This window comes from Ursus maritimus, unplaced genomic scaffold (assembly GCF_017311325.1).
Source record: "Ursus maritimus isolate PB19 unplaced genomic scaffold, ASM1731132v1 scaffold_33, whole genome shotgun sequence".
In the NCBI taxonomy this organism is placed as follows: domain Eukaryota; kingdom Metazoa; phylum Chordata; class Mammalia; order Carnivora; family Ursidae; genus Ursus; species Ursus maritimus.
In genome coordinates this window covers 15,817,838-15,962,016 of record NW_024425897.1, presented here as the reverse complement: position 1 = coordinate 15,962,016, position 144,179 = coordinate 15,817,838, and the positions used below count along the sequence as shown (strand labels likewise).

Genomic DNA, 144,179 nt, shown 5'->3' with positions numbered 1-144,179 from the left:
CCCTTTTAAATGGTTTAAAATTTGATCTAGAACAGGGGTCAGCCAACTTTTTCTGTAAAGTATCTGTAATATTTTAGGTTCTGTGGGCCATACAGTCTCTGATGTAATTACTCAATTCTGTCTTGTAGTGTGAAAGCAGCCATGGATAATAAATGAGCACATGTTCCAATAAAACTTTATTGGACACTGAGCTTTGAATTTCATGTCAAGAAATTATTTTCATTTTTCCCCCAACTATTAAAAAATTTAAAAACCATTCTTCATTCTCAGTTTGTTTGTTTGTTTATTTATTTTATTTTAAGATTTTATTTATTTGACAGAGAGAGAGAGAGAGAGAGACAGCCAGCGAGAGAGGGAACACAAGCAGGGGGAGTGGGAGAGGGAGAAGCAGGTTCCCAGTGGAGCAGGGAGCCCAATGCGGGGCTTGATCCCAGGACCCAGGATCACGCCCTGAGCCAAAGGCAGATGCTTATTGACTGAGCCACCCACGTGCCCCTCATTCTCAGTTTACACAAAAACAAGCAGCAGGGCAGATTCAGTCTGTGGGCTATCATTTGCAAACTCCTAATCTAGAAAAATAAACAACTAATAAATAGCCAGGGAATTCAGGAAGAAAAAAGAGTAATGAAGAAGGAGGACTTATTCTATCAGCTATTAAAACAAATTACAAAACTACAACAAATCAAATATTGAGATCTAGCACTGGAATAGGACAGCAAGGTCAATGAAACTGATCAAGGGTCTCAAAAACAGAACCAAATACATATGGGTATTTAATAATATATGATACAGTTGGCATTTCAAATCAGTGTGGGAAGATGGATTACTTTTTCAATAAAATGAAAAAAGAACAAGTGACTAGTCATTCAAAGTAAAAAAACAAAAAAAAAAGTAAACCTCTACCTCATTCATTACACCAAGATAATTTAGATACGTACATGGAAAAAATAAAACCATTAAACCACTAAAATTATGGATGAATATTTGTATGATCTCAGATTTTAAGTGTGACACAAATTATAGAAACTCAGAGAAACACTTATTATTTTTGCTACATAAAAATGTAAATCTCCAGGACGATGTTGAAGGGAACTCTCAGGATAACTGTATACTAAGGAATAACCAGTCCATACTGGAGTAGAAGGATAGAGGGATCCTGTATGGAAGTCTTCAAGAAAAAGATGAAATTGATAGTTACCCAATATATATATATTGAATGGATCTATTGAGACATTATTTAAAATTTTGGCATAAAATATGTGAATTAATTAATAAACATTAACAAAAGAAAAATAAAATAATTATTTACTCTAGGGAAAACAAAATGTTATATAGAGAAAGTAAATTTACACAGAGTACATGAAAAATCACAGCAGCAGGGGTGCCTGGCTGGTTCAATCAGTAGAGCATGCAACTTCTGATCTCAGGGTCTTGAGTTCAAGCCCCACATTGGGTGGAAAGATTACTTTTAAAAAAATTGTAGCTGTGACTAATATACACAGTAATGGAAGCATTATATATTGAGCTAACCAAAAATTATGACATAACTGTATCTAGAAGATGAGGGTAAAATGTGTGTATGCATAAGAAAGCTAAATTCTCATATTTCACTTAAAACTAAAAGTCTGAGATGGCAGTATAAATATATTCTTTTGGGGCACATGAGTGGCTCAGTGGGTTAAGCATCTGCCTTCGGCTCAGGTCATGATCTCAGGGTCCTAGGATTGAGCCCCACGTTAGGCTCCCTGCTCAGTGGGGAGCCTGCTTCTCCCTCTCTCACTGCCCCTCACTGCCTCACTCTCTCCATTTCTCTCTCAAATGAATAAATAAATCTCTAAAAAATATATATATTCTTCAGGGGTGCCTAGGTGGCTCAGTCATTAAGCGTCTGCCTTCAGCTCAGGGCGTGATCCCAGGGTCCTGGGATTGAGCCCCACGTCGGGCTCCCTGCTCTACTGGGAGCCTGCTTCTTCCTCTCCCACTCCCCCTGCTTGTGTTCCCTCTCTCACTGGCTGTCTCTCTGTCTGTCAAATAAAATCTTAAAAAAATATATATATAGATAGATATGCTGATATCTATCTATATATATATTCTTCAGAAATATGGAGAAGAAAAATCAGAGAAAACCCCTATGAAACTTTAAAGTGGTTGCTTCTGGGAAGCAGGATTTGGAAGAGGGAGTGGAGATGTGAGGCAGGAGACAACAATTTTTCATTACAGCTTTGAAGAAAATTTTTATTTTAAACTATATAAATGTTAATTCTTGATAAAAATAATATTACATAAAGATTATTGCTTCTTTGCCATAAAATACTAGTAAGAGACAGAAAGACAATAAATGGGGAAAATACTTGTTTCATATACTACAAAGATAACCGTTTTCTATAATGTATAAAGAACAGCTACAAATCAAAAAGAAAAAGTGAGAAACGACAAAAGGAGGTGACTAGCCAATTTACAGAATTATAGATGGCTGATGAACAGGTGAAAAGCTTTTTCAACCACAGTGATAATCAAAGAAATGTAAATTAAATTATATTAATTGATTCATACAAGGGCAGCACGTTAGAAGCGGTAGTGTACATTAGTGTGTTAGAAGGGGAAAACAGGCAACATATCAGACCCTGTGGGTGGGTGGTTGTACAAGTAGGTATAACAAGAGAACTTCACTGGTGGCCAAGCTGGCGATGTCTATCAAATTTTAGAATGGGGTATCTTGTCATCCCAGCAATTCTGCTTCTAGGCATTTGCTCTATTGAAATACACAAGTGGAACAGGAATATTCAATATAGTAAGGTAATGCAAACAACTTTTACTTTCATCAGAAACATTTATTATATAAACTAAGGCAGAACAGAAGTACATATGACTAATATTATATAAATATAAGAAGTATATATGATGTATGTACTGATCTTATATAAATATATTAAGTGAGAAAAGCATGTTACACAACAGTGCATATAAAATCCCACTTTTATTAAAGAAATACATGCATATAATTATGGGTGGGCTTATGGATGCCTGTAGGAAAAATTCCAGAAAAATATACGCCAGATCACTATCAATAAATGTCAGTGGTAGTGTCACTAGGGAGGAATTTCACTTTCAACTTTTGTTGTGCTCACTTGTAACAGAAAAGAAAATACTCTGAATTAAAACAATCAAACATACATCTTTAGGGTATCCAGCACTGTGTCAGTCAGTTTGGATTAATTAACCATAATTTTAACAGGAACCTCTCCAAATCACTTCATTTTTATAATCATGGACATAACTCTACTGAAATTATTAGTTATGATAAAAAATTACACTTAGATTTCACTAGAGTTCATATTAGGCAGTTTATTATTTCTATTTACAGTCTTCAGCCCACCAACTGCTGTCAAAACATTCAAGAGCCTTTATTATAAGAGTAATATATCTCCAACATTCCAGCAGTATAAAGGGGTGAAGAGGGGATAGCCTCTCTATTCTCACTCCTCAAAGGTAATTACTCCTAAGAAACTATTGTGTATTCTTTTTTTTTTTAAAGATTTATGTATTGATTTATTTGAGAGAGAGAGAGAGAGAGCACAAGCAGGAGGGGCACGGAGAGGAAGAGAGAATCTCAAGCAGACTCCACACTGAGCACAGAGCCTGACACAGGGCTCGATCTCACGACCCTGAGATCATGACCTGAGCAGAAACCAGGAGTTGGACGCTTCACTGACTGGGCCACCCAGGCACCCCCTATTGTGTTCTTTAAAAATTCATCTGTTAAGTATGCATAGAGATCATACCCTTTTTATTACACAGATGGAGTCATACTATAATACCAATCTGCAACTTGCTGACATACATCTTCACATACCAGCCTACATTATTACGTGGTGACTGTAAAATATTCCTTACTGGTATTTCATATTTAAAAGACAAGGTGATCAAAAACATCAAGCAAGCATAACAGCTAATTCCATCCCTGCATTGGCTTTAACAACGCTCCCTATTGATTCCACCCTACCACCATCTACCCACAACACGCATATTTAGTGCGAGAGGTTTTATGTGCACACTGTGTTAATTAATTCCCAAAGAATCCTAAGAGGTAGGCACTATTATCCCAATTTCACAGATGAGGAAGCTGAGGTTCTGGAAAAGTTAAGAACCAGGACTAGAGAAAGTTCATTTGACAATTTTCTAATCATAGCATGAAAGCTCAAGTCTAAACAAGTTTGAGCCACTTGTTCATATACCGTAAGCATATACCACTTTGAAAGAAAAGCACTCATTTATGTTGAAAAGTAATAGCAAAGGAAAATGTTCAAAAACATTCATATAAATGCTATGCTAAGCTATTCTGACCTTGTGCCAAAAATAATAAAATCAATCTGTGTCAGACAAAGAGTTAAGTTCATTCAATATTATCAAGTCCTTGGAGACTGGTTCTCAAACTCAAGTTTCCTTTCTGGCAGAAGACGAACTTTTATAAAAATCCTAAAACATAATGTTCATAAATAAACCTCAGGAATATTGGCATTTAGAGTTTCCATTTTATGTCTTCCCGAATAAAGATCTACTTAAAGGCCACAAACACCACCCTTTTCAACTTCTATTGCTAGATTAAAATTTGAAAAGTCCATTTGCTCTTTATGGATTAATTTTAGACCCACTTTTCCTGAAATAGTGACAATGTTATATAAAACCGACTGCAAAGTTGTGATTTTCCTAATCCGAACAGATTTTGCTCATTTTCAGAAAGCATATTGTATTTAGACAGTAAGTTCTACTTTGTAAATTGGCCATTTATATTCTACCACAGAATTCACACAAAGAACTAAGATCTCCACTATAATGTTCCTTCATTCACGAATTTATTCAATAAATTGTGAGTTCCTAAAATGACCAGTTTGTGCTAGGTACTAGACAGAAATATGATGGACAAAAACCCTACTTTCAGGGAGGTTGCAGCCTATAGAAGAAACAATTTAATGCTCTACCCACTTGTATGGGAATGGAGGGCCCAACTCCACTCCCACTCAACTTCAAAGCTCTGCACTAGAGTATAGCAAACGCTGTAGCTTACTATTAAAAAACAAACAAACAAACAAACAAATCTAGCTATTTCAGAAAAATCGCATTAAGGGGTAACATGTGACACTAATTATTTCTTCCGGGCAGATGAGCTACAATTTTTTCTCCAAGGGAAACTGGAGATCTCTTACTAAGGAACCCATTTTGCAAGTCCCTAATTTAAAATGTAACCAAATAGGGGGGCCTGGGTGGCTCAGTCAGTTAAGGGTCCAACTCTGGATTTTGGCTCAGGTCATGATCTCAAGGTGGTGAGACAGAGCCCCACATTGGGCGCCGCGCTCAGCGTGGAGTGTGCTTGTCCATCTTCCCCTGCTCCTCCCCCCCACTCTCTCTCTCAAATGAATAAATAAAATGTTTCAAAAATAAATAAATAAAATGTAACCAAATAATTGAAACTTTCCACTTATATAACGAAGTGTAGTACTAATCAAGATAACAAACATCTTGGCATAAGGGATTTATAATGGTTTTTAAATATGAAAGAAGTATGAAATTAAATAACCATTTTTCCTGTAATTTTACTCATTTATTCAGCAAATACTTATTTAATATCTATTATGTGCCAGGCTTCATGCCAGGTAGTAAAGATATAATCATGAACATGTTAAAAATCTCTGTCCTCAAGGAGATGATATTTGGTGAGAAAGTACAGGCAATAGGGGCGCCTGGGTGGCTCAGTCCTTAAGCGTCTGCCTTCGGCTCAGGCTGTGATCCTGGCGTTCAGGGATCGAGCCCCACATCGGGCTCCTACGCTGGGAGCCTGCTTCTTCCTCTCCCACTCCCCCTGCTTGTGTTCCCTCTCTCGCCGGCTATCTCTCTCTGTCAAATAAATAAATTAAATCTTAAAAAAAAGAAAACTACAGGCAATAATAGAACAGTGTAGCACACATAAAGGCTATCTAAACTAGTCTCTTGAGAAAGAGGGTAAGGGAGTCCCAGAGAAACCAGAAAGTATCTGAGGTGGGAGTAGTTAACACAAAGCCCGGGAGGCAAGAGAGCATGACAGATTTAATGGCTAATAAACACAATCAATAGACTAGATAACAGAATATAGATGCTTGAGCCTTGAAATATCCTTTAAACACTATGTGATATTTCCTGAAAGAAGTGATGTGGTAGCCCCTTCTACTAAGAAAGGAGGTTTGGATCTTGGGATTTGGATTATTTTCTCCAGAGCAAACATGGGAACACACCAGGACTCTGTGTCCTGAAAGATTTGAATTTCAAAACAATTGAAACTGATTTTCAACCTTTTAAAACCCAGCAAAATACCAAAAATACATAATTTCTTTAAGAGTATAATTATGAAAAGTAAAATGGAGAAAAAGAAGATAAGGTATTGAGAATAAACATTGGCCAGAACCATGAATAGCAAAAAGACTACATTCTATACCATGAATCATTTTTCTGTATGTTCCATACTTATAGGGGTTGGAGAAACAAGGTTTTTATATCAAGATAAAAAGCTAGCTATATCCTATGACTTTGGCTTACACGAGGAAGAAGGTCATTCTCTGCCCACTTTATTTTATTATTATCATTTTTAAAGATTTTATTTATTTATTTGAGAGAGAGAGAGCACAGGGTGGGGGGCGGGTAGGAAGAGGGGCGGAGGGAGAGGGAGAAGCAGACTCCCCTCTGAGCAGGGAGACCAATGCAGGGCTTGATCCCAGGACCCTGAGGAGATCATGACCTGGGCCAAACGTAGACACTTAACCAACTGAGCCACCCAGGTACTCCACTCTGCCCATTTTAAACAGGAGTACTGTTACTTAACCACTGCAGAACTAAATAAAAACCAAAAGACATGTAAACACAAATATCTCCTCAATTTTGAGATTTTCCATATGGATCCAAGATGACTTCTCTGACATGATATCGGTAAAAACTTAATCGGGATTTGCATAAAGCAGTTATATAACACTAATTACGCCATGACTTTAAAATGGAACTCTGGTATGTGGCCAACCAGGAAGGCAGAACAGTAAGTTATTTGCGTTTTGATTCTCATAGACAATGACAGAAGAACAGCAATACACTATCAATGTTCATCATTAAGTTAGAACTGTCTGTCAACAACACCACAAAAAAATATTTGCAGATCTTCAATATTCAGGGGGGAAAATACATTAGTGGGTTCAGTGGTGTGTGCTTTCTACAAAATGACAAAAGTCCTAAAATAAAACCTGAACTCTCATTTCCTGTCTTTTTTTCTTTTAAGAGAAATTATATCCAGAGATGTCAGTATGGGAAACAAAAAACAAAGCCCTTACTATAAAAAGTAAAAATGAAAGTTGAGAAAATAAACGTAAAGATTATATTCAAGTCTATGAATGAAATTGTTTCAAAGTGGTTTGCTTAAGTTATACTAGAATAGTGAGGTCTGATAAGTCTTTATCCACTTCTTTTGTCTGCAAAGAATAGCTACATGTATTTCTATAATGCCAATATAAACGTATCTGTTGGTGGTAGAAAAAATGGTACCATTGCTGAATGAATTTTAAATTATGCCAAAGCAGTTCTGTGTAATTTTAGGCAGGCAGTGTTCACATTCTTGACCCAACTTCATAATCATAACTCAGGCCCTAGGCACCCTCTAGATAGTTCAGATACCGTCTGTGTATATCTGGCCCCGGTTGATAGTAGGGCAAAGAGGAAGCTATCACAAAGAGGAAGTATACTGCACTGCAGCTCCTTCGGATTACAAAAGAAGGCAGTTGCTAATTAAACTTTACATGTGTTCACTGATAATAAGCAAAAAAAGAAAAAGAAACCAAGAGGGGGGGTAAAAAAGGAGGCCAAAACAAGCAAAGAGGGAACAAGGAAAGGAAAGAAGGTAAAAAAAGAAAAGAAAGAAAAACAAAGGGAAAAAGGAAGGAAGAAAGACCCAGAAATGGGTAGAAAGGTGCAGAAGGTAATCATGGTGAACAACGATCCTTTGGTTTGACAGTACTCATTTATCTTTACGAGGTTCATAAGCCTGAAACTTCCATAAACCTTATGAAAATATGAGACATCTGTTTCCTTTGGTGTGAAGAATAAGAATATGGAACTTATCTGGGCCTAACTGCCACCTATCAAAAACAATGAAAAGACAAATAAGCAACATAAAACTCTAGCTATGGTAGACACAGGTCAGAGTCTCATTTTATATTGGGGGGGATTTCTTGAAACATACATACAGATAATTAGTGTTTTTTAAGAGGGGGTAATTACTAAAGAATATAAATGTAACTTGGACCTCAATTCCATTTCCTCTAGAACAAAGTCTATAATCACATTTAACCTTTGATTTTTGAACTGATGTAAAGAGGGAATGAAGAAGTAGACAACATGGGCTCCCAGAAAATGGTTGTACCACACTAAATTAGAAAGCAAAGAGCTTGGTTCTGCCCTGGCCACACCATTTGCTAGCTTTGTGACTTTGGGCCAGTCATTCACTCCAAAATAAGAATAATATCATCTAACCTTATGATAGTCTTGGGGATCAAATAAAATAATGCATATAAAGGTATTACACACCGCTATAAAATATGATGTACTACAAGTAAAAACCTTTCGAAACCTATAAAAGTATGACTGTTATCACATTACAAATAAATAAATTTATTTTTAACACCTATGATACCTATGAATAGGATAAAAAATTAGGGAAAAATCTAGTGTTTATACTAATTATTTTTTAGGAACTAAGGATAGTTTTTCCTTATGTGCTTTCTTCATGTCATCTAGTACCCACCCCACTATCCGGCCTTCAGTTTCTATAATTTGGTTTTATTTTCTCACACTTGGGTTATATACAAAGCTATCTTTTCTTTTCCTTTTTTAAAAAATTTTTTATTACATTATGTTAGTCACCACACAGTACACATCATTAGTTTTTGATGTAGTGTTCCATGATTCATTGTTTGCGTATAACACCCAGTGCTCCATGCAATACGTGCCCTCCTTAATATCCATCACTGGCCTAGCCCAATCCCCCACCCCCCTCCCCTCTGAAACCCTCAGTTTGTTTCCCAGAGTCCATAGTTTCTCATGGTTCATTCCCCCTTCTGTTTACCCCCCCTCATTCTTCCCTTCCTTCTCCTAACAATCTCCCTGCTATTCCTTATGTTCCAAAGCTATCTTTTCTAAGATATTCTTCTCTTGTTCCCATTTTTTCTCTATTAATAAAACTATCGTGTAGGATTCTCTCTCTTTTCCTTGTTTTTTTAAAATGAATTACTTTTTAAAAATACCAATAGAAAATTATCTCCTCTCTTTGTAGGCCAACTAACATCTCAGCAGCACCTATCTATCTTGTACCTCTTTTCCAGTATAAGTCTATAGTTAGATCAGAATAAAGAAAGTGCCTTCGTTAAACAATTTTTTTACTGCATTCTTTCCTTAGGATACACAGAAAGAAACTATGCTGTTGTCCTGTCATTAAATCAGTTAGTCATTCCCTACTGCTTGGTGGCATCATTTTCCATAAGGAGAACTGCACAGTCTCTAACACAATGATGTGGGTAGGTGGTAGAATTAGATCATGTAATCACCAAGCAGTTTTTAAATTTAAATTAAACATTTGAAATCATGTAAAAGTAGACTAAATTCTCATTTGTCCTAATCCAAAATAAGATTTTTAAAAAACTGAATTCTATTTTTATAAAATGGAGAAAAATACTAAATCAAGTAATATTACAGACTTACAGATTATGTCACTTAATCATCACAGATTTAGCCCAAGCTCCCATTCTGTACTATGCATTAAAAATGATATTCAGGGGCTCACACCTGTGAAGGTCCTGGAAGCATCTCCAACTTTCGTGATACCCATTATGCTGGCCAGCCTGTTCCACCTCAGCTTAAAGAGAAAGAAGTGAGAGACCTGAAGAACCTCATGTTTGTTACAATAAAAACTGGAAAATGGTGGTTATCTTAGGATAAGGAAATGTTTGGTAAATTCAGCATCTTCTATGGTGTTTAAAAAAAATCTATACTTTGTAATATATACATCATCAGAAATTCAGTTATGGGGGCGCCTGGGTGGCACAGCGGTTAAGCGTCTGCCTTCGGCTCAGGGCGTGATCCCGGCGTTCTGGGATCGAGCCCCACATCAGGCTCTTCCTCTATGGGCCTGCTTCTTCCTCTCCCACTCCCCCTGCTTGTGTTCCCTCTCTCGCTGGCTGTCTCTATCTCTGTCAAATAAATAAAAATAAAATCTTTAAAAAAAAAAAAAAAGAAAAGAAATTCAGTTATGTTCAGTATTGCTTTAGTGCTGTTTATACAATATTTCTCTTTAAAAATACAGGTAGAGGTTTCTGGTTCTGGGACAAGAGATGGCCCATTTCTCCCCGTTCTTCCCCTCTAAATACAACTATACAATCTGGAAATAATTCAGTAGACAATCATAAAGGACCCTGAACAGTAGAAACAAGAAGGCAGACTGGCTAGGGATTTCAGGACTTAAGGAGGATTCCAACTGTTACCATGAGGTTGTGTTTTATCTCCCTTATATCCCAGACTGGGCATGGGAAAAGTCTGCACACTGAACCAACAACAGGCATACAAAATCAAAACCAAGACAAAACAAAACAAAAAACAACAACAAAAAACCCCTGTTCTCTCTGGACAAAGGATTGGGAAAGGGGAAGCATATCAGGGACTTAACAGGGAGATCCATATCCAGTGGCAGCGGTGGGACAACTCTGCCACGTTAGTGGCAAGACTGGAACCCAAGCAGGCTGATTCATTCTTGTCTCACAACTGGCGGCAGCAGGCATGCATCTCTATCCATTCTAGTGACCCCAGGAGGCCTGATGTCTTTCAGCCTCTACCCACTGGCAGAGAACCACCCAACAACCAGTGGCTCCTGGCCACCTACTCAGAGGCAAAAGACAATCCAGGTCAGGCATCTCCCGGACTTTCACCCAAGAGCCCAAAGCAAACCAGGCCTGGAGTCTCCCACCCTCTACCAAGTAGCAGAGAGCTACCTAAATCCCTTGGCTCCTGGCCTTCCATCAACAGGAGAATGTGGCCAGGGTAGGTGTTTCCCTCTCCCAAAAGCACCATCAGAGATAGAGTGGTACCAGCAGGGATCCAGGGGGGAGCTCAAGTGGAGCCAAAAGAGTGACATGGTCCGAGTTAACGCTGAAAGGACAATTATCACTGAAACTACCACCCACATGGGGGGAATGGGTGAAAGAGGTGAAGGAGATTAAGAGTATACTTATCTTGAAGAGCACTGAGTAATATATAGAATTGTTGAAACACTATATTATATACCTGAAATGAATATAACACTGTTTGTTAACTACACAAGAATTAAATTTTATTTATTTATTTATTTATGGAGAGCGTGCATGCATGTGTGTGAGTGAGCAGTGGGAGAGGCAGAGAATCCCAAGCAACTCCCAGCTGAGCATGGAGCCCCACATAGGGCTCAATCGTATGACCCTGAGATCATGACCTGAGCCAAAATCAAGAGTTGGATGCTTAACCAACTGAGCCACTCAGGCTCCCCTACACTGGAATTAAAGTTAAAAAAAAAACTACCACCCACAAAAGTAGGACAGAACCTACACATTGAACCTAAACAGGGCAACTGGCCTGGTAAAATAGAAGATTTAAATAGGATCCGTAGTTCCAAACATAATATCCACAATGTTCAGCATACAATAAAAAAATCACTTGTCATACCATGAGCCAGGAAAATCACAACTTGAATGGGAAAAGACAACCAACTGATGCCAGTACTAAGATGAATCAGAAGTTGGAATTATCTGACAAAGGTTTTAAAGTAGCCACCATAAAAGACAGAGATTGACAGAGTGGATAAAAATACACGACCCAACAATATGATGATTATAAGAAACTCAATTCAAATATAACATCATAGGCAGGATGAAAGTAAAAGCACAGAAGAAGATATATCATGCTATCTTGACTCAAAAAACACAGGAGTAGCTATATTAGTATCAGATAAAGCAGACTTCAGAGAAAAGAAAATTACTAGGGACAAAGAAGGACATTACATAGCAATACAAGGATGAATCCACCAAAAAAAGAGCAATCCTAAATGGGCTTCACCAAACAACAGCTTTAAAATAAACAAAAGATGTTTAACATCATTAGCCATCGGGGAAATTCAAATCAAAACCACATTGAGATACCACCTTACACCAGTTAGAATGGCAAAAATTGACAAAGCAAGAAACAACAAATGTTGGAGAGGATGTGGAGAAAGGGGAACCCTCTTACACTGTTGGTGGGAATGCAAGTTGGTATAGCCACTTTGGAAAACAGTGTGGAGCTTCCTTAAAAGTAGAGCTACCCTATGACCCAGCAATTGCACTACTGGGTATTTACAACAAAGATACAGACATAGTGAAAAGAAGGGCCATATGCACCCCAATGTTCATAGTAGCAATGTCCACAATAGCCAAACTGTGGAAGGAGACAAGATGCCCTTCAACAGACGAATGGATAAAGAAGATGTGGTCCATATATACAATGGAATATTACTCAGCCATCAGAAAGAATGATTACCCAACATTTGCATCAACATGGTTGGGACTGGAGGAGATTATGCTAAGTGAAATAAGTCAAGCAGAGAAAGACAATTATCATATGGTTTCACTCATTTGTGGAACATAAGGAATAGCAGGGAGATTGTTAGGAGAAGGAAGTGGGGGGGGTGGTAAACAGAGGGGGAGATGAACCACGAGAGACTATGGACTCCGGGAAACAAACTGAGGGTTCTGGGGGTGGGGTGGGGGTATGGGCTACCCCGGTGAAGGGCATTAAGGAGGGCATGTACTGCATGGAGCACTGGGTGTTACACGCAAACAATGAATCATGGAACACTACATCAAAAACTAATGATGTACTGTATGGTGACTAACATATCATAATAAAAACCCCCCCCAAAACAAAAATTCATAAAGCTGTAAGGAGAAACAGACAAACCTACAGTTATAATTGGGGACTTTAACACCCTACTCTCAGTCATTGATAGAACTACTAAACAGAAAATTAGCAAAGATAAAAAAGAATTGAAGAATACCATCAACCAACATAATCAAATTGACATTTATAGAACACTCCACCCAACAACAGCAGAATACACATTCCTTTCAAGTGCTCATGGAACAGTCACCATATCTGGGACAGAAAACAAACTGCAACAAATCTAAAATAGCTAAAATCATATACAGTATGTTTTGTGACCATAATGAAATCAAACTAGAAATAATAACAGAAAGACAACAGGGAAATCTTCAAACATTTGGAAATCAATGCCACATTTCTAAACAACGCATGGCTTTTTATTACTCAAAGGAAATAAAAAATACAAAGACCTGAATGAAAATGAAAACACAGCGTATCAAAATTTGTGGGATGCAACTAAAGGAGCGCTCTGAGGGAAACTGTATTTTTTTTTTTTTTAAAGTAGGCTCCATACCCAGCATGGAACCCAATGCAGGGCTTGAACTCAGGATTCTGAGATGAAGACCTGAGCTGAGATCAAGAGTCGGACACTTAACCGACTGAGCCACCCAGGCACCCCTGATGGAAACTTATAATATTAAATGCTTATATTATCAGAGAGGAAAAATCTGGAAGTAGTGATCCAAGTTTCTACCTTAAGAACCTAGAAAAACATTAGTAAAATAAACCTTAGGAGGCAGAAAGAAGGAAATAATAAGAGAAATTTATGAAATTGAAAATGGAAAAATAAGAAAAATCAGTGGAATTTAAAGCTGATTTTTGGAAAGAAATCAGTAAGATTGATAAATCTCTAGCAAGACTAACAAAAAAAGAAGACAGATCAATTACTTATATTGTACATGAGACAGGAGGTATTATAACATCCTGCAGTCATTAAAAGGATAATAAGGGAATACTATGGACAACTTTATGTTCACAAATTGGCAACTTAGACAAAATGGACCAATTTCTCCAAAACCACAAACCATTAAAAATCCACCAACATTAGACTATAACTTGAATAGTTCTATAACCATGGGGAAAAAAATCAGCTTTGTAATGTCAAGGCTCCTGAAAAAGAAATCCCTGTCCCCAGATGGCTTAATTGGAAAAATTTACCAAATATTTAAAGAATTAACACCAGTTTTACATAATCTCTTCCAGAAAACAGAAGAGGAGAGAATTCTTCCCAACTCATTTTATGAGGCTATTATCACCATGACACCAAAACCAGACAAAGGCAGTGCAAAAAAACCAAACCAAACCAAAACAAAAAAACCCAAAAAACTATAAACCAGTATCTCTTATGAACTTAGACAAAAAAATCCTCAACAAAACAGGGGCACCTCGCTGGCTCAGTCAGTGGAGCACATGACTCTTCATCATGTGCTTGTGAGTTTGAGCCCCATGCTGGGTGCAGAGATTACTTAAAAAGGTTAATAAAATTATGAAATGTATTCATAAAATTTTTAAAAAAATCCTCAATGAAATATTAGCAAATTAAGTATATAATTCTTTTTATACATTGTTAGACTTATTATTTATATTATTATTATTATTTAAGATATTCAAGGTTGATGCAACATTTGAATATAATCTACCTTATGGACAGGCTAAAGAAAAATCCTATGATCATATATATCAATTGCTGCAGAAAAAGCACCTGTCAATATCCAACACTTCTTTATGACTTAAAAAAACCCCAAACCCTTAGAAAGTTAGGAATGGAGAACTACTTTAACTTGGTAAAGAGCATCTACCAAAATATATATTATGCTTAATAGTGGAAGACTGGATGGATGTCTTCTTTAGGGTCCTTCCCTAGGAACAGGAACAAGACAAGGATGACTGCTCTTGCCACTTCTATTCAACATTGTATTAAAGGTTCTAGCCAAGGCGCCTAAGCAAGAAAAAGAGAGAAAGGCATACAGCTTTGAAAGGGAGAAATAAAATTGTCACTATTGACAGAAACATGATTGTCAATATGGAAAATCTCAAGGAATCTACAAAAATACAAAACTAAGAAGTGAGTTGAGCCAGGTCACAAAGATATGAGATCAGTCCATAAAAATCAGTTTCTATATACTAATACTAAACATGGGGAAACAGACATTAAAAACAGTATCATTTATAATCACTTCAAAGAAAATGAAATATTTAGGTATAAACTTGGCACACATGTAAAGAATCTGCATGCTCACAATTACAAAATGCTTATAAGAGAAATCAAAGATCTAAGTAAACAAAGAGACATACCATGTTCACAGATCAGAAGACTTAACATAGAAAAGATGTCAATTCTTTCCAAATTGATGTATAGTTTTAATGCAATTTCTATCAGAATCCCAGCAAAGTTTTTTGTAGGCATAGGCAAACCTATTCTAAAACTTATATGAAAAGGCAAAAGAACTAGAATAGCTGAACAATCTTGAAGAAGAATAAATGTCACTTTATTCAATATTAAGGCTTAGTATATAACTACAGTAATCAAGACAATTTGGTAGTGGTGGAGAGACAGACACATACATCAATTGAACAGAAAAGAGAACCCAGAATTATACACACGCAAATATGCTCAAGTGATTTTTGACAAAGGTGCAAAAGTAATTCAACGAAGGAAGAATACCTTTTCGACAAACGGTACTGAAGCAACTTGGATATCCATAGGCTAAACCTCGTACCTTATACAAAAGTTAACTCAAAATGGATTACAGATTCAAATGTAGACACAAAACTGTAAAATGTTAGATAAGAAGCATAGGTGAATATCTTCGGGATCTAGCAATAGGCAGAGTTCTTAGATTTGACACCAAAAGCACGACCCATACATTGAACAATTGATAAATTGTACCTAACCAAAATTTAAAACCTTTCTTTTGCAAAAGATCCCATTAAAAGGATGAAAAGACAAGCTACGGAGTGAGAAAAAAATGTTTGCAAAGCATGCATTCAATAAGATCAGTATGCAGAATATATTGAGAACTGTCAAAACTCAACAGTAAAAAAAAAAAAAAAAAAAAAAAGGCCAAAAACGCAATTAGAAAACGGTCAAAAGAAAAAGAGAAATTCCACTGAAGAGGATATATGAATGGCAAACAAGCACATGAAAAGATGCTCAACTTTATCAGCTATTAGGGAAATGCAAATAAAACCACAATGAGGTGTTACCACATACCTATCAGAATGGCTAAGATAAAAAAAATAGTGATATAACCAAATGCTGGTGAGAATATGGAGAAACTGGATCTCTCCTATGTTGCTTTCTTATATTTTCAACGGTATAATCCTCTAGAAAACAGTGTGGAGCTTTCTTATAAAACTAAACATTACCATATGACCCAGCAATTGCATTCCTGGGTATTTATCCCAGAGAAATGGAAATTTGTGTGGAATTTATACACAAATGTTCACAGCAGCATTATTTGTAATAGCCAAAAACTGCAAACAATCCAGATGTCCTTCAACCAATAAATGATAAACTGTAATACATCCATACTACGGAATACTATTTAGGAATAAAAGGGAATGAACCAGTGATACACCTAACAACTTCAAGAATGCCCAGAGAATTATACTAAGTGGAAAAAAGGCCAATCTACAAAGGTTACATACTATAGGATTTCATTTGTATGACTTTCTTGAAATGATGCAGAACAGTTTAGTGGTTGCCAGGGTTTAAGGATAGGGGCTGGGGAGATGGGGATGGGAGCAGGTGTGGTGATGTAGCCTTGTGGTGATAGAATTGTTTTCTATCTTGACTGTGGTGGTGTATACACAAACCTACACATGTGAAAAATTGCATGGATCTAAATACACACACATATACATACGCAGACAGACAAGTACCAGTATATGGGGAAATCTGGACAATATCAATATCCTAGTTGTATTACACTACTACTGTTCTGTAAGGCATTATCTTTGCAGGAGACTAGGTAAAGGGTATGTGAAGTATAGTATCTCTATTTCTTACAACTGTGTCAATCTATAAAATTTCAAAATAAAGTTTAATCTAATAAATCCGTGTAGTTATACAAGCATCACTCACCTCTTTAAGCATTTATTGAGCTGATTCTTCGTGTGAAGTGTTAGCTTTTGCGCTGGTGGGTAGAGGTGGGAAACCAGGGTGGGCAATCTACAAAGGGGTATTGAATAGAAACCCCGTCTTCACTGATATCACAGCTGTAAATTCATAATGTGTATATGCTTTTTTTTTTTTTTAAATGTATGTGTCCTCCACTAGAGACAGTCACTATTTAAATTGCCACTCTATCTCCAGTGCCACAACAATGTCTGGGGCATAGTAACTTCTCAATTAATATTTGAAAGAATGATTGAATGAAACAATCAATCCATAGAAAGGGTGATAAACACCACCAAGTGGTTAGAATATAGTACAAAAAATAGTGACATGATGAAAAGCACTTATGAAAACAAAAGACGGAATAGTAAGTGTTGTCTGGGGGAATTGAGGGAAGGCGTCTTTCATCTGGGTCTTACAAGATGAGATGGAGGAAGGAAAAACCATTCTAAGCAGAGGGAACAGAGCATTCAAAAGCACAATTGTATCAGAAAAGCATAGGATTCCCTGGCACCAGCGAAGACTTCATTGTGCTTGAGCTTCGAGTTCTCTCCTGGGAGAGGCCAAAAAAGGGATGAAGCTCGCAGTCTGACTGTGGGCGCTACACGAAGGCAGTCTGGATTTTGCATGAACAGTGTGGGTGACACTGGAGTTTTTGAAGTCAGTGAATGATGGTCAGATTTCTCTTCAACAAAGTTAACTCTGGTGGCAGTGAGGAGGACACACAGCATGGAGAGGAGAGGAGAGGACGGGAGGGGAGGGGAGGGGAGGGGAGGGGAGAGGAGAGGAGAGAAAGAGAGGCTGAGAAACTAAGACAAGGGCTTGAAGTGAATGAAAATTCTCAGTTCTTCATAATATTCAATTTACTAAAAAACTCAATTCCCAAATGTACTGCATTTGTGAAGTCTTCATAACTATTGGCCTGAATGGTCTATACCATTGTTATCTTTAAATCTGTGTAATGAATTATATCATAGGGCTGTGAAGTAGAGACATTTATTGAGAATTTTAGTTTTCTACAGATTCTTCCATACAATCAATCATGGCCTTTAGTTTATTTGAAATTCCCCTTTTCCCCAATTTCTAAAATTTTGAAATACTAAGCTATTCTTTGTATTTCACAAAATCTTGCATGCTGTGGTCAGTTTATTAATATTTTGACCATCAAAAATGATTATTTCCACACACTATTCATACTATAGAGAAATGGCACTTACTCCTTTTAAAACACAAAGTGACTATTTTAGCAATAAGTTAGAGCTTCGTTAACTAAAATATTGATCTTTGTAGAGAATAAATTATAAATCTGAATTATGGAGATAACTATAAGTACTTTCCAAACATTTCGGTGCATACATATATTTGTGATAAAATTAGATACAACTGAATGGAATGTAATGATTATTATCTAATGATAACTTGGCTGCCTCTACCCCAACTCCCAAAAAAGGAGAGAACTCTCCACCAGGTTGGAGAGGGAAGAAGAGCAAAGGAGTTAAATTTCTCTGGGCACAATGAAGTGACTTTCTTCCCCCTGCTCTTTTTCTACCATGTGACAATTTTAACAGCTCTTTGCTAACAGCAAAGAGAGGATCAGGAATCTGGACTATGAGAAGAGAATGGCAAGGTGTGGAATTTTTTGAAAAAAAAAAAAAAAAGCATTACCTACATTTTACAAGGAATAAAGGCATTTCAAATAGTTTTGTACAGAAAACTTCATAGATGTGTATTAAATTTTTTTTTAAATTTTTTTTTCATGGAAAATGTCAAACATAAAGTTGAGCTATGTCATGCCCGGCTTTAAATTATCAACTCATGGTCCAGTCCACTTCCCCAATCTACTCTCCATTACTTTGAAGCAAACCCTAGATATGCCATTTCTTTTTTCTTTCTTTTTTTTTTTTTAAGATTTTATTTATTTATTTGACAGAGAGATAGAGACAGCCAGCGAGAGAGGGAACACAAGCTGGGGAGTGGGAGAGGAAGAAGCAGGCTCCCAGTGGAGGAGCCTGATGTGGGGCTCGAATCACGCCCTTAGCCGAAGGGAGATGCTTAAGGACTGATCCACCCAGGTGCCCCTAGATATGCCATTTCATCCATAAACATTTTAGACTGTACATCTAAAAAATCCCTTCTTTTAAAAACATAATAACTATACCATCAGTATACCTAACATTTCACAATAAAATATTAATGTCATCAAATACAAAGGAAATCTTAAATTTCCCAAATGCCTCATATTTTTTTTTGTTCTACTATCTTTATATGAGTCTAAATTAGGTAAAAATATTTTGGTTAGTTTATCGTCCAAATTTTATTTTAAGAGCAATAATACATCTTAAATAATTTTAATTAGCTCAGAAGTTTTAACTAATTTAAATAATTAAATCTAATATAAAAGGAGTGAGTAATCAGACGGCCACTCCGTTGATATGTGTGCTACGAATGTATGGGGCATATGGTCCAACTAAGCAAACTTAGGGGGAAAAAAAATAAGGGGAAGGGTTGATTTCATTTTTACCTGTTTTCAAAATATTTCCTTCTTTGCTTAGTTTTAACTACAAAACTGCCTATTATAATGGTTTTAATAAGATTTTTATCAAGGAAGTCCACTAAAGCCTGCTAACAAAAGTCTTTTGTAATCCCTCACTTGCTTGTTTTAACATTTTCACTGTCTTACTTTAGCCAGACTTCCTCCTTCATTTGAAATTAGCTTGAAATCAGAGGATTTCAGAGTTGGGAGGGACCATGTGGCTTCCTCATCTCAGAGAATATTTAGCTTTGATGTTATTATAATATTGGTGCTTCCAGTGAAAAGCTAGCTTAAGGAATCAATCCGCTGATAGTTACAGACTATGTCCTAATTTGTTAACAGACACTACTACGCAAATACGATCAGTAAAGTTTTATTAGTACAAAATAACTTTGAATTTTATCCTTTTTAAAGCTTGGTAAAGAATATTTTCTGCAATGTTTTGTAAAAGATCTTGTTATACAAGTAGGAAGTAAGCACATTTAGTTCAAGATTTGAAATAATAAAGGTTAGAAACTTATCAACCCCAGAAGTCTGCAGAAATCAACATAGTAAATGTCAGACTCTTCACTCAGGTAATGCAACGAAGAGTTATAAACTTGTGTGCTGTTAGTAAATAAAATATGTAATACAATATAAAATATCAGATGGTACTCTGTTGTGAGACATTGTAAACCTCAGTCAGAAATTAGGTCTTCAAAAATGTGGATATCAGGTTCTATTCATATTTCTCAGGTTTTAAATACACACACACACACGCACACACACACATACACACACGCGCACACACACACATACACACACACACACACACACACACACACACTGGTCCCTTCCACAGATATTGGTAGAATCTAGATAGCACTTCTCTGTGAAGTAAATTCATTAATCAAAAGCACAAATTTGTCATGGAAATTCAGGAGTCTCCGTACACTCCATATATGTGACACTTTACATTAAACCTAGGACTTAGAATACACAATAAAATCATTGTAAATACTTATTAAGTGTTTGGCATATTCAGGGAACTGCATTAGGTGCATTAGCAAACTGCAGAATAAAGTGTCAGAATGATACCAAATTAAACCACCAATACATTTAATTTAAAGGAAGTACTTAAAGGGAGCAATTCAGAGATGGCAATTTTGGAGTTTCAGTGTTTTCTTTTAAACTCAGATTCTTTAAAAATTCCCTAGAACTTAATTTTTCCGAGTTCTACAACTTAAGAAATCCTGTAGACACTTACAAATTTAGAACAGTGACAACGGACTGACTTTTGATCCTGGTCATTTTTATTTTTTATATTGACCGCACTCATTTCCCCCCAGAGTCCCTAATGTACTAATTGCCCTTTATCCTGTATACATCCCTAATTTTGTTTTCTGTTTTGCCAGAATACAAAAACTCAAGCTCTTGATTCTTTTAAAACAAAGTGAAAGCAGGTGTCATAGTAAATATAATCCACTAGATTTGGGTAAGGCAATTATAGAGTTGATTTGTTCAGTTATTATATAAAAGTGCAGGTGTAAATCTCTGCTGATATATAGAGCAGACGGAACACCACATTCTAACACAATCATCCATTTTACCTGGCTCACAAGGGAGAAGTGGTGTTCACATCAACAATACCTATTCATCTGTTGACAACGATGGAACATTCATCTAAGAAATGTGGTATCAGCAACTATCGCTTTACGATATGTTCAGTAAAATGAAAGATATGTGGCAATTAGAACTTTTTGCTCTCACTCCTGTTTTTTATCCCTTGCATGCATCTCTCCTCTGTCAATACATATTAGAAACTAGTGGAATTCAGCTAAAGTCTCCTTAACTGCAACAGAAATCATGCTCTATTAATAATACTATTAACAATATTAAAGCTTTTTAAATGACAATAGTTTACTCTCCCATAATTAACAATACTCTATCTAGCAAGGCTATTTCTCTTTCTGCCATGCTTTTTGAAAATCTGGAGGCCCCTGTTAGAGTTCCACACTTTATTTTTGTTTTTTGGGTTTTTTTTTTTTTAGTCATTTATTGAATCATTTGGTTCACTTCAAGTCTTCCAGTTAACTTCTCATTAATACCCAGGCTCTCCTTCACCTTGTCAAAGACAATTACAACTTTATTTTGTTTTTCTAAGATGCTAGCCAGTTAAGGATCACTTAGCAAATTTTATAAACTTAGTCTACTCAGTCACCTAACCATTAAATAAAATGTTAAAAACCAAGCCTACTGAACCGACTGAAAACCTTCTACACTTGCATTCATATTTACTGTACTGATATAAATTTGAAGTAAAAGTTTTAGTATAATGGTAATGAAAATATTTTTTAGGGTCAGATCAGGATACAATTTTTTTAAAGATTTTATTCATTCATTTGAGAGAAAGAGAGGGAGGGAGGAAGAGAGTGCACAAGCAGGGGGAGAGGCAGAGGGAGAGGGAGAAGCAGACTCCCTGCTAAGCAGGAGCCTGATGTGGGACTCGATCTTCCTGGGATCATGACCTGAGCCAAATGCAGACACTTAACCATCTGAGCCACCCAGGCGCCCAAGATACAATTTTTTTAAAAAATACAAAATAGAATAAATTAAGGAGGCTGAAATATAGCTGTAACAATAATGGGCACAAAATATTCATTAATTAAATGACTGTAGTAATTGGTTATTTTGGACAAATCCAAAGTCTTTCCCATCTTAATGATGACCTTGGCTTATAACCAAGAGGTTTGAATGCAAAAACTGAACAAAAATTCCTGAGTAGGCAGGAATATAAGAGGAAGGAAGGCTGGTGATAGTCTAAGGGAAGAAGGGGAGCTGGAGTTCCTCTGGAGCAGATGAAGGCCAAGGAAAAAGCCATGTGTTTACGGAGATAAGTATGCATCTTTTCAAACCGTTGTTGGTCGACAGAACTGTGAGACACATTAGCTTGTGCTTCTAGTGGGTGGGGAAAGGACATTTCTTAAGCAATTGAAGCCTTTGTTGGGACACACAGCATAATAATGCTATTCCCCCACCCTTTTTGAAAACAAAACAAAACATAATCTTGGAAACCAGGTTCTTATAGTGCATCTGCTGTACAATCTTCTATGACTGTAAAGAAAACTAGCGTTATACTGGAGATGAATAACTAAGGAGCTATTCAGGATAATTTGTAAGAATAAAAACTAACAAAAACAAAATCCACCTTGAATATCCATAAAACGATGCTGGTTTAAAATGATGTGGAAGCAGTACATTTAGGCATAGAAATATGAGTATTTGCTTAGATGGTATAATGATAAACTGCTGAAGTTAAAAAACAGCTTATTAAACAATATAATAATGCAATATAACCTCTTTAATCATTATTATTATTTTTTAAAGATTTTATTTTGGAGTAATCTCTATACCCAATGTGGGGCTCGAATTCACAGCCCCAAGTTCAAGAGTCACATGTTCTACCAACTGAGCCAGCCAGGTGCCCCCCTAATCACTACTTTAAAAAATACATTTTTAAATAAGTCTGGAAGACTATATGTCAAAATATTGAAGTACAGAAGATAACTTTTATTTTCTAATTACTCATCTATATTTTCTGTTTGTTAAAATGAAAAGCATAGGTTATTTATATAGTTGTTAAAAATTACCTAAGAGTTATCTTGGGTCAAGGACTTCCCACCATTTTGTGGAGAATGGGAGAAAACATTAAAGGGAGCAAGGGAGTATTTGCTTCCATTTCTACACATTTACCAACAAGTGTTCTTGCTGGGAACTCCAAACTTCAGGACTCATAGGCAACTGATTTTGTAACATCTTACAACAGGGACATCTATTCATCATTCTTACTGGTTTTTTTTTCATCATTATTACTTTTAACCAAATAAATATTGTGCAGATTACAAAGTCTCCACAGTGCCTGCTACACTAAAATGGATCACTAAAAAATTTCTGTTCTATAGAAAGCACAATAACATTAGTTTGGAGAATCTTTTAGAGAAAAAAATGTTTATATAAAAAAATTCAAACAGGATTATGAACTAACTTTTAAACAAAATGCTGTACTTGCGTTGTCAATATTATTAGCATTCAAAATACACACCTTGAATAATTAGCAGAAAAATGGACTCAACAAGCATAACTGGTAGTCTATGTGTTGTATCACATAGACTTGCTATGCTTTGGGGAGGAAAATGCATTTAAAAGCATCAGCAAAGATGTTTAGTACACAGCTAAAAGAATGAAGATTTATACAGGATGGAAAGACAGAATTTAATCCTTCTACATATGCCTGAGATAATTCAAGATATTTTCTAGATTTCATTTATTTGAGAGAGAGAGAGAGCAAGAAAGACCACAAGTGGAAGTAGCAGACTCCCCACTGAGCTGGGAGTCCTAGCCTAGAGGCTCCATCCCAGGACCCTGGGATCATGACCCACTGAGCCATCTAGGCTGGTGCCCCTCTAATTCTAACTGTTCTATCTATAGCACTACTAATAAGCAATAATACTATAAATTCTACTTTGAGGCTATTCGATGTAAGCTTCCTCAATTTTTTCTCCATTCCATCTTAAAATTTCTCTATATACTCAATCAACTTCATCCTTTAGTCCTTCCTTTTACAGGTTAAACACCTCACCCCCAACAGCACCAAAGAAACTACCTTTTAATTTTATATCCTACTACCTTCTCATTTCATTAATCTACTCCTTTCGCTTTTCTTAAATCTTCCATTGCTCTCCGCAGTCTCCTTTTGGCCTACAATATGCTCAAGGTATCATTTACCGCGATGAGGAGAGGGAAATTTCCTAGGGACTCACTAGCTCTAACCTCCTGATCTCCAAATCCAAGAGGACCCTTCTCGGGTCATACCCTTCTACAACCTTTATGGAACATCTTGTTTCTTGGCTTGTGTGGCACCCTCCTCTGAGAAGTTCCTTTCCAACCCACCTCTCTCGACTTGTCCTCTTTCGCTTACCTCTTAACACAAGGGTCTATACTGGTCCCCTTCTCTTTTCTCTGCACGTTCTCTTATTGATCTGATTCACTCTTATGCTTTTATCTATCTCGTTCAACCTGCCAATGTCCTCAATAAATCTCTCACAAGCTGCTTTTCTTCTTTGCATTGAGGCTGTACTACTTCCAGAACCTCATTACCAGTCCAAGTCCTCATCCCCAATCTCTTGCTTTAAGTTGCCTTACCAACAGCTGATGGAGTCATCTTTCAGAGGCTCTGATTGCATCAGTCTCTTCTATTCAAGCACTTCAAATGGCTCCCCAGTACCTACTGTTCAAAGTTCAAACCTCTTGGTACAGGGTTCAAGGGCCTTTGGTTTGTCACTGTCCCTAGGTTTCCTATATTTTATTCACAATGTCTGAACTAGGCTAAAAAATACAGATTATGCCCCAGCAAACCTGCTGAAAAGCTACCCAGTGTTCAAGACTCCTCCAATTCTATCTCCAAGTTACCCCATCTCCCTAGGGCAGAAGTAATCTCTTCCTTCCTCATGTATAGAAAGTACTTTACTTCTTGTGGCATTGATGCCATTCTCCCTTACTTTGGAAGAACATGGACATTTCTTGATTCCATTAATTGAATATGACTAGCGGTAAAAGAGATACCATAGACTTACTTGTACTTCACAGTATCTGGAATGTACCAGGCAGTGTTGAACTCAGATTACATTCACTTAGAATTAGAGACTTCTTGTTCAGGATCTGAGCTAAAGTTTGCCTCTGCTTTACTTCTGAAGAACAGATGTGGGAAACAAAGCAGCTAAAGAAACTATTTTGTGTGTACGTGTGTATGAGACAGTTGTGAAGAAAGGACTCAAAAATAATTTCAAAGCACTTCCATTTGAATTATTTTACAAAAATAATTATGAGAAATTCTCCTAGGTATATATCCAAGAGAATTGAAAACATATTCACACAAAAACTTGCATATGAATGTTCACAGTAGCATTATTCATAATAGACAAGAACTGGGAACAACTCAAAAGTCCATCAACTGAAGAATGAATACACTGTCCCCTATTGATCTAATGGAATAGAAGTCATCCATAAAAATGAAGCACTGACACATGCCATAGCATGGATGACCCTTGAAAACATTATGCTAAGTGGAGAAGTCTGACAACAATTCACTTCCATTTATATTAAGTATCCAGAGTGGGCAAACCCATAGAGACAGAAAGTTAGTGGTTGCCAAGGGATGGGCGTAATTGAGATGGGATGCTGACAGGTACAGGGTTTCTTTTTGGAGTGATGGAAATATTCTGGAATTAGACAGTGATGATGGTTGCATAACATTGTGGATACAATAAAAACTGGAATTGTACACTTTTAAATGACAAACTTTATGTTATGTGAATTTTATCTTAACTGGAAACAGGAAAAAGTATGAGTTTTATTCCCTAAATAACTCAATTTGGATTTGTGGTCTAAAGGAAAAGAGGTCTAACCTTTAAATCAGAAAGTCTGGGTTTAAGTAATTTCTGCCACTTCCTTACTAGCTGTGTGATCTTAAGTACATCACTTAATTTCTCTCAGCCTCAATCCTCAATAGTCTCATCCATAAAGTGAGAACAATAGTTCTCACAAAGTTGTGAGACTCATGAAATAATATGAAATCATTACATAAATTCTAAAGCCCTGTATAAATGAAAAACCTTATCATTATTTTGGGAAACGATTTTTTAAAAATCCTAAACTGTATGGAATAGTCCATAATTTCAAATTTTTTTTTATCACTGGCATGTTATCTAACCAGCTTTTATTGTAATATAGGAATGGCATCTTGGACTTATAGCAGTTGTTCTGTGGACACTAAAAATACAACACTCTACAGAGTTATTTAACCTTAATCTTCGCAGTGAAAGGTAGTATCTAAAACCAAGCATTGACACAAAAATCTAAAGCATTAACTAGACATTTCCAAATATTCACTTTTATGAATGTAAAACGTTTTGTATTTTAAAAGTTTTCATTTGGGTGTCCTTTATGTTCTATGGCATTAATACAAAGGAAGGCATACACTAGAAAAAAAAAAAAAGTGGTCATGTAAATTGGTGCAGCCACTATGGAAAACATGGAGCTTCCTCAAAAGAGCTACCATAGGATCCAGAAATATCTAAAGGAAATGAAATCACTATCTTGAAAAGGTATCTGCACTCCCATGTTCATTGCAGCATTACTTATAATAGCCAAGGCACAGAAATAATCTAAGTGTTCATCAGTGAATGAATGGATAAAGAAAATGTAGTATCTGTATATAATGGATTATTATTCAGCCACAGAAAAGAAGGAAATCCTGCTATTTGTGACAACATGCATGAACCTTTAGGGCAATATGCTAAGTGAATTAAGTCAGACAGTAAAAAAAAAAACTGAATGATTTCACTTATATGTGGAATTTAAAAAAAACTGAACTCAGATACAGAGGACAGATTGGTGGTTACCAGAGGCAGGGGGTGGAGAGTGGGGGGAAATGCGTGAAGGTGATCAAAAGGTAAAAACTTAGTTATAAGATAAATAAGTTCTGGGGATGTAATGTACAGCATGGTGATAATACTTAACAACACTGAATTGTTTATTTGAAAGATGCTAAGAGTAAATCTTAAACATTCTCATCACAATGGAAAAAGCTTTGTTAACTATATGAGGTGATTGATGTCAACTAAATTTATTGTGGTGATCATTTCACAATATAGACATAAATCATTATGTTGTACACCTTGGACTAATAGAATGCTGTAGGTCGATTATACCTCAATAAAACTGGAAAAATAATGATGGGGAGTTTTCTTAAAATTTTTTTCATTTGTTTGTCTTTGGCATCAATACAAAAAGCATGTATTATTTCAAAAGACAGGAAACTGAGGGGCGCCTGGGTGGCTCAGTCAGTTAAGTGTCTGCCTTCAGCTCAGGTCATGATCCCAGGGTCCTGAGATCGAGCCCCACATCGGGCTTCCTGCTCGGTGGGAAGCCTGCTTCTCCCTCTCCCACTCCCCTTGCTTGTGTTCCCTCTCTTGCTGTCTCTTTCTGTCAAATAAATAAATAAAATCTTAAAAAAAAAGGGGGGGGCACCTGGGTGGCTCAGTCATTAAGCGTCTGCCTTCGGCTCAGGGCGTGATCCCAGCGGTCTGGGATTGAGCCCCACATCAGGATCCTCTGCTGGGAGCCTGCTTCTTCCTCTCCCACTCCCCCTGCCTGTGTTCTCTCTCTCGCTGGCTGCGTCTCTGTCAAATAAATAAATAAAATCTTAAAAAAAAAAAAAAAAGACAGGAAACTGACTGAAAATTAAAGCCATACGCATCCACTTGAAGTAACAAATATTCTTATGTTTAAGCTTTTGAGTATATATTTTGTTTTCCGTAATAGAATTCCTTAACAGTTTTTTGGGGGAAGGGATCATATGTAGTTAACTTTGATGTCCCTTCATAGAGCCTAACATTATACACAGTAGGCATTTACACTTAGGTTACTTAAAGAACTGGATAAGAATATTTCTTGATTACACAAAATTTATTGATCATATTTAATTTATAGTGACAGGATGGAAAGTTGTTAATATCAAAACTAAATTTCTCTGAGAGCAGTTGACTATCTCATTCCTTAATAAAGGAAACAAACTCACCTGTATATATGAATATCCATATAGATATACACACATATACAGTTTCTCATAAAGAAAAGCAAGCATGTCAATCTATAATCAGTTACAAAATTGTCTTCATTTGCCTCCCGTTTTTCTGTAAATGAGGTGACAGACCTGACCCAAATTGGAGAAACATTCAGGTCTCTTCAATATTACTAGGCTTGTTGACTTGATTTTAGATAGGCAGAATGAAATAGACTTCTTTTCTTTTCTTTTCCTTCAAATCAAGGTCAGATGCCTCAGCATCTGCCAGGAACTGTGAAAGACTGAAATGTAAGATATGGTCCTTGCACTCAAAATGCTTACATCATTAGTGAAGATAAAACTGGATGATTTAAGATACTATGCACATTTTTGTTCACTGGTTTGCTAGTTTAAAAATCTGGGATTTTGCTGCAAAATTGATTTTACTTCCAATAGGAAGGAAATTTTACACAGGATCTTGAAGAAAAGGTAAAATTTGAATAGGCAGAGAGAAGGGAGGAGGGCTTTTTTTGGGGGGGGGTAGCACAGGGAGAGAGAGAGAGACTCTCTCAGTGCAGAGCCCAATGAAGGGCTCAATCTCAGGATCCTGAGATCATGACCTAAGCCGAAATCAAGAGCTGGACACTTAACTGACTGAGACACCCAGCCCCCCCCCCCACCCCAGGGAGGAGGGCTTTTTGAATAAAGGAGATATAGTACCAGGGGCACAGACTTAAACAAGTATGGCGTGTGGCAGAGATAGACTGACCTCAATAGAGAAGAAAGAACAGGCCAAAGAACATGGGAAATGAAGCTGGATGAATAGTGTGGGACAGATTAGAAAGGACGTTGAAAGTCAGGCAGAAGAGGTTAGATTTAATGTGGTGGAAACATGGAACCAGTGAAGCTTTCTGAAAAGGGGAGGAGTAGCATTTAAAGAAGTTTAATCAGGAGGAGTTGGAAAAAGACAGAAATGAAGGAAGGCAACTGAGGTAATCCAGGAATGAGGCCATAAGGGTCTGAGTAAGACAGGTGCACAGAGATATAGTGTATTCTATCGGCAACATGCTGAGCCTGGAGACTGTAAAACTAGGGGGTATCAGAAGCGAGAATGAGACACAGACTAATGCAAAGGCTGCCTACCAGGTAAAGGGCTTATACTACAGATTAAGACCCAGAAATTTCCAACAGTAAGAATATATTCACAAAGCTTAAATGTTTTTCAAATACTCTATAAGTAGTTTCATTGCTTTGCTCGAGGAATTTACTGCAGATGCCCCCAGATTTCACATCTGCTTTGTTAACACAGCCCCATGAAAATCCGCTTATGTAAAAATTAGTTGTTTTTCAATATTTAACAAAGTTAACTGACCCATTACAGGATATCAACCCCTGAGACTAAGATGGTGAAAACAAAAAACACTCTTCTTTATACTCAAATGTACATTCTTTCTTGTCACAAAGCCAGTGAGCTGTAAGTGGTAGACATGTTCATCCGATATGCTCTTGTTAATTATTAGATCACATTGCCAACCTCAAACATACGTGACCGAAGCCAAAAGTAACAGGTATAAGGAACCTGGACATGTTACTCACTGTGTACAAGAGTTAGGAAAGAACATCTAAGAACTGTCAGTGATACAAATGGACAGATTCCCTCACTCACTTCTAACCTTCCCTTATACTCAAAACAATGCACTCTAGTCCTGAAGGAGAATGGGACACTGCTATGAAATGGAAGTTAATTGTCCCCTCTTTTAGTAGGACACTTACATTACTATATGATGGTACTATATGATAGCATCTCAATATCTTCTCAATTTGGTTACATTTTTGACAAATGCTATCACTGAGATCAGCCAGGTCACGACTGACTAGGCTGGCTGGGGGTGACATCAAAATGCTTTTAAAAGTACTTTCTTAATAGAATATCCAGTGACCGGATCAACCTATTTAACTTCTGCCAGTGACCCTGAAACAGAAACTAAACTTTGAGAGGTACTTCTCAGTACATAAAATATATTCATAAGAAGACACCTCTAAAAATAACTCTCCACTGTAATTCCCTCTTTTTGCATCTGGGCAAAGATGTCATATTTCCTCTACAAAGCTTCCTTGTACGTTGAAACAGCAGGAATTTCAAAGTGAACCAATACAAGTGAGAACTACAATCTCCTTCAAAAGACACACTATTTTTATTAGTATTTTATAGAAATTGCCTAAATATGATGGGACACTTTACATATTAACTCTGTAACACTTTTAGCTAGAAAGTAAAGCAGTTGTGGTTTACAGCTCTGTGCACCCCTCCCCTTTTTTGCTGCTAACACATGGCCTTCCACAAGATGGTCAGTGTGATCTTTGCAGAGTATGCAGGGAATACGACCAAGCTAAAGGACAGAACATTAAGCACATGTCAAGTGAGCCAGAAATTCAAAACTTGTCATCTGCGTGTGAAACCAGCAAACAGTTATAAATGGTTACAAATTAATATGTACAAATTAATAGGATGCAGTTAGTAACTTCCACTTTTCCAACTAGTGGCCTTTTGGCAGGCAGCCATATAATCTGCAATAATCTGTCACTACTGTGAAGCCCCACCTACTTCCTCTAACCCATCCCCACCCAAGATATGATTGGGTTACTTGTGGAGCGCTGATATAACAATCATAAAAGGCCTCCCTAGCTATGAAAAATGAAATTAACATAATTTGTACTTTTAAGTGTTTAATAATCATGAATCTTAAGCACACTGTGACATCATATTTCAAAGAGTACTTGAAAGTTTTAATTTTCATTTTTACATATCAGAAGAATAGAGTCCCCAAATCACTAATATCCACTGCAATGCTTCTTGAATGAAAATGCATCCTATGTACGATTGTAGGACTTTAATTTACACATTTAACATGTAAAGTATTAGGAGTTTGGAAGTCAGGATTATACACATTTCATTTCAACCATTGTTCTAAGAGCGTAGTGAAATTGGTAAAGAAGGTATTAAGGCGCCTTTCTTGGTTAATAAAATACTTTGCATTAATTTTTCAACATACAAACCATGAGCTGGTGAGCAACTTATTTACTTTCTTACTTCATCTAATTTCATTTTATGGATGAGAGTCGTGTCATAAATTACCTCATGGCTAAGATATTTTATTTTTATACTTTAATAAATAACTAACCTTATGTACCAAAAACAAAAAAAAATTACAAAACAAGATAAGCATGATCGAATCTTCTGACTTTTCTGTCTCTAAATTTGGCATTACGTTTGAGAAATTGCTGCTTTCTATCCTATTTTCCCTTGCTAGAAAAGAAGAAAAATAGGACATGGCCTTGATATTTTTTAAAATCTCTAGGATGAATAATGTGCCATTTTGAGTAGCTTCATTTTGAAATACTGTTTTACAGGAATATCAATCATAAGCACAAACTACATCCATTTAATAAAAATAGCCTTCAGTATATTTAAAATTTTTGTTTAACAGACTCTTCTGACAAGATTTTCATGTTTTATTTGCAGCTCAGTATTTAGCTTACTTACCCAGAAAAAAGGGGGAAAAAAAAACCAAACAATTTCTGAAAAAAAGTTCTAATATTTATTTGTATAATCTCAAACTACAAACTAAAATAAATAGAGCATAGGAATCCAGTGATTTTTGAGGTTGATTACTCTCAGCTGGACTTTGAGCTAAGGCCATAAATATTCACATAAAATTCAACAAAGAGTTTATTAGCAATGTTTAGACATGAACCATATTTATAATAAAATGCTAAGTGTAAAACAAAATACCAAGCTTAGTCCAGTAGATCTTCTCAAATGCATGTCCTACATCTCCAATCCAACATACTAAAAACTTTAAAAATTCTCCAGCAGTAAGATTGCCCCAGAGACAACTTTCTTTAAAAAACTGCCTCTTGTTCATTAGGAAAGATAAAACTGAGCTCAACTTAAGTTGTAAGAACAACGCCACGCTATCAGCACCTTCATTCCGAGAAAGGAAGTTATTATAGATACAGTTTTATAAATGAGGCTTCAAGAGAGTACTTCCTGGTCAGAGAGTTAACGTTAACAGCATTACATTACTGTATACAGCTTTACAGTTTGACATTTTGGAAAGAATTTTCTAAAAACTTTAACTGAATTTTTCCCCTTAGTCCCTATAAAACAGGAAAACTTGTCAAGCTAAACAAATCTATGAAATTCTATCACTACCTACTGTAATGGTATCATGTAAAGCTCACAACTGCTTATTACCATTGATAATAATATCAGTTTAAGTTGTAATTAATTTACCCTTACGTACCCTCCATTCCCCTTCTCCCTGCACGCTAGAGTGAGGTTTCAGGGGACACAACATTAGAAGGTAAAGAAAGAACTTAAAGAAGAACAACTCACCAATTCCTTGATAAATGAAGAAAATGGAAATAACCGTTCACATTTTAATTCTCAAATCTGAAGTTCATTTTCTTTTAAACATATATATATTAAAAAAAAAAAAAACAACTTGAAGAAACGTTGTACAATCCTAATCCTAACAAGGAACTGCAGATAAAACAGCGTGACCTGGGCGCTGCACATTACTATGGGTATTGCAAGCTGAACGTATTTCCTGTTAGGACGCCCATTGGTTCCCACAGGTGCAAGTGCCTTTGGGTGTTGCCGATTTACTCTTCCTTTTGTAAGCGAAGCACTAAAGGAGATTTCAGGTTGGCACAATCAATGCTAAGAACTATTAGGGTAGAACTATCTTGGGCTAATTCAAGGGCCTCCCAAACTAGCTTGACTGTGAACTGACAATTACCTAATTCAACAGGGCTGGAGAAAAATTATTTCAACAGACTTTAACTATTTTTGTAAGATGTACTGTTATAAAGAATTATGTTACTTCACTCAACAAATATGTAAATTGCTCTCTCTGAACAAAGCACTGTTCTAGGCACCAGGAATACAGTAATGAACAAGAAAAAGTCCTTGTGGTCATTCACACACTATCTAGTAGACTTTTGACAATTTCACATAATGGTAAGAAAACTTCCAAAAGGCAGTGACTAAAAAAAATTGCATGGAAATTTGGAAAGTCAAATGTAGTGCTCATTACTAAAAAACTGTTAATTAAGGCCACCACCTTAAACCTAAAAGAGCTTTTCCAGAACATAGTATATAAAAGTAGGATTCTTTATATTTTCAATGTTTCAAAAAAGCCAGGTTGGAGGCAATGGCATATGTTCCAGCAGGGAAAAGGAAAAACTTCTTACCATGAGTCACCAGTGACTAAGTTCTTTTAACTCAGGCTTAAAACACATTTCAAACCCAATTACTTGTACATGCAGAAAACTGATAACCCCAAATTAATATCAGAAGCTTGATCTGACCAATTTTCAGGGTTAATATTATCACCAAAGAAAAACAAGTGAAGGGCTTTTAACGGGATAATGTCCCTGTACTGAATTTTATTAAAATTTTGGTCTTATTAGCCTTTAATGCCTAAGAGCTATGCCATCAGGCTTCTATTAGATTTTGTTACAATGAACACAGTTTTCTTAGATTTTAGCCAGACTGAGACATAATCATGGATGTATGGTTTGGTGGCAGAACAGCTTTTGTTTATAATCAATAAAACAAAAATGTAGTAAATTCAAGGCAGCTCAAAGACAAATGTAAAACCCAGAGAGAGTAAAATATACAGATAAACTCTGTTCTTCCAAGCTATACCTTACTTCCTTAGGATTTTACTTCCTATCCTTAAAATAACAAAACTTTCTTTTTAGCCAACAAATTGGAGGAATTCCCAAAGACAAATTGATCTAGTCATTCAGTAAGTGTTTACTGAGCACCTACTACATGGTAGGCACTGTTTTATGGGTTGGGATACAGCAATGAATAAAACAAAAATCTCTGCTTTCATAGACTACATTCCAGTATAGACATATAAGATAAATAAATAAAATATTTGATAGGTCAGAAGGTAGTAAGCACTGTGGAGAAGAATACATATGGAAGGTAGGAATAACACTTAGTTTACCTGCTCACAGCTGCAAATTGTTTACATCACAAAGTAAGGAATTTGCTTTGGAAGAGTGGAGTATTAGATCTCTCCCAGACTCTTCCTCTGACCAAGTGAACAACCACCTTCTGTTGCAAATGAAAGGAATCTTATTTTATTTGTTGCTAATACCCAGAAAAAAGTTTGGAAACGTCCAAAGACCTGAAGTTAGAACCCATTCCTTACAGATAAGAACATCACCTAAGGAAACAAAAATAACAAATCCCAAACACTCAGAGTCAAAATTCACTTTAGGGAATATTATCAAGCCAAATATGAACATACAAGTTTCCAAATGCTTGCTAGCACTGACATTGAATTTACCAACTGCCAGGGTCAGAAGGGAATTTTTCACTTAAGAATTATCTCTGTTATCTTCCCTGGCAACAATAATTAAATTTAAATCTGATTTTTGAACCTAAATTAAGTATTTAAATTTAATACAATTCAACAAATATTTATTGAGCAGATACTAGGTGCAAGGTACTTGGTTGGATGTGTATGACACTGTCCTTTTAAAATCAAGAAGATGGACATTTAGGAAAGACAAGTACAAACCCTATAACGTAAAATCAGAGAGAATGTTAATGTAATAAGAAAACATACAAAGTACTTAAGGAATTCAAGNAAAGAGAAGCAAGGAGGATGATCAGGAAAGGCCTCATGGAAGATGATGGCGTGAGAGGTAGGTCTGAGAAAGGAGAAATAGAAGGCATTCTAGGGAAAAGAACCGGCAGGAAAAAAGACCTGAAGATAGCAAATCAGTAAGTACTCAGCCAGTAAGTAGGCTGGTCTGGCTGGGGCACAGGAATACACACACACACACACACACACACACACACATCACGGAGCATTAGGAACCTAAAAACAGTTTGATAAATCTGTACTGAATTCAGTAGGCCATGGGGAATTATTAAAGTCTTGAACATGTGAGTGACAAAATCAGAGCTGTACTTTAGGGAGAGTAAGACAGAAGCAATGTATATAGGAAGTATGAAAAAGAAAAGGAGACCGGAAGATCATCACAGTAGTCCTTTCCTAGCACCTTATCAAGGCCCTTGTTTGCTCCTTCTTGGACCATTGAGAGGAATGAAGTGGAAAGTGTAGTGAGTTGAAAAACCAGCTCTAGGTCACAGGGGTCAAATTTACCATTGTCTGACCTTGGGAAGTCACTTACCCTCACTGTCTCAATTTCCCTATATGTGAATCGATTAATTATTCTTTTTGGAGTCAGGAGCCATGGGATTTAGCAATTGATGAGATATGGGGAATAGAGCAAAAACAACAATAAAAAATTGTTTCAAGTGATTAAAATAATAAGCAGCTACGATTTATTAAACACTTTCATGTGCAAGTCACTTTGCTCAGCACTTTACATAAACTGCTTCATTTATTCGTTATAAGAATCCTGTGAGGTATGTATTCTTATTTGACGGATGAGAGAATTGAGAGCTTTAAGACTTAAGTAATTTACCCAGGGTAAACCAGCTGGCATAATGACAAAGCCAAAGTAGATGCCTAGGTCTGAGTGTAAGGTCTTTTCTCCTTCCACTGTATCATACTGTTTCTTATATGACAGATGAATAATGCTAATATTAGCTCATGTGTTCTAACTGAATCCTTGTCTCTTTTGGTGTATAAGAAACAGTGTGAACGTAAATAGAATCTACAATTTGCTCATCATTAATTCATTCACTCATTTAATTCACATTTATGGAATATCTTCGTACTTTGTGCCTGGTACTAAACTTGCCATGGGGAATGCAAAGATGAATACCACCCAGCTCTGCCTCGAAGTGCTCACAGAATAGTAAAAGACCAGCAAACACATGTAAACAAGGAACTGGAATACAATGACAGAAGAGAAATTTTACACAAGAGACAACAGAAACATAAAGGTACATGAAGCATAACATTGTAACTTTGTATCTCTGCTATTAATTCTTGACCTAGATCATTTAAAAAGTATATGTGGTTTCTGGAAATAGTTGTGTGTTCACGCACACACTCTTCAAAAAGTAAAGGCTAATGTTCACAACAGAATGGAAAATTGGCCACAATCTACGATTCTGTTCTGTGTCTCTACTGCCAAGACTAATGAGGTTGTTAGTTTATGTAAGAAAACATTCTGCCTTGATTAGTGCCATCTATTGTAATGGGTAAATAAAATCTATTTGAATTGTCATAACTTTTGATTGTTGTGGACACAAGCCTGTGTCATTAGACAGAGCTGAAACATATAAAAATAAATATATAGTGCCCAGAGTCCTAATTTGATCTGGAAATAAAGGGTTATCCCATTGTCCATCAGAAATAATGGATGGAAGAAAAACTGAAGGCTTCCAATTGGCACTTTGATAATTGACTAAAATATTAAGTGTAACAAAATGTATATTGTGGGGTTGAATTTGCTATCCATCATTTCACTGAGGCTAGAAGGTAAGTGGAAGGGGCCCAAAGACTAGACTCCAGCATGTAAATTCTCAGTGTTAGTACCTAAAGCCACTTGCGCCACACCTCTTTGTTTAAGGGGAGTAGGTTTTCCTAGGCATAAAGTGTCTTTTCCAAGGCAAAATCTCTTTTTCACCCACTCTGGGGATGAAATATGTGTACGTGTGGGATAGCCGACAATGGTTAGGAGGCTGATCTGTGTTAAGAAATCAAGAAACGGACCCTTAAGTCATTCTGTTTTAAAATGGAAATAATTTAGATTCAGTGTCTCTAACAAATCTCAGGTCAAACAGAAAAAAAAATATATTAGGTTGATTTATAAAATATTTCGGTAAATTTAATAACATATAGCTGGAATGATCAATTTAATTCCTGCTGGTTATCCTAAAAATTCTAAAAAGCTGTTGCTTTTAATTTGATGCCTGTAGCTTAGAAATGAGTTAGATCACATTTTGGCCCATAAACTCAGTGTATCTAATCTATAAGGACAGCTAGACTGATAGATACCACTTGCGTTTTGGTGGTGTTGTTGTTCTGTTTTATTTTTACTCAGTCTGCGTTTAAGAAACAGTAACAAACTTTTAACATTAATAACACAAATAACGAAGCAATCAATTAAATGGATGATAAAGCTAAATAATCACAGCCTAAACTCCCTATGCTGAACTGCAACTGTACAATATCTTACAACTCAAAACTACGAATTCAAAACTGTCCTCATTGGTTGAAAGAATCATTGAAGATGAGCTCACTGAACTCATTGAAGACTGAAAAGAAGTCTTCCCCTAGGAGAGTCACAAAACACTTTTGGGTGGAAGCTTTCTGTCTATCTGTCCGTCTACTTTCTTTTTGGGGGGAGGGAAGAAAAAGACTGGAGGAAAAGATTGTGAAAGAAAAAGGATTTTCACGGAGGCTCTAAAATAAAAGTACCAATAGTTTTCATTCATTCTTCTACACTTCTGAAACCAACAAATACACACACTGGCAAGCAATGAGAACTTTATTCAGGTTGGCTTAAACATTAAACCAAATTAGATATCAAGGTAGACTCTGAGATGACAATGGTTTGACTGTATATGACTCAAGTGGTAAAGAAAGGGCAAAATGGTTTATTGTACATACAGGGTAGTGCTTGTATCCTGCTAAACCAAGAGTAAGACTAGTTTAAGAACTCCAAACCAAAAGGACTTGCATTCTGTTGTTGCTATTACCATTCATATGAAGGTGGAAAGCTCCTTCTTAATTTCTTGTTTTCAGCATATTTTTTAATTGAAAAGAAATAGTTTAAATGAGCACAGCATAACGACTTGACATATTTACAGTTTCTCATGGTGTACTTTTGTGAAATAAATGAAAATAAATTCCTACACAATTCCCACCCTCCTACCCACCCACTCATCACCCCAAGGAATAAAAAGTCACTCTAGGCCCTTCCTATCACTAAAAATTCTATTACAATGAATCTCTCTTCATCATCTCTGGATCAATACCATAACGTAATGTGGTTGAAATGACTGCTTTAGTCATCACTCCGGAGAGTATCAGAACACTTTCTTTTCTTATAAGGAATTAAAATTAATGTTTTGTCTTAAGAAACTACCATTTGTACCAGTCAGAAATGACCTAACAAGTATGATCAAAGAGCTTATCTACTCAAACATTTCTATTACTTTGTAGAATTATTGGTACTGAGATTCCCAATCATTCCACAGACCATTTCTTAAGTTACGTGCACTACATAACGAATATATGCCCTTTGTAAATAACCTCTTGAATCAACTGACTTTGTTTTTTACTTGACTTCGACCTAGAGTTCTGGAAAAATAAATTTAGCATTAAAAAACATACTTAATACATCTTCAATAAATCATAGTGTCATATTTTAAATTTGCATTTGCTGTTGTTGCTCTTATCTCCTTAACTGTTATTTCTTAGGGGAGGACTTCTAGTCGGTGGAATTTTCATAACCATATCCAGCTCCACGCTCTCTGAAGTCATATAAGAACTGCTCTGTAGCAGGTAATATCAAATAAAATCCCCAAATGACACGTGTCCTCTACTTACTATCACCCTGATGAAAATGACTTCAATAATGTTTGTCTTGGATTTAAATAGGCAGTTCTACCTAAGCTTTCTCCATTACGTCTTTGGACCATTACTACACAAGGGCAAAAGCTTCTAATAATACATATTCTAAACCGGAAACAAAGAAGATATCTAAGTAACTGTGAAATGATAATGACATTCCCCATTATTTTTCCCAAACCATCATTGTCTAAGTTCGCTTCTATAAAAAAGAAACTAGTCTCTCAAAGAGAAGAGGTGAGGAGGAGCAACACACAGAGAAAAAGGTTAAAAAAATTCAAATGCAAAACTGCTGGGTACAACTGTAACAAAGCATGTACATTCAAGAGAACATTTGAAAGGTACTCAGGGCAGTATTAACATATCCTAAGTCCTGTGAACAACTAGCCTGGTCATTAGTCTAATTTTCACACCCATCAAAGTAGGAGGCCTACCCCCCAATTCCCACCCCCCTCTGGCTTTCCACTATTTGTTTCAGCATTTTAATAGACACTCACTTGCCTCCTACCAGGGCACAGTGTCTGGTTTAAATAGGCTTATCTCTTTCCTTAGCTTGTCCTGGAATTATGCCTAAAGCTCAGCCCTGGTAGCTTTGAGGATGAGAAATTATTGGAAAGTGCTATCAGTTAGTCACTCCAATAACTGCCTTTCAAAATTTAGTTTGACCTCCCAACTATCTCCAACACATCAAAGTTAAACAGTCAAACTTAGTGTATAGTTCCTTTGAATCTGTATTGTAAACATTGATACCAAAGTGCTGCCAAATCTAAAAACCTTTCTTAACTCCCTGAGCTGAAGTGAAAAATACAGGGTCTATCACCATCAACATCCCAATTAATCCAAAACATGGGTCTCCAAAAGGATCCCTTTCCCTTTCTATCAGCTTCTGGTGGCTTGGAAAAGCCCTCTCCAACTTTTCCCGTTCTCGTTAAGGTATTAATGCCCAGAAGCCCCTCAATTTCAAGGCATCCATGTCAAACTCTGAGAAACACATCAAAAGCCAGGGGCCAGTGAGGAGAGAGGTCGGGCATTGGGTCTCTGGCTCTTGCCAAGATCTCTGCGCTTCTGCCAGACCCTCCAGCACTTGCGTTCTACTTAGGAGAGGTTTCATTACATAATCCCTGCTCCACGGAGTCACCCACAGAGTCACGGGGGCTCGGGCTGTCCCATATCTCACACACCACCTTTGGGGAGATTGGCTGACTGCAGACCCTGGGAGCAGCACGCCTCCTCCCCTCGCTGTGAGCTGCCTGCAGTTCCGACTCGCCCCGCGCGGAGACCCCGACCCAGGCTCGCTCCCCCCTTCCACGTTCACTCGCGCGCTCCGAAGCCCGTCTCCGGGTCGCCCTCACACCCGCTCTCCCGACCCCTCTCAGGAGTGTCCCCCCATCAGACCTGCTGTCCCAAGTCCTCTCTGGGTCCCCTCACTTCATGCTCGCTGTCCTAAGCCTTCTCGGGGACTCCCCCTAAAGCCTCTGTCCCGGCTCCTCTCGGGAGATCCCTCAATCAGATCTACTGTCCTAAGCCCTCTCGGGTCCCCTCCCTCCACACTCGCTGTCCCAAGCCCTCTCGGGGTCCCCTCTCTTCAGAGCCACTGTCTCGGCCCCTCTCAGGGTTCCTTCCCTTCATACCCGCTGTCCCAAGCCCTCTCGGGTCCCCTTCCTTCACACTCGCTGTCCCAAGCCCTCTCGGGGTCCCCTCTCTTCACGCCCGCTGTCCCAAGCCCTCTCGGGGACTCACGTAGAACCGCTGTCCCAAGCCCTCGGGGGCGGGGAGGGTCTCCTCTCTTCACTCTCGCTGCCCCAAGCCCTCTCGGGGACTCCCCCTAGACGCGCTGTCCCAAGCCCCGCTATCCCGGCCCCTCTCGGGGTCTTCTCTCCCCAGTACGGACAAAACCGCTCCCGGACTCCCGTCACTCGAGTCTTCCTCGACCTCACTCCGCCCAGGGTCCTCTTCCCTCGGCTCACTCTGTCACCGTCCCGCGCCCCGGTGCTCTCACCTCAGACCTGCTGTCACCACCCCCGGGCCCGGCGTCTCCGCCGCCGCTTCCTCTCCCACACTTGTTCCCGAGTCGCTCTTCTGCCGCTTGTCCCCCGGAGGATCCCCGGGTCGGGTCGCTGAGTGTCGGGTCCGGCCACGCGGAGCCTCCGCCCGCGGTCTCGGTGTCGGGTCCTACTCTCTCACGCAGTACCCTGCCGCCGTCGCCGCCGTCGCCGCCGAGCGCCACACGGACCCTCCCGCCGCCGCTGCTGCTGCTGTCCGAGGTGCGGCTCCTGCCAGGGGTGGCCAATCGCACCCGACTGCGCCGAGCGCGCTCCGCCCCGCGGTCTCAGTTCGCCCGCCCCCTGCCCCGACCACGCCCCCAGCTCGGCTCCGATAGGCTCTCTACTGACCTCCCCTGACCGCGGGGCCAGGCCTGGGGCCGGATATAGGTACTTGATTGGAGGTGCCTGGGAAGCCGAGCGGTCGATGGCGCCTGAGGATTGGTGGAGTTGCCGGTGGGCGGGACGGGGCGGGGCGGCGTTTCCTCAGACGCGGAAGACCCTGCAACTTCAGTTACCCCGCGGGCCCGCCTGGGGTGCGGTCTGCGATGTTTGTACTGTGCTGGGGTCAAAGTTCATGGCACTCCTCTGCGCCTTTACTTTTCTTGGGAGCCTCCCAGAGGCCAAGGCCCCCTGGGACTCTGGGGGGACCACCGTGTGAGAGCTTTTGAGGAGGGCCCCACTCTTCCATTCTTGCTCAGTTCCCAAGTAATAATGCATGAATTAGTATAGCATGTAATCACTCCGGACTTGTAAATATTTCCTGGATTTAAGTTCTTTCATATCTTTGGCAAGGGAGTTGCCCTTGCATTGCGTTCGACAGACGTCAGTTTAATGCTGTTGGGGGGGGGGATCTTTATACTTAGAGATGTATACTGCGAGCAAGTAATGCATTTAACACCGAACGGGGCTCATTTTGGTAGGAACCAGGACAGAACTTTAGAAATAATCAGTTTGTGGGTTTTGATAATCATTTTGACAGGAGGAACAGGAACTGTGTGGTAGGCTTCAGCGCGCTTAGTCAGCATATTCGTTTTTTTTTTTTTTTTCAGGGCCGATGTTTTAATGATTCTGTGAGAACTAATGGCCAAAGTGCAACCCGTGATAATCAGAGACTCTTCGTCTGCCGGGGGTAAAAGTGCATCGTGTTACTCAGAGCCATTCTTTATATTTTTTGAAGCTGAATATGTTGATTAAGTCAATACCAGAAACTGAAAACTGCTACTCTTACTCATAAACCCCAAAGCTGATGGACTTTGACAATTCAGCATTTTATGAAGAAATTGTTTCCTTTCAGGCACACAATTTGATCCTATGCCTTGTTAGATGTATACAGGACTTGGTTCTCAGAAAACTCTCCATCATTAACTCTTGCGTTGACTCCTGCTGACAAAATTTGTGGTCTAAACACTGCCTAGTCTTTTAAAATGATACTCCATTCCAATTACCATGTTCCCTGTTAAATTTGGGTGTCAGGGTATGCAGAGAGGGCCTGTGGAAATGAGACTGGCAGGACTTCGAGTTCTGAAGTAGGTGCCTCCCTAGCAGTGTTGACTGTGTGGCATTTTGGAAAGGGACGAGGAGAGATTTCAAGGTAATTCTGGGGGGACTTGATTTTCACAGGCCTAGAGAGACTCTCCAAAATTATAATATATATATGTATATATATGTATATATTTTAAGATTTTATTTATTTTAGAGGGGGCAGGAAAGGGGGAGAGGGAGAGAATCCCCAGCAAACGCCCTCCTGAGCACAGAGCTGAAACCAAGAGTCGGGTGCTTAATCGACTGAGCCACCCAGGAGCCCCGAAAATTATGATATTCAACAACTATAAAGGTTAGGTAAGACTAAAGGCTTGACAGAACTTTTTTGACTAGTTCCTCCTTCTCTTAAAGGGCATATATTAGTTAAGAGCTCATCCTACCAAATAATGCAATTGGGAATATGAATTGAAGAAATGGAGTTTTCACTACCAGTGTTCAGTTGTGTCTATTCATATAAAAAAAATAAATGCATGACCATTAACAGATGTTATTTGCAATCAAGGAGAAAGAAAACATAAGCAAGATACAAATTTCATGTCTTGAAAAAACCAATTAGCAATGAAGTCAAATCTTTTTTTTTTTTTTTTGATTCATTATATCAATGAACTCTAATTTCTAAAATGTTGGTGCTTTTTCTGGTCTACGATTATTGCTTCTGATGGAAACCCAAGTTGCTCAATATAGCTGATTACAAATAATTTAGATGTGATCTGAAATAAAAATAGAAATGACTTCATCCTTTGGGCAAGAGGCAGTTCTAAAATCCTAGTTTAAATACAGATGGTGGATCTACAGTGAGCCTGAGAATGACTCTTATTTAGAAGGAACTTCAGAAGATCTCTGAACTCAAGGAAAGACATTGCAGCAGTCCATTTTGGAAATTGCTGAGTTTTTTTGGGTGGAAAAATCTCCCACAAAAAGCCAAGATTTTCATTAAGACAAGGTAGAAAATAAGAATTGTTGAAGTAAATGGGATCAGAATAAATTTTTGTCATGCTGACAAGACTCCGGGGTCCCATTCAGAGATGAATTTGGTCACAAAGGATCTGAGAATCAGGATACTGGGGTCACCCTGGCTTTTAGATCTGTGTTCAACCTTACTATTTATAAGTTACTTATTCTACGGAGACTTGGGTGCAACATAAAGGGGACAGGGTTACTTTGGACAAATAAACATACTGGGCTCTTTCCTTATCCCTTTTCTTGCTACCCGCAACTAGACAAGGGACATCCTAAATTTGTTCATTAAGCAAAGCTTATAACACAGTGTCTCCTACTCAGAAAGAATCACACGAATTAATTCACACAGGTATTCAGCTCTCTTGTTTTCTAAGTTTTCACACAGCACCTTCCTTATGTCAGCTTAATTAACTTCCTGCAGGCAAAATGTTCCGCTTGCTCAGTTGAGAGTTGTTAGTAAGTTATCAGATGGGGAAAAGCACCTTTTAAAAAATTAATATTCTAAGAAATATGAGGCAGCAGTAATGTACAACACTTGGGTGTGATCGTGGAAACAAGGCAGCCTGGACGCTACCATTTTTTAGGTAAATGTTCTTTTCTCATCTGTAAAATCGGGAGAATACCTTATTGAGTACACCTACACAAACAGAAAGGACTGTGACAGACTGGGAAAACACCCTTTTGCTGTCCCCAAGATGGAATTATCAGCATCCTTGTCTTTTAGTTCTCAATAAAGCTCCAATTAGGGGAGGAGCTAGGCTCTGGGAGATGATCACGAAAATTCTAGATGTCAACGTTTCCCAGCCTATAAAGGGGATGGTTCATGTCGTTCACCTATTTCAATGAGACCACCTTCAATCCTTCTGCCTCTCTCAGGTCGCTAATGACCCTCACTTTAGTTTTGGCTCCTTGCGCCGCCTGGCGGCTGTTTTCAGAAGTCGCCTGCGAGCTTCGGGGTCCTAGCCGCGGCCAGTCCTGTCCAAGGATTTGCCTAATTCTAGAGAAATTGTCTCCGCCCCTCCCCACTACCCGTTGAGGATTTTAAAGAAGGCGATGAAAGGGCCGAGGTTAAGACGAAGGGGGCGTCCGGCGGCCTCTCCATCCCCTCAAGGATGACGGAGTCAGGCGGTCCTCGGGCAGCTCGCGACCCGGAAGTCGCCGCCGGCGCGAGGCCCCCGTTGCCGAGCGCGGGCGCGCGGGGCGGAGCTTGGCGGAGACGGGGAAGGGGTCGCCGCGGCTCCCGCGGCTCCCGCTCCTCGAGTTGGCGGCTCCCTCGGGGGCTGCTAGGCGGGCGTCGAGTCCGCAGAGCGCGCGGCCGCGGTCGCTGGGTGACACGCTCAGCCGCGGCCAGAGGCGACATGAGTGCCGCGGGGCTGTTGGCTCCGGCTCCGGCCCCGGCTGGAGCACCGCCGGCACCGGAGTACTACCCGGAGGAGGACGAAGAGCTGGAGAGCGCCGAGGACGACGAGCGTAGCTGCCGGGGCCGCGAGTCGGATGAAGGTGCATGCTCTGGCTGGCCCGGCAGCCCGGGGCAGGGGTGGGAACCGCTGAGGGAGTGAGTGGGCTGCACGGAGCGGGGCGGGGCGACCTCCCGGGCTGGGGGAGGCTGAAGGGGCCGCTGGGAGGAGCGCGGCTCCAGGAAGTTACCGCCACCTGCGCTGGGCCCGGGGCCGCTGTGGGGACGTCGTACCCTAACAGTTACGTGAAGGAGGGATTCGGGAGCTGCTGTCTGAGCCGGAGGTCCCTTTAAGATTCTGTCCCTCTCCCTTCAACCGTCTCTGGCGAACCTCAGGTCTTTCCTGGTTGGAATGAGAAAGCCTTCCATTGAGTGTCTTGAGTACCCCTCCCCTTTTTAGTTCTGGAGAGGATCAGAGCAAAGCCCAGTTTGGCTTCCAGGTTCCCAAGTTACTCCCCACGATCCTTCACCCCGGGGAAATGCTTTAGCCAGCCCTACTTGAGCAGTGCAGTTCAGGTTGCTTAAAAGAACGAGACCTGGAATCAGCCAGATCTAGGTCTAAATTTGGCTCACTGAACCCAGAGTTGTGATCTTAGACAACTTAGTTAAGCTTGCGAGGCTCAGTTTCCCCGTCCGTAATGGGGCTTCCTAGCGTAGGTGTGAGGATTAAATGAGATGTGCATAAAGTACTTGGCCTGGTACTCAGTGGATGTTTTCATAAAACTGGGGAAGCAGTTACAGGGGAAGATAGGGATTTGCTTAATGGTGCCCAGGTGTTGTGTTTTCAATTCCACGTTCTTTGCGTTATCATTACTGCTTCTCAGAGCCCAGCTTTTCAAACTGGCAGTTTGGCAAGTGTGAGGAAGACTGTTTTGGAGGGATTGAGGAAGGAGCTACTGGAGAAGGAGAGAGGTGAAAAAAACATGAAAGGACACAGGAGAAGAAAGAGGAGATAGAGACCAGTATATGGGTGGAATATTCCTGGCACAAAATAGAGCAAAAGGTTGGCCTGGTTGCTGGAATGAGGAATATGTTTTATTCATCTCAGTTCCCCACGTGCCAAGTACAGTGGCTGGCATATGACAGGGATTCAGTGAAGGTCCCTTGACTGAAAGGAGAAGGCTTTGTGAAGATTTGGACCTGCAGGAGCCTTTAAAAAGGCACTGACATGTGCAGATAATAAAGTTGAAGGGACTAGTTGCGTTTGGTTAAACTACATTAGAAGACGGGGCTTAACCAGGGATTTTGAATGTGAAACACTTGTAACTGCTCTTAATGCCCATAAGGGGGAGCGACGAAGCCAAAATTGATTTTTATCCCTGCTCAAGTAGGGCTGTTGAAATTATGTAGACACTCCACTATTTACTTACTTTAAGAACAATGTTTAAAATGTTCTGAAACACTTTCTGTTTGATCATCTTGTCCCTTTCTTCTCCCTTTAGTTGTAACTTTGAAAACACTTCAGTTATTATTTTTAAATATTCAGTTATTGGTTTGGATCCTCCTTTGTACATATGTGATGTAAAATCTGTTCAAACTGGGCATAGAACAGAAGAGAATGGACGTCCTAGGTCATTTTGGAGAAGTGAGCAAGGCCTGGCTGCCTCTAGTTGTCCTGTCTGACGCTCACAGCTCCGTTTCCTGAACTGCCAGTGTGGCTTCTGCAGAAGTAACAGCCTTGACCATGACTGCCTACCTCTCACGCACCCTGTTCTCTGGTTGCACTTCAGATGAACACAGCTCTTTGCATAAGTCTGGTCATGTCTAAGTTGGAAATGGCATTTTCTTTCCTAAAGTAACTATGTAATATTTTTTACTGATGGCTTTCCACAGGCCTCCATTCATTTTAGAGAAGTTTAAGTGTTGCTTCGTCACGTGATACCAACTTTATGAATTACAATTTTAACAAACCTTTCTTCCCTGATTTTACTTAGACACTGAAGATGCTAGTGAAACTGACCTGGCAAAGCATGATGAAGAAGACTATGTAGAAATGAAGGAACAGTGAGTATGATTCTTACCTTTCTTGTTTGGAATACAGAGTTGACAAGGAAATCTTGATAGTGACCTTATGTGTATGGTTTTGACCATAGAGCTTCCAAAGTCCATGTGTATGTGTGCAGTTTCCCCCTTGAAATTTGTCATGTGTAATTGGTCTTCTTGTTAAAAGAATATTTTGAGGGTTGGCTAGGAAGAACCTTGAGGGAAATGATCCCAGGGAAATAAGGCCACATATCAAGAGAAGACTGTTTCCCACTTCTTCGTGTTTTTTTTTTTTTTTTTTAATTTTTTATTATATTATGTTAGTCACCATACAGTACACCCCCGGTTTCCGATGTAAGGCTCGATGATTCATTAGTTGTGTATAACACCCAGTGCACCATGCAATACGTGCCCTCCTTACTACCCATCACCAGCCTATCCCATTCCCCCACCCCCCTCCCCTCTGAGGCCCTCAGTTGTTTTTGTTTTTTTTTAAACGTGAAAACTACTACTCAGGGTAAAGGGTGTGTTGTAGCTATTTGGTTCTCAGATGGGGTGACCCCACCAAGAGCTGATGGTGTGCTGGCTGCCTGGGAAGCTCAGAGAGAGCTGGACTGGAGAGCAGTCCTCCTGTCTCCTGCTCTAGTGCCCTTTCCACTCGTCACATATCCCTGCTCAAGCCTTCTCTAAATGTGCCCAGAGAAACGAAAACCACTTGCTTTTATTGTAAACACAGATGCAAGATTGTATAAAATAGATCCCAAAAGTATTGTTGAATGTATTTTGAGGATCTTGATTTGACTTTAAATTCTTTTATCTTTAAACTAGATGATCCACATTCCTTTTTTTATAGGTCTTATTTGCAAATGGTTCGTGACCATCCTCTGAATTCTGCTATCCTTTTTAAGCTTTGGAACCCGAAGGGGTAATTCAGCTAAATCCCACCAATGCTGAATAGAGAAAGATTACCTTAATAATTCATGTGATTTTTCTCACAGCTTCATGCCTGAAACTGTGCTTCCTTTTATTTTTATTCTCTTCAGGCTTTTTCCTGATATACCTTGAACAATTTCCACATACCTTTCTGTTTTCTGAATCTGAATTTGTTTCGCTTGTTTATTTTTTCAATCTGTTAATATTCCCTTTCAAAGACAGACTCAGAAGTCAAAGGCGTTGTTTACCACATTCAATGTGGTGGAAAATTGAATACACTGGGTTCCAAATACTTATTGTGTGCAGTTTGTATACATCTCTTTCCTCTGTTTGGCATGTTTAAGCATTCTTTTGAGATCGTATTTTAATTGAACATGCCCCTAGAAAAATTTTTGATTAAAATTGAATGCCTTGTTTGACTCAAGGTGAGTGTTGAGAGTACATTAGAATTCTCGTTGATCTTTTAATCAGACCTCCTGTGTAATTCCCAGATTCTGCCTACTCTTTCATCTGTGTAAATAGTTGGGATGTATTTACAGCCCTTATTTTGAGCAGTCAAAAAGCTATTGTGCCTGTTACTTGTTGGACAGAGTTCATTCAGATTGCAAATCTTGTTTTTGTCACTGTAAAATTGGGGGTGTTTTTCAGGTAGAAGCAACAACACTGTTGAAATAAGATTTACTTGTGGAATCCACCATTCAAACAAACTTGCCAGAGTGTATAATGACTTACAATCCATTTAGTATGTGTATCTGTGGGGAGGGGGACAATCTAGGCACTTTTGCTTTTTGTGTGCTGTGTGTTCTTATCCAGCTGGGGCTGCAAATAAATCCTGCGTTTTAACTTTTGTTACTGAATAACTATTATTTCTCTGATCCTAAAAGAGTAGTGCTTTTAAAAAATGGCATGAAGGTTTATTAACTTGGTGCTTACACAGCTATGCTGTCTACATAAAAAAACGTGCCAAAGGCATAATCTTACTCCTTCGGAACTTACAATCTAATTGTAGAGTTGATACAAGAGCTGCTGTGTTTAATGCCTTTGCTACATTTTCGTGTGTTATTTATGCTTCTAAATCCATAAGGAAATGGCATCACACTTTCAGTTTTTCTTTGTGTTTTATTGCCTGTTTATCATTGTCACTTATTTATTAAAATCTGCGTGTCTTCATATTTGTAGATTTCAGACTGATTATCTCTAAAGGTGGGATAACACAGGAGAATCTACAGAATTGGGATATGATTCAAGAACACAGAATCCTTGTCCCTTTCTGATCCCTTTAGCTGCTGGTACATTTTAAACCAGTTGGCAGACTTCAGTTTTCTCTGTCTCCTAAAAGACATTAATGACATTCCCATAACAACCCAGGTAATTCCTGTGTGCAGATTAGTTTAGAATTGAGTATTCAACGTTTCTGTCTTTCAGTGTGGCTTTCGTTGTTTTTCTTTACAGGATGTATCAGGATAAACTGGCTTCTCTCAAGAGACAGTTGCAACAACTGCAGGAAGGTAGGTGTGTGGTTTAACCCTTCATTTCGAAATATACTTGGTATTGCAAGCCTTTGAAATCTGAGCATTTCACTCCCCTGTGGGAGTGATTTAAAATTTGGTCTGATTTCAGCTGTCCAGTATGCATTTTCCTATCTTCTGCTGTCAGTAAAGTGGTGATTTTCAAACATTTTTGAACCCTCACTTATGGCCTTCTGAAGAGCATGAGCTGAAAACCACTGTGAGCCCCTAAAGCTAGACTTTTTTAGAAGAGACGTTGTTGCCAAAGAATACATGAAATTGTACCATTCTTTCTAAACTAAATGTTGATGAACTGTGGGTTATCCTTAATTGTGTTCTCTGTTGTTTGCTTGGTAAATTAAAAGTGGATTCTATCTTGTCCGATGCTGTTTCCTGCTAAAGGCAGTTCAGCCTGGGGTTAAGAGTATTGGCTCTCGAGTGCCATCACGGGCTTGAATCATAACTGTACTATTTTCTGAAAATTTGACCTTGGGCACATCACTTCATCTTGCTTAAATTTGTTTTCCAGTCTTTGAAATGCAGAAAGTGGAAGCCATGTGATTGCCCCTGAGGGGTGTCTAGCACTGTGGGATGCACTGGGAGCTCAAGGACAGCTGTGGCCAGCAACTCTTGGGCTTATTTTTGCAGAGCCCCCTCATCAGTGGAACAGCTTTTCCACTAGGTCCTTATTTTGCTTGAACTAGCCCGTCTGACACTGATTTCTGCTAAATAGTGAAAAAAGGTTCCCATGAGTTGCATTCACACATCTTTGTTTTATTTCTATTTTTTTTTCTTTCTTTCCACGATAATGGAAGTGTTGCCAGAGAAAGAAATGCATTCCACTCTAGCAAGTGTATATGGCATATCTGGCACAGCTGAATGAGGGATTTTGAAAAAGATGCCATTAATATACCTTACTAATACGTTATGATCAGGAAACACTTTGCACACTAATTGTGACCCTCATAATTCGCTGCTTTTGGGAAAAGCAATGACATGAGTAGACATTTGGTGAAAATCTATACCTGAGCTGTTCAGAATTGTCACTGGCTGTGCATATCTATTTAAATTTAATTAAATATTAATAATTCAGTTCCTCAGTTGCACTTGCTCCATTTCAGGTGCTCAGTAGCTACGTATGACTAGTGGCTCCCATGTTGGACAGTGAAACCTAGGACATTTTCACTGTTGCAGAGATCTGGGCCTTACTGAGAATGAGCTTTTCTCAGAAACGGGAGGCCCGTTGACTCAAACTGGAGCAGCAGGTGATCAGAATCACTTGAGGAGGCCTGTGCCTTTCTACTCCCCGTCACTTGCTAGAGAGTCTTAATCCACTAGGTGGGGGGATTTCTGCTCTGGGCCTTGGTTGAGAACCAGAGTCCAGTTAGCTCTGTTTGCTCGTGCCTTTCCCTGGTTTGTGTTTTATTTACTCTGATGGTATTGAAATAGTTCCTGCTGGTGCTAAACAATTTTAGGAACTGAAATGTAGAGCGGATTGATCTTCAAAGTAACGTTTTATTTTGTAAATCTCAAAATCAGGTACATTACAGGAATATCAGAAGAGGATGAAAAAACTAGATCAGCAGTACAAAGAGAGGATCCGAAATGCAGGTGAGGCTCTGTCTTAGGTGGGAGTAAATGATCTTTAGGTGTTCTTGCTTTTGCTGGTCATCAATGTAATGTGGCCATAAGAGGTGTCATCTAAATTGCAGTGCATATATTCTCAGATATGGAGGAGGGAAAAGTTTAGGGAAGAGAGGCTCCAAAGCCACAGTTGTATAAAACTGACTCATCTTTTTTCCAGTGGCCTGTGAATGATCTTTAGTTGAGCTTACTAGTTGTGGCTCCGTGCAGTTATGCTCCCTGGTGCCCCCAGGGTAAGCAGTCTTGCGCATTCTTTCTCGCATGTGCATGGCTGCCTGAATGGACCATCAGAGGAGCTACAAAGGGAAAGAATTGTAGCTTGTTTCACTCTTGCTTGAAGTTTGTTCTTGAATCCTCTGCTCAGGGAGGAAGAGGTGTTCTCTTGTTTTTCCCCTTGAGTGTTATAAGCATTTAGGGGAAGAGGATGCTTTGGTTTGTTGTACACAGTAAATGTATCCTGAGTAAGAATTTGTCGAGCACCTGCTACATCCAAGCTCTGAGCAACATGAAATAGTGGAACACACTGTCCTTGACTTAAGCAAATGTGCGATTTCATTGATAAAAGACATCCAAACGCGGAAAAAGTTAAGGAACATTCTGAGGTAAATAATCATGCAAAAAGTAAGATGTGATGATTGTTCGAAGTGTATTAACACAGATTACTGGACTTACAGGAAATGTTTCGTAACTGTTCGATTTGGAAGCTCCTTGTCAGCCAGCATTTTGAGCGCTGGCATGGTGCCTGTTCCTGCAGTGGTCAAAGTAATGCTGGGTTTTCAGATGAGGTCTGGGGGCCACTGCTCAGGCTGCTGTCCTCTCGGTTTCTGATCCGGTGTCTTCCCAGCTCCTGTTGGTGGAACTTTTCCCTCCTCTGGGCAGTAGATGTCCTGTGTACACCAACAAGTAGAAAGGGAGCTGAAGGGCGTGGGAGGCCCTGGGAAGATGGAAGTAATAGTCATTAGCCTTCTGCCCACCCACATCCCGCCTGCCCCTGAGTTTACCCCCACTGCGATGTGAGTTCCTGAGGCACTCCTTGGGACGTCTGTGAAATCCCCTGCCTTCTTCCCAGTGTTCCCCTCTAGCAGGGAAAGGAGGTGCACTGTGGAGGGGTGAGGTCCTAGGTTTAGATCTTCTCTCTGCACCTTAGATCTTGTGCCTGTAAGCAGGTTTTGCTCTTGGAGCCTCAAGTTCCCCATCTGCAGGGGGGAGTACGAATACCTCACAGAACTGGTTTAAGATGCAGGTAAGGAAATCTAATTGACATGAGCCATTTTTCTGCAGCTAGAACTGCAGCATGAGTATTGCGTGGTTTTCCTTAGTTCTGCTCTCTTTCCTGTCCTCACGTGTTCTTTCAGAAACGTTGCTCTCCCCTGCCCCCCAGGTACGAATGCAGAACAACTCCTAAGTCAGTCCCAGCTTGAGCCTTAAAGAGCACATTCTTGCAGAGCTAACCCACCTGTTCTGGTTGTGTTGGTGCCTGGCTGTTGTAACTCAATAACTAGCAGCTCTGAGAACTGATTGCCAGTTTGACTTGGTGCAGGGGTGATTTCTGAGAATGGCACAGTCAATGCGTCAAGTTCGTTTGTGCATCTAAGGCACTCATAGGAGTGAGCGTGTTGGCCTGGATGTGCCTGGGCTCATGTGCTCAGCCATTCTCAAGGCAAGAGTGATCAGGGCTTCTGGGGGGTTGGGGGGGTGTTAGAAAATAATGAATGGCTTGTTCTTTTCTCAGTTAAATTTTCTTTTCTTTTCTTTTCTTTTTTTAAGTAGGCTCCATGCCTAACGTGGGGCTTGAACTCAAAACCCCAAGATTAAGAGTCCTATGTTCCACTGATGAGCCAGCCAGGCACCCCTCCTCAGTTAAATTTTCTTATTCAACATCTGTTAATTGAGATCTGAATTCTTAATCTGAAGTCCTGAAACTCAGAATTTTATGAAATTATATGTGGATGTGCGTATATGCTGTTTTAGAGGGAAAGAGATCCATAGGCTTTATCACATTTGTGAAGGATACCATGGTAAAATGTAAACAGCGCCTCCTGGAGTTGTTGGTTCACCAGCAATCTTTGTGACGTAGGCAGCAGCCCCACTGTCACCCAGGAAAGATGAGATGCCATGGACCTGTTTTGTTCAAAGGGCTGGCTCTATAGAGAGGCTTATAATCTAGTGGTGGGGGGAGCTGCTGGGTAAACAGTTGTTAATTGCCTGCACAGGGTGGGTGATAAATAAGCTGTTGACTGCTCACCAGTGGATACTTGGATGTGTCTGAGAGGCGGTTGGTGAGTGAAGGGTCCTTAGGAAAGGCTATTTTAGATCTGAAGCTTGGAATTGCAGTCAGACCCAGAGGGCGTTGCCATGGAGGTGCAGCCATCTGTGGGGTCTTGGTGGCTTGTGAAGAATGCCCTGGGGGGGGCTCAGAACCTCTGCCCTCTGAGTTCTCCAGGAATATCCTTCCTTGCCACACACAGTCCTTCACACATGCTTTAAAAACATCAATGTTGACTCTGCTTCTGGAGTAGTTGCGTTGTTCCTTCTGGACTCATCCTACGCTGTAGAACTGTTGGAGGGTATGTACTGAGTGAAAGAAGGGATAACTTTCAGTTTTATTTTGCCAGGGTAGTTTGGTTTCTGCTGCTTGCTTTTGCCCTTGGGCAGAACTGCCGGAAGTGATTCTATTCAGGGCCAAATTTTAACTAGACATGAGTGCTTCTTCCATCCTTCCCTTTCATGTATATCAACACTTTACTGATGGAAACATTTGCTCTGTGTAACCATGCTTTCAGAAAGTAATTACTGCCTCTAAATGAGTCCTACCATCACTGTCGAGAAAGGTGACACAGCCTAGCGAATCTAATTGCATGTTTTATCTCTTTCAGAACTCTTCCTCCAGCTGGAAGTAAGTACCTTGGATCTTCTGGGTTTGCAGGCCCTTTCTGAGGCTGGAATCTTCCTCTCCCAATCCAGAGAATCTTTTCTTTTGTCACCAAATGGACAGTTAAGAAGCCCCCAGCTGCAAGCCTTCATCACTGTTCTGTTTGACTAAAGGACATTTTGGGTCTTAATTTAGAAATTGCCATCTCTTCATTTGTAGAGTGGGCAGCCTCAGATTATCACAGGGGACTAGGGGATACTCACCCCTCACTGCTTTCTTGTTGACTTCTATCTCACGTTAAAGCCATCTGGGAGTGTCTCTGAATTATAACGGTCTAGTAATTTGTTATGTTGGTCCTTGACACAGCCCAGTCTCTGAATTGGCTCAGTGGTTCAGTTTTATAGCCAAAGCTGTCTTGGTCAGTAGGAAAGACAGATATAACATTTTTCCTTTCCTTCAGCGGACATCTGAGTGTTGTTTCTTTTTGAAGCACAGTGCTGTGGTACAGAGATGGGAGCCTGAATCTTGGATGATGATCGCTTCCTGGGGTGGCTAGTGTGTATGTGTGGGGGGAGTCCTGCCTTTATCAGAGCCACACACGAGCGTGAGAAGGTCATGCTTTAACAGAGCACGTTATCAGAAACCGTTTTACCACTGAAGTCAGTGCAACACATAGAGTCACAGCCCGCAGGATTATGTGATCCACAGCTGTAGCCCACCGTAAGCTCCCTTGTTCTTCACTTAATACGATGGTCAGATTTAAAAAAGGAACACCTTTTTATTTAGCATTATTTCAATGTTCGAGTACTTGAGGGTTCAGGTACCTAATAGATGACCTTCTGCTCTAGTTGATCTTTATCAACAAATACAGTAACTTGGGTCATCTCAACTCAGTATTTTGTAATTGCAATTAGTTTTGAATGTAGGTATTTCATCCGGAATGTACTATTTTCCTTCGAAATTGGGGCTTTAAAAGAGTTTGTCTTTGAGAATCTTAAGTTTCATTTTAGCATGGAAGCCGTGCAGTGTAAGAGGTGGAAGAGAGGAAATACTGAGTAGCAAGGCGGGTATGCTTGTAAAAACAAGCAGAAGTCCTATGGTTCAATTTTATGCATTCGTTGGGAAACTTGCTCCCAGACATCCCGTTACTGTCAGTGCGCATGTGAGTGCCGCTATCCCACATTTCTCATAAAGGTGTTTTCTGGGCTCTTGAGTGTAGAGCCAAACTTGCAGTTGGAGCCCTGGCTGCGAGGGTCTTAATGGAGCCTTAGCCTGTGTTTTCTCCTTTCCTCAGACTGAACAGGTGGAGAGAAACTACATTAAAGAAAAGAAGGCAGCGGTGAAAGAATTTGAAGACAAGAAGGTAGAGCTGAAAGAGAACCTGATCGCTGAGCTAGAAGAGAAGAAGAAAATGATCGAAAATGAAAAGCTGACGATGGAGCTGACAGGAGGTATGAAAGCCCCCCAGAGCAGGGTCCCGGGAGCCCTGGGCAGGACCTCCTCTCTCTTACCTCAGTTCCTTGTCCAAGCAGAGCCAGCTGGAAGGAGGGTGGGCTTTGACACGAAGGCTCAGAGTTCTTGCTCTGTCTGGTATTGGCTGTGTGACTTTGGTCAAGCCACTGAACATCTCTGAGCCTTTTTCCCCCCTCTATAAAATAGGGCTGATCAGACCTTGTCTTACAGGATTGTGGTCAGAGATGTGAGTGCCTGGCACAGTGCCCTGCGTGTAACAGGTGTTCAGTAAATGGTAGACCTTTAGTCCTGGCTGCAGCTGCTGGCTTATGCTTTATTTCATTTAGTTCCTGGGTCAGCTGCCATTCATGGATGACTTACCCAAGTCCCTCTGTGGTGGTGGGAATCTCTCTGCTTCTTTTTCAGTCTGCCTTAATTATAGAAAAGGCATTGTCTTCCTTTGACCTAGATATGAGAACAAAGGCGTTTGACTATATCATCTATGCTCTTAGATCCCTTCCCCAGGTGTTACTGTGAACATTTCAGACAGTAGGTACAAATTTGGCAGGAGTAAGCTAAACTGAACTAGTTTCCTGTAAAGGTAGTAAAGTTACATTAGACTCTGTGCCAGTCCCTCCCTTGCCTTCTAGTTTTTAGTAATCCGCATACGGGAACTCAGCAGGATGTAGGCAAGTTTAAGGGAGAAGCAATATGGGCTGACTGTTCTGTTGCCATATGTAGACTGATGAATCCTAGAAGGATACAGAGCGGGAAGTGGCTTGAACTAGATATTTTGGAACTTGGCAAAATTTCTGTCAGCGAATATTGCAAGACAAGTCAGTGGTGAGTTTGTCACCTGGATGTGTAAGCGCATGCCTTCTGCACACCCCCGGATTTCCCTCTTATCATGTACAGGAGGTGCTGGAGCTCTGGCATATCTAATTTTAGTAGAGGTCCATGAGAGATGCATTGTTTTCACGTGAAGTTCCTGGGGGTGGACTTTAAAAGTAACAGTTAAATGGTATTTCCTCTTCAGTATTTCTGGTGCTGTGACCCAACATGGGCCTTTGGTTAACGTAAACTTCTAGCCCAATCCCCATGATAGACCTATGAGAATGTGGTGTGTTTGAAGTGGGGGATCTGATTCTTGAAAATCTCTCTTCTGATATCTCTCTTTTTGAAAGACTTGGCAGAAGGAATTAATTCCTTGAAGGCCTCTGAAAGCGGCTCAGAAATGTTTTTTTGGTGAGAGTGGATGCTAAAATAGCGTTTTCATACAGCACCATCTTGTTCTTGTGGCCACGCTTTGTTGATTAGACTGCTAGCACTGTGCTGCCTTGTTCGGTACCAGTCTGCCGGCCTGCTTTCTGACCTGTACACCGTTTTCTTTGATGGTGGCTGTTTCTGGCATTGATGCCTCATCGCTCTCTGCTAGAGCCACCAGATGTTCAGGAGTCTTCATTAGGCTAGTGGGAAATATTGTCCGTTTATAGCTGCTCCCTTTCCATCTGCAGGGAGGGATATCATCACCTTACCTGTGATTTGGCATCCTGATTATTGACAAGCAATAGACATTGTTTGGCCAGGCCGCTTTGCAGCCTGAATCTTAACTGGGACAGGAGGCATCCCCAGTGACTAGAGGCTGAGCCTGCCAGGGTAGAAAAGACAAATAAATGCAGGGAAGTCATTTGTAACGCAGTAAAATAGATTATACAAGTGCTTAAAGCTAGCCATGGGCATTAAAGGTACCGATGTCCTTCCTCAAGCCATTTGGTACCCTTGGTATGGAAAGCTGTGCCAAGGTAATGATAGAATGTCGGAAGAAAAGGCAGTGGAGCTAGAAGGATAATTAGCGTTTCCACAGATGGTGCTGCTATGGTCCTGGATTAAAGGCCTGATTTCATTCCTCTCATTGAGTGACTTATTTCACCTTTGTGGATTGATGCCCAATATCTGCTCTGCCCGGAAAAGATATTTCTTAAAATCTCCTCTTCTGGTTCAACGTGAAGATCTCTTGAAAAACAACATTGGAATTAGAGGCCAATGGGACACTCAGACCAAATAACCCGTTGGGAATGAGAAGATCAAGTGACCTGCTTTGTCCGAGCGGGACTGAAAGCATTTGCAGACACTGTGGGAGTTATTGGGAGGTTCTCTCCACTGCCCACACCGCTTGAGAAGAACTTAGGACAATGGGTTATGCAGGTAGAAAGGTGTACTGTCGGTAAGGAGACCAGGATGAATTACTGATCAGTGCTCCCCCAGCTTGGGTGTGTGCGGGAGTCAGCTGGGGGTCTCGATGACGTGCAGCTTCTGCTTCAGTGGGTCTGGGGTGGAGCCTGTGATGTTGCATTTCTAACCACCTCCCAGGGGCTGCCGATGCTGTTGGCTGGACCACACTTTGAGTAGTGAGGGTGGAGGTGGAATGACCTGAGTGTGAGTTTTCTCTGCAGTTGAGGCCACGGTGATAAGTAACCCAGATAATCAATGAGAACTTAATGTGTGGGAGCTTTATCATTTTTCATCCATTTGTCCTCTCCCTGTCTTGAGGATACTTGCCTCTTCTCTTTTGTCTCAGCAGTCCACCAACCACTACTTCATTTTCTTTTGTAAATTTTGCCTCACCGGCGCATCTTCCAAGCCTCAGGCCCCTGTGGCAGCTACTGTGAGTTTCCTTTAGAAGATAAGTGGATTCATAGCTGGAGCCATGAGTATTTATAATATTAAAATCAAAATTATAATATCAAAATATAATGCTAAAGGACTGTTTCCTGAGTACTTACATCGAGCCAGGTATTACATAAAAATGTTAGAACTGCCTCGTTAGGCTGATAGATGTGGATGAATCCTGGCGCTGTCATGAACTTGGTTCTATGGTGGGGTTTTCTCATTTAGGAGGGAGATGGTAAAATCTACTTTGGAGGTTTGGTGCAAAGATGGGGTGAGACAGTGCCTATAAAGTGCTTGAAAGAGCCGCTGGCACACACAGTAAGCACTGAGGGATTGGGAAGTTGTGATGTCCTTTGACTTGACGTGGCACAGCAGCCTCAGAGGAACGGAGGCATTTGCTCAAAGTGCCTCAGCGTGATAGTGTGTAAGGCAGAATTGGTCTTAACCACCACATGATGCTATCTATCATGGAAATTCTGTGGATTCGTGTGGTACTGAGTGATTCATAAAATGAGGCTAATAGGTAAGGTGTGTGTCCTCAAGGAGCTTATATTTTGGTCGTTACGTGACTGGCACAGCCTCTTTATCTTGCCCAGTGTAAGGCGGTGTCCACAGAGCGTGCTCCTAAATGAAGGTGAAGATTTCTCAGCTTGTTTTTACTGATTGTAAAACCTTGCCGAGGTCTCTGTGGTTGTACTGATGCAGGCATGGTTTCACACAACGAGGAGCAGGTGCCAGTGAGCAGGAACCTTGGAAGTCCAGGCAAGGAGAGGAGGCCCCACACAAGTGTCTGGGTGGGGAGAAGGAAAGAGGTGACCTGGATTTTGGGTGGAGCGGGCTTTTCACTAGATGGTCTTTGCTGGTGCTGCCCTTGTGGAATCCAGGTGTTCCAGAGTACAGAGGAGGTTCACTCTCTCAGCACCATCCTTATTCTCTGGACAGCTTTTTGCCTGAGGGAGCTGGGGCCCTTGGTTCCTACCCTGGTTGGTCACTGAAGACCTGACCTTCCTTCTTCTCTCACCTCCCCCAATGCACCTCCCACAGGCACCCGCAGTGTCCATTCCTGATGCTGATGAGCCTGCCAACCCATTAGAGAGGGGCATGGGTGTCCTGGGCTTTGCTCTGGGCCTCTAGGCTCGCCCCGTGTTGTACTGCTCCTGGTTTGGGGGTCATTGCCAATCTGCTACAGTGGTCACTCTGCAGTGGCTTTTTTTTTTTTTTTTTTTTTTTATGAGAGTGCAAACCAGTGTTGGGGGGTAGGGGAGGAGCAGAGGGAGAGAAACTTAAGCAGACTCCCGCTGAGCACGGAGCGCAGCTCAGGGCTCTGATCTCATGACCTGAGCTGAAACCCAGAGTCAGATGCTCAACTGACCTAGCCACCCAGGCGCCCCAACATTCTTTTTCTTAAGGATGCTCCTTTGAGTCACTGCAACTGATATTTTCTCAGTAGCTAAACAAGTATGGGTTGGTCTGAGTAAAGTACGTTCATATGAAGCTTTTACTGCATTTGTGTTGGAGTGAATGACTAGGCCCAGAGAAGTGTGGAACCCAAGGCCAGCAGGGAAGTGCTAATTGTATGGTAATTGCAGGTAATTAATGTTATCAGGAATATGTCTCCATAGGGACGGTGCTGTAGTGGCTCTGCCCAGCACGGATTGAGCCTGCACTCCCATTTCTTAGCCAGCATGCCCAGTGCTACCTGGAGAGTGCCTGTGTCTGTCGGGTGTGGCCGTTCCTGCTGGCATTCCCCGGGAGCAGAGCAGGAGGATTTGTGCTCTTGTCACATACACGAGGTGGTTCGGAAAGGAGCGCTCGTTCAGTGTTTCTGTTTCCTGTCCCATCCCTCGTACCACCTCCCCCCCTGCCCCCCCGCCCCCGGCCACTGGTGTGTTTGGTGTTCGGTTGGATCGCAGATACTATCCCCACAGAAGCAAACCCATGAAGGGTTCTAGGTTTTCTGAGAGGCTTTCTGATTTAAGTCCGAGTTGTGTTGGGCTCGTCTGCAAGGCAGACTGATTTCCCACTCGAGTGCCTTCTACAGGGGTGCCATGCTCCAAGGTCTGGGTGTCACCTCCGGAAGTTTGTTTTTTGTGCTGGACCCAGACTGAGCCCCTTGGGACTCTCGCTGGCCAAACTCCAAGGACCCTGATGTTATAAACTCGGACTTCCAGCCTCTTGCTTCTCACGAGGCGTGGAACTTCTAGGTGGATTCAGACCCACGTAGTCAGATATCCTTTCCCTCTGTGAAAAATCGACATCAGGAGGTTGGAGCAAAGGGAGTGGAGTAGGTAATCTGCTGTGTAGTTTTGGGGCTGTGATGTTTACATGTTGGTCTTCCCCACGAGTCCCATCTTCCACCTGGACCACTGGCCAGGCCTGTTCCCCACTCCTTCTCTCCTGGATGGTGGTGGGGACAGGCCAGTACATTTCAGAGGCATTTTCAGAACACCTTCCTTCTGCTGAAGTCGTCTTTTGGATGAAAATTTATTAGGTTATTGTGGTGACTAGGCTAATAAAATAGATCGATTTTCACTATTTCATAAGAAGAATTCGATTGTATTTTCTGATCTATGAGTGATGCAGCTACGACTTTCTGAGCTTATTGGCCATGATTAGACTGGGTTATTCCCACATTCTCTCAGCTGTGCCTTTACTTGGCTTACTTCCATTACGTATTGCCCACCCGCCCCACCTGCCTTACTTGGCAGCCCAGACGACAGTGCACACTGGGCCATTGTCTTTGGTGGACAGAACATTCCGTGATGTTCACATGCTAGGTGCTCTTTCTCTAGCAGTCTTTGGGTTGGGTGAACTCCCTTCACATCTTGTTTTCCGAATTAGGCGTGAATGTTGCAAAGCCTCACAGCTGACATTGGTTGTTGTTGAAGATGTAACTTCATTCAGCTGTTTGCACCTTGACTTGTTAAAAAGATATTTGTATAGTGTTTACCTGGCTGCAGATGCGATAATAAAAACTAGCATCGATTGAACTCTTGCTCACCCAGCGCTGTGTTTAGGGCTTTACTGGTATCATCTCCTGTAACCCTCCCAGCATCCTGTGGGGGAAGTATTACGATAATTCCATTTTATAGATGAAAGTTGAGACAGAGTGTTTAGGTAGCCCGCCTTAGGTCACAGCTGCAGTAGGGATTCACACCTGGTGGCCAGTAAGTCACTGGAGAAGCACACCAGCTCCGCAGAGGGTGAGCCATTTCTCTCTCTCTTTTTTTAAAGATTTTATTTATTTATATGAAAGAGAGACATGGTGAGCCATTTCTTGTAGAGAGGATGATTGACCCCCCCCCCCTTTTTCTCAGGGGCAAGTGTGTTTGTCCTCCTTCCTTTTGCCTCCACCCACTCCCATGTACATCTTTCCAAATACTCATTAGGTCTGTGGTTCTTATCCCTTTCCCTCCATGTATAGGGGGAAAATCAGTGTTGCTCATTTCCCTTCTTAAGAACAACACGCAGAAGTATTTTGTGACTTTGTACATGATTATTATTTACTCGCAGATCATGCGTGTTGCTGTGTTAGAAGGGCTACACTTGAATTCTGTAAGGCTGTCCTGTCTGCTGTGCTGATAGTATGCATGGTCATGAATGAACGACCTCGTCAGGCTTGATCTCATCTAGTTGTTCCGAAGGAAACTGTGGAGCCCCTACTGTATGCCCGAACTATTGTGAGGTGCCGGGGTGGAATTCAGGAGTCTCTGGGGAGGATGTCCCATACAGTGTGGTGCTTGCTGGCCGAGGTTTGTACAGAGGTTTGCTCTGGTTGCTCGGGAGATGGTGTGACTCTGAAAACCATCATGGGATGGGGAGTGTTGAGCTGACTCTCAGGGGTGTTGTGTAGGAGTATGCCGGGCAGAAAAGAGGGGACCAGGCAGAGGGGACGGCATGTAAAGGCTTGAGGGTGTAGTAAGGCAGGTGACCTTGGGTGAGAGACTTAGCCAAAAGCTCTCACACAGTGTGTGTGTGAATGAAGAAGGGGTAAGACCAGAAAAAAGACACTTGGCCTTTTTTCTGTGGAGTGTGGCAAGCCATAAAAATATTGAATAAGAAAGGGATGATCTGATTTGTGCGTTAGGAAGATCGCTCTGAGGGAGGTGAGAATAGGATGATGGGTGGAGTTGAGAGGTGGTTTAATGGCAAAATTGCCTGTGATCTGGTGAATATGATGTTTGGGGGAAGGAAGATAAGTCACAATGACGTTCTGTTCTGACTGGGGAAGATGGACAGTTGTAATGCCCCCGAGACACAGGAGAGGAAGCAGCCGTGGGAGGTGAGACACGAAGTAAGGTCACTTGGGTCATTGAGAGTGGATGGTGTCGATGGGCATACGTTGCCATTCAGAAGGTTGGGGGAGCTGGCATTGATGATGGAGGCTCACTGGGACACGCAGAAAACCGACTGGACTGCAGTGGTCACCAGCAGAAAGGAGCCCAAGGAGGCAGATGAGGAGAGTAGAGACCTGTGTGGTGGTGGCTAGGGGAGGAGAGATTTAAGGCTAGGAGAGTCAGCAACAGTGTCAGACTGCGGAGAGAAGTCAAGAAGAATGAAAGGGACATTATTATGAGTCTTCGTTAGCTCATTCTTGATAGTCAAGTAGCTATAAGAGGTTATAAAACAAAATGAAAGTCCAGGTTTGTGAATGAACACGTCCTATAAAGAGGGTGGCACTGAGGCCAGTGGCCTCTCAGAGTCTTGTGCATGAGTGCACTTCAGTTCTCCCTCTCTCCATGGGAGTAGCAGGAATTAGTTGAACTAGATGATCCAAAGAGCCTACCTTCTGATCCCAAGAGCCTACCACTCTGTGGCTTCTGAATTTGAGGGAAGAGGAGGAAAGTTCTAGTTTTCGGGATGCTGGAGAGATGCTCCCACAGGTAGACTGCACATGGCTGGGCTGCATTTCTGAGAGGGGCATGCGCTTAGGCCAGACAGTCTGGGTCTTCTAAACACAGTCCCCTCCCCCCAACATCTGATATGGGTGTTGTGCTTGGTCCATGAATGAACCAAATGTCCCCAATAAGACAGTTCTGATTGGGTGGCTGTGGGGCAGATATTCTTATAGTACAGCGATTCTTACTTCAAGTGGGAGTTGGATAGATTTACCCATTCAATTCTTGCCACAGATTCTATGGAAGTGAAACCCATCATGACCAGAAAGTTGCGGAGGCGACCAAATGATCCTGTCCCCATCCCAGACAAGAGGAGAAAACCCGCTCCTGATATCCATTTGCATCAAGCCTTAATTGCTTTTTTTCTTAAGACTATTGAATCCTTTGCTTATCCGTTTGCTAGACTATACATGGCCATTGTCCTATAGAAATTATATGTGATTGGCAGGCATGTGTATTTATCCCTGGGCTAGGGAATAGCCAGTTTTTAAAAAAAGATTTATTTATTTGAGAGAGAGCAAGCTCAAGCACAAGCAGGAGGGGCAGAGGGTGAGGGAGAGAGAATCCCAATCAGGCTCCATGCTAAGCACAGAGCCCAGTGTGGGGCTCTTTCCCATGACTCCGATATCAGACCTGAGCCCAAACCAAGAGTTGGCTGTTTAACCGACTGAGCCACCCAGGCGCCCTGGGAATGGCCATTTTATTGAGTCCTCAACTGCTGCTGCTTCTAGTGAGAGGAATTTGTAGAGAGCAGTTATTTGGAAAGGAACTTTGTGCCGGAAGTTCAACCTGGTTTTAACATTTGGAGATTCAAGGGTGACCTCAGATTTCACGTGCCTTAATTTTTCTACTTGTAAAATGAGGCCAGTAATATGTGCCTTTTGTACCTCTATTATCTGTATCCTGAAAACAGTGGAACGCAAGTTGTTAAATGAGATTTCAGTCACATAAAAAAGCCCTTTAATCATAAAAGTGGGAGGGGGTGAGGGCGCACACAGCAAAATTCTGTTTCTGTCCTCTTGAGAAGAGGATAAATAGCCATTTACACAATATGACTCAATTGTCTGCCATCATGAAAGGGTTTAACTTCAGGTTCCTTTGTCTTTGCAACTGGGGGTTTAAGTTATGTGGGAAGAATAAGCCCACATCTGTGTGTGTGTGTGTGTGTGTGTGTGTGTGTGTGTGTGTGCGCGCGCGCACGATCGCACAGGGCTTCAGATCTTTGGAACAGAAAAGCACTTCATAAATTGAGGAGGAAGTTCTTGTACTGTGTCCTGTGCTCTCATTCTTGGAGTAACTGAATGACTTAGAGATGTTTGAAAGAAATTTGTGAGTTCTTTTACGTACCTGGGCACCATGACATTTAATAGGATCAGCAACTTCAAGAGGGGAATGTTTGTAGAAACAGCATCCGACAGAGTCCCACTATAAATCCTAAAATGCTGCTACCGTTTTGTTGATTTCTGCTTGCTTGGAAACCATGCTTCTCAGACACGTTCCTTTAACTCTCGACACCTCAGCTAAACTATTTGTTAACAGATGAACAGATCATGGAGGATCTGAGAACGTTAAATAAGGTACAGTTTGATTTTTTTGCTTTATTTGAAAGCTTAGGCTTGTGTTGTTCACATTACATGTTCAGTCGTTTTTGATACCTTTGTCACTTTACGTTGTATCTAAAATGATCTGCTCTAAGATTTCTTGTTGTTCTTCCTACAGCTTAAGTCACCGAAGAGACCAGGTGAGCGCACAGTGTTGCTGGCATTTGTGCAATCTTTTTTATCATGTTTTGGGAAAAGCATGCTTATACCTGACGGGATTGTTGCAATTTTCAAAAATAAAATGTCCATCATTTGCCTAAGAGTAGTCATCATGAAAACTGAAGGGAGCTTTAAGTGCCCGCTCCCCTGATTTTTTTTTTTTTTTTAACCCTGTTACGTTTAAAGTTATGTTTTCCTTGATTTCTTGTAAAAGAGACATTTGATGCTAGGCTGGTAAAGGTTTCCTTCTGTGTAGGCATCAGGCATAAGATTTAAGTCCTCTTCCATTTCTGGAAATGAAACTGGAAGGATTTTTCAGTATTTGTAGAGTTAAGTGCTGGGCACTGCTGTTCCAGTGGTGCTTCATGGCCTGGCTCTGGTGAGGGACTCCCAGTCCCAGCTTACATAAGAGGCCAGCCCAGTGTTCGCGGCGGTTCCTTCCAGAGTGGCACTTGAGAGTCCGTGCTAGGCTGCAGAATAGAATTCTGGACAGGCAAGGCATTGTTACGTTTTAAGCACCATGATTACTCACATGTCTGTCCACTCACCAAGCCTGGTGGAAGGAAACAAGATTCTTTTTTCTCTAAACAATTTCCTTCTGAGAGTCACCGTGGTCCACAGAGAGGTGCCGTGTTTCTGAAGGCATGATGGGGAGGGGGTTATGGAAGTGTGTGAATTTAGATCCTTTGAACCCACTGTAGTTATTAGCACTGTCTTGGCTTGACTCTGTGCATACATGATAGCCTGCTCTACCTAGTGATAAATAGTTCTAGAAATGACTTCGGATTTAAAATTCTAAAGAGATTTTCCTAATTCCTGCCCTTCTAGGCTTCCGATGGTCACTTGGGCAAATGACTTAGCCTGCCTGCATCCCTGGTTTCTCCTCTGTTCAGTGAGGTTAATCTTTGCCTTGCCTACCTCACAGGGTTGCTTTGAGCAAGTTAGGTGTAATATACAAGAATTTTGTTGAATTCTCGTTTTTACACCCCTAAGGACTGAATGATCATGATTATTGCTGCTCGTTAATAGCATTTCAGTTAAAGCATGTTGTTGGATCCATGTGCTTGTTACACGCTTAGTCACTGAAATATTTTTGGTTCCTCCAGCGTCCCCGTCCTCTCCTGAACACTTGCCTGCCACACCCGCAGAGTCTCCAGCCCAGAGGTTTGAAGCTCGGATAGAAGACGGGAAATTGTACTATGATAAAAGATGGTATGTTATGGAAAATCACAGATTATTCATTAAGAGTCTTCAAAGAACCCCTTGGAAAGAAGGCTGGGGCTCTATCTCATTGTTCCCGAGTATGGCTCCTGCTTAGCTTACATAGTACTGAAGCGGAATAACATTTCAGAGTGCGTCAGGCCTGGGACGCCTGGCTGGCTCAGTCACTGGAGCATGCAGCTGTTGATCTCGGGGTCAAGAGTTCGAGCTCCATGTTGGGCATAGAGCTTGCTTTTTAAAAAATAAAAATAAAAAAGTGTGTCAGGAGTCATTTGATCAATACTACTCATTTGATCTCTGAAGGCAGTGTTTCCTGAAAACGTGTTCTGATGGGAGCCCTCCTTCTCTCTCTCTCAGCTGCTGGCATCCTACTAGAATTTGTAGGCTTCTATCTTTGGTGATTCCCCTGTAGACTGAGGCCAGGGCTTATGTCCCTCTCTACCTTCTCTTAACTCTTCCCTTGTGCACTAAAATTTAATAGGTGTTCTGTGGAAAAAAGCATTTTGTAGTCAGATGAGTCTGGGGGATGACCATGTTAGTTAAATTAAATGGTTTTCTTCACTGTAGGTGCTCTTTGGGTTCTCTGATAGGCTCATGTGTGCTGTGAATTTCTGAGATGTTATCAAGTATTATTTATTTGACCCAGTGTACCCTTTTTTCATTCATCATCCTACTATATGAGGGTTCCAGGAAACATACGTGGGGGAATTGAATCCTAAAACATTATCAGTTTATGTTAAAGACAGTTTTTTCTTTAATTGGTATTTGTATAATTTTATTTTTTAGATGCATGTGAGTATATAGGTATGTTACATTAGCTTTTTTAATGTGCCAGAAAATATTTGAGAATAAAGACAGTTTAAAATCTTCAGACCACCAGCATTTCCATCAGAAAGGAAATTGTAAAGCAGTGTGAGAAGACTTATAAACTCATTCACTTATTCGTTCAACAGACATTTACTATCGGCACTGTAGCCCCAGATTCTGCTAGGCGTTAAGCCACCCTGGGTCCTACCTCCTTGTGACAGCTCCTTTAATTCTGACATATTCTTTTATTCATTGTCCATATGCAGGCATACTCAGTTTAAGTCATGGTGGACACATTTGCATTCTGGATTTCCACTTGTTTGTATGGAGAATGTTTATCTGAGGTTATTTAATGCTGTGTAATTATCATTTATGATGGCTCTCATTTTTAATGATCTTTTGAGTTTGAATGTATTAACCCAAAGTTCCAAAGTTAGAGTAATGGTTATTTTGAATTGTTTGAGCTTTGTTAAAGAAGAAAAATCCCAAGATTAATTGATTACCTTAAAATATTATCCTTCTGAAGTTGGCAGAAATGCTTAGAAATCTAGTCATTCCTGAAATAAATCCATTCCACCAAAATATTAGGTTACAGTGAGTTAATAAGCGGGTGGTGAAGGCCGCCTCTGTGAGCCTGATCTTAGTGACTTCTGCCCCTCTCATCTGACTATTTGGCTTTCTTCAAAAAGGCCAGTTAGTGTATCTTAACATTGCTTATCAGAACATATTGCCACTAGGTGGCAGGCCCTAACAGCTCAACACACTGAGGGGGCAAAATAAGATGAAAAATGTTTCTAATAATGAAAGCCAAATAACCTTTAAAGATCAAGCCCGCACATAAGAGCCGTCTTCAAAAACGATGAGATTTATCACTAACATTTTTACGGATCTATGAATCTTAAAGCTATGTGATATTTTAAATGGTGTTCATTTTGTAATTGCGTTGCTTCAGATCTTCTTTCTAAGGCTTAGTTTTTAGACTTTGAGACTTGTCTTTAGGGTGAAAATGCAGTAAGATAAAATTCTTGTTTTCCTAAAGAAGGGATCCACGATTCCTGGTGTTTCATAATGTAAATAGGGTGGTCACGTTTGCTGTGCTAGACCTGAGCATTTTGAGTGAATTTCGCTGTCTTTCTCACAGGGCTGCAGAAATTTTGAAAGGAAGGTCTCTGGGAGGATTTTCCTTTTTCGGTGAATTTTAAGTTGCGTATTATTAAATATGGAGACTGTTGTTTTCATCTGTATTCTGTATTTTTCCTTTTAGCTTTGGCAGTCAGTTGATGACACATTTGTGGGAAGGTGGGTCTCTCCTTTCCCTGCCACATTTGGAAAGTGTTCATGGGGTTCCTGGCCCACGCCCTGACCAGTGCATAGCTGGCCTCATCTCTCACCAGTCTCAACTTGATGTTTAGCCTTTGTGTCCTGTCAGTTAGGAGGCTTTCATTCTTCTCTTTTGCCAGTCACAGCCTGTGGCTGGGAGGGCGAGTGAACCGCTCTATGCTCTTTCCAGTGGTGTGGAGTATTTGGGTACAACGGTAGTTCTGGCAAACGTGTTTCATTGAGTTTTAAATGACTTCAGCAAAATGAGTGTGATTCAGGCTTCCCATCTTGGCATGAACACTTACCAAGCTACATTTTATTTTGAAAGATAAGCATTTTCGCTTTGCCTTGGTCTAGTAGTGCTTTTAAGGCATTTTATGCCCTGCTGTTAGGTTTTCCTCACATTTTGATTTGGACTAATGACCCTTCTTAGAAAGTACCACAAAAGTAGCTGGTATTTTAAAATAACTACTGATGGTGCCGGTGATCTCTCCCCACTTTAAATCTCGGGCTGCTAATGTGACTGAGAAAGACTGTTAAGATGGTGAATATTTACAACTGGTATTGGGACTCCTTGAGGTTCCAGAGCTGTAACATGGTATTCAGGTTTTTTGGGAAATGAAACGTTAATATCAGGATTCCCAGTAGGATACAAAATTAAATTAATTCTACCCCTCCTTTTTGACCCACCTTTCGAAGAAATTGCTTTCTTCCATAATAGTACTGTTGATTCTAGTTCATTGGGTTTAATAGTAGAAGCAAAGCTCTAAGAGCTCATTTGTTGGGATTCCCAGGTCAGGATTTCCATTAGTAATAAAGTAATAAAGTCAGTTTGACTTTTGGGGCTTGTTCTCTGAGGCTATTAAACTATTTTTTTTTATCTGAGTTGCAGCTTATAAAATGAGTTAATTGGCAAAAAAGTGATAAACTACATTTTTAGCTCTATTGTTGCTGCTTTTTAACAGTTTTTATGTCTATATTTTGAATTCTCTCCTCCTCTTTTATTAGTCTTTAGAAATTAAAAAGTAAATTTGTATGTTAAGGTTGTCCTATACTTTTTAGTTTCATCTTGAAAATATGAACACTAATTTCTGAGGATTTTTTTTTCCCCAGAGAATTCAGATGGTTGAATAGATTTGATATCCAGGGATAACAGTTCCTCAAGACTGTGTTGTGGTGTGTGAGACTCTGGTTCAGGAGGGTCTGAGAATCCGTTGGCTTGGAAGTGGGTTATTTTGGGAAACACGCTGGCCAGCTCTGCTGTGGAGCAGATGGTGACCAATGGTGGACATTCAAGCCACCACCATTTGGTGACCCCAAAGCAGGCAGATTTGGGAGGTGGCCAGATGCTCAAGTCCCAGACCACCTCTTGGCCGGGGGGGTGGGGGTGGGTGGGTGGGTAACAGACCAGATCTCATTGTTTACTTCCGGTATTCATTTTAAAGCCAGTCAGAGGTGTTGGGGTTTGGATTCTGCACACATTTGAAGGAAAATGCGGCACATCTCATGAGAATTGTTTGACTAGTCTCCCAGAGTTAGCTGTTGTCTTTGAAGACATTAAGTCGTTAATTTTAGCATCAAGTTTTGTTTTTACCCATCTTTGTTATTTAGGTATTTTCCAGACCAGGATTTACTTAATTTTTAATGAGTAATACCTGCTTATTTCAGAAAGAAGAAGAAAAAAGAAAGCATGTGATAAAAAGAATACCATTCTTAATTTACATTTCATATTTCTATAAAGTTGTAATACACTTTTTATTATACATCTTAACTATGTAACTTTAACCAATTTTTTCTGTGTGCGTATGATACACATAACATGCATATGTGTTTTTATAAGAAAGGAACGTGATGGACATAGATTTCCCCCCTCCACTTAGCAGTATATTGAGCATGTTTCCACACTAGTAACATACTCCTTCACCACACTGTGACCTTTCTTTATTAAAGTATTTAGGAAATAGTATCAGAATGACTTGAGGCCAGGTGCATGCTTTGTGTCTTTATTTCTTTAATAACTCACGATCCCCATAGAATAACTTCAAATGTTCTCCCGCTCTGTAATTTTACTCTAACCATCACTTCAGATGTTACTATTCACATAGGAAAGTTGGCTTAGATGTGGGAGGGAAACTGGAATTTTTGAGTCACGCTGTGAACTAATTCAGCCTTTCCTCATGTACTGTATACTTCAGACCTTGTGATATTACATATTTAGCATAATGAAGGTCCCCTGACCCAGTTTACCAACTGATCTCTGGCCAAAAGCAACTTTAAAGCTGAGTCTAAACCAATCTCGCTGTTCTAATTGCATTTATGATTCGATTTCTTTTAACAGTGTTTTCAGGAAGTAAATTGAGTTGGAAACCTGAGTTTTCAGCTCCTAAGTAGCAGGTTAAAGAGTGCTTAGAACCTGGATTGGAAAAAGCTCATTGTGGGAGTAAAGTACATCTCTTTACTGTGATATCCTGGCAGTAGATTATTTCATTATACCAGCAAAATAGTCTGCCTTTTCCCCCCACAGAAGTAATGATAAAATGCAGTACTTTGCTGGGAGATGCATTTTGGTAGAATTTACATGAGTTAGTGGGTCTGTTTAGCCTGATCTTTGCAGCCAGAATGAACCAGAGGTTATGTTCCTGACTGACAGGGCTGGCCCCAGTCAGGGCTGCCAGCAGCAGCCTGGTGCATGTTTCCAGCTCTTATAATCCAGCAGCTGTTCCTTCGTCCTGTGGCAGCTGCTGTTGTCTCATTTGGGCTTTGGCCCTGACTTCCTCACTTTCATCCTCGGCCTTATCCCTGAACTTGTAGAAGTTGAAGGTGGTCCTATGCTACAGGGTGAGAGGATGGCTACTGGGGCTGAAATGGAGTATCTCTGTGGTCTACTCCATGCAAGGCAACTCTCCTGATGGACCAGGCCACATCAGATCCCCTGTGGTGCACACCCTGACACTCAGAATGTGTGATTACTCAGTATTCTTCACGGCTGCTGTATTTGAAGCTGTGTGATCTCAGAGACCTTGTTCCTGTTCACTGTCCACCTCCAACCTCCAGCATCCTCAGTGCTACACAGGAAGTGATTAATGAGTATTTGCTGAATGAGTGACCAAAGAAAGAATTGAATTTGGCCTGCCTTCTTGTGGATGACTTAAATTGGACATATTGAAAATAAAATAACAGATTGTTGAGTGTTTTGGGATGGGTGGAAAGTGGGAATAGGTTATATTTTTTGACTGAATTGGGGTATATAGTCCAAATAAAAAGTAAATATGAAGTTAGCTTCCCAGCCTTTCCCTTGCCTCCTTTTTCCCTCTGCAGAAGGATCAAGGAGTATAAGTTTTAGATTAGGAGAAGATTAGGAGGCCATCTGATGTAATACAAGGATGGAGGCCTTCAAATTAAACCTGAAATCCAGACTCTTCCTCAAATGTAAATTAAGACTTTTAATTATATTTTTTGTTGTGGTGTTTTCTTTCTTCCCTTTTTTCCTTTCTTTTTTAAAATTGGTGCCTTTAACAATACTGTGTTATTGACTTAAAATTTGTTAAGAACATAGCCCTTATGCAAAGTGTTCTTTCTACAAAAGAAAAAATAACAGCAACAAATAATTCTGATGAAGAGGGCAGGAGGAGACTTTGGGAATAGATGGATATGTTCATGGTGGTGATGATTTCACGGGTATATGTACCTATCCCCAGACTCATCGAGTTATAAACAGTAAATATGTATGGCTTTTTTTTTTTTTTTAATGTTAGTCTTATCTCAATAAAGTGGTTAAAAACATACTACATAAACTTGTGTCTTGTTTCTGGCAGGTACCACAAGAGTCAGGCCATCTATCTGGAGTCAAAGGACAACCAGAAACTGAGCTGTGTGATCAGCTCTGTCGGAGCCAATGAGGTAGGGGCCGAACTCCCTCCCCCCTCAGGAGAGCAAAGTGTGACAAACCTGCAGTACAGGTGTTACCAAGAACGGACAGTGGAATCGTGTGTCATGTGTGGGTTAGGATCTCAGTCAGCACTTCCCGACAGAAATTGCATGGAGACAAAATATCCCCGGAAATCCCTTACTTTGCTTGACTAACAACAGGATATGGATTTGTATATTCCTGATGGTATTGGTGAACTCCACATACAGTCATTGAGTTGGGAACCACTGAGGGAGACTACAGGAAAGAACAGAAGGCAAGTCTGTGTGATACCTGTGTGTTCAGATCCTGCTTTGTAAGGTAACCGTGCACCGACCACGGAACTTGCTTGTGGAGCATACTCCATCTTCCTTATTTCTCTAGAGCTTTCGTGTGTACTAAAAGATTTGTTTTGCGCCGTGAAGATTTAATGAAGCACCTGGCCCAGGGTCTGGTGCACAGTAAGTGCTCAGTAAATGGATGCTGGCCAGGTCTGAGCTACACACTGCTCCTTGCCTGTTCTCTTTACAATCTGACACGTCTTGTTGTGCCTCTTCAACAGTGAGCTGCCAGGCTCTGGCCCTCAGATATTGGTTTCCTTGAGTCTCTCCTGTAGGATAGTGACTGGTTCTAAAGTCAGCTCAGAGGGTTATGCTCCAGGATAGGATGACTGGCGAGTGAGTTCTACGATGGGCCCTTCTTCATTAGGGGGATGTCGGCAATGTGTAACTTGTATTGTTAGTAGTTTTAAAAAGTTTAAAACTTTAATAGCTAGATTGGCTTGATCTTTTATCAGTCCACAAATGTCTGCCAAGAAATTGATTTTTATGTGTCTACCCTCTGTAACTTATTCGTGCCAGTGCACAGTAAATCTAATGAAACTGGATTATGAAATAACTTAAGCCTCTTCCATTCTCCTAGCTTCCTGAATTGAAAATGCCCTCAAATGTGACTAGTTTGCAAAATGATTGTTTACTCCGAAGTTAGGGAGAGCCTTCCGGATATGAATGTCCTTTCTCTCTGGGCTTGGGGTCTGTGAGTCAGCCCAGCCAAGCCAGAACCAGAACAGGGGATCTGATGGAGAGACATGCTGTTTGTCAGCAAGAGGTGTTATGACTTCACAGCAGAGCCTTTGTGCCTGGCCACATGGCCTCCTAGGATTCAAACCTAACTTCACAACCAGTGCCTCATCCTCCTTGGTGACACTTCAAGATTTTTCAGGAAAAATAGAAATGCAAGATATATTTTTTTCTCTTTTGAAGATTGTCATCTTTTGACATAATAGAGTGTCAAGGAGGTCTGACAAGAAAACGGTGACACTGAGACATGTCACCTGGAGGGGAGAAGCCTCTGTGTATCAGAGCCATGCAACTCTGGTAATGGGAAAACATTTCTCACTTCTTGGAAGGATTCTAGCTGATTTTTCAGGTCAAATTCTAAGTGACACTGGAGCTAGTTGGCCTTGGCATAACCTGACATCAGTCACATTTGTTGAGTGAGTCTGAGCCTGTTGGTGACTCCCTGTTTCAGCCTTTCTTGGGGTCATTTTTCAGTTTAAAGTGCTTCTGCAAGGTCCTTAGAGGCTCAGCTTCCTGTGAGGTCTTTAACTTTATTTTTAACCAGTGTATTTGAATTTAAAGTCTCTCTCTTGCTAAATAACCACATTAAAGGAGTTGAAATGAGACTGAGAACAAACACTTTTAAAACCTGAAAACTGGATGGGGGAGGGAGAAGATAGGTCCGTAGACTTCTGCTTGCATGTGTGGGTGGGATGCAGAACTTAATCATGCTTTTGGCCCCATCTGATTGCACATTAATTAAGCGGATGAGGAACAGGTGAGAGGAAGAGTCAGGGCTGGGTGAGTGGACAGGAGCAAGCAAGGGGTTTTGACAGCAGGCACCAGAATTCACATCGGACAAGTTGACTCAGCCTTCTTCTTCTATAAAATGGGGGTGAGGATAGTGCTTCGTAGGGTTGTTCTAAAGATGAAATAGCTCAGGTGTGTCAGGTGACTGAGGAGGTAGCTTTCTTCCCAGTCCTGGCCACAGGGATGACACTTACTGAGTGCCCTCGTCTGCTCTGGCGGTCTCCCTGCTGCCAGAGCTCATTCTCCATTCTACGCAAGAATGCATCTGCCCTGTGAAATGTCAGACCTCTGATACCATCTGTGGGAAAAGGATATGGTCAGGAGGGAAGGGCTGTCTTAAGCGAATTTAGCCTTCTGATGATCCTAATTGGGCCTTAGCTCACTCATGGGCTTTTTTTTTTTTTTCCTTGTTATTTTTTCCTTCTTTTTCTGCCATGACCATTAGCCTTAATTGCCAGGAAACCAGAGTAGTGAAAGACTATGATATGGAAGTCCCTTGGGGCAAGGAAAATATTTCCAAATTTGATTGAAAGTTTATATTCATGAATATATGTATTTTGAATGTTGATAATGCTGTAATCAAACCAAATCAAAAAAAGTCCTTAAGATCAAGGCAAAAATAGAACCTGAGATCACTGTGCTTTCCATTTTCTTAATTAGAGGTGTGAGAGAGGGAGAAGGAAGGAGAAAGGAGGTCCAGGGCTGACGCCTGCTCTACACCAGAGGTTTCCTGTAGGGGGGCCCGCAGCCTGGCAGAAGGAGGTTGCCAGTTTTCCGCCCACACCTCATTCATGCAGGTGTTTTGATGCTCTGGAAGATTGGCTCCGCAGTGTTCACTGTAGCCGCTCTCATCTTGTTCCCTTTCCTTCTCTCCTGCAGATCTGGGTGAGGAAGACAAGTGACAGCACCAAGATGAGGATCTACTTGGGCCAACTTCAGCGCGGACTCTTTGTGATCCGCCGGAGGTCAGCGGCTTGACTTTCTACAGTGTTCTTCTTCCCTTGACCTTTTTTCTGGAGTGGTTTTTGGTTTTGTTTTCTTCCAAATAGAAAGTTTTTAACCTGGGAATTGCTCCTTGGCCTTGGAAACTGGGGAGCGCTGTTGTGGATTCTGCGAGGTGCTGTGGTGGCAGCCACTCAGTCTTCGCGTTGCTCCTTCCTGCCTCGACCTCTTCCAGCCAGCCGTCACCAAGAACTCTTGCTTTGGGGAGTGTCGCAAGTTCGATTTACTCATTTCTTCATTTTTTTTTTTGCCTATACTTTGTCTTTTTTTTTTTTTTTTAAGCTTCCTTTGAGTTTGAAGGGACTTTTTTTTTTTTTTTAATTGTCTTTAGGTCTTTCTACCAGGAAGGGATACACTCTCCATTGCATTTTCATGTTTTAAATATGATTAGTGGATCACGTAGCTCTTTCCCTTGTTGAGCCCAATTCACTGTTTCCCCAGAAGCTTGGGGCAGAGGTCCTAGCAGAAGGAGATTAATTCTCCTGGCTCTCAGCCTTCTCTGAGAAATAAATGCCTTGTGTAACATCTGGCGTATGCCATCCATTCCACTGGCTGAGCGACAGAAAAATTTGCCTGGGTGGCTACGTGCACTGAAGTAAATGGGGTTGGGGGAGGGGGCATCTCATGCTCCGAAATGTGCTGAAGGTAGCACATTTTAAGTGTTATTTAATGCAAGTGGTTTATCAGACACATTTGTTCTAGCTCAAGCCGGAACAAGTGGTCATGTCAGAAGTTTTTATTTCTAATTCATTTCTGTTCCCTGCTCTTAAGGAGATGAAGTGGTACTGGTGCTGGCCGATTATCTGGGTTATCTGTTGTAGGTGGGAAGGGGAGACTGACCGGGCGGTCATCAGTGATCTGTAGACTGTCACTCATAACTCCACTTGCGCTCTTGTCGCCGAGGCTGTTACTGCACACGGACTGTTTCGAGCCCATAGAGCCTTGTTGGAGCCCCCAGCCTCCCAGGAGGTCTGGCCCAGGCTGAAGACAAAGGAAGCTCTGCTGTGGCCACCACCGAACAAGGGAGTCCTGGGGAAACAGCCTTCCCCGTGCTCCCTGCCTCCTGCCCCTCCTTTCCAGCCTTGGAGAGATGATTTGCTGGCAGATGGGGTTTTCTGTATTCTAGCTGCCACCGTAGGATATTTAAAGAATTTGGGGTTAGAGCAACTGTGTTAGCATCTCTGTGGGAAATCAGTAGACCTTACACATCCTAAGAAATCTTTGTATGTCATGCCCTTGGTCTCAGGTGATTCTCTTTGTGTCGTCTCTTGATGTATACACCCAAAGCAAGTTGGGGGGCCATGACGACAAGCGAATCACCTTCTTGTAAGTCCTGGCTTCAACAGAGACCAAACCTTACTGACTCAGAGTAAAGACTTGTACAGATCTGTTTTAGTTTTAATTTATAACCCACTCCCCCCCGCCCCCGGTGTTGGAGTCTCCTTTAGAGAATAGGGTAAATGATGCTTGTTTATTTAGAGTTGCCTGGGTGTTCTGTGCTTCTTCCCTGCCCGCAGCCCCCACTATGATGATTACTGGAGTGAACCAAGTCCACAGTAAACAGGGCCTTCATCTTTTGCTTCTTCGTGACAGCCTTTGCTCTATGAGAGGGCCTCTGTTGCTTGAATTGTCGCTGTGGTGTGTGTAATGTGCCATAATAGCAGGTGGCTGTATGTTCTCCGCTAGTACCCTGTGATGGAAATTTAGTTACAGTATGTGTGGTCATCACAGTTTTGTTTTTATTTTTTATTTTTGAGTGATTGTCTTATTTAGCTTCCTAGCAGTACACCAAAGTTTGTTGGTCTTTTTTTTTTTTTTTCTTTTGGAAAGGCTCGTGTTGATAACTACTGGGGATTCAGCATCACAGCAACAAGTTGCCTTTGTTTCTGGCCTGCTCTGGTGGCACCTCTGTGCTTTTGTGAAGTTACTCTTCATGTGAAGACCAGAGTATGGGCACTTTGGCCTCTTCTCTTCTGTAAATTTTAGGGTGATGAGGCCATGCTCTGCCTCGGCCACATCGCTGCCTTCTGCTCCTCAGTATCCTCTCAGTCCCTAATCATGACTGTGGGAATGAGGGCAAGTGGGGAGTAGACTTGAGACACAGCACAGTAAGTTGTACTCGTAATCTCAGAAGCTGGAGTTTTTTATTTTCTCACCCCAGAGATGAAAAGCCAGCTGTTCAACCCCTCTGGCAGGCCCCTGCGGTGACCAGGGGTAGCAGAGCCCCCTTGTTAGGAGTTGGAGGTGCTTTTGTGATGGACAAACACAGATTTTGATATTCCTGGACTAACAAGGGGGTGGCTTTTAGCCCAGGTGGCCATTCTTATTCCAGAAAGTCTTTCTCTCTCACCAGACAGTAGGGTACCACGTGCATCCCCAAATTCAAACTGTTTCTTGCAGGTAATACTTTGAAAAAGGTTGGTCTAGACCACTGTTATGAAGAACCTGTACATGGTGTTAATCTGATCAAGAACTTGCACTTGGGTTATTCTGATCAAGAACCTATATGTGTGTTTTGTTGGAGGCACCTGCCTCAGTATTATACACAGTGTTTGCTATGGCTATGTCCCAATATTTATTTTACCTCTGCTTGGGGGCTTTGTGTTGCCTTCCCTACCCTCTGCCTCCCTCTCTTCCAAAGCCAGTGTCCTCTTGAACAATTTCCAGATTTCTGTAGCCATACCAAAGCCAGGATGTTTTCATTCGTTTGGATACCAGTATTTATGGATATCTCACTACCTAACTTAATTTTTTTTAAAAACTCCGAACTGAGTCCAGTATAAGATCCCAGAGGCTGATCTGCAAATCAAGCTACTTGTATTTGTGTGTGAGACCCTGTGTTCAGGATTGGGTGACTTTTCTAAGAGAAATATTGGGGGCGGGGTGGGGTTGGTTGCATTTTTTTTTTAACCTAACTTGGGGGTGGGGGAAATCCTGTTTTTTTACAGTATTTTTGTTTTTCTATTAACATTTCCTTTTAGCCTTGAATTTTTACTAAATCTCCTCCTGACTTAAAAATCTTGTTTCTAATCTGAGAATTTGAAATCTCGATATTTAATGTTACACCAATTTTTCCAAAGAGTTCAAACCAATTTAATACCAGTACATGGTAAAAATTTGCAGCCATTTCAAGCAGCTGGTAGGCTTTTTATATATCATTATTAACTGGTATCATTAAATGTTCTGAGAGGTGACTGTAAAATGTAAAAAGTATAGGGTTTTGTTTTTTTTTTAAATAACAATAAACTTTCAAAGACAAAACCAGCATGTAGTCTGTGTGATATGCTAGATACTTGCTTGGTATGAAGAGAAAGATATGGAATGATGTCAAAGACAGGCTTTCAGTTTTGTAAAGAGCAGTCTAGGAGTGTTGACCCATAAATGTGGTGTACTCTTTCCTTGTTGGAGAAGATAAAACCATCTCATTAAAAACAGAGTCAATAACCTTGACCTTAGATAAGAAAAACCTTAGGGTAGACTTGTGTGATTGAGGAGGAGGTTGTCGTTTGGTACTCTAGAGCACTGCTTCCCAATTTTACCAAAACAAAAAAAGCTGTATTTCTACAGCTCCCTGGTGGGTACTGAGGCGGCTGCTCACTGCCACAGGTGGTTGACCTGGCGTGCTCACGACCCGAGTGTGGCATGCCCACCGTGAAGGGCTGCTCTGTGCTTTGGGTGTTGGAGAAGGGCAGTTACTATTTTTAACTTTTTTTTATTGTAACCTACCATTTGTACAGAAGAGTATTCAAATCTTCATTGTAGAAATTGAGTTTCCTCAAAGTGAACGCGTCCCCGTCATCTAGATTATAAAGAGCATGACCAGCACCCACACCCCCCCAGCAGGCTTCCTTCCGGTTGCTACTCCTCACTAGGGTAATGGCTAGACTGATCAGTTTCCTGTGTTTTAATCACCTTAACCTTCAAGCTCTTGAGCTGCTGCGTCCTTTCATAGTTGTTTGGAAGAGCCAAGTGCTGGTGGAGGAGGCTAGGAGCTGGCCAGGGATGTGAGAGCTGGTAGCAGAGGATGTGGTGAAATGGGGGAGGGGAAAACCCTTCAAGTTAATCCTGTCCCCCTCCCGCTTGTCACCAAGGTGAATGGGGCTTGCCCTTCATGTTAATATCCCCTTCCCGTGAGTTCTTTGTGTGTGTCAGGCACTATACTAAACCCTTCAAGGCAGGTGTTCTCTCATTTAATCCTTGTAATGATCCAAGTACTAATACTCCCAATATATTTATTAATATAATTTGTTTATATATGTTATATTGTTGATGTATTTGTTAACACAGTCATTCTAAGACTTAATTCTCCCATGAAACCCAGAGCTCAGCATTGTGCCTGGTCATAGGAAGTGCTCGGTAAATGTTGTCCAATAACATTGTAAAATGATGTGCGGAGACAGGCGGACTGGTGAATAATAAGAGCTCCAACCCTAGGCGCTGTGCCCTTCTCTTTTATTGTCTCATCCAAACCTCATAACAACCCTGGAGAGAAGACACTGTTGTTACCACCAGTTTTCAGAGAAGGAAACAGATTCCTTTAATCACAGGGGATGGTTCAGTAATTTCTCCAAGGTCACACGCTGAGTTGCAGAGTCCCAAATCTTTCACATTCCAAGCCAGGGTTCCTAACCACTGCACCGTGCAGTCTGTTCCCAGCCCCCTCTGTTAAAGTTGCATTCAGTGTTTCCACCTTTCTGCAGCCCTTCCCTGGGAATTTGTTTTTATCTGCTCTCACCTCTTAACATACAGAGTCAGCAAATTTTAGAGGTAAAAACACTATTATTTGCTAGGACCCTATCCCCTGCTAGATAACTTGGGGCTTCTCCCTTGGTAATGGAGCCGAGAGAGTCCCAGTTGCTCGCCAAGAGGCTGCTTTCCTCTGAAACGGTGCAGGCACGAGTGCCACAGTTCTAAAACCAAGGAACCATTTAGAATGTAAAGAGTGCGCTGTCTTGATGGAGCTGACTTTATCTAATAAGCAACATGAGAGCCTTTGGAGGAAAACATGTGTCTTTTTTCTTTTTTTTTTTTTCCTCCAGATCACTTTCTTCTTCCTGCCTGCCTTGTCATCTCTAAGGAGGGGTAGGAGCCATTGAACTGGTTTCTAAAAATGTAGATGGAGAGCAGGACATCCTACATGTGGCTGCTCTCTGGATGTCGGTGGACCTTTTCATGTCATGTCTTGCTGTAGAGTCACTGAATGACAGAACACACCAGTTCAATGTCACCCGCTTTAAACTGCCTGCTCAGCTCCAACCCGCAACCGTATAACAACCAAACCCAGGAGAGAGGCAGTCTGTGGAGAGAGGCAGGAATGAAAGCAATTTCTAGTCTCTTTCACTAGTGTTAGAGACGCCCCAAATCCATCTTGGGTAAAGCTGAGCACTTTTCCTGCTTTTATAAAGGAAACGGTAGATGGAATGCATTAGAAACATGGGCACCAGCTTACTCTCTTTGGACATAATAACGTGGTGAGAAATATATTAGCTTTAGGAATTTTAGTGTTTGCCAGACTAGATATTTTTGTGAATATCTATGGTTATTAAGACTAAAAGATATGTATGTTTAGGAGGATCCCTGGGGGAATGAGGGTGATAAGATACAGCATAGGTACCTAGATACTTAATCCGTTTACCCATTTTCCCTAATCTGTGTTTGCTCAATTCTCTGAAAGATACAGATCTATAAAATAACAAAATTCACTTTACTGATACGGGAAGACCAATAATCAGAATCTGAAAGATTTTCTCCCCTGTTTCTCAGAAGCTGGAGACTCAGCAGATGCTCCCCGTCTGTTGGCGTCACCTGGCTGTTGTGAATGGGTGTGGGGTCAAAGTAGGCAATATTCCAGAGCCCTCTCGGAAAGCAGTGCCCATGGGGAATAAGCAGGTACTGAAGTGGGAGGACAGTGGCCTCAGTTGGCAAATCCCTGCAGATAGTCAAGAATCATTTTATTTCAACATTGATTCTTTTAATAAGTCTTTGAGTTTTTGCTAAGATGCAATGTGGCATAGTGGCAGTGTGGTGAAGCAAAAGCTTTGGAATCGGTATTTAAATCCAGCTTTGCTGCTTCAATTAACTAGCTGCTGTGTGACTTTAGGCAACTTAATCTCTCTTAACTTCAGTTTCCTCATCTGTTCAATCATCCACCCCAGTGTGTGATTTTGAGGATTCTGATATTAACGCATAGAGCACTTACTATGTGCTAAGCGTTTTACCCATGTTAACTTACTGAATTCCTTAGAATAATCCTTATAAATCCTGTGAGGTAGTTACTATTACAATCCTCACTTTGTAGTTGAGGGAATCAAGAAACAGAGAGGTTAAGTAACTTGCCCGAAGTCACACAGCTAGTAAATGGTAAGCCAGGATGCTGAGCCCAGTTTCTCTGGAGTCCCTGTTCTCATTCACCATACTGTGCTTTGAAGGGTATGTAACACAGGACTGGACTGAGGGAGTGCCCAGTCTCTGGGGACTGTCCCTTCCATTGTCAGTGCTGCTGCCATCTGTCTGTTCTCTGTCCTTGGATGCTAATCTGCCAAATCCTGAGAGACCAGAATGATTTCGGGAAGCTAGTTTAGCACCAACAAACTACGAAGGTAAAGCTGCCAGCTCTAGAGGTCATGCTAAGCATCTGCTTCTACAGATGGGCTGGAGTGCCCAGTATGTTGGGTTGAGAAAGATTCGGAAGCCCAAGTTGGGTAGAATGGGAGGAGTGGCCTAATCAGTTAGCTTTGTCTGCCATGCACAAGGGAGCCCATTTACCTGCCATCGCTGATTTAGTTTGACCCCTTAATTTTGAAGTTGAAAACTGCCAAGGCCCAGAGGTGGTAAATGATGTGCTTAAGTTCATATGGACAGCTCTAGACAGAGAGGTGACGAGGGTCCTATATTCGTAATCCTGGCGTGGCCACTCCTTAACCCAGGGACATTTACTTAGTGTCTGTGTGCTTCAGTGTTCAGGCACACTCATCCCAGTGTGCCTGGGATTTTTCTGATTTTAGCTTTGATAGTCTTGCATCCCAGGAAGCATCTCAGACCCAGGCACACTGAGACAGTTGGTCACCCAGCTCCGTTTCCTTCTCTGTGAAGTGGGGGCGAGAGTTGCCCTTTTGCTGGGGAGTTGCTGATTCCATGGATTAACTGAGTTCTTCGGATAAAGCACTTGCAAGTAGTGTTTGGGACATAGTAAATCCTCAATACAGGTTGGTGTATGGTGGTTCTTGTTTTCATTATCATTGGAGCAGAGGGTTCCCGCTGCAGAATGGGTTCTTTCACTGGAACTTCACTGTCATCCCAAACATGACGGGATCTTACCATGATCATCTGGTCACCTGGAGTCCGTTGTTTGGGATGTTTCATCTTCTAGTTGAAATAGTTAATAATCATGAGCTTGAGGATTGACGTAGTTACCGCATTCAGTCCACATGGCGTTTATTGAGTAGTATTCTAGGTTCTTTTGGGGGATTCAGAGAGGAGTAAAAGCATGGTTCCTTCCCTCTGGGACACTGAGGATGGACAGGCATGCTTGTCAGTCATTCTAGTTCCATGGAACTCGCCTCCATTTGGGGTGTGGAGAAAGTGGGACAGAGGGCATAATAGCTGCTGATATGTATGGAGCAGGTGGCTAAGCGCTTCCCATGCATTATCCCTATTTCTGTGTCCTCTGGATTTGTTGTTACACCTCTGGGGTTTACAGACTGGGAAACTGAGGTTTAGAAAGATTAAGAAACTTGTCTTCAGTTCACCCAGCTCCATTCCAGAGCAGGCCAATGCTGACCCAAAGTCTACATTCTTATGAGCCATGAGTGCTTTACAATTTCTTCCGAAAGAAAAGAAAATTCAAGTTTGGCCCGAAAGCTGAGGCAGTCCTTGAGCAGTGTCCGTGGCTGGGAACGGGAATTGCATACGGGGAAAGTGGGTTGAGTAAAAGCAGAGGTGGAGGGTGGGGCATGTTTAAAAAGTCAAATAAGAGTGTGTGTGCTCAACAATAAATCTGGATGAATGAGCTTTGAACTTTAAAATCCGTTTAAAATCCGTTTGCTCCCCAGCCCCGTATCTTTTTGTCCTTCCACACTTTGGGTTCACCTTCCTTTCCTTTCTGCTTCTGTCCTTTTCTCCCTTCCCAGGCCCACCCCATTCTCTCGTCCTCCCCCTTTTATATCGCCAGTGCGGTGGCTCGTGGCAGTTTTAGAGTGACGCTTTCCAATTTCACACTTACATGCTCCCGAAAGTATTCATAAACTAACTCGTATGTAAAACCAATAAAGGGCAACAGCACACATTCCTGTTAGACAGTAATTTTGTTTGACTCCCTTTCTTCTGTTTTGATCACTCCTCTTCCTGCAAACATGGCGCTCTGACTTTATCAGAGTGGAAGTTTCAGGAATCCAAGCATGATGGCGCTCTCATCAGCATGTGAGTAATAGGAACGCATCAGAGCTCACGCTTATCAAGCACTTACCATGTGCCTGGACAAGTGGTAAGTACTTTTCATACATTACCTTTATTTAACACCATCAACACCCGTGTGAGGTGTGTCTTGATTCCCATTTTAGCAGATGGGGAGATTGAGACCCGGAGGAGAAAAAGCTTCACCTCTGCACCACATTCATACATCTCCTTTTCCTGTCGGCTTCTCCCATCATCACAGAGACTGCCACTTAGTCGTCCTCTGAGCCAATGCCCCTCTGTTTTCCACACCTGGAGAAAGACACTGAGAAGGGCAGCAACTTGCCAAAGATCACACCGCTGATTAATGGTAGAGAAGAAACTAAATCCAGGTCTTGCAACTCTTCATCCAACAGTTGAGGGAAGAGCCAGGCTGAGGCCGAAGGGCATGGATATAAGATTTGGGTTTGAATTTTAGCTCTGTGGGTTTACAAGCTGTGTGATCTTAGGCAAGTTATGTAACCCATCTGGTCTCCAGTTTAGAAAGTGGGGATGATAATGACAGCCACCTCAGCAGTTCATTGTGAGGATTAAATGAAGTCATGCAAGCAAAGCAGCCTCAACAATGACCCTCATGCTCAAAACTAGCCTGGGTCACCCTAGCACCATAGAAAAATACACCCCCCAATGCCAGCTGCCCATGTTAGGGGCCATTGTTATTTCCGGAGTTGTCTGCCCCACCTGCCCCACCTGCTCCTGTCCCAGCATGCCTTGAGGCTAAGCCCACAGCAACCTTCCAAGGGTACCCCTGCCACTAGCCACAAACCTTGAAATTCAAGACAAGCAGATGTCCCAGCATCTGTTCTCCACCTTATTAACGCCTCACTAGAGAAGAGTTTGAAATCCTGCCCTCCACCCCCACTGGCTGTGTTTGAGAAATCCACTGGCCTGTGAGGGAGGACAGGGACTTGGTCTCCCCCCCTCCCCCCCACCGCAGATCCCTAGGGATTTGCATACTGTAGGCACACTTTAAATGCTTATTGAATGAACGACTGACTGTTGTCTCCTTATTTCTCAGTGAAGCATATTAATCTCTAAGATCAAACTAGTAACATATGCAGCTTAGAAATTAAAGGATTCTACAAAGTTGGCCACAAAATACAGTAGTCTCTTATTTTCTACCCCATTTCCCCTCCCAGAAGCAACCATTGCACCTCTTTTAGCTGATTATTTTGGTATTTCACTTCTATCTCTGCTTATTACTAATGCTGGATATTTCAGTTCTGTGCATTCTCTATTAAATTCTGACCATGGCAGCCCACCCCTCCTCCCCTAATATAGTTATTTCATAATTTTGATTAGGTAAATATTCAGTGTTTACATTATTACGGCTCTGTAAACTCTAGTCACAGCTGAGCCCTGTTGTAAAGTATGATTGCTTTTTTTTTTTTTTTCCTTCCTTGACAGCGTTCCCCCCAGGAGTTAATAATTGCCTTGTATTCTGTTGTATGCTTGGTTTCCTAGGTGCTTATTAGGAATTCAACCTCAAAGCCTTCACCAAGTGTTTAAATTCCCTTTAAGACATTCAGATACTCAAGGTAGATTTCATCACCTGGAAAAAGCTTCCCACCCCAGGGACTGGTTGCCCACCTTGGACTGGCTCCCCTGCCCCCCGACCTGGTCTGGCATATAGCTATCCCTGTGGAGTCTTCCTTCACCACCATCCTGGGGCTCCCCTTTGTCACTCTTTGCGTTTGGATCTCTCATTCTCATTTCCTTTGTCTTCCTTTTTCTCTACTTTACTCCCCCATTTTGGCAAAATGCATCTTGCAGTAACTTACCAAGCATGATTAAAAACACTTTCATTCTGTTCTCTTACTTCATTGATGGTTTGGCTGGTATAACTACATTTTTAATTCCTAGAATTTAAGCCCATACATTTCCAGAATTGAAAAGGCCCACAGAGCACTTAGCACTTAACTATATTTCAGCCAGCCCCTCCCTTCCTCAACCTTTGTTTCAGGAGGTTCCATGTGCTGCTAAATTCATTATTCTCAGGTTTCTCCGCTGTCAGTTTTAAGATTCAGGTTTTGTTTTGTTTTAATTTACTTTCCAGCTTCTAAAATTTGGTTGTTTACTCTCCAGTGTTTTCCATTCTGGTGGGTTTAATTCTAGCTTGGGAATCATTTTCCTTCAAGATTTCGAAGGTATTGTTTATTGCTGTCTGGCTTCCCATGTTGTCCTGGAGAAGTCAGAAGCCATTCTGATGATTTATTCTTTGATCTTTTCCCCCCAGCTTCGTTGAGCTATAATTGACATACCATTGTGTCGGTTTAGGGCGTACAACGTGATTTGATGTACGTGTATGTTGTAAAGTGATTACCACAATAAGGTTAGTTAACCTGTCCATCACCTCAATAGGTGTACCATTTTTTGTGTGTATGTGGTGAGAACTTTTAAGATGTACTCTCCTAGCATCTTTCAAGTATACAGTATAGTATTTATTAACTATGGTTACTATACTGTCCATTACATCCCCAGGATTTATCTGTAATTGGAAGTTTGTACCCCTTGGCCACCTTCACTCTTTCCCTCCACCCTCTACCCCACTCCTGCCTCCAAAAACTACCAATCTACTCTCTCTTCCTAGGAGTTTGATTTTTTTTAGGTTCCACGTATAAGTGAGATTATATAGTATTTTTCTTTCTTGGACTTACTTCACTTATCATACTGCCCTCAGGGTTCATCCATATTGTTGCAAATGGTAAGATTTCCTTCCTTTTTTATGGCTGAATAATATTTCATTGTGTATATATACCACATTTTTTTAAATTATTTTTCTTTTTTAAAAATTTTTATTAAGTTATGTTAGTCACCATACAGTTCATCATTAGTTTTTGATGTAGTGTTCCATGATTCATTGTTTGCATATAACACCCAGTGCTCCATGCAATACGTGCCCTCCTTAATACCCATCCCCGGCCTAGCCCAGTCCCCATCCCTCTCCCCTCTGAAAGCCTCAGTTTGTTTCCCAGAGTCCATAGTCTCTCGTATACCACATTTTTTAAATCCATTCATTCATCACCACTTAGGTCGCTTCCATGTCTTGGCCATTATGAATAAGGCTGTGGTGACATGGGGGTACAGATATGTCTTTGAGACAATGATTTCATCTCCTTTGGATATATACCCAGAAGTAGGATTGCTGGATCACATGGTAGTTCTAATTTTTATTTTTTGAGGAGCCTTCATACTGTTTTCCATAGTGGCTGCGCCAATTTCCATTCCCACCAACAGTGCCAAAGGGTTGCCAAAAGAGTTCCCTTTTCTCCATATGTTCGCCTGTACTTTTCATCTCTTGTCTTTTTGATTATTCATTTTAATAGGTATGAGGTGATATCTCATTGTGGTTTCGATTTTCGTTTCCTTGATTAGTGATGGTGAGCAGCTTTCCTTGTACCCATTGGCCATTTGTGTATCCTTGGTGATCTGACTTTTTAACATCTCTGGAAGCTTGTAAGATCTGTGGTATTTTGAAAATTCATGATGATAAGCCTTACAGTGGGCCTGTTGTGCTAAGCAGTTAGCTTTTTCAGTTCAGGAAACTTACGTCCTTGAACTCTGAGAATTAAAATACACACACACACACACACACACACACACACACACACACACTTTTCATGGATATAGTAACCAGCTTCCAAGATGATGCCCACGATCCTTGCCTCCTGACAGTCATACACCCTGTACAATTCACTGTCATTATTGGACCAGGGTTGGTCTCTGTGACCAGATGCATGCAACAGAAGTGATAGTAATTCATTTCTGAGATTAGAGTATAAAAGACACAGTCACTTCTGTTTGGTTATGCTCTTTCTCTTGGATCACTTGCTTTGGGGGAAAGACAGCTACCATGTGAACAGCTGTATGGGGAAGCCCATGTGACAAGGATCTGAGGCCTCCTGCCAACAGCCAGCTAGCCACTGAAGCTTCTGCCAATAGCCATGTGAGTTAATCACTTTGGAAGAAATCCTCCAGCCCCAGTCTAGTCTTCAGATGAGACTATAATCCCCCAGACTGCTTGACTGCAACTTCTTGGGGACCCTGAGCCAGAACCACCCAACTAAGCTGCTTCTGGGGATTCCTGACCCTAAGAAACTGGGTAAGAGAATAAATGTCAGAAACTGCTGAGTATTTGGAATAATTTGTTATGCAGCAATAGATAACTAATGGATGATTTTTATTTTTTCCACTCTATTTTCTCTATTCATGCATTCAGGGATTTCTGTTACTTGGATAATAGATTTCCTACAACAGTCTTCAGCTTTTCTTGTGTTTCCTGTTTTCTCTTTGTCTTTTTACTTTCTGTTTTGGGAGATTTCTTTATCTTCTAACCTTTCTATTGAGTTTTACTTTGCTTTTTCATTAAAAAAAATTTTTTTTAACTATTTTAGTTTTCTGTTTTTGTACCCTTTCTTCTTTTTAAAGAGTAGTACCCATTTCTAGAGTTCTTTCATCCAGAAACCTTTTGCTTTCTCTAGAGAAAAAAATCTCTGGTCTTTTGCCAGGTTGGTCTCTTTGCAATTTTGCTGCATGAAGTAGGGAAGCAGATCTGTGGGACTGGCAGCTCGCCCCTTCCTTCCTTCCTTCCTTCCTTCCTTCCTTCCTTCCTTCCTTCCTTCCTTCCTTCCTTTTTCCTTCATCCTCCTTTCCTCCTTCTTCTTCCTCCTCCTCCTTTCCTCCTCCTCCTCCTTTTTTTTCTTTAAGTTTTCATTTAAATTCTAGTTAGTAACAGTGTAATGTTAGTTAGGTGTGCAATTTAGTGATTCAACACTTCATACATTACCTGGTGTTCATCGTGACAAGTGCACTCCTTAATCCCCATTGCCTATTTCCTCCATCCCTCAACCCACCTCCCCTGTGGTAACCATCACTTTGTACTCTGTAGTTGAGAGTCTGTTTCTTGGTTTGCCTCTCTCTGTCTTTCTGCCCCCCCCCACATGCTTGTTTGTTTTGTTCCTTAAATTCCACATATGAATGAAATCATATAGTATTTGTCTTTCTGACTGACTTATTTTGCTTAGCATAATACTCTCTAGCTCCGTCCATGTCATTGCAAGTGGCAAGATTTCATTCTTTTTGATGGCTGAGTAATACTCCATTGTATCTGTGTACTATGTCTTCTTTATTCATTCATCAGTCAGTGGACACTAGGGCTGTTTCCATAGTTTGGCTATTGTAGATAATGCTGCTATAAACATCTGGGTGCATGTATCCCTTTGGATTAGTATTTTTGTATCCTTGGGTAAATACCTAGTAGTGTGATTGCTGGAAACTCACAACTTCTTAAACTGAATTCCAACCAGTCTCACTGCCTTAACCCTCATTTCTAGAGGTACCTTCATTTCTGATTGGGTGCTGCTAATCTAGGAGTCTTGGCTTTCCCCACTGTTAGCTTAAGATTTTGTTGTGTTTTTTTTTTTTTCCTTCATCTACATTCAGCTTCTATAATTTGTTTTTTTCCTCGCCTATTGTCTCCATTCTGGTGGGTTTAAGTCCTTAAAACAGAGCAAAACAAAACACCTTTGTGTTTTTTGTTTCAGTGGGATTTCATGGAAGAAAGAACAGATATATGTATTTAACCAACTCTCTTACCATCCACCCTCATGCCTTGCCTGCCCCCACCTGTCTTTGGGACCTTCTGTGACTTATTCAGCGTCCTAAAAATAATGAAGGGGACACTGGCTAGCTCACAGTCACTGTGGTTCTGAGGTTATAATCTATGAACAACTGCAGTGGGAACATTAGTAGGTCATTTCCAAATAATCAGTACATTCTTATTTATCGCAAAGCTGCTGGTTTGTGTCTGAAGACCTGTCAGTGGCCTCTAACTGCAGACTTTGACTTCAGAACTGAGTGTCAGGATTTAAGAGGAAGAATTTACATACATGCACCTTGAAGGTCCGAATGTGTGTATGTAATACAGTGCCTCTGGGTTTATATGCATATGTGTGCCTCCTTGCCAACCAAAACCCACCTTTGGACTGTGGGTGAGTTGAGAAGCATGAAAAATGTTTAGCCTAAAGTATGTTTAAATATTCATGACATCTTCAAAGCTGTTGGGAAAGACTAAGCCACCTGGAACACAGCTGTGATAGCACAATAAGGCATCTTGAAAAATCACATAGTGTCATGCAGGGCAGGGAAGAATATTCAGGTGACCTAGCCCAGGCCCCTGCTGCCCACCGTAATAAAACTATTTTGGATATGTCCATTATTAGCAAGATCAGATTAATACTTAGAGTGTAGTACTATCTTGCCAGCTTAAAGATGATTATGTTTTGGGTTATATAACTTATTTGGGATAGCAAATTCTATTTATTTACTACCTGTCCTTTCTCATGGGCTAGGGTTTTCAAGATGGCAGTTACGTGGCACACTCATGACTGCTTTCCTCTTGTATGCAGTGAAGACATTACTAATCAGTCTTGGCCCTCATTCTCTTTAGGCCCAGATGTGAGGATTCAGGATCATTTCTACACAGTGGTCCTTGTAGCTACTAGCCATTGACTGGGGATGGGGTGTAGTGGCAGGCTCGCCAGATGAAACAAGTAAGCCATTTCTGGGTGGTCTTTTCTCACCAATCTCAGATGAATCTGGGCATGGTCCCTCCAGAGCAGACTAGGATAGAACTTTCCCTTTCCTGGGCTTAAAATCACTTTAGCAATTTTGCTTTTGTTTTTGGGATCTCACCTACCATGATCATCCTGAGTTTCAATTTTAATTCCAAGGGTTGAAGCACTTGTGCACTCAGTTTCTTCGACTGAATAGCACACTTTATCCTATCACACGCCACCATCTTTTTATTCTAAACCCCAGGACCGATAGGCCAAATCCAGCCTGCCACCTGGTTTTGTAAATAAAGTTTTATTGGAACACAGCCACACCTGTGAGTTTTATGTCCTATCCATGATTGCTTTAGCACTAAAAGGGCAGAGTTGAGTAGTTGCTGTGGTGACTGTCTGACCTACAAAGCCAAAAATATTTACTATCTTGCCTTTTACAAAAAAAACTTTCCTGGCCTGGTTGTAAATGACCACACAGGCTTCTTTTGGCTCTCAGCTATTACCTAATATTTTCTCCATGGTGTATTCAACTCTTTTACAAACCCACTTAATTATGGTGTCATCCAGCCCACATTTATCTGTTGTATTCACGAGGCTCTCCTGAGCAATGTCAAGTGCTCACTGCTCTTCAGATATGCTGATAGTAACACTTCCTACTATTTGTTGAGCACTTACTATAGCCCAGGCAGTGCTAAGCACTCTACATAAATTGAGTGAACAAAAGTAAGCAAATGGCATGGCATAATGCATTGCACAGGGCAGGTGCTCAATTATTTTTAATTTTTACAACAGCCCTATGAAGGTAGCTTACTTAGGGTAACCAGGCTGGTTAAGTGGCAGAACTAGACTCCAACTCAATATGGACTGATTCCACAAGTTGTGACCTTTCCATTAAACCTTGTTGTCCCTTTCTATTACATTTTTCCTGACTTGCCAGTCTGGAAATCTATCAAGTAATTAGAATAATGGGCACTGTATATATAAAATGCATAGACGTGGATAGTGTGGTGTATTATCTCAGATCCTCCTAACAAACAGGCAGGTTGGATATTACTCCCATTTTACAGTTGAAGAAACCGAGTCTGAGAGAATGTCACACAGATAGTAAGCTGTTTGTTGGCACAGTTCTAGGTTAGTATGAATTAAGATCTTTACACCGAATCGCTATGATATACAACTATAGTATGTGGCTGTTCAGTAGTTTCTACAATACGTATTTATAGAGCACTCACTCTAAACCAGGTACTGTGCTCAACCCATAATACATTTCTTTATACAATGAATTCCTCTTCTGAGTGTGCACAAACTGATTGTCTAATGTTTGTTTTTAATTTAAGTGTATTTGATAACAGATATTTGGGGTTGCATTCTCAACTCTCCTAAAAAAAATTGAAATCTGAGATTTTTTTTTTTTTGTACTTTGATTTCCCCATCTGTGAAATGGGAAAGAAAATATCTGGTTGTTTTGTTTTGTTTTGTTTTGTTTTATCTTCCAATTTTCTTTTTCTAAAATTTCCAGCAAGAGAGTTGGCATTGAACAGAGATGGCAAAGAGGGAGTCTGTGGGTAGAATCCAGCCTTTTGGCTTTTACACAGTGCATTGTAAGAAATTGAGTTAATTAAAAAAATTTTTAGATTAAGAAATTTCAAGCTTCTCCTAAATAATGAGATAACTTTACAAGACAGAGTTTGTTGTCTCACATGGACACATGGCTGGAGCTGAGTAGAAGCTTCTCCCTTTAGACAGAACACATGCTCTCCTGGTAATCAGTCCCCATCATGCTATTGTTTTCCCAACACTGAAGGCATGTCAGTTACTGTTTAAAATGTCCCATTTTAGGGGTGCTTGGGTGGCCCAGTTAAGCATTCTCCTCTTGATTTTGGCTCAGGTCATTATCTTAGGGTTGTGAGATCGAGCCCTGGAGTCTGTTTGTCCCTCTCCCTCCCCCACTGCCCTTCCTCTTGCTCGTGTGCTCTCTTTCTCTAAAATAAATAGCTTTTTTTTTTTTTTTAAGGTCCCATTTTAATCATTTACTTTGCCCTCTGAGCTTTGTAGACTGTTGAATTTGGAATTTCATTCAGTCAAGCAGGCGAGATTTCAGCTGGGTATAAGAAAGAATATCATCTACAAGGTGAAATGTGTTTTAGAAGCTTGATAGAACTGAATCGATAGAAAACCTTCACTTCCTGATTGTATTTTGAAGGAATTTATTTTTAAATCTGAACAGGACATTAGCTATTTTTAATCTACACACATATGTGAGTGTAGTCTGTGATGTCTATATACTCATTAAGGGCAAAATACTACCTTTGTAAAGTTATGGGGGAACCATAATTATGTTCAGATCCCAGCTAGCGGTACGGAGAAGCCGCTGGTACCTTGGACAGCGCCAGTCCGTGTCTTTGGCGCAAGTTCCTTCTGCTGGGGAAATACTGTACTTAGCTAACTTTTAAATACCAACTAACTCTGGACTCTTAACTTTTTAAATGATTTCACTCCTATAAAGGGAAACAATAAATAAGAGAATGGGTAACTACCAAAATATCTGTTCTTCAGGACAGTTTAATTATTTCCTTTCTATAGTTTTTTGATTTATTTACTGCTTATTTTAAAGGTCTGAATGGTGACAGGGTTTTGTTTTGTTTTGTTTTGTTTCCTCCGTATTAAAAGTTAAAAAAACATTTGCTCTTTGTTTTCTGCACTGCTGTTTCAGTAGTGTATGGAACATAATGAGTGGTCAATAATGCTCAAAGAGTGAATGTGTACTTCTCCTATGGTGACATTTATAGTTGCTCATCTCAGTTACAAAAGGCATTGGTGCTCACAGGAAAGAGGTAGAGTGTTTGATCCCTTTCTGGAAAGTATGGTTTTTTTTATGCTTTCTGAAATAGGCTACATTACCTCCCCCTGCCAGCTTCGTTCACCAGAATGAGTGATATAAGAGAATCAGATCCTAGCATCTTCCCCACTCCCAACACACACACACACACACATACACACACACACACACACTGCAATTCAAAGTGTACTTCCCACAAAATACACAGCACATGTCATCAGCACCAAAGTCATTCCTTGAGTCTAGGTCCTTGCTCAAACTTCACATTTCACAACTCATTTTCTGGCAGTAAACTGGCAGCACTTAGATCTTGTGAGGCCAAGCAGAAATCTCCTTCCCCAACCACACTACTCCATATTAATATCATTTCTCCTTCAAGCTCTTAGCACTTCCTCTCTGTACTACTCACTTGGCAGGTAATCATGCACATCTCTTGTTCTGTTATTTAAATCTGGTATTTAACCTTTCCTGTGTTGGTTTCTTTACCTCTCTTCTGGATCATATGCAAATCAAGTATAAGGAAAGGTACATATTAGTGTGGTTCCCTGTGCATAGCAAATCTGTTTCTTACTTTATCCCAGAAGTAGGCTTTGAGACAAATTTGGGTCCAGTTAGGTGATCCCTTGTAAGTAGGTGAGGGAGTAGGAAAGTGAGATAGGCAAAGGAAGAAAGGCAAAATGGTGTGGTAGAGAGTGGGTTACCCCACTGGGCAACTGCACCATACTGCTGGAGACCTTCTCACATAATGTGATCCAGCAGAGATACAATGTAAGCCACAAATGCCAGCCCCATGTATAATTTCAAATTCTCTAGTAGCCACATTAAGAAGAGAAACTGATGAAATTAATATATTTCATTTAACCCAGTGTATCCAAAATAGCACTTCAGTATGTAATCAGTGTAAAGAATTACGTGTTGGTTGATTGAAAATCTCTGGATTCTGGCCATGGCAGCCTTTTCACCTTAGTTTTGCTGTCAGCATTAAGGACTGTCGTATGTGGTTGTACAGGTTGAGCACTGCATAACTCTAGGGGGCACCACCCACCTAGGCTTCCCTACCCTGCAATATGAATGGCACCCTTAAAGTTGTTCAATGCCCAACCTGCATAACTCCTTATGTGAGGGCTGTCAGCCTGTTACCTCTTGACCATAACTATGCTCATCACTTTGGGGAAAAGAATATAAGATTGTTAGAGCAGACATATTCACTTGGGCTTAGCTACAAAATTCTGTCCTTTAAGGGTCACTAAACATTTCAAGCACCTGACACTGTTTCCTTGCAAACCAGCATCATGACTAATCAGCAGAAGCCAGCACCTCCAGAGCCCTGCAATCACTCTGAAGGAGCCAGCTTCACACCCACCGCTAATTTTAGCATGCAGTCTGCAGAGGTACCAATGAGTCTCTTTGCCAAGCACTCTTACAGACATGGCTTGGAAGTAAATCACCCAGACTGTGTCTGGGAGGTGGGAAAGAGCAAAGTCTGTGGCCCAGAGCTTCCTCCCCAGCTGTAGGCTTCCCCACTCCCTCTTGCCCCGACTTCCCTTTCTCTGCTGGGTTTCCTCCCCTCAGTTACCCACAAGGTGTCTGGCTGCAGGTCTCCGAGCTCTAGATGCCAGAGTTGGTTGCTCAGTCACAGAGGGGCTCTGAGCTAATTTCAGTCCTCCCTTTCATTTGTTCCTCTGTGGTGGGCAACAGGCCATACAAAGAGAATCAAATTGGTCTGATTGGTAGCATCTAGGAAAAAAAAAATAGTCAAAGCAGTGTGCAGGAAGGAAGTCATGGAATTAGTTGAATACAGAATTGGAAAGCCACTCAGAAGTCAAGCATTCCAGCCATTTCCTGGTACAGATGATGAGCGGGGGAATCGGAGAGGTTGAGGAGCTTCTTCAGGGTCACACAGTAGGTAAGGTGCCAGAGGATTAGCTTCCTGTGAAGAGACTGTGTCTTATTTACCTCCCCAGTGCATTGCATCTGGCACATGGTTAGCATTTGACAAATGTTTGTGGAATGAATTAGTGCATTTTGATAATATCCAGATTACTAGAGGCCAAAAATACGTACATTTTCCCCCACGTATCTATGTAGTGCATGCTTTTGATGTTTGCGAATCCAGCATCCGTTACCCTTCCTGCTTAGAGTACCTCTGTCTGCTGTGCTGGTGGAGCCGTGTGATCCAAGGGTGGCCAGTCAGAGCTTTCTATTCCCCGAGCCACAGTGATTTGTTCAGTGATCCACATGTGATCCAAGGCAGATCAATCAGCCTGTGAGGACTCAGTTCTGGGGCTTTGTTTTGGCCTCTCATTAAGAGAACGGGAGAGCCAGCTTGAGAATGAAGCCCAGACAGAGGAAATTGGTGGGAGCTGGAGAGAGCAACACCAAGTTTTGGCGATAGCATTTAACCACCAGTATCCATGTGTATCTGAAGCCAGTGTCCATCCCATCCCTTCTTTTTAAAAAACCAGTTAGGTTTTTATCATTTGCATCTGAAACCAAATGACAAGTAAACTAGCGTTGGAGCACCAGTGAAAGAAGCTACAGATTACTTACTACCTTCATTATCTCCTAGTATTGGGATATTCACCCTCATATAAGCTCAGGGAGGATAATCTCCCACCAGCTTTACGGGATAAACTTTGATTAGCCTAAACTTAATGTAGTGATTTTATTTTTTTGGCCAATGATTACTTTAGGCATGAGCAGGTGATACAACTCTGGTGAATGAGACCCAGAGGAATTTGCTGTCTGGATGCTGGGATAGGTTTTCCTCTTGGGTGTGTGGGGATGTGATGACTGGATCTGCAGCAATCAGCGAGAGGCCACGAGGAGACAAATCTGAGGATAGGAGCTGGCAGGCCATGGGTGGTAAAGCAGAGATGTAAAAAGCCTGTGTCCTTGGTGATATTATTGAACTACTAAACTTCATTAGTTCCAGACTTTTAAAAGGGTGAGATGTATTATTTTTAAACCACTTTTCATTTGCCATCGTTACAAAACCAACTTGACTGAAGTGTTTTTAAAATGTGTTTTTAAGTAGAAAAGAGAAGTGAGAACTTCAGATGAAATCTTACAGGGAAGATCAATATGTAAAATAATTTTATGGGAAGTTATGACAGCTAAAAATGTTTCCAGACATTGTCAAATGTTTCTTAGGCCAGCAGAGTTGTCCCTGGTGGAGTGAGAACCGCTAAACTTAGCGTCACTTGCTTCTCGGCCGTTTTAGAACCGTAAGTGTGCTGTGTTGTCGGGACAGTACTGAGATGTTCTTAAAAACAAAGACTTATAGAAAATAACAGGACATGGAGAGGATGTGGAGAAATTGGAGCTCTTGCACGTGGCTGTGGGGAATGAAACACGGTGCAGCCACTGTGGAAGACAGTTAGATGTTTCTTTACCAAGTTAAACATAGAGGGTCACCTGGGTAGCTCAGTTGGTTAAGCATCTGCCTTCAGCTCAGGTCATGATCCCGGGGTCCTTGGATTGAGTCCCGCATCGGGCTCCCTGCTTATCGGGGAGCCTGCTTCTCCCTCTCCCTGTGTGCGTGCTCTCACTGTCTCAAATAAATTTTAAAAAAATCTTTAAAAAAATAAATAAATTAAAAGAAAAAGTTAAACCTAGAATTACCCTATGATTTAGCTGTTCCATTCCTAGGTAGGTCCCCCAAAATGTTGAAAGCAGGGACTCAAACAGATCTTTCTGTTCTAATGTTCATAACATTATTTGCTGTAAGTAAAAGTTGGAAGCTACCCAGGCGTCCACTGACAGATGAATGGATAAGCAAAATGTGGCATAGCCATACAATAGAATAGTACTCAGCTCTAAAAGGGGTGAAGTTCCGACACAGGCTACAATAAGTGAATTTCAGTGTGAACCTTGAAAACCTTAGGCTAAGTGAAAGAAGCCAGACACAAAAGGACGAATATTACACAATTCCATTTACGGCAGCCTCCCCTCAGTCGCAGTTTTGCTTTCTGTGGTTTCAGTTACCCGCGGCCGACCGTGGCCTAGAAGCAGGAACTCCTCCTCCCGTATCGTCAGGTCAGTGAAGCCTGACGCTTGTCACCATGCCTAGGTCACGCACCTCACACCATCTTGTCCTGCAGGCATGTTATCCTCTGAGACCATCCCAGGAACAAGGGTGAGTTCAGTCCAGTCACATAGTTCGAGAGAGAGAGACCACATTCAGAGGACTCTTTATTACAGCATATTGTTATAATTGTTCTATTTTATTATCAGTTGTTATGGTTAATCTCTTACTATGCCTGATTTATAAATTAAGCTTTATCATAGGTATGTATGTACAGGAAAAAACATATATAGAGTCTGGTAATATCTGTGGTTTCAGGCATCCCCTGGGGGTCTTGGAACATATCCCCCATGGATAAGGGGGGACTACTATATATGAAATACTTAGAACAGGCAAATTCATAGAGACAGAAAGTAGAGTAAAGGTTAGCAGGGCCTGGGAGAATCCCGGGGAGTTATTGCTTAATGGGTACAGAGATTCCATTTGGGCTGATGAAAAATTTTGAAAGTAGGTAGTGGTGTTGGTTGCACAGCATTGCAAATGTAAAATAAATGCCATCAGATTGCATGCTTAAATCTGGTTAAAATAGCAAATTTTATGTTTTCTATATATATTTGTTTTATAAAACATATAAAAATACAAATATTAAAATTTGTTTTATTTTATGCATGCAACTATAATACATTCCTACAATAAAAAAATTATTTTTTCTTAAAACCCAAATGAGTTAAAGTCATCCACTTTTGTCAAGTTCTGTAGTGTTTGGTGCAGAGCGTCACCAGGATGCTCTGGTACGTGATAGAACACTTGGGGGAACAGGGTAGATGGGACTTGGGGACTGCTGCTGGCTGCTGGCCATCAGGACTGGAGTCTGTGGCCTCCCGAGACATCCATGCCGTAGTCAGAGGTTCTGTCGAGCATTTGCCGTGTGTCGGGCACCGTGGGAAGACTTTACATGGATCACCTCATTGAACTCTTGGGACAGCTCCATAAAGGAGGTGCTCATATTGCCCCATTCTATGTGTGAGTAAGCTGAGGCCCAGAAAAAGGGGTAGAGCCAGTATTCACACAAACCCAGGGAGTTGGGACCGTATGAGTCCCATGCTTTAAGCCACTGGACTCTGTTTTCTGCTGCCCAAATGCCTCTTTTGGATTAAAAAGCCCATTTTGAATAAAATGAAGCTGTTAGTGGCTTCCAAGCAGCTGTGGTCTTTCTGACTTCACGGTTTTGTTTTGTTTTATTTATTATTTTTTAAAATCACATTCCACAGAAGGATGTGTTTTCTTCTGAACAAAGTCTGTTAGGAGGAAGGCCAAAGTATGTGGGCTTTCCAGCGAGTGGGCTACGGTGCTCCCGAGATGTGAAGTTACTGTTTCCTGCTGGGATGGCAATATCTAAATTTTCCTGTCTATCTTTCAGCCTTATTGAGCGTAGATTATGGCACTTGATGGTTTAATCTGTGTAATCTCTAGACAAAACATGTCTCCACTTGCCTGCCAGGAAAATGTTAATTAATTCTGCTTCTGGATCTAGAGAGGTAAATGAAGTAAGTGAAAATGCACTGTGTGTGTGTGTGTGTGTGTGTGTGTGTGTGTGCACGCGTGCGCGGTCTCGCACATGTGTATTGTTACTTAAGGATCTGTGTGAAAAGAAGCAAGTGAGCCTTAAATCTAGAGATTTTAAGTGGAAGATTCTTGAGTTTCCTTTAAGGCTTATAACCCTCCTTTCCCTGACATTGTATGTAAAACTTTGTGTCTGTGGTGTGATTATGTTTTTGGAGGGTGCACAATATAGTGTTCATCAGAATCTCGTAGCGGTTTTGGAGAATGTCAGTCTGTAATTTTGTGATGCCTGTTACTTGGCACGTCTTTCTTTTTGAAGAGCTACAATCATCTTAGGTATGAGAGGTACTTGATATTTAAGAAGCACCTTTATTTAGGTAAGGGGCTGGACGCAGAAAACAGCAGTGGGAATTATTATTTCGAGCTTGTTAAGTTTGAAGCTTGGAAAAAAAAAAAAACCCAGCCAGATTGAAATAAACTTTGGCAAAAGGAGCCCGAGGACACCAATCTGCTCCTTTAACCATCAACTCCTCCTTCCTGTTCCTTCCCGGCCTTCTGTTCTGCTGCTCTAGCCCCTGCCCACCTTCTGTGCTGCAGGCCTGGAACCAGCATGGGGAATGGAAAGACCAGACATTTTCACTTTATTCAGCCTGTGTCTGGCACATAGTAGGAATTCAACAAATGGTAGCTTAAAAAAGCACACCCATCCAGATCTTTGTGAAACGGTAATTTGTTTGAGACATAGAATAAGGAGAGATTCCTGTTCTCTTACAACCTAGGATGGAGCCCATAGACAGGCTCAGAGATTAGGCATTCATGGCAAATGGGAGGCCATCTGAATGTGAGTTTCTGGACTTAAAAACGAAACCAAACATACTTTGCTGAGTATTGATCACATGCCATCTTCCGTATATGGTCCTTCATGTACGTTGTCTCCATGAGGCATCACAGCAGTCCCAGAACTTGGTACTCTCAAAACTGTGTTAGAGAATATAGTTCTTTGAGAGAACTGAGAAGTTAGGATTTTGAGGCCTGCTGTTTGCCTGATGCCGTGCCCTTCAGGTGAACCTAGCATTTCCTCATTTGACCAGGAAAGACTTGTTATGGGAGAAAGACCATGAACTGAATGTTAGCAAATGGGGTGGTATATTCAGTGGATGTGTCTGTCTGTAATTCACTTGGGGTTGAGCAATCTTTCTCAAACGTCACTGCATATACAAATCACTTAGGAATCTTGTTAAAATAGAGATTCTGATTCAGCAGTTGGGTGAAGCCAGGGTGGAGCCTGAGCTCACATTTCTTTTCTTTTTTTTTTTTTTTAAAGATTTTATTTATTTATTTGACAGAGATAGAGACAGCCAGCGAGAGAGGGAACACAAGCAGGGGGAGTGAGAGAGGAAGAAGCAGGCTCATAGCAGAGGAGCCCGATGTGGGGCTCGATCCCATAACGCCGGGATCACGCCCTGAGCCGAAGGCAGACGCTTAACCGCTGTGCCACCCAGGCGCCCCCTGAGCTCACATTTCTAACCAGTTCCCAGGTGTTGCTTGCTGCTGCTGATCTCAGACACTTTGTGTAGCCAGGGGATACAGTATTAGGTTTATAAAGGACTTGCTCATACGTGATCTGATTTGCTCCTCACCCAAGCCCTGTGAGGTAGCCATTATTAGTTCTACCTTTGAGATGAGAAAACAGAGTCTGATTAGAAACAGCTACCATTTTCAAGGGTGAGGCATTTCTAGGGACACAATAGCAAATAAGACAGATACAGCTCTTATTAAAGAAATTGAAAATCCATGAAGGAAGACTCTGCATAATTAAATTTGAAAAGTTCTGCGTGCCTCAGTGAATGTTTGTAAGATGGATGAATGGCTTGAGCTCTGGGTGTTGTCATTTACCACAGGAGGAAGAGACACGGGCTTGGGGCAGGGGAAGATGATGTATTCTTTCCTGGTGTAGCTATCTGGTAGGCAGTTCTGGGTCTGGAGTTGAGGAAAGGTATCCAGGGTGAGGAGAGTTGAAAGTTTGAGAACCATCAGTGCAAAGGTGGTGATTGAAGTTACAGAAGATTAGATTCAGGATACAGAAGAATGTGATGGAGAAGACTTTAAAGAGTAAAGAGTCTAGAACAGGCTCCTCGCTTAGGAATGTGTCTGGCCAGCAGTTATGGGTTGACAGAGGAAGAAGAGCCCATGAAAAAGACCAAGAAGCATCTGCCAGGGAGGTAGGAGGGAAGGCACAGAAGCCAAGGACAGAGAGACCTTCAAGGAAGTGGTTCGTCACGGATGATGGGATGAGCCAGTATCATGTGCATGCTGATGTCATGTACTGAGGAGGACACAACATCTCTGCTGTGATAGTTAAAAATCCACTGATGAGGAAACACCAGACAAACCCAGACTGAGGGATGTTCTATGAACTGGGCTGTACTTTACACAAATACTTGCATCCTGAAAGACTAAGGCAGATTAAGGAACTGTTCCAGATAAAAGGAGACTAAAAAGACATGACAACTAAATGCAATATGTGGTTTTAGATTTGATCTTAGATCAGAAAAAAGTCACTCAAAAACATTATAGGCACAACTTAGAAATTTTTATTGCATTCTTAAAAGATTTATTTATTTTAGAGTGAGAGAGCGCATGTGAGGGCACAAGTGGGGGAAGGGGCAGAGGGAGATAATCTTCAAACAGACTCCCTGCTGAGCACAGAACCCGGTATGGGTCTCTGTCTCCCAACCCATGAGATCATGACCTGGGCTGAAACCAAGAGCTGGATGCTTAACTGACTGAGCCACCCAGGCACCCCAATTTACAAAATTTAAAATAAGCTATTAGATAAGAGTTGCTATGGACTGAATGTTTGAGTCCCCCCTGAATTCACATGTTAAGTCCTAACACCCAATGTGATGGTATTTGGAGGCAGGGCCTTTGGGAGGTGATTAGGTCATGAAGGTGGAACCCTCATGAATGCAATTGGTGCCCTTATAAAGGAGACTCCAGAGACCTCCCTTGCCCCTATCCCTCATGTGAGGACATGGTAAGAAGACAGCAATCAAGAACCAGGAAGTGGCTCTTCCCAGACACTGGATTTGCAGGTGCCTTGATCTTGGACTTCCTAGTATCCAGAATGATGAGGAATAAATTTCTATTGTTTGTAAGCCACCCGGACTATGGTATTCTGTTAGAGCAGCCTGAACAGACTTAAGACAGTAGTGTTGCATCAATGTTATTTCTGCAGAATCTGATAATTGTGCTATGATGATATAACAGAAAGATCTGTGCTCTTAGGAAACATGAAGTATTTAGGAGTAAAGTATTGTGATATTTACAACTTACATTTCCATGGCCCAGAAAATAAGAAGGCAAAAAAATATAAGACAAAAAAAAAGATTAATCAGAGAATCTGGGTGAACAAGACATGGATATTCACTATATTATTCTTACAACTTTTCTATAGAAACATTTCAAATTAAAATGTAAAAGAAGAAAGGAGTAGAATGCATATTGAGTTCTGTGGAGAGATCAGGAAACATAAAGGTCAAAGGTGACCCTTGGATTTAGCCACATGGACTTAACCTTGAATTCATGGCACTTAAATTCTAGAAGGAAAGTCATAAATGAATATATAATTACAAATTGGAATAAGGATTGGAAAAAAAGAACAGTGTGTGATGTGAGGAAATCACATGCATGTAATTAGTGCTTTGGTCAAACCAAGATACAAAGAAGAGTCACCAGAGGGAGAGGTGAGGTCCAGGTGGACACAGGAATCAAGGAACGTTTGGGAGAGGTTACATTTGCACAGGATATGGAATGGTGGGCAGGGGGTCCCAGGGAGGTGGAGTATGCATGTTCTATGTAGGGGGAGCAAGGATGGGCACTGAGAAATCTGGTGTGTCTAGGGCATGGAGTGTGGGGGAGGGGGGTGGGTGGTGGAAGAGGCAGCTGAGAAGGCAGGTAGGGGGTAGATTTAGAAGAACCTTGTTTTCCAGGCTGAGCACCGTGACCTTTGCCTGGAGAGGTTATTCCTCTCAGCCAAAAGATGGCTTCCGAAGCTTCTCTCTGCATAGGAAAATGTTTTACTAAATGCTCCCAGGTACTCAAGCCAGAAGCCAGTGTACCTTTCTTGCCACCCACCTCCTTCAGCCCCCACACCCAAATGTCAGCAAAGCCTGTCAGTTGTACCTTCTAAAGTGTCTGTTCACGGTTCTCCGCCTCTGCTGCTATCACCTAAGTGATAGTGCTTTCACTTTGGTCTATCACCCGAGATAGTCCAAAGACTATCATCGCTCTCCTAGCTGAACCCCCTGCTGCAGTGCCCCTCCATTCATTGGACAACACAATATTTAACCATGTGTCTAAGCATGTCACTACCTCCTCCCCCTTCTCCAAAATTATTAAAGTCAAGATCCTAAACATGGCCTGTTGGGTCCTATATGTTCTGGCTTCTTCCCCCTCTCCAGTTCTACCTTGTCCCATCCTTCCTTGTCTTGACTCAGCTCCAAACACTTAAGTTTTTTGGGTTTTCAATTCATTGTTGGGGCAAGGCTCTATTCTGACTCTGGTCTTTGCTCTTTCTTTCTTTTCCCTCTGCCTGGACCTCTCTCTTCTTTACCCTGATCCTTTGACTGGTTACCCCTTGTTATTACTTTGTTAGGGCTGCCATGACAAAGTACCTCAGCTTGGGTGACTTAAACAACAAATTAATTTTCTTACAGTTCTGGAAGTGTGAGATCAAGGTGTCAACAGGGTTGGTTTCTTCCAAGTCTTTGGCTTGTAGATGGCTTTCTGCGTGTGTCCTCATGTGGTCTTCCCTCTGAGTGTGTGTCCATCTAAATTTCCTTTTATGAGGACACAGCCCTCTTGGATTAGGGCCCATCCTAATAACCTCACTTTAACTACCTTTTTCAAGACCCTGTCTCCATATAGTCACATTCTTAGGTCTTGGGTGAAGTTCGGGCTTCAAAATATGAGCTTTGGGGAGACACAATTCAGCCCATAACTACTCTTCTCGATGTTTAGATTGGAGGCTAAACATCACTTCCTGAGGAACTCCATTCCAAATTAGATTCCCTGTTTTCTTGTATATAGCACCCAGTTTGTTTTTCCCCTCTAATAACCATTCCATTTTGTAGTTGCATGTTCATTTATGGGTCTCCACCTAGAATTTAAGTGCCATGAATTCAAGGTCCATACATTTTCTGGTCACTGCTATATCCCCGGTGTCTAGCACAGTCTCTGGCCCATAGTAAGCAGTCAGTGCAAATTTGTTGAATGAGTGTATTAATGAAAAGTCCAGAGACCACACAGGATCTAGCGAGTCTGTGTCTAGTTAAACTGAGACCAAAACCATTGAAAAGAGAGATGATTCTTACCCATGTTTAAATATGTGCAGAACAAGTGATTTCACACCAGCCCTTGGCACCCCCCACTGCAGTCTTTTGGCATGAAATGTGCAAACGGTGGCTGGAAATCAATTCCAGCTCAGAGGTAGGCAGCTGGGGAGAACACATTTATAAAATTATTGCTGATATGTGCTGTGACATAGCCCAGCATGACACCACAGGCCAGTGTATGACCAAAACTAATGACATTGGGCTTTTTGCTTAAAAGATAAGAAAATTCAGCCTTAAGTAGGAACTCAGAACAAATTGCATTCTTGTTCAGTTGTTTTAGCTGTTTGGATTTAGACTTGATTTGAATTGGTTTTCTAGGCGGATCCATTTAATAAATTTAATATTTGGTAAAGTTTAGTGCATCAGTGCAGTTTTCCTCTAGCTTCTGGTTCACAGTCTGGAAGATCACTGAGTCTCAGGCATTCTCAGGCAAGATCATAAATTCTAAGAATCGTCTTGATAGAAGGTTCTAGAGTATTCTTTTATTCGGTCCTCTGTGGGCAAAAGGTGGTTTGATTTGTCCAGGGCAGACTGTTCATTTATTTTTATTTAGTAAACATGTGTTGAGTGTTTACTCTGTGCTAAGCACCATGGGTTAACAAAGAAGAATAAGATGTAATATCCACTCAAAAAGTTGCTCCTTGAGGGCAAGGGCCAAATCTTGATCTTGTTTTCTCTTACGTGGTGCCTGGTTCACTGCATGGTGACATTTGTCATTTTTTGGTGCCCAGTGTCAGAATCTCCATCCTATCTTTTGAAAATTTCCCATTACATGAGTCTTAGTAGGGGGCAGGGCCCTTCTCCCACTAGAGGAACTCCAAAGATGAGGTCATTGCTGCCCCAGTGTCCTTTGCAGCTCACATGTGAGATGTGACCCAGACTTGGCCAATCAGATGCACTCGTGCAAGACTTAGAAATGGGAGCGGTGTTGTGCAGAAGTAGGGCCAGTGCAGGATTTTGGAGATGGCAGGAGCAACAGTGGGCTTCTGGAGGCCAGTGATGGTGCCAAGGTCAGCGCTCAGTGCCCAGCACAGGAGGGGCAGAGGTCTGAGCTGTAGCCTGCCCCCTGTTCAGTGGCTGCTGCAGTCCTTTCCTCTCTGATTGGCTGTTATCACCCGGGTTTGGCAGTGGTCATGGCTGCTGGCCATCCTACCTTTCTTCCTGTCCATGTGCAGGCCTGGCTCTCCAGGCTTGCTGGTGATTCCATGAGCTCCCAGAATGCTTAAAGAAACCAGAGTTGGTTTCTGTTGCTTACAACTAGGAAACCTGACTTGCGTAACTCTTGCTCCACTAACCCAAAACAGCAGTAACTTCCTCACTTTTCCATAATTCACTTTAATTTTTATTCTGAGCTCTCCATTATATTGGATGGCAGAAACTTCATCTTAGTCAATTCAGGATCCCTTCTCCCCACCCATCTTTCTTTAAGATAACATCTAAAAGTAATCTTTAATATTATAAAAGCACGGAAAGGTGAAAAATAGAGAAAAATGCCACAGATAATCCCAGCTACTCTATTCAACAACTGTTACTTGTACCTTCATCTTCTTTATGTGTGATAATGCAGACCATTCTCTGTGCTGCTTAAAACATTTTAAATCTATGTTATCGGATCAGCATTTTTCCTTGTGATTTCTAGCATTTATAATTATTAATTCTATTATAAAGACTTATTTTAAAAGTTTACGTGTTATTAAAAAATTAAAGCCATAGGAGAGCTGAAACAATAGTACCATGAACACCTGTGTACCTGCCCCTTCTGGATCAATTGTTAACATTTTGCCGGATTTGCTTTCTCTCTCTTGTGGACTTGTATGTTTTGCTGCTGAATTATTTGAAAATAAGTTGCAGAGGGGCGCCTGGGTGGCGCAGTTGTTAAGCATCTGCCTTCGGCTCAGGGCGTGATCCCAGCGTTCTGGGATCAAGCCCCACATCAGGCTCCTCTGCTGGGAGCCTGCTTCTTCCTCTCCCACCCCCCCTGCTTGTGTTCCCTCTCTCGCTGGCTGTCTCTCTCTGTCAAATAAATAAAATCTTAAAAAAAAAAGTTGCAGAAATTAGGGAATTTCATCTCTCAGTAGTTCAGCATGCATTTTCTAATGTAAAAGGACTTTCTCTGTTATAATTGCAATACCATTATCACAGTTAAGAAAATTAACAATAATTTCATAGTATCATCTAAAATTTAGTCCATATTCAAAATTCCCCAATTGTCCCAACAATGTCTCTTATAGCTGGGGTCTGAGAGCATCTTTCTTTTTTAAGTTTCCAGAGGCTTAAATAATATCTGAGTATTGGAGGTTATCAGGGGCTGAGGCATGCAGTCTGGGAGGAACTTGGTAAGACTATTTCATGTGCCTGGATCCTTACCATGTCCCTCTTGGGTTCTTGCTGGTTTCTTGGGTGAACCACTCAGAGCACAGATCCCCAGTACTCTGATTTCCTACTGGGGGGGGGGGGGGGGTCTCTCTTATAGTGCCCCCTAGTGGGGCTCGGCAGGGCAGGTGCTCCCCAATGCCCAAACTCTCTCTGCTTTCTCTTTTCATCTTCTGTTGAAGGCAGGAAACCCTGGTCTGCCTCTTTGTGTTTATTTTTCCTTTGTCCCAAGTCCCTTCAAGGTTCAGGCTTTTGAAATTTAAAAGCCTTTTTTTTTTTTTTTCTGTTTTCATGGTCTGACCACGGTCTGACCCCTTGAATAGAGAATGGTCATGGGATAACAGGACATACTGGTGGAAGGAGAAAAGAACATCAGTTAATATTTCAAAATATTACCCTGGTTTATTTGTTCTGTGCAGACATTAGCACATGTATTTGACCGTTATGCCCCAGGAGGGCCATACTGGTTGTTAAAACATTAAGATACTTCTGACCTAGACCACTAATCCCATCATCCTACAAGACACGTTTTGCTGGTGTATATTTTCTTCATGTTTCTCCTATGTGTATTTTTAGATCTTTATGAATATAATTACTGTGGCGATAAACTAATACCATACAGTGATAAACAGCCACTGTCTTGAGCCCCGCATCCCCAAGGCCATCCAGCCCCTCCCCCCGGGACACTTCAGACCTTTGGCAGTCACTGGGTGAATGCCCAGAAGAGCAGGGCACCTTCAGGACCCTTTCTGAATCCCTTCTGATGGGTCAGTAGGGAGACTTCCCGCCTGTTTTGAATATTCCCATGGAGAAAATATAAATCGGATCATATCACTTTCCTACTTAAAGCCCTTCATTGGCTCCCGTTTCACTCAGAATTAAGTTCCAGCTGCTTCACAGGGCACACAGGCATTATAAGGTATGGCTCTTGCTTTCCTCATTAGCTTCTGCTCTTAGAGTTTCCCCACCTGCTTCCTGTCCTGCCTCCTGCTGCTCACGTCCTCGCTGAACTGAACCCATTTATTCCTTAAAGATCCCACACCCTTTTTGGACTCTGGGTCTTCTTGCAGTTCCCTCTGCCTGGAGTTGCCTCACTAATGACTGCCAACCTTTAGGTCTTAGGTTAAAATGTCCTTTTTTTCTGGGAAGTGGTCCATGAACCTTCCTGGTCTAGTCTTAGGCTCCCTGTAGCTCTTTGAACTTCTTTTATTGCAGAACTTATAACAATTTCTTATTATTTCTGCTATCTTTTCACTAGGACTCTGAGTTCCAGAAGGTTAGCATCCATGCTTACACTGCTCACGATTTTACCCCAACTGCCTCGCCTTGTACTAAATATACATTGGAAGAAATAATAAAGTTTACATATGCATTCATAAACGTGTATATGTATCTGTGTTTACTCACACACATACAAGTATGAGAGAGTGAACAGATGGGAATCAGAAAGGGGATAATAAGGCTAAAAATGTAATGATATCACTGCAAGGGTACAAATGGGAACACTGGTGTTTGTGTGTAGATAACTCAAAATCTAGTAGCCTGGTGAAAGGAAGTTAGAGCTGATACGGACTGGGGCAGGAGATTGTTTTACCAATAATTCATATTGTAGGTGCATCATTATGGCATCTTAAGGCCTCTTAGAAATAAAAGTCTAGTGGGGTGCCTGGGGGGCTCAGTCAGTTCAGCATCCAACTCTTGGTTTTGGCTCAGGTCATGATCTCAGGGTCATAAGATCGAGCCCCATGGGCTCCTGCTCAGCAGGGAGTCTGCTTGAGATTCTCCCTCTCTCCTCCTCCCTCTGCCCCTCCCCCTGCTTACACGCTCACCCTCTTTCTCTTTCTTTCTCTCTCAAAATAAGTAAGTAAGTAAATAAATAAATAAATCCTTAAAAAAAGAAATAAGGGGCACCTGGGTGGCTCAGTGGTTGAGAGTCTGTCTTTGGCTGGGGTAGTATACCTGGAGTCCTGGGATCCAGCCCCACGTTGTGCTCCCTGCCCAGTGGGGAGTTTGCTTCTCCCTCTCCCTCTGCCCCTCCTCCTGCTCATGCTCTCTCTCTCTCTCTCATAAATAAAATCTTTAAAAATAAATAAAAAAGAAATAAAAGTCTAGAGAAAACTTGGGTTGCCTATATCTTTACAGTGTGGAGGAAGCAAGAAATTAAATGTGGGCAATCTGCCCTCCATGCTTATGAGCTCATTAACAGAGCAAAGAGAATCCTTTCTTGTCACTATTGGGAAGCAAGGCATTCAAGATTAATGTTTGATCCTATGGCCGTTAGGAACATAATAATGAGGCTGAACCCCAAAACGTTTTTCCATCTGACAGTGCTTCCTGCTTACCATAGACACTCGCTCCTCACCCTGCCAAGTTGCATCTGTTTCATAAACGTTGGTCGGCCTGTCATGAGTAATGGCTGCTCAGTCACTTAGGGGACAAATGTTCCATTTGTGCTGAAGTCATGGGGAGTCTACATGGAGGTGTTATCTGCTTCCAGCCAGCTAATGAGGTAGTCACCGGAGGTGGAGCTAGTCCAGGCAAGGTGTCCCAGGAAAGGCAGTGACTGACTCGCCAGGGCTTGACATAAAAGTTTGCTTCTCAAGGAGCTAGTTTTCATTTGTGCCATAATGTATGGAAAGGCTTGTTCATTTATTCACTTGTTTGCTCTTTTACCCCCTACTGTCATGATTGCAAGCCTAAATTCCAACAAGGAATGAGCGTGATGTGTGATGAGTTATGAATGGAGAGAGGGGAATGTCAAACTGGAGTCAGTGTCCCATCTGAAGGAGGCAGGTGCTTTTCAGCTCTGGCCAGTTGTTTCTCTGGCATAGATTTGTGATCTGTTTTTGTTCTTTATTTTTTTTTAAGATTTTATATATTTGTCAGAGAGAGAGCGTTCGCACACAAGCAAGGGGAGCGGCAGGCAGAGGGAGAAGCAGGCTCCCCACTGAGTAAGGAACCCTATGCGGGACTCAATCCGAAGACTCTGGGATCATGACCTGAGCCGAAGGCAGATGCTTGACCGGCTGAGCCACCCAGGCGTCCCTCTGGGATAGATTTGTAATACTGCTTTGCAGGCATTCCATTTTCCCTCCTTCAGAGGCCCTTCCTTCAAGGGGATTATATATCCCCTCCCTGTTGACTGGCTTTGGCCAAGGAAACGTGGGTGGAAGAGGCATGTGTCACTTCCAGGTGAAAGCCATAAGCTTGGTTTGTTGTGTCTCCTTTTCCTTCGGCCACCGTGACTGTCAGTGTTTCAGATGGAGCTCAGGGAGAGACAGGGAGCAGAGCCACAGCCTACCCGCGATGGACATGGAGTATGAGTAAGAAAGTAGTCAAAGATTTAGGCCTTATTCCTGTAGCATTGCTCACCTATCCTGACTATGTATGTAGTATTCCAGATCTTTGGATTTTTGTTTCTTTTTCTGAGAGAAGCCATAAATCCAGGTTTTTTGTGAAATATGTATATTTTAATTTTTATAATGAACCAATTATATATATAACATATAACATAATATATATATAAATTATATTTATAACATACAACGAATTATATATATATACACAAAATTCTGAAGGCGGGCCAAAAAACATCTGTGGACAATTGGTTTCATACCTCTAGGCAAGACACAAGGTACATCATGGTGTACAAAACAGACATGCTCCTTAGCTTATAGGGCTTACAAGAAATTAATGCTAGACAAATAATAATAATAATTAGTATTATTATTATTGAGTTGTCCTTGTGATAAACACTAAAAGAGAAGTACAGGGTGAAGTGAGAGCTGAGGGGAATTAATCTAGACGCGGGTCAGGAAAGGCTTCACTAGGAAGTGAGAAGGACTTGGCCAGTTCAAGGGCATAGCATGGGGTCTGGGAACAGGTGTGAATGGCTTGGGGACAGGCCCTGAGTGGGGAAGTAGGGACTCTGACCCTAACCCTAACTCAGAAGTTGAGGAGCTGAAAGAATTTCAGTATAGCTCGAGCTCCATTTGGCAAGAGTTGAAGTTCAAGTGGTGAGAGAGTCCTAGTAGGCCATAAAGAATAATTTTGGCTTTAGCCCGAGGGTAATAGGGAGCCATTGAGTGATTCTTAGGAAGGCATGGTCATATTCTGAGGTTGTGGAAAAATGACATTTAATCATTTTTTTATTGGTTTATTTGACATATCTTTGAGTATCCACTCTGTGGCAGGCATTGTGTTAAGCCCAGGAAATGGAAAAATAAATTCTGTCCTCAAGGAGCTTGTAGCTTAACTTAATAAGGTTGATGACACATAGACACAACTGTAAGTAAAAGTAGACAGTGGTATGTCATCATCCATTCATTCACTTATTTATTCACAACAGACATTTATTGAGCACTTAAACATACGTGCTGGGCACTTTTTATACATGTTGGGTGTATAGTGAGCAAGACATTATGGATCTTACAGTTTAAGTCACTTCGGAGGGCAAAGTTTCTTTATTTTTAAAATGGAAAAGTATTTGTATCACAACAAAATTGTTATGATGTTTACATGAGAAAAAGTGCTTAGCATAATGTCTGGAAGATAAGTGGTCTATAAAAGACAGCTACTTACTGCGATTATTATTATTATTATTATTATTATTATTAACCTCATGGAAGGGAAGAATTCCTGGGATCAATATGATTAGAGGTATTAGATGTACAAGGGGTAGCCAGAGAAAAATGTGGCTCCAGAGAGGCTGAAACTAATTAGAACTGGCAGGTGTGTGTGTGTGTGTGTGTGCACGCACCTGCACACGCCTGCATGTTGGAGGGTCATAGTGGCACACCTCTCACAAGTAGAATATTAAGACTATGATTGACAGGTCATATGACCTTCCCTGAGCTAGGAGAGGAAAGGAGAATCTGGGGAATGAGGCTGAAAGGTAAAGCTGATGCACAGAGAGATGTATAGAGAACACAGGAAGTAGATGTGCAAGTCCTTTCCTGCCTGATTCAGGATGTGTGGTCGGTCATTTGGAGTGCACAACCACAATTTGTCTTCATTACTGTTTGAAGGCTGTGACACAGTCTTGGGATTAATTCCCTTGTACTCCAATTTATTGTGTAAAGATTTTGAGGCAGTTCATAGAAGTACCTATAATACAATAGATAAAATGGGTAAGGACACTGGGGCAAATTTAAAGGGAGCGGAGTTGCCGGAGTGGTTAAGATGCCAGAATGCATGCATAGGCAGGATGACCATAATCCTTTCTGAATAAATTAAGAGAATAAATAAAACATTTCCAAGGCACCTGTCACCTCAGCTAAGGCCCTGCAACATTAAACTAAGGCAGATGGGTACACTAAGGTTGAGTTAAAAGGCACTCTGCATTGGAAGTAGGGGTGTTAGGTGATGGGGCAGCCATTTTGACATTGAATGAATCTTTCTAAGTGCTTGGTAATAATAATACGGTGATAGGTGCTACATAAAGATGCTATTTTGGAGCACCTGGGTTGCTCTGTCGGTTAAGCCTCTGACTGTTGATTTTGGCTCAGGTCATGATCTCAGGGATCGAGCCCCACATTGGGATCTACACTCAGTGTGAAATGTGCCTGAGATCTCCCCCAACTCTCTCTCTTTCTAAAAATAAGTAAATCTAAAAAAAGTTATACGCAAATAATGAATCATGGAACATTACATCAAAAACTAAGGATATATTGTATGGTCACTAACATAACATAATAAAAAATTATAAAAAAATTTAAAAAGTTTTAAAGATGCTATAAGCCAGATTATGTCATGTGTATGTACATGTCTATTTTGCTGAAACATACAGAGCAGCACTGTCCAACAGGCATATAATAACAACCAAATATATAATTAACATTTTTCTAGTAGCCACATTGTAACAGTAAAAAGAAACATGGGAAATTAATTTTAGTATTTTATTTAACATAATATATCCAAAGGCAAATGTTATATTTCAACGTGTAATCAATATAACAATTATTTATTAGATATTTTGCATTCTTTTTTCATCTTTAATAGTCTGAAATTCAGTGTGCATTTTATACTTAACAACATATGTCTGTTTTGACCAACCACATGTGCTAATGGCTACCAGTATTGGGCAGCACAGAATACAGAACAGTGACTTTCAAATGTTTTTGACCAGAGTAAGAAACACACACACACACACACAGATGAAGCAAAACTTTTATGAAATAATACTCACATTATGAAACTTGCACTCTGCTATTTCCTATTCCGTTCTATTCAATTTTTTAAAAAATGCTGGTCATGACCCACTAAATCGATTTTATGACCACCTGTGGGTGGAGGCCTGCAGTTTGAAAACCACCGATATGGAAAGCACGTGAGGTTACATCTTGAATGGGAGGTTAGAGGTGTAGGTTCTGGTGTTAGTGCTTCAGGCAAAAATCTAGTATGGCCCAAATTACCTTAAATTGCCCTGGGTCTTTAGAAGGGCAAAAGGCAAGAATTAACTTATCTTGTTTCTCTTTGCATTTTGATTGTGACCTTCGATTCTCTGGGGCACTGGAGCCAAATTCTAGTGTGATTGGTTTTAAGAGCCGCAGGATAAATTTTTCTCTCTTTCTCATAATTGAATTCAGATAAGGTAAATGTGTGTGTTGCCAACACCCTGGGTACAATAGATGTTCAGTTGATTTACATATATCTTATTTTCCTATAGGCGTAAAGTCTTACAGGATCCAAGAAATGGCCTTGGGATGAGAGCCATGAACCACCCTGAAATTATATGCAACTTAAAGATGTTGCATCTTGTCTTGCAAAGGATCTTTGTTCCAACAAAAGCTAAGAAAATACATTGGTCTAGTGTGCTTATAATAATGTGGGGTAGACTTTCCTCTAGCTTCTAGGTTCTGCAGCTGGGCTGTGCAAATTAGACCAAAAAAAAAAACCAGATTAACGGGAGAAGAGATATACACATTTTATTTGGTATTTATATATATTTTTACATGTACAGAGACCTGAGGCCTTCTTAGAAAAGAAAGGAAGACCCAAAGAGGTGATTAGAACTGGGGGGCTTATATACCATCTTAACAAAAGAAAGTACATTTGTGGAGAAGTGACAGCAGAGGAGAAGGGGTTTGGGCTTTTAGGTGTAGTAAATTGTGGAAAGGGAAATATATGGGGGAAACTAACTAAAGATAGGAGTTAAAAAGTTTGTACTACAGGCCCATTTCGGTGCTCAAGTTCGGTTTCCAGTGATAAGGCTTGATAATGGTTTTCTCTCCTGGTGCAGAAGGGAGGGGAAAACCCTCACAGAGGGAAATTTATGTCCTACTCTTAGGTAGAGAGGGGGAGAAGGAAGAGCTCTTTGTGTCTGCTCCTTCTTAATTACCTTTACCTCCAAACAAGCCTCATGCGAAAGTGGCATATTGTGGTCGCCTTCAGTGCACGTAGGGATAGCTCACTAATCTTGTAATCTTAACGATCTGAATCAATCCTGCGAATCCAAAGGGAGTTAAGAAAAGTCTCTGAGGATGCAAAATAAATGTCTGGACGCTGCCTGGAACCCGTATCTGAATCATGTGCATCCTTTGAAAGCATTGCTAAAACGCCTCTGAGGCAAAAACTGGATGGAAATGAGTGCGGGCAGGCTCCCTGGCAGTGGGAGACAAGTTTGAGGACCGTCTGAGGAAAAGGGAGAAGACAGATGCTACAGGAACAGGACACACCTGACCTGACCACACCTAATTCTTTGCAGACATCCCTGGGCGCCTCCAAAGGTGTGGAACCAGTGGCCCCCCGCGGCTGCCACGCTCATTCTCCCAGGTGCCTCTCCTCTCCTGGTCACAGCTGATTGGACTGGAGGTGGTCAGTTGACTGTAGTTCAGCCAATCAGCCTTTGTTTCCTGAAAATTTGCATACGGAGAACTAGAAGGCAGCCACGTTGGGTGCTGGAGCTCTTAAAGGGTGTGGGCGTGTGTGAGAGCTAGGCCTGGTGTCGTGGCCAGCTAACACCCAGATAGACAAGTTATGGGGAAGCAGGACGGGGAGACTTATAGAGGAAGGTGATTTGAAGAGCAATTTAAGAAGTAGAAAGCCAAGAGGCGGGAGTACCGCGGGCCAGCAACTTCTGGGTCATGTGAGGGTAGTCCAGTGGTTCTCAATAGGAAGAGATTTTTATACCCAGCACCACCCCCCAAAAGGGGTATTGGGCAGTGTCTGGAGACGTTTTTGATAGTCACAGCTGGGTGAGGGGAATGCTATCGGTTTTTAGTGGGTAGGGGCCAGAGGGATGCCACTTAAATATTCTCTAATTCCCAGAACAGCCCCCACAACAAAGAATGATCTAGCCCCAAATGTCAGTAATGCCCATGGTAGTAGTATTTTTTCTGTCTGGGTCCTTAAAATAAATTCCACCTTATTTAAACTATATTGAATATATCCTGTCCCCCCTCCACTTCTGTCTCTCTAATAATAATACTAGCTAATGTTTGTTGAGTGCTTACTATATGCTAGTCTCACATTAAGCACTTTCTTGACATTAACACATTTAATCTTCCAAACCAACCTTATTAGTCAGGAACTATTATTAACTCATTTTATAGATGGAAAAACTGAGGCTTAACTCAGTTAACTTGCCCCAGACAAGAGTCAAGGGCATGAATCCAGAAAGCCTGGTCTCAGAGCTTAGGCTCTTAATTATTATGCATAGAGACTAAGGCCAAAAAGCTATAAAAGCAGCCACAGGAGCTCAAAAGGCACAGTAGCTTTGGGAGGGGAGCATTTAATTTAGGAGCAAAAATGCAACGTGCTCAATAGCAACAGAAGATAATACCATATTAGAGTCCAGTAATCATAGTAATGAACATTTTCAAGTGTTTATTGTGTTCAGTACTTCTCTGCTTTGCAAATGTTGGCTTATGAGGCCACTTTTATTATTATCATCCCTATTTTATAGATGAGGAAACGATGGTACAGTGTAGTGAAGTAAATGTCACAGACCTAGTAAATGGCAGCTAAAATTCTATCCCAGATGCTCTGGCTCGAAAGTCTGTGCATTTTCTAACATACTAGGCTATTTCTCAGTAAAAGCAAAAAGAAACATTTACAGTATCAAACATAAGTCAAGGCCCTTGTATTTTAAAAGATGCAAATTAAAAGAAGGGGCATGGGGAAGGAGAGAACAATGTGAGTTGAGATTTTAACGTATGAATATGCAGGTTCAAATTCAGGGGGTCCATTATTTGCTGCTGTGACTGGGATGGGGGACTGGCACGGATGCCTTGGATGCTTGACTTAAGCCTGAAATGGCAAAGTGGACCTAAAGTGAATTGAAGTCCATGGTGAAAGTCTGAGGCTTGTTCTGCTGGTCCAGGAGAGCCAAAAGTTTGGGGCAAAGGAATGAAGATTATGGTTAGGCAGGTTAGAAAGAATGCCCTGTGGCAGTGCAGAGCATAGCATACATTGGAACAGTGAGGAAGTGGAGTCAGGGAGACCTGCCACATGAGACTGATCTTGACCAGAGAGCAGGGCATACTGAGGATTTGAGAAATGGTTCAGAGCTAGAAAGGTTAGACTCAGCAAATGGCTGGACTTAGGACTGAGAAAGGGAGGAGGTAAAAATGACAGTAAGATCCTAGATGGGGATTTGGTGGTTGGTCAATCTGGAAAAGGAAAATAGCAAATGGGACCCCCCCAGAAATGTATTTTTTTAAAAGTAAAAGCAATACTGGGTGCCTGGCTGGCTCAGTCGGTAGAGCGTGAGATTCTTGATCTTGGGGTTTTGAGTTTGAGTCCCACACTGGGTATAGAGATTACTTAAAAATAAAATCTTTAAAAAAAAAAGTGAAAGCAATACAACATGACTTTTGAACATGGTAGATGGAGTAAAATTCTCTAATCCTAACCCCTAGATATAATCCATTTTTATTTATGGTATAAAAATATGTTTTTATAAATGTGTGTGTGTATATGTATGTATTAATCTTGAATTATATTATTCTGCATTTTTCCCCACAATATATTATGTGCTTCTTTCCAAACCAATTCATGTACGTTTACAACATTATTAATGGCTACCTAATATTCCACTGTCTGGGTATATTAAGATTCATTTAGCCAGCTGACTATTGATGGAAATTTGGGTTGTTTCCAGTTTTCTGTTTGTTTGTATGTTTGTTATTACCAGCAAAGCAATGGATGTCTTTGTATATCTTTGAATTTTTGTGCAATAAATTTTTCATAGAATTGCTGGGTCAAAGGTTGAGCACATTTAAAATTTTGATAAATTCTTCCAAATTGTGAGATAGCCAGGTTTTTAGGAGAGGTTAATGAGTTTTGGTTTGGTCAAATTAAGGTCAGAGTGCCAAAGGCCAAAGATCACTGTGGATGCCCCCAAATCATTAGTAACCCAGGTTAGGACTCTGAACAAAAGTGACAACTAGAGATATGCCAGAGGCAGAGCTATGAGAATTCTAAGCCTCCTAATGATGTAAGATAATAAACTATGCTTCAAATCTAAGTATATACTAGACACATTAATTATAAAGGGTTCTCAATGTACTGTGAATAATTCCATCTTAAATTTACCATAAAACTAATACATTAACTATGATAAATGTTAATTAAACATCCAAATGATGATATTTCTTTCCTCTTTATTTAAATTTAGAAATGCTTTTGGAAGAAGGTGGTTTGGATCCCTCGGATCTCTTAAAAAGCATTCACCAAATGTCAGTGCCCTTCTGCTAAAACCACTAGAAACATACTTGCAGTTGAACAAGTTGGTTGAGATTATTCTTCATTTCAGCACTGGGGGGAAATGTGCAATGGGAGCTGCGGGGCGTCTTGGTAGGAGGGTATTAGGAGGGACTTAGTATAGGATGTGGACCCAGGTTGGACGATTTGGGGAAGGGTTTAAGGAAGTGGGGCTTTGCTCTGGGTTGGGTACCTGCAGGAAGTGGGAGTGATTCTGTGATTGGGCGTGTTAATAAATCCGAAAGGAGAATAGACCAGAGTGACATCCAGTTGACTTGATAAATCGGTAAAGAAGCAGCAGGCCCTCATGTTGGACAGGATGGGGGAATTTTGGTGATTTGGCGGTTTGGACAGTGTTCCTGTTTGGTCTCAGTTGTGTTGTCTTGCTGTATTGTGGTCTCAGAGAGGCTTTGTCTGATGTTGGTGATCTGTGTGGTTGTTTCTTTTTAAAGAAGAACACGAAGCCCTAGCTGTGAGGGCCAGCAGATTACCTCTTTGCAAGACCAAGGCCACGCTGATAGTAAGTACCAGGTCAGCTCATGGATTGTCAGGGTGGCAGCTTCTTTTTTTTTTTTTTTTTTTTTTTATCCTTCTCAGGAGGAAGTTTCCACTGTCTTTGCCTGGCTAATCCCTACTGATCCTTCAGATCTCAGCATAGACCTCATTTCTAAGGATAGTCTTTCCTGATCCACCTCTCTGCCCTGAAAAGAAATAGGTCAGGTCTTCCTGTTACACTGTCCTCAGCAACGTGTGCTGCTCCTTTGCAGCACTCCTCACAAGTGTCATTGCTTAATTGTGCCACAAATTATTTAGTAACTGTGTCACCAGCTCACCTATAAACACGAGCGAGAGTAGAGATCATGTTTGTCTTGTTTCTCCCAGTAACGTCAGTGGCTCAGAGAGCGACGCCACTCGGTAGGTGCTCAACACTAGTATTCGATGAGCAAATATTGAATGAATATGAGACAGTGAGCTGCCTATGTGTGTGGATTATACCTCCCTCATCTCTGTATCCCAGGGCCGATAACTGCATTTAGCAAATAGTAGACTCTCAATGAATTTTTGTGTAATGAGTTGCGATGGTTAATTTCACGTGTCAACTTGACTGGGCCACAGGATGCCCAGATAGCTGATTAAATATTATTTCTGGTTATGTCTGTGAGGGTGTTTCTGGAAGAGATTAGCATTTGAATTTGTGAACTCAGTAAAGCAGATGGCCCTAATTTGTTGAGGACCTAAGTAGAACAAAAGGGTGGAAGAAGTTTGAATGAACTGGGTCTGACTGTTTGAGCTACTTCTGCCCTTGGCCCTCCTGGTTTGGGCCTTCAGACCTAGACAGGAATGAACACCATTAACACTTTGGCTCTGGGGTCTTGAACTACGTGGCTGATTTTCCTGGGTCTCCACATTACAGAAGCCAGGTTGTGGGACTTCTCAGCTTTGATAATTACATGAGCCAATACCTTATAGTAAATCTCTTCATGTAGAAGAGATCTGTATCTCCTATCGGTTCTGTCTGGAGAACTCTAATACATGGGCTAATGGCCTAATTCTTTTCCATTCATTTCATTCTGTGCAAGAAATCATTCCAGTGGCTTCAGAGTTATCCCAAATAATTGAGTATGTTCAATGCAAATGTAGTTGATGGCTCAAGTGTGTGGAGTGGTTCGCTGAAAACCATTCCGTAAAATATTTGACCCGAATTTTCTCCTCTTTGCGTCACACACCTTTTTTAATCTATCAGAAGCTCTGCATAGTCTCAGATCAAATAAAGGCCCTCAAGAAACCAGTGATGGCTATCAGAGCTCTGCACACTTCATTGGAAAGCCATAAACACAATTACTAGATCATTAAGGATTGTAAAACAGAAGCTTTGAAACAACATGCACAGAATTGCCTAGTTGGGCATGAACAGTGTCCTGCACATGCCAATGCCTCCCTGTTGGAAGCCACCTAGGAAAAGACAGAAGATTGTGAGCAGAAATGTCTTAGAGGCATAAGGAAATCTGCTAAGGAAGACCTGGGTTCTACTCACAACTCTGATGCCCCTCGGGTGATACATTAATTGAACTCTGAGAGCCTCTGTTTCCTCTCCTGTAAAACAGGTTACTTAAGGACTGATTTCATTAATGCCTTAATTCTTTACCCCTTCTGTTAGGTTCCTAGCGCTGCCTTAACAAAGTGCCATACATTGGGCAGCTTAAACAGCAGAAATTTATTATAGTCTTACAGTTCTGGAGGCTAGAAGCCCAAGATCAAGGTGCCGGTAGTGTTGGTTCTTTCTCAGGACTAATCGGCAGGAGGGGCAAAGGGGATGAATCCACTCCATGCTTCTCTCCTTGGCTTATAGGTGGCCGTTTCTTCCCTTGTGTCTTCACATTGTCTTCCCTCTGGGTTTCTGTGTCCAGATTTCCCCTTCTTATAAGGCCACTAGTCAGATTGGATTAGGACCCACTCTAATGACCTTGTTTTAACTTGATTACCTCTGTAAAGACCCTATCTCCAGATAATGTCACATTCTGGGATACCAGGGGTTACGACGTCAACATATGAATCTTGGGGAGACAGTTCAACTCATAATACCCCTCCTATACCCACAGCCTTACCAGTTCCTCTCATAAAAGAGGTAGAGTCCATTTACCTGTCCTTTGAATCTATGCTAGCCACATGCCTTAGATTGGCCAATGGGATATTAGCAGAGGTAATGCAAGCAGAGGTCTGAAAAAATATGCATTTCTACTTTTGCTCTAGGTTTTCTGCGATCGCCATGGAAGTATTCCCAGGCTAGCCTTCTGTGTTGTGGAGCCAAGTCTTCCCAGGCATTTCAGCTGAGGCCATCTTAGATCAGCTAACAGCCAGCCAAATCCCAGACATGAAAGTGAGTCCAGCCAAGATCAGCAGAGCACTTAGATAACTGGCAATTAACCACAGACATGTGAGCAAGACAGCAAAATCAGATGAGCCCAGGCCAGGTCAGCTGAACCCCATATTAATGTTTATTACCATATGCCCTGGAGTTTTTGTGGTTGGTTGTTATGCAGCATTATTGGGAGAATATATGACTGATACAGGATTAGTAACATCTACTCACTGAATTGTGAGGACCTATGAGAAAGTACGTAGTGTTAAATGAATTGTAGCCATGGTATTTTACAACCTCTTGAGTATTATGTGGAAGTAAAGAGTTACCAATATACATTAACATGCTGTGTAATAATAGTGTAAGAGGTTTGGAATGAATAAAGCTAATGAATTGGGCACGGGATATAAACCATAAATATGAGTATAAACTTACACACATAAATCAGTCATGATATTATATGATGTCTGCTCTGTGTGGATTCTTAGAGACCACCTCTGAGAAAAATAAGGCTCAGAGAATCAAAATGACTTATTCCAGGTCACATAGCTAGTAAGTGGCAGAGCTTTCTCTGGAATGTGAGATATTTATGATTTGCCTACCATGGGATAATATGGTATTTTCATAACTCCTCCTAAGGAAGCTGTTGGCTTTAAAAAATGAACAGAGATGATCACTTTATTTCTGGAAATCTTCTTTTTTTTTTTTTTTAAGATTTTATTTATTTATTTGACAGAGAGAGACAGCCAGCGAGAGAGGGAACACAGGCAGGGGGAGTGGGAGAGAAAGAAGCAGGCTCCCAGCGGAGGAGCCTGATGTGGGACTCGATCCCAGAGCGCTGGGATCACGCCCTGAGCCGAAGGCAGATGCTTAACGACTGCGCCACCCAGGCGCCCCTATTTCTGGAAATCTTCTTTCTTGATTTGAAGTTTGAAGTTGGGGCAGAAAAAACTAAACAGTCACCTATTCATTTGTCCACCCATCTATCTACATATCCAACCATCCATCCATCCACTCATTCAACAAATAATGATTGAGGGCGTACTGTGCATCAGGCACTGTACTAGGCACTGTATGTACTCTACTTCCATCTGCTTTCCTTTCTCCTGCTTTTCCATTCTCTTTCTCATCAGTGCCTTCTCTTTCATTCTGCTCTGTAAATGTTGGCAAGAATGGATAAAAAATGTCTTACGTGTTAGAGCAAGTGTGTATAAGATTGATGCCGATGGTTTTAGTTCCGTTGCAGTGTTAACTGCTGTGAGCACACCTTGACACACCTCAGTTTTGTTTTGTTTTATTTCGTGGTTTGGAAAGACCATGCAGTGTGGTGGTTGAGAGCATGCCGATGAGCACAAATACTCCACAGCCCCTTTCCCAACACTCTGACTGGAAGCTGGAAATGACATGTTTCTGAAGTTGATAGGTCTTTCCAATCATTGTCTGTCCATTTATTCCATTCTTTTTGGCACTTTTTATCACCCACCAGGTCAGGCTCTATATCACTGCCCGGAACCTATGGGTGGACATGAGTTGTGCAGCAGTGCACAATTACGTAGAACTTCTTATATGCCAGCATGATTCTTCATACTGTCCGTACTTGTTTGGGCTCCACGACAACGCTGTAAGGTATGTACTAGTATTCCTCTTTTTATAGATGACGAAACTGAGGCACAGGAGGGGCGGGGTTTACCCAGAGTCACATGGATGCATGAAAGGTAAGTGACAGAGCTCTGACCTCTAGATCCAGAGTCTGTCTTCCATATTGCCTCTCTAAAACCTCTGCTGGCATTACCACTGAAGGCCATATCCTCCTCTGGACCACTGTTGGTGGTCTGCACTGCCACCACTGTGGAGCATGCCAAGTGGTGATGCCAGTGGGCGTGCGAAAGACAGTGCTTTTTTTCAGAGTAAAGCTGCTACGTATTTCAGCCTAGACTGTGAAACCAGATCCCCTCTACTCATGGACTCACCTATCAATCCCACAGTCTTTCAAGTCTTACCTTTCTTCTGAAACCAACCCTCAGCAGAACATGAATTAGTGCCCATCTTCAGAATAGAAGACAGCAGGGAGAGGAGGTAGAAAGGCATCTCATTTAAGCTTCAGTCGCTATCTGTGAGATGGGAATTTGTTAAATGAATAGTGTAACATTAGGCTCTGACTTTTATTGAGTACTTAGTATGTGTAAGTATTGTGCTAAATGCTTTGTCATTTGCACACTCTCATTTAATCCTTAAAGCAGCATTATGAACAGGGCTGGCCCAGAGCAGTTCAGTAACTTGTCCAAAGTCACACAGCTAATAAGTAGGAAGCAGAGCCTGGATTCAAAGTCAGGCTGTAGAACATCAAAGATTTCACTCTAATACAATACCAGTAGTTCTCACAGGGGCAATACTGCCCTCTAGGACTCTCTCCAGAAGTCTGTGGGCACAATTTTCATAGTTACACTGATGGGGAGTTACAAAATCATGAGGGCATGATTTGCTTTAGGGGATCAGGTGAGCTGGACATTCATCAATGTGGAGGACCTGTCCTTTTTCCTGCCAGACCTTCATGTAGGTGAAAAACTCATATATTGTCACCTGAGCCTGTTTTACATATAAACGTAGAATACATTTTGCATTTTTAAAAAATTTTAAGTAAAGTCTGTGCCACACATGGGGCTCAAACTCATGACCCTGAGTTGAAGAGTCACATGCTCCACTGACTGAGCCAGCCAGGGCACCCTGTTTTCCATGGTTTTAGCATACTCTGATTTTTCTAGGAATGCAATTTACAGTGTGCAACAAGGGATGGTTGTAGTTTATTTTGCTGAAAACTTTATTCATAGTTGTATACTGCCTCAGAAAAATCATATCAACAATGGCAATACCGTTCAAATTATTTGAGGAGCCCACACCACACCCCTGACTCGACTTGCATTTGTAGCTATTATGTGTACAGTGGTTCTTGGTTTATGTGCCAACATCAGACTACCTTATCGTGTCTTCTAGAATTCACATATGAAATTGATTTTTGAAAATTATACGTGTATAGGTTGTATTATCTCTGAATTTCGTTTCAGGATAGTAAAGGGCACGTTATATTTGTTGCAAAAGGGTGGGTAGAATGGATCATTGCTCCCAATTCTTCATTCTCTTTCTTTTCTTTCTTTTTTTTTTTTTTAAAGATTTTATTTATTTATTTGACAGAGATAGAGACAGCCAGCGAGAGAGGGAACACAAGCAGGGGGAGTGGGAGAGAAAGAAGCAGGCTCATAGCGGAGGAGCCTGATGTGGGGCTCGATCCCATAACGCTGGGATCACGCCCTGAGCCGAAGGCAGACGCTTAACCACTGTGCCACCCAGGCGCCCCCATTCTCTTTCTAAATGGCATTACACATCAGTACCTTTTGCCATGTGACTTTGCAGTACCTCCCACTAGAGTGGATAGAGAATATTTCTATGCCTCATTAGTTTGGGGCTTAGCCATGAGAGTTGCTTTGGCTAATGAAATGTGGACAGAAATGCAAATGTGCCAGTCTTGAGTCTGGTCCTCAAAGGCATCATGTGTTTTCACTGCTTCTCTTGATCTCCTGCCTTTTACTATGAGCAAATCATGCTTCACATGGCCACCACTCTGTAGAGAATGGGGAGACCTTTAGAACAGATCTGAACCCAACCTGAAGCCTGGAGCCAGGCTCATAGAACCCCAGGTGAGCTCAGCAGAACCACAGCTGACCACAGACTCATAAGTTAAATAATATACATATTTTTTTCTTGTAACCCATTGAAATTTTTAAATTTTTTTTTTAACGATTTTATTTTTTATTTATTTGACAGAGATAGAGACAGCCAGTGAGAGAGGGAACACAAGCAGGGGGAGTGGGAGAGGAAGAAGCAGGCCCCCAGCGGAGGAGCCTGACGTGGAGCTCGATCCCATAACGCCGGGATCACGCCCTGAGCTGAAGGCAGACGCTCAACCGCTGTGCCACCCAGGCGCCCCCCATTGAAATTTTTAAATTGCACATTACACGGCAGAAACTGACTCATACAAGGAGGTGTTGGCTCTGCTAAGATTGGTAAGCAGTGCATTCTGATATTCCTCCTGTAAGCAAAGCAGTTAGCTCCGGAACACTTTTTAAATAGGAGTTCTATTAGCATCGAAGAATGGCTAAATGATACCCTGATACCGTGTTAAAGGGGATTACAGATACTCGGCTTTCAAATCCTTAGGTTAGGAGCTCTGTAGTTACTCTTAAACACTCCGACCACCAGGGTAAGATGCTGGTGCTTTGGAAGGGTATAAATTCATAGAACGAGCAGGTCAGAGATAATTGACGAGTTCTCTTTTTTAAAAGGGAATCTGGCACCATGGAAACGACAAGTATGTTCAGGTTTGTGACTGTGGATTATAATTACCAAGTTATTAACCAGAGCATTATGTGAAAGATTGATGGTTCTTGCTCAGTGTAATGTGTCCTTTAAATGCTAAATAATAAGTTAAATGCAAGGAATAAATAAGTTCGATGGCTTATTTATGGGGTAATTATGAGATATTTTCAGCCCATAAACTAGGGCATCTGTAGAAACCCAATGCTATGGAGGAGAAAGAGCCCTGAATTAGAAATCAGGAGACCTGGATTCTCTGCCACCTGCCAGTTAGTGACCTTGAACGGGTTATGTCATTGCTTTGAGCTCTAGTTTCTTCATTTGGGAAATTGGGGTGGGGGGCGTGCATAAAAATACCCATCTCATAGGTGGTTGTGAAGAGTCATTGTCAAAGACATGATTATATAAGGTGCTGAGCACAGCGCCTGTCACATAATAAGTGGTTACAAATGTTAGCTATCATTTTATCATCATATATGAGATAAGAGATTTGGCCCTTTTAGAAAGAGATTTCCTATTTTATGTTTTCCGTCAATAAGTAATTGGTACGATTTGCTGTAGACCCTCAGTGGATTCTTATTTAAAAAACACCCTTTAATTGTCCTTCCCTGCTTATAAAATTATCAGAAACTTGGGTAAATACAGGTAAGAACAAAGAAGAAAATATATATCATCTATCTAACCCACCATCTAAATATAACCACTGTTAACATTTTAATGTAGACTCCTAGTCTTTTTTTTTTCACCCATGTATAGAATTCCCTTTTTAAATCTGAAATTGGAATCATGCTGTACATGCTGATTTGCCACCTGCTTTTGAGATGTTTCCAATGTCATTAAATATTCTCCTAAAACACACTTTTTAATGGCTGCAGAGTAGGGCGTTCTTGAGGAACATTGTCTAAGTGGAAGAGTTATTCACAGAAGCCTACTTAGCGCATTCACTTAAATTATACTTTCAGACTTTCTGAAATCTTCGTTTCAAATTGGTCTAAAATGGGCCGGGGCTTGGCTTTAAAATTCCTCTCCACCGCCTCCTTCCTCCCCTAGCTGCCCCCAGGTTCTCTGTCAAGTAGTTAATGATGGTACTAGGCACTTATTCAGTAGGGGAGCTCTCAGTTTAAAGGGTCTCCATGGTGAGCCATTTTGTAAAAAAGGAAGAATGTCATTCAAATAACCACCCTCTCATTTCTCTGTTCAGTTGAGCTTTTATTTTTATTTTATTTTTTTTTAATTGTGTTCTCGCTTAGAGTAAGGTCCATCTTACAGGTAAGAATTTCCCCACTAACCTTCTGAAACTACCTTACTTGGTGCCAAGGAGCACTTTTTCTCTGCATAACAAAAAGAAATCCTTCTTTCTGTCCCCTGTACCTCCCACAATCTTTTGGATGGTTTGTCGTCTCCTCCTGGTAGTATTCAGGTTGAGCCTTAGGGACTTGTATATAAACATTTACAAAATTAATAGCTATGTACTTATTTTAATGTGGCTTAGACATATATATCACATGATATGTAATATATCAATATATGATATGTATTGTATATGTATGTATCTTGCGAATCAACCTTGAGATTTCATGAATATTACTGCTTAAGGGTCAGGCAGAATTTATTTACGGACAAAATTCATTTATGTGAAAATAACATGGCAAAAAGTCAGAGATGGTATATGGGGACTTTGACCACTTTGGTGATTGTCATGTTGCCACTAGTGTCTGGTACTTGGCATTGGGTAAACGTTGTCCCAGTTCAAGCCACCATCATCTTCCTGGACTTCTAAAGCCCTCCTAACAGATTTCTCTGCTTTCACTCTTGTCCTCCTCTGACCCATTCTCTACACAACAGCCAAAGTGATTTCTTCTCAAAACAAATTACTCTCCTTATTAATGCTTGTTGTGGGCTTCCCATTGTTCTTAAAAGTCAAAAATTTTTAACATTTGATTCTCACAACAAGGCTAAGATAGGTGTTAATATCCTTCTTTCACAGGTGAGGGAACTAGAGTTCAGAAAGAGTAAATGACTGGGTCAAGGTCACATAGCTAGGAAGTAGGGGAGGAAGGACCCAAATCTAGGTCTTCTGATTCTAGGTTTCTGTTTAAGTCCTCTCTTGATGCAGGTGATGATAAGATGTCCTTTGCTCAGCCAGTTAGAAGAAGGCAGGTATATCGATTAGTAGTGTCTGATTGGAAGTCAGAGAAGAAACACAACTCAGACTGGCTTAAGCAAAGAAGGGATTTTATTGCCTCAGGTAACTGAAAAGTCCAGAGGTAGGTCAGGGCAAGTCTGGATTCAGGAGCCTAAATGATATCATCAGGGGGCATCTCTTCTTTTTCTCCATCTTTGTGTTCTGTTTTCTTTGAGTTGATCCCATTTACAAGCAAGTTTTCCCTTTATGGTCTTCCAATGACTGTTGGCAGTTCCCAGGAATACATCCCTCCCTGCCTACACACAACGGGGGAAGTAGACAGTCTTTGTGCCAGCTTTCCAGCAAAAGTCTCATTACATCTCAGAGGCTCTCATTGGCTCACACGATTATCCCTGAACCAATCATTTTAACCAGAGGATTTAATGTTTATTTTTTATTTATTTTATTTATATTTTAAGATTTTATTTATTTGAGAGGGAGAGAGAGCATGAGCTAGGGGAGGGGCAGAGGGAGAGGAAGAGGAACAAGCAGACTCTCTGCTGAGCATGGAGCTAGACACAGGGCTTGATCCCAGGACCCTGATATCATGACCCGAGCCGAAGTCAGATGCTTAACTGACTGAGCCACCCAGGTGCCCCAGGATTTAATGTTTAATGTGCTGATTCAATTGGACCTGGGTCCTATGTTCTGACCCTGGGCTGGGGATGGAGCCCCACGTGTAGCACACTGAATGAGACTGGAAAGGTGGTGTTCGCCAGAGATAACTCAGAATACTTCATCAGGAGAAGAGTGAATGGATGCAAGTTGGCAAAATCTACAGAGGTCTGACACTTTGGTCCTACCTAGACATAGGACCTTGAGCATTAGTGTGTAAAATTCAAAGACTTGTTTAGGAGAGGGGAGAAGTGAGTGGGTTTTGTACATTTGTACATTTGGAGGGTGGGCACATGGGATGATGAGTGGCCCATGGGGTAATGGTAGTTCTGGTCCTGGCCAGAAGCAAAGCTTAGCTCCCCACTCAGCCACTGTTTCTTTTAAGGCCCCTGTAGTGGTCAGATCCCGTGTGCATGGGCTCAGGGTAAGTGCAAACAACAGTTCAGATTTAGAGGAGTGGGAGCAGGCTGGTATTCCATTTCATTTCTAGAGATCCTATTTTCCTTCTTTAAAATGAACGTTTATTGCTCTTCCCTAATTACAAAAATAAAACACGTTCATAAAAAGGGAAATAAAGAAAATACTTGGTAGGTACACAATAATTATGAGGTAACTAAAGGAATAAAAATAAATATCCATAATCTTGTAACTCAGAGGTAACCTCTTTAGCATTTTTTCTGACCTTTTTCCATGCATGTGAATATATTGGTTGCATGTAGGGCACATGCATACACACAAATATTTTTTATTTTTATTTTTTATTTAAAGACTTTATTTGAGACAGACAGAGAGAGCATGCATGCAAGGGTAGGGAGGAGAGGGGAAGGGAGAGAGAATCCTCAGGCGGACTCCCCGCTGAGCAGGAAGCCCAATGCCGGGCTAGATCTCACAACCCTGAGATCATGACCTGAGTGGAAACCAAGAGTTGGAGGCTTAACCGACTGAGCCACCCAGGTGCCCCCTCAACACAAATATTTTAAACAAAGATTTGGATCTTATATGAAGTACTCTTTAGAATTTTTTCCATTTAATTATTTTTCCATTTTATATTAAAGTTCTTATGTATTCTTTAAAATAGTCTATAGTTAAAAAGGGGTATTCAAATCAATAGTGAAATATACTAGCCACTCCTCTTCCATTCCCTAAAGGTAGTTGTTGTTAGTGATCTTAACATATTCTTACAGACCTTTTTCCATGTGCACCCACATCAAGCATACACCCAGGTTTGTTCATTTCCTTTTCTTCCCTCCCTCTCTCCCTTCCACAAATATTTTCCAAGTGCCAGTCTTGGCCATACGTGGTACCAGGACATTAAGTGATTGTTTCTAGGAATTTCCAGTAGACAGAGTTATTAAGTATATACTTAAAAAACACAAAACACATGATAAATTCATATTGATGCTTCCTATTCAAATCATGGCTGTAGGGTTTTTTTTTTTTTTTTTTTTAAAGATTTTATTTATTTATTTGACAGGATAGAGACAGCCAGCGAGAGAGGGAACACAAGCAGGGGGAGTGGGAGAGGAAGAAGCAGGCTCATAGCAGACTCCCTGCTGAGCGCAGAGCCTGATGTGGGGCTCGATCCCAAGACCCTGAGATCGCAACCTGAGCTGAAATTGAGAGTCAGATGCTCAGCCAACTGAGCCGCCCAGGCGCCCTCAAATAATTTGATTCTTATACTTTTATTGGGGTGTGATGCCTGAGGTCTTAGTAGTTACTGCAAAGCTTAGAAATCATCAGATACAATATGGTGATGAAGAGTTTTATGTGTTTATGTTCTGCCCACCTCTAAGAATTATTAAAGGAAGTGAGTGAGCATTTTACTTGGGGACTTTAAACAATATATAATGTATTCCATTTATTTTTTTTTTTTTTTTTTAAGATTTTCTTTATTTGTGAGAGAGAGAGAAAGAGAGAGCACGAGCAGGGAGAGGGGCAGAGGGACAAGCAGACTCCCTGCTGAGCGGGTAGCCCGATGCTATGGGGCTCAATCCCAGGACCCCGAGATCATGACCTGAGCTGAACAAAGTTAGACACTTATCCGACTGAGCCACCCAGACGCTCCTATAGGGTTTATTTTTAAGACTTTATTTTAGTAGAGTAGTTTTAGGTTTACCACAAAATTGAGAGAGACATATAGAGGTTTCTCATAAGTGCTTCCATACATGCATAGCCAGCACCCCCCTCAGCTCCCATTATCAACATCACTTACCAGAATGGTAGAATTTTTTTTTTAACCAAAGATGAATTTACATTGACATATCATAATTACCCAAAGTCAATACTTTACCTTAGGGTACATTTTTGATGTTGTACATTCTATGGGCTTTGATACGTATATAAGGACATATATCTGTCATTATAATATATAGAGTATTTTCTCTGCCTTAAAGAATCCTCTGTGCTCCACTTATATTCATTTCTCCCCACGTGCCCCCCCCAGACCTCTGGCTGCCACCACTTTTTATTGCTTCTTCTTGCTTAGTTTTGCCTTTTCTGGAATGTCATATGGTTGGAATTACACAGTGTGTAGCCTTTTCAGATTGGCTTCTTTTACTTAGCAATATGCATTTAAAGTTCTCCATGTCTTTTCATGGCTTGATAGCTAATTTCTCTTTAGTGCTAAATAGTATTCCTTTGTGTGGATGGACCATTGACCTACTGAAGGACATCTTGGTTGTGTCCGGGTTTTGGCAATTACAAGGAAAGCTTCTGTAAACAGCCACGTACAGTTTTTGTGTGAACATAAGTTTTCAGCTCCTGTGGGTAAATACCAAGGACTGTGATTGCTGGATTGTATGGTAAGAGCATATTTAGTTTTGTAAGAAATAGGGTTTTTATTTAACCTCAACACTCTTAACTCTATTTCCTTCCCCCAATGCTGAGAATCTCGTTCCCAAAGATACCACCATAATTATTTTTTTGCCTCAAAATCCTTCAATACACACACACCAGTCTGGAAATAATAATATCATTATTTACACCATCAATTTGATTAATACAAATAGTTTAGGATTTTTTTTTAATTGAGGTGAAACACATAACATAAAAATCACCTTTTTAGCCATTTTATTTTATTTTTTTGCATTTCTTTTTTACCCACTTTAAAATGTGTGATTCAGTGGATTTAAGTATGTTCACAATGTTGTGCAACTATCACCACTATTTAAATGCAAAGCACTTTCATCATCCCAATAAGAAATCCTATACCCATTCAGCAGTGACTTCTTATTCTCTCTCCTGCCCATCTCTGCATGCACACCCCCCCCCCCATGGCAGTCATTAATCTACTTCCTGTCTCTATGGAGTTGCCTGTTCTGGACATTTCCTGTAAAAAGAATCATGCATTATGTGGCCTTTTGTGCCTAGCTTCTTTCCCTTAGCATATTTTCAAGCTCATTTATGTTGTGGCATGTATCAGTACTGGACTCATTTTGTGGCTGAATAATATTCCATTGCATGGATAGACCGTATTTGCTTATCTGCTCATCCATTGATGGACACTTGGGTTGATTCCATAGTTGGCTGTTATGAATAATGCTGCTGTGAACATTCTTGTACACATTTTGTTTGAACATTTTGTCTTCAATTCTTGTGGATATGTTGTGGGGTTTTTTTTTGTTTTTTTTTTGTTTTTTTTTTGCATTCCTTTTTTTTTTTCTTTTCTATTCTTGGGGTATACTCCATGAGGGGCATCTAGTCAGATTTTATATTTTAAAGTTACTTGAAAAAATTCTTCTCTGTGTGGTTATAATACTAAGTGAATACATATTTAGTTTCATTTATTTTATTTTACTTTGAATTTTTAGGAATTGCTTTTAAATTTAATTCTGTTTGAAGGTCAGTTTAGGATAGAAATTCTTGGCCCACATTTTCTTTCCTTGAAGATCTTAAATGTGATTCTTTGTTTCTTCTAGCATAAAGTGCTGCTGTTAAAAAGCCTAATGACAATCTGATTTTATTTATCCTATAAGTGACTTGATCTTTTTGGCTTGGTGCCCAGAATATAATCTTTTTTTTTTTTTCCTTTTCGCTTTTAAGTAATTTTCCTGGATCTGTTTCAGTGTTGGGCATTTTAAGTTGATTTTCTTGAGTTATGATTCTGTTTTTTTCTCTTCCGTTGCTTTGGATTTCTTTCTAAGGGACTTGTATGAATATTCTGTAGCTATTACTTTCTTAATTTCTTTTAGCCCATTTTGCCATATCGGGTTACAGTATTTTTTTTTTTCCTTCTGTTTTTGGTGGGCATGTATTTCTGGCATGTTTTCCTTGTCTGTAAATTCTCTGTTTTTTTATAATTTTGACTGGTATTTGACAGTGATACTTTTTTTTACTTACTTTTTAAGTGAAATGAGTTTTCCTATATTTCCTTTTAGAAAAATCAAGCTAGGATAGCTTTTCCAGCTTCCTGTTTCTAGAGCTCCCATCTTTAGTTGTTCTCATTATGTGATAAAAATATGGCCCCATGCTTTGAAATGTGCTTTCTCTACCCTCCATTTCTGCTTACATGTGGGCATTCTCTTTCCTTTGCCCCTGTTGTCCCTCCCCTGTTTGGATTCTACTTTTAGCAATTTCTCCTCAATTCAGGCTTTGCCCTGGTAGAGAGTGTTTGTTTGCTTTGAGACCAGTATCTAAACCTTCTTCATCTCATGTTGGTCTCCTGCACTCACTTGAGTTAGAACCTGCAGACTCCTTCCTAGTTCCAGCTGATGTTCTCAGGTCAGCCTGCCTTGCTTCCCTGTGAATGTTGGTTTGGGGGTCTCAGAAGGACCCCTTTTCCTTCCCTCTGTTTCATCTTGCAAAGATGCTGACATCATGTGGGTCCAATAGCTGCTGATGGTTTGTCCCCACCCACTCATAATTTGGGATTTGTGGGGCTCTCTGTCACCTAGTTTTGTTGTAGATCTTGTCTGGTTTTGCTCTGTGTTTTGGATCATGCCTAGAGGCAGAGCCTGAAATAGGGACTCTAGTACATTGATTGATTAACTGGGGGAAGTGCTCTCAGAAGAAAAGGAAGGAGAGAAGCAGGAGACAGCATAGAAAGGAGTAAGCAAAGATGGGATCTCAGCTGAAGAAGAGCATCAGCCTGATCCCATGGCATATTCTGGGGTATGACTCACACAACAGAGGTTGTGCTACCTTAAGTAAGTGGGATCACCTTTCTACCCCTCTTGTCAGCCAGTTATTGGCTGTGGGTAGCCTCTGAGAGGTGCAACTTCCGGGACAAAGGGCTCCCATTGGATCCAGAGAAGGGGGCAGCTGTGAGCTGTTAGTATGGGGGGTGGGTACCTCAGCCCAATAAAGGGATTCTGGGGGGCACCATTAGCATCCCCTACCTCTCCCAGCTACTCTCTCTGTTTTTATAGGGAAACTTGGGGCAGTTCTAAAACCATGTCACTGTCTTTGTCACCTTCCTAGAATCCGAGTTATCCTTTATATATGTAGTCTTTCTTCTTCCAGCACGTACCTGATCCCTTCTTTACACAGAGCCCCTGTCTGAAAGAAACAATCCTACAATAATAAATTAAGGGTTATATAAAGATTTCTCTGAGGCAAGACTTTATGTCTTTTTAGTTCTGAATCCCTAGTGCCTTGAAAAGTGCATATGGTGGGTATTATGAGTTTCTTGGATGAGTTTGACATGGTAGGGGGTACATAGAGGAAAGAAATACACTGCCTGTGGACTTGTTCTTTCCTGACCTTGGAGGAAATCGCTGGCAGGTCCCATGGCTTTGGGGAACCATTCAGTTACAAGGACAGGCTCCTTGTAGTAACTCCAAAGCCTTGTCTCTTTTCTAACTTAAAGCTCCTCCTTCTCCCTTTGAAGGAGCAGAGCTGGGGGAGGGCGCATGGGCTGACTTCACTAGTTCTACAGTCTGTTTTCTTTGTGGCAGTCTGTGGTTTCTGCTCCCCCCACCCCGAGGTTGGAGGAGAGTGAGTAGAAGGAGAGATTGGGATAGGGGATGGGACAGCAGTGAAGAAGTTGTCATGTAGCTGATGCCGTTGCAATTTGAGATTGCTATCCTCTGGGCAGAGTGGAAGTCAAAGCTTACTCTCCCATGAGGTGCTTTTGTGGGTTCCCAGGAGAGCCTGCCCCTTGGGTCTCTGACTATAGACTCTGCTTCTAACCCTCTAGCTATGCATTGGTCTGTGCATATCTCTACATTTTAGGATGATGCCAACCAGCTTCCTTCTGTGGGAACCATATTAATGTCCAGGAAGTTCATTCCTTTGACTCCCCCTGCCAGTGGAGGGGAAGCTTTATTCCGTTCCCCAATATGGAAAACTCCAAACACAGCCTCTTGTCCTGTTGGACTTTTGTTGAGAACCCAACACCATGCCCTGAGTTCACCAGACTTCAGGAGACACATATCGAGCTCTCTGAGGCCTCCTGTGTTTGGCTTGAGATGAGAGGACATACTCCTCAGTCCCTGTTGTGAAGTGGTGCGGTGCAGGGGAGAAGCACAGCCCTCCAACAAATACCCATCGCCAAATCCCCACTCCAACTCCTTCAAACCCCAACCTCATACTTGTAGCCCGGAGATGTGGGATGGGTGAATGCCTGCCAATCCAGTTTAATAGTCCCTTGGCATGTCCTATACAGGCAGGATGGTACCTTAATTTAGGATATCAGGGTGTTGGTCCAACTTCAAGAAAGGAAATTATTTTAATATCCTGTTCTATAGCTGTTCAATAAATATTTCTTTGGTGGCTTACTTGTGCAGGATTATGGTTTTGTTTTTACCTGAGAGAAGCAGGAGAGTTTCTGAGTTAATGAGTTAATGAGTACAGGAGTTAATGAGTACAGAGTTTCTGTTTGGGCTAATAAATTACTAGTTTTAGAAATGGGTGGTATGCTTGTGTCCACCCATTCCCCCAAATCCATATGTTGAAGTCCTAATGCCCAATGTGATGGTATGAGGAAGTCGGGCCTTTGGGTGGTAAGCAGGTCATGAGGGTTGAGCCCTCATGAATGGGATTACTGTCCTTAGAAGAGAGGTCCCAGAGAGCTTGCTAGCCCCTTCCCACCATGTGAGGATACCACAGTGAGGCTGAAACCTGGAAGAGGTTCTCTTACCAGAACATAATTATGTTGGTGCCTTGATCTTGGACTCCCCAGCCTTAGAACTGTGAGAAATAAATTTATGTTGTTTATAAGCCACCTTATCTATAATAGCTTGTTATAGCAGCAGCGTCAATGAATTAAGACAGTGCAGTTGGTTACACAACATTGTGAGTGCACTTAATGCCACCTAACTGTACACCTGAATATGATTAAAATGGTAAATTTTATGTTATATATGTTTTACCATGATAAAAAAAATTTTCCTCTTGACCTACGTACCTTACCGCCCCTGGAAAGCACTGGTTTGAGATGAGGTGAGTAATTCAAGAGGGAATCCAAGGTGGCATGATCAGCCAGATTGGCATGATGGAGTGACGCTGTCTTCCATATAGGAAGGAGAATAGCCATGTCCAGGATCTGGTCCAACAAGAGACCATTGCAGAGTGACCCAGTATTGCCAGTCATAGCATGACATTCCATTTTCTCATTGGGATGTCAAGCAACAGGGTCAACCGACACCCATCCCATTGAAGAACAGCCTCTTCTACCACCATCCTGCATTGAGATGTGAATGTCAGACAAGATGTTTCCCTGGACTGCTTGATGTCTCCAGGTGTTATGGGCTGAATTGTGTACCCCCCATCTCCCCAAATTCATAGGTTAAAGTTGTAACTCCCAGTACCTCAGAATGTGACTATGTTTGGAGATAGGGTCTTTCAGGAGGTAATTGAGGTTAAGTGAGGTCATCGGGGTGGGCCTTAATCCAATGTGACTGGTATGTTTATTTATAAAAAGAGATTAGGGCACAGACACGTATAAAGAGAAGACCTTGATTTTGGACTTTTAGCCTCCAGAATTGTGAAAAAATAAATTTCCCTTGTTTAAGCCACCCAGTCTGTGGTACTTTGTGATGGTAACCCTAGCAGACTAGTATGCTGGGTAACTTAAATAATTTACAGCCTAAAGGAAGTTTCTCTGGAATTCTTGAATATTATTTAAAAAGAGGTCGTCAGGTCTCAAGTGGGTAATATTTATCACAAAAGAATATGTTGCTCCTGGGAGAATTTCAAGGAAAGATTGGGAAGGTACAGATTTGGGTGAGGCTTTCTTTTAAATTGTATTACTATATTTCACCTACCCTGGCCATGAACATGGTCATGTGTGTGAGTCTGTGTGTATATTTTCAAGACACGGGGAAAGAAGGGGCTGAAGAAGAAGAAAAAAGAACAGACCAGACTCTTCTGTCCATGGTTACCTTTAATAAGGAAGAGTGACCCAACTGGGATTTTTTATGACTGAATGTCTGTTTGAACTCAACTGGACAGGAATCATCTTTCAAAGCCATTCTGAGTTGCCTTTAACTCTCTCTCTGGAATAGCAACCGCATCAGCAGGAGCTTTTGCAGCTCAGACCAACTCTGTTTCCTTGACAATAAGATCATCCTATGTAGACCCAGGTACTGCTAACCAAGTTAGGTACAGAATAATTTAAAGCCTCAGCACTCTGGATTTGGAAATCAGCTGAAGGAATGACAGTTAAGGGCTGATTTATGCCTTATTTGTCTTGAAGCGGTAAAGGAAAGAATAATTGAGCACATGAGTCTTGGACAAAATTGGTATAAAAGCATATTGGAAAGGATTGTTATATTTCCTGAATCTCGGGATGTTACAGGCTCTGCCTTCATTACCCGGACAGTAGTTTATTTTTTATTTACTTACTTACTTTTAATTTTTATTTTTTTTAGAGAGGGAGAGAGGGCAGGGGAAGGGCAGAGGGGGAGAGAGAGAGAGAGAGAGAGAGAGCGAGCACGCGAGCAAGCATCCTCATGCCCAGCACAGAGCCAGACACAGGGCTCAATCTCACAACCCTGAGATCATGACCTGAGCCGAAATCAAGAGTCTGACACTTAACCGACTGAGCCACCTAGGCGCCCCTACCTGACGATATTTTAATATTCATTCTGGTAACTGTTAGTAAAAATGTTTATTCTATGTCTAAAATGCTTCACGCAAGTATATTAGGAACCATTCATAACCAACCCATCCAGGTACCCGCCCACCCATGCATCAGTTCACCCACCTGTCCATTCACCCATATACCTACTCATTTACCCATCCACCTATCTGTCCACTCGCCTGTCCATCCACATGCCCATCCATCCATCCATCACCCATACACCCACCCACCTAATCACCCACCTTCCTAATATTTCTCTGATCTAGTAACTTTTCTCCATCCCATTTTTCTTCCCTGCATGTCTGCAGTAGCCCCCTCCCTGGTCTCCTTTCCTCCAGCCTGTCCCATCTTGCATCTTTTGTCCACATTGTACAGCTTGAATGATTTCTCTACACTTCCATTTCCTCATTTGTAATTATTGTACATGGGTTATTGTACATGAGATCATCATTTACTCATCCAACAGCAATGTATTGAGCTCCTACTTCAGGGGTCAGTCTCCATTATAGGCACTGGGGAGAGAGCAGCAAACAAGACAAACAGGTCTTGCCCTCAGGGAGCTTTTGTTCTACGGGCAAGACAGGTGGTAACCAAATAACGCACGGTGCAATTTCAGATAGCGACGTGTTTAGAAGAAAAACAGTGATGTACATAAAGGGCTTAGCACCATGTCTAGCACATATAGATGTTAAATTAATGGTAGTTGTCATTAACAGTTATTAATATTATCAGTCTCTCTAAAGCCTTTCGATACTAATTATGATCATCGAGCATTTATTGAGCATTTAATATGAAGCCAGCTATTATGCTGAGCCCTTTAATGGTGGATAGGAAGTGAATATGATTAATTTCCTTATTTTAGATGTGAAAACTGAGGCACAATCCCTCATTGTTTTCGAGGAAATGTCCAAACTCCTTATTTGGGTACTCAAGGCCTTTCCAGCCTCATGTCTTGCTGACCTTGTTGTCTCCTGCCTTTTTACCTTCATTCCTCAAAGCTCAGTCCATGCTCACCTCCACTGGGAAGTTTTCCTTGACCGCAGTCCTCCCCATTCCCTGGCGCGCCCCCCCCCAAGGCAGGGTCATGAGCTTTGCCCCTGTGTCCCCACCGTTTTCCATCATGGTTCTCATCATGCGGGACTGCAGCTGTCCACTTTGTGTCTGCTGCCTCTGAGAGAATGCGAGTTCTATGAGGGGGAGATGGGGTCTTGGCTTTTCTCTTTAACCCCAGCATCCAGTCCAGTGGTGGGCACATAATAAGTGCTCAATATATGAATCCCTGTTTTAATCGTTTCTCTCTGGGGGAAAAGCTTCTTCTCTGAGAGGTTGTGTAGCTCAGAGAGGAGTTGCCTTGGGACCCAGTGTGGGTTAGAAACCCCGGGAAAGCGTGACTCAGCTAGTTACTCATTTCCCTTTGCCCCCACTGGATGGTACAAACAAGATAGAAGGCTGGTAGGAAAATGTTTTGCAGACAAACAAGGTCCAAACAGAGCTGGTTTGTAGCGTTGATAAAAGCATATTTATTTAGGTCTGAATTTAATGTCCTGGCTTGACATGTTTGCCACAGGAAAAAACCCCAGATTTTTCAGAATCTGAATCTGGAAGCCAGGAATAGATTAGAGGATGAAAGAAAAAGGGCTTCTTGACCTTTTTAAATAACAACTTCCCTACAACAATCAAGTATGCCGAGAGCATAGCTTTTGTAACTAAATTGTCTAGTTTAAATTCCCTTTATGCCGCTTACCGGTGTGAGACCCTGAGCACAGTTTTAACTACTCTGTGGTCCTCAGTGTTACCATCTATAAAATGAGGAGATAAAAGTTCTTGGTTCATATGCTTGTTATGAGGATTAAATTAGAAAATACTGTATGTGAAGTGCCTGGTAATACTTGTTTCTTTGTACTTACTTTAATGTGGCTATTAGAAACTTCCAAATTGCAAGAGTGGCTTCTGCTCTAATTACACTGGGCAGTGTTGTTCAAGACTGGTTGCTGTGAGCATACAGACTGTACTTTCCTAATCTCTGTACAGTCTACGCTTAGTCAGGACATGTGTGCTGAATATGTTCTTGATGAAATGTTTGGCTTCACTGTGATCTTACTTGTAGTTTGTTTAACTCAGAATCATCATTTGATTCATTTTTTGCCTTGATTGTGGTTCAGATGGGGGGTACTCCTTTTCCCATGCCTCAGCCTCGGGAGGGTGGGTTGGAAACCGCAGAAGCAAAAAAGTTCGCACCACCACTCTCCACCCCATCAGGCCGGCCCAGAAACCCAGATGGTGGCCCCCAGAGGGACACCTCCAGGACAGATTTGCATCCAGGAGGTGAATGGTCTGGCTTCAGGAAAGAGAATCTATTCCAGAGGAAGTTAGAGAGTAGATTCTGTTCCAGAGAGGAGTGTTGCCCCAGGCACTTCCAGAAAAAACTGGAGAAGCAGCAGATGGGGAATGAATATTGGGCATGATATGACGGTTCTCATTCAATTAAAATAGCAAATGGGAAAGTAATAGGAACAGGGTGTTTAGTGGTGGGCTTCAGATGAAGACCAGGCTGAGTGAGCAGAAGATCAAAGCAACATTATTATCTCATGTGGGAAAGACATGGCCATGAATTTTTTTTCCACTTAAGAAAGTTTTTTCCCTTCTTAGTCTTTTGTAGGAGTTGATATTGACTTATATTTGACATGTCTAGTAACCATTTATAGTTGCTATTAAAAGAAACTTTTAAAATAACTATGAAAAGTCAGGTACCATTTTCCCTCCTGGGTTTCTTAGTTTTTAAGTCCTGAATGTTCTGTCAGCCCTCTGGGTCTGCCCAATTGCCTGCCAGGCAGGTCAGGAATCCCTGGGTGACTGGGATGGAAGGAGCTAGGAGGAGCCAGTCAACTCAAGGGCAAATATATACCTGACCCTGAGGCAATGAGGGGTGGGTCCTGGAAACAGTGTGCAGTGGCTCAAGGGGCCTTGTCTTTCTCAGGAATCCTTTGGTTCCAAGGATCGGAAACCCAATTAGATTTGTTGAGGGAAAAGGACTTATTGGGCAGACTTTGTGAAATCTCATAGGACCCCAGGGCATTAGGGAGCAGGATTGTTGTCAGGCCTCCATTTTGTTAGAGATGGTTCTCTCATCTCTTCCATGATTCTTTCTGCTGAGTAATTTCCTGTCCTAGGAGTACTGCAGTCTGTTTAACTCAGTAATTTCCTCTCCTGCATTTTCCTCTCTCTTGATTTCAGCATGGCTTTGGCCTGCCATAGAGCCCACACCAGGCCTGACTCAGGCGTTGTGGGCTCAGACCCCACCAATCCCTGATGATCATATCTGTTTGTGGTAGGAACTGAATAAAGGAAAATCTTGATTTTTTTTTTTTTTTTTTTTTGGTGGTGGAGGTGGTGGTGGGGATTGGATGTTTTACCACCTCTCACCAACTTAACAATTGTGTAAGACCTATGTTCCTAGTTTTTAATAGTTTTTAATATAAATCTTTTATGTGGAAATAAATTTTTGTTGGGAAAGCCCCAGCTGAGAGCTATGCCCTATGGTGTGTAACCTCTAAAAATAGACTCATCTTGGTAGTGGTTACTGTTTATTACTTCCCAATATAAATTTTTCTCTTTAACAGAACCCTAATTTTGTTTATATAGTCTTCCAACGACAGCTTTAAGAGTAGACCTAGATCAGGGATCAGCAAACTTTTCCAGAAAAAGGCCAAAGAGTAAATACTTTAAGCTTTTGGTGGTGAGAGGGGTTGAATATGGGTTCTGTCACAACTAGTTGTGTGACAACTGTGTTGTAGTGTAAAACCAACCATAGACAATATGTAAATGAATGAGTGTGGCTGTGTTCCAATAAAACTTTATTTATAAAATCAGTCAGTGAGCCAAACTGTGGCTTGCCAACCCTGATCTAGATTACTCTAGGGCAGGATTTCTCAATCTCAGCGCTATCGACATTTTGGACCAGGTAATTCTTTGTTGTCAGGGACTGTTTTGTGCATTATAGTATGTTTAGCAGCACTCCTAACTTCTACCCACTAGACACCAGTAGCCTCTCACCCCCAGTGTGACAGCTAAAAATGTTTTGGAGCATTGCCAAATGTCCCTGGGGCATTTCCCTGGTGACTGTTATTGGTTTGGGGTAGTCATATGAACTTGATCTAGTCCAAGTGGTAAAGGGCTTATAGTCCACAGTTTGGAGAGGTTCTGTGTCCCTCCCGTGAGACTTACACAAGAAAGTGTCAGCACCAAGTGCTACCCACAACCGTCTTACAACCACGGCAGGCATCAGACTCTGGATGGAATCTGCCCTGTGGATGGCAGAGCTTGGGGACAAGAATTTAAGACCTCTTTGAGCAGCTGAATCAACCAGACCTGAAACCCTCCTTACATATGGACTTCCTGATGGATAAGATGACACATTTCCTTATTGTTTTAGATGGAGTTTGTCAGGCATATTCAAGGAGGTAATTTGCCAATGTGCACAGAAAGATTTCAATGTGTTAACCTCTAGTATCCCTGTGTTTGTGTGTGATGGCTGGATGTCAGTCATGCAGCCCACAGGACGGCAGGGGCTGTGATTAGTGTCAACTTAGTATCGCCGTGTTTCCTTTTGGCTCCACACAGGCCTTGGAGCATTATCTTAATACCCGGCCCCCTGCAAACATGGCTTCTTTCTGGCTGTACTGTGGTGGGAGTTCTCTGTGAACTTGTTCAGCAGTGTGGGTCTTTTAGAGGAGCTTAGGCTGCCTGATAGGTTATAGAGAATTTTTTAGCGGTATCTTCCTGGGAAGGAGATTTGATCAGAAAACAGTGGCAGTGTTTGGCCTGATACATGGGCGTCAGGTCCCGAATTGCAAACACAGTGGCTACGAAGATAACAGGAAACCAATTTCTCTCAATTCAAATCACAGTTCCTCTTGGGATCATGCCCTTACTGCTTTCAAGTCTCCCTTGTCTTCTCACCCCACCCCCCTCCCAGCCTTCCCCTCCAGTTCTTGGCTGCTACTGAGGTGGTAAAAATGCACGTAGAACGACATCCATAAAAAGACTTCTAAGAAGGTTTTCACGGCAAGCTATTGAGTGATGTTGAAAAGGCTCCTGGACTTAGGCTGAGAGGCCCTGGCTTCAGAATTTGGTTCTGAGCTTGCAGGTCATTTCACTTTGCTGAGCCTCAGTTTACTCATCTGTGGGAATGGGTAGAGTCGTATGTACCCATCTACTGAATGAGATAATGTTCGTGGAAGAGTTTAATGAGGCAGGAAATCAGTGGAGAGCTACTTGAACAGAACAGGGGTGTGATCAGTGGATACTTCAGGCCTACATTCTTCTCCCTTTCTGTTTGGTGGTATCTGTCATTCGATTGCGGTTGAGGTTTCCCGACTCTGGGCTGAGATTAATGGGATGTACAGAAGTGGGGTGTTTGCGGGATATTGGCGAAGACATGGCTCTAGGCAGTGGTCTTAGGGCCAGGTGGCAGGGGCACCTCTAGGCATCTTCCCAGGCCTCACAGACAACTATTGGCAGCCCCGGGGTCCTCAGGGCCCACAAGAAGGAGAAAATACCGCCAGCTGGTCCTCTAAATGGGAAGCAAAGGGATGGGAGTTGGCTTTATAATCTGCCAGTCCTGAGTTTGAACCCTCCTCTGCCATTGATTCGCTGTGTAAGCCTTGGGAAAATTAGTTAACCTCTCTATGTTCCATCACTAAAATGGTGATAATGATAGGCCTTTCATCATGGTATTTGAGAGAATTGCGTAAAGTATATGCCTGGTCCATAAGGAGTGTGCAAAAATTGCCAGCTTTGGTTTTTACTTTTATTATTTGAAAGCTTCCTCCTTTTAGATTTCCTAAAATGCCCCAAGGGCTTATTATGGAATGTGGTTGTTAGGGTGAAGGGGGGAAAGAGTGGTAAAGATGTTGACTTGAGGACAAACTATCTGGATAAAACTGTAAAAGCTGCCAGGCTCTGGCCACGTTTGCTACATTTCATCACCTGCTCCTGAAAGCCAGCTCGGGTCCTTCCACCTCCTTCAGCCTTTACACTCAGCCCATCGCTAAGTTCTGCTGTTGGTTTTCCCCCAAACGTATCCTGAATGAGGCCTGTTTCTCCATCTCCCTTGCTTCCAGCCCTGCTGGAGCCACCATGGTCTCTCGTCTAAACCCTGGCAGCGGCTTCCTTGCTGGTCTCGGCTTCTGTCTTCCCGCCACCCACTCTCCCCACAACAGCTGGAGGGGAGGTTTGAAAATGTAAATCAGAGCACATCTCCAGCTCCTTGAAACCCTCCAGTGACTTCCCACTGCACCTAGAATAACAGCCAACATTTCCCATGGTCTGGTGGAAAATGTTCTCGAACCACCCCCTTGCGGTGGCTCAATTTTTCTCATTTTTCAGGTCTTCATTTATAAGTTGTCTCTGACCTGTTTAAGTTGGGTGCTTCTCGTCCTCTTTGCCTCCACAGTTACAGCTGGTAATGACAGACCTATTTGTGTGTTTTTTCATGCAGTACCTGCCCTTCCTATTGTACTGTAAGGAACGCAGGGGTGGTGTCTGTCTTGTTTACCACTCTGTCCTTGTACCTGGAGCGTAGTAGGTACTTCATAATATCTGGTCTGGTGAATGAATGCCATCAGGCCAGTGATGCTGTTTGTCTTTCTTCACGTCACGCCTTCCGAGGGGGGGCAGCTCTGTATACAGGTGCTGTGGAGTGCTTAATAATTGGCTTCTCTCTCCATATGGTAAGAGGCAAAAGAGCTTAGTGGTTAAATATGTGCACTCTGATAGCCAGACTCTCCGGGTTCAAATCCCAGCTCTGCCCCTTGTTACCTGTGTGCCCTCTAGCAAGTTACTTAGCCTCTCTTTGACTTGGTTTCTCCCTTTGTCAAATAGGGATTTATCAGTATCTGCCTATGAGGGCGAATTAAGATGATGTTTGTGAAACCACTGGCAAGTGTCTGCCCCGTTGTATGTGCTGAGCCATGGTGGCTGTGATTATCCAGTTTGCATGTGTTGACATTTCCCTTTCTGTGTGAGTTTTACCCCTTCTCTTTCTAATTTTTTGAAGTCAAAGCACTATTTATTTGACTCCACTTTGAGCATCTATTTCCTGTTCTACTCTGGGCATCAGAAATGATCCCACAGATACAGTTCCTGTTCTCATAGGGCTTACATATCAGCAGGGAATACAGGCTTTGAACAAATAATTATAGGTGAGATGAGTGAAATGAAAAAGAAATAGTGTGCAGGGAGAATAAATTCCAGGGGAATGAAAACTCTTGTGTGTGTGGGGGGGGGTTGGGGTCAAAGAAGTTCTACTCAAGAATGTAGATCTACGCTGAAGATAGAGCTAAAGATCTACCCAGGAGATAGAAGGGGCTATAAGGGTGGGGTGGGGCAAGGGGAGAGTATGCCAAGCAGAGGGAACAGCTTGTGCAAAGGTCCTGAGGCTGCAGAGAATAGGGCACATTCATTACTAATATGTGCAAATAAGTACATAGTTGGAAAACCTGGTTATGGAAAACAATTGTTTTTTCAGTGATCTCCCCAAAGAAGACCCAGAGATAAAGATTTGAATATAAGAACTTTATCTGGGGGGTGATTCTGAATGGAGAGGTGAGACTGGGAAAGGATGCAAAATCAAAGTTACTACTATGGGCAGGTGGGGAACTGTGGGGGCCAGTGTCAAACATGCATCTCAGTTGTCCCACCCAATGGATGGTGGAGCTGGGGTATTTATACATCACCTTCCATTAGTCATTGTTGGAGGGCTGCTCTCAGTGGGGGTTGGGGGGCATTAATTCCCTGGCACTTCCGTCCTGCCATGTGTATGAGCAAAAGTGGATTCCAGTCACCAGAGAAAGCTGTCAAGCAAATGAGAGCAGGTGCTGGCTCTATTGGAAGTTGGGCCAGTATGGTAAAAGGTGAGGGGACCTGGCAGGGAACCAGTGCATCTGCTATACACCCCAAGCCCCTTTAATGCTTGAAGCTTTTGGGGTCAGCATGTGAAGCCCCTTATGAGCTACTGAGAAAGATTTTGGACTCTCCTTTGGGGAGCCACTGTTGGCTTTTAAGCTAAAGTGAGGCTTAATCAGACCTACGACTTAGATGATTGTGGTCCTTGGGTGGAGAATGAACTGTTGTGGTGAAGGAGCAGAGAGAGAATTTGGGAGGCAGTCATGGCTCTCTGGGCAAGAGATGATGGTGGCTTAGAGCAGGTGGGGTGGGGCTAGAGAGGGTTAGGAGCCGGAATAGACCAGATTGAGTTAGAGTCTGCATCCGAGGAAGGTGGCAGCCCTTTTCCATAATATCTTCCTTATGCTAAATTAGATGCAGGTGTCTCTGAGACTTGGCAAGTGGGGCTGTAATTTTCCCATGCTCCCCACCCTCCAACCCCTTACCTGATAAAGCTCCGTCATCTGCTGCAGTCCCGCTGCCCACTTTTCACAGCACTTTCCAGACTGCTGGGGCCAGCATAAAATAAAAAGCCCCTATTTCCCACCTTGCCAGCTTCCCTTCTGCCTTGCCCA

At 41.4% G+C, this 144,179-nt stretch overlaps 2 protein-coding genes across 6 annotated transcripts in view; one reads left to right on the top strand and one right to left on the bottom strand.

Annotated features, from left to right (window-relative positions):
- Positions 1-41,139, bottom strand: part of TAOK3 (TAO kinase 3) — a 175,153-nt gene extending 134,014 nt beyond the window's left edge. For 2 of the 3 annotated variants that reach the window (XM_040619864.1, XM_040619866.1), the window contains exon 1: positions 40,843-41,139. The gene's annotated coding sequence lies outside the window, so the exon portion shown is untranslated. Of the gene's footprint in view, positions 1-32,659; positions 32,813-40,842 lie in introns of those variants that run through there. The other variant, XM_040619865.1, reaches the window with a different exon arrangement.
- Positions 41,140-44,560: 3,421 nt separating this feature from the next.
- Positions 44,561-121,068, top strand: SUDS3 (SDS3 homolog, SIN3A corepressor complex component). Of its 3 annotated transcripts, none has more exons than XM_040619863.1 (13): positions 44,561-44,890; positions 46,781-46,850; positions 49,215-49,270; positions 50,810-50,881; positions 53,791-53,810; positions 55,081-55,237; positions 63,041-63,136; positions 64,322-64,383; positions 64,526-64,547; positions 65,673-65,778; positions 71,730-71,814; positions 74,569-74,654; positions 120,957-121,068. In XM_040619863.1, the coding sequence occupies exons 1-13, from the start codon at positions 44,749-44,751 to the stop codon at positions 120,997-120,999; spliced, it is 1,017 nt and encodes a 338-aa protein (XP_040475797.1). In that variant the 5' UTR covers positions 44,561-44,748; the 3' UTR covers positions 121,000-121,068. The 3 variants fall into 3 exon arrangements, with proteins under 3 accessions (XP_040475797.1, XP_040475796.1, XP_008705934.2); XM_040619862.1 differs by lacking the exon at positions 120,957-121,068 and adding an exon at positions 74,739-77,955; XM_008707712.2 differs by lacking the exon at positions 120,957-121,068 and having other exon boundaries at positions 74,569-74,753.
- The last annotated feature ends 23,111 nt before the right edge of the window (positions 121,069-144,179 follow it).

Coding starts and splice junctions, on each gene's coding strand:
- SUDS3 (XM_040619862.1), top strand. CDS start 44,749: ATGAGTGCCGCGGGGCTGTTGGCTCCGGCTCCGGCCCCGGCTGGAGCA. Junction 71,815..74,568: donor GCTCTGTCGGAGCCAATGAG/GTAGGGGCCGAA, acceptor TCTCTCCTGCAG/ATCTGGGTGAGGAAGACAAG. Junction 74,655..74,738: donor CTCTTTGTGATCCGCCGGAG/GTCAGCGGCTTG, acceptor TCTTCCAAATAG/AAAGTTTTTAACCTGGGAAT.